The following is a 121,646-nucleotide window of genomic DNA, read 5'->3' as shown; positions in this document are numbered from 1 at the left end:
CATGCATCCAGCTGTTTTGTGTGATGCGTCTTTTCTATACAAGCCTGAACCGTCTGCTGTGTTGGCCAACATCTGGATGTGCCTGTCACTCACAGGAATGTGAGTGTCTTCTTAGCTGATTGTGTGTTTCAGTCCTCCTAATCTCGGTCAAAGCATCCTACAGTTTGAAACTCTCAATTCTTTGACTTTTGTTTTAAAAAAACTTCTTCTTTCTATACTGATCTCCTTTCTTTCTTTGTGGCGTTGCGCCTTCTCCTGGCTGACCTGTGATGATAGCTCCTAACTTGGTGTGAGTTCATTTGCATAATGAGGATTACAGCTGACATGCAGCGTCTGGGCCTGTCTTACTGGATCCAGCGGAGATGCCTGTAGTGCTGTGGCAGATCTCATTGTGCCAGCAAAATGCCACCTTCAATCAGGACTCACCAGGAAGTCTGCAGTCTGCTCTGCTTCTTCTCCAACATCAGTGCAGAAGGACTGAGGGACAGAGACAAACGGACTGCCTCACTATGAAATTATTCATGGATGAAATTAGCTATTGATGTTGTTGCACTTGGCACAAAGGCTTGTTAGATATAAATGGATAAATTAAAATGCATGACTTATCTTTTTTTCAGGCGACATAAGCATTGCAAATTGATTTGCTTCATCCATTAATAGTTTTAATTAGCATCAGTTCTGTCTGGAAGAAGAAAAAAACATATCTTGTCAGTGTCGGTGCCATAAACAACATTAAATGAATTCTGAATTTCAGAGCACAGAGCCCTCAGCAGGGAGCACAGTCCTGAAGCTAGTGAGTCTGCTCACGATGAAGACAGAAATACAGTTTAGATGGAGCTGTCTCAGGGCGAGTGAAAAATTCACATCTGCTCTCCCTGTTTGCCAGCAGTTCTCTCTTATTACCGCAATTTTCTTGTCATTTCTTTACATGAAATGACATGTTGCTGCTGGGGGTGATTTAGGATACGAAGGCTCACTCGCACCTTCATGACCAAATTTTTTGTTACAAAAAGCAATGCATTTAACTCAGCAAGAATATATCCTGCTATGTTTAAACTTTTAAAAAAAGTGTGGAATTTCAAGTGCTTTATAAAAATTGAAACGTGAATGATTGTGTTCAAGGTCGGCTTTGTGATGGGATTCTCATCAACAAAAGTGCGTGCTTTGAAGAGAGCTTGAATCTAATTACATCACTCATGGTCAAAGAGAGTTTGAGTCATCTTATGGCAAGTTTCAATGTGAGATGCAGTAAGTTACAGAAACAGTCCCCTAAATTAGCCTCTGCGGGGAGACTGTGGGTCTGAAACAGTCACCCCACAGCTCCTTTTAGACCCCAGTTCACTGCTGGAATCACAGGTAGAGGAAGTGCAGTCCTAAAGGAGCTGTCATGTTTTAGATACATCTATGTACAGACTTACAAATAGGAACACATTCTAATCTTGTTTCAGTAAAAGAGGAATCTGTCTTTGTGGGACAAATACAGTGGCTGCCACACACACACACCCTCTCCATTGCACACATACCTACACATCAGCTGGCTACAGACATTAACCCGGGTAGATAAGAGTGGTGGAGCCAATATTCCAACCAGAGGATAAAGTGTGCTGCACACAGCGGACAGTTTGGACATTCAGCCTGCCACCAATGGGGACTTTTAGGCCTGGATGACATGTCAGAGGGTGAGACGGAGGAAAGAAGTAGGAAAAGAAGGATGGTGCATGTAGAGTAAATAAGCGTTACACGGCTTGAGGCAGCAACAAGAGCGCAGTCTGAGTTTTAAGAGGTATTGTTGGTAGCACCTCTGTGCTATTTATTTCTTGGCTTTTTAGCATTGATTGGGACAGCGACAGGAAAACTGGTGAGAGACAAAGGAGATGTCATGCAGCACATGATCCCACCGGCTGGGAATCAAATGGGGCTCTGCTCCTCAGGGCATATGTGCGCATATGGTACGTGCCCTAATCACTTGGCTACTTGGGGACCTATGATATAAAAGATGCACCTTGCAGCATTCCAGCAGACCTCATGGAAGGAGCCACATTACATCTCTTATTATTGCACCATTGACTCTAAAGGGACTACAATAAAATAAGGAAGAGAGACAAAAATCCATAGGTTGTAAAAGTGATCACTTCATTTATGTATTGTTTCCATCTGTTGACTTCACCCAGTGTTTTTATTGTGGCTGGTCCACATGCAGGCAGGCTTCTACCTTTGTAACAGCTCCCAGTGTGTGGAACACACACAAACATGAGCCATAGCTGCCATATTGTTTAATTACGGTTTATTGTTTACACGTTTCCCTTTATTACAACTGAGTCAGAACTGATGGGATCATGGACTGAGTGGCGTGCAGGACAGTGGACGTCTGGGAAATGTTTCGTACTTGTTTTATGTCCCATTGATATATTAGGAACAAAAGTTGGTCCTCTGGGAATTAAACAAATGCCTTTCTTCCAGCAGCAGCAGCAGCAGCAGCAGTGTGTTTAGAATAACAAGCATGAGCGCACATGGACATATTTAGGAGTCATGGCTCATTCCCAGCACAGTGCAGCAGATTGTTTGAATGGATTTGGCAAAAGCATATCTTTATCTTTTTTAATCTTTTTACAACATGCAGAAACAAAGCATTTTCTCTGAAATGATTCAGCAGCTAAAAGCTAAACTGTAAGTAATTACAACTGTATTGACTGAAGGGCCTCTTATGCTGAGATGTAAAGTTTTAGTTTTAGTGTTTTTTTAAACTGTCATCTGCATTATAAGACAGAACAACACAAATAAGGAATATTGTGCCACATCATTTACCCCACTGCTACAAAACAAAGCAAATTAATTGGTAAAAAAAATAACCAGTCTGCCAGATAACAAGTATTTGTTATTAGTTTAAAAGCTGGTTTGATTATGCTGAATGTGCTCCATGCAACTACAAAACAGAAAGCATCAAACTCTGATGGAGGTGATGTTTGCTATCCTTCAAGGACAGCATATGGGATAGTTGAAGATAATTCCTGCATGATAGATTTGTGTGAAAGCACACCCAATCCTTTTACTGCTGTAACTGCTGAAAATCAATCTAGCACGGAATCTGCCTGGAGCGTGTCCCAAGGATTCTGACTGGAGATCGTCTTTAGGGCCGGGTTTATACAATAAATGGTTGAACTTGTGTGGATTTAGTGATTAGTGAAAACACTTTTTTAAACAGTTTATTGCAGACACTACATGCATCCTACATGCACAGAGCATGTAGGAAGGCTTAGTTCAATAATTACTATAATGGCTTAAAGTATTGAGAAGATCCAGCTCAGTAGAGTTTACTGTTCGATTACTTGTATGATTGTTTTTCACTTTTATAATTGCCTGAAGCACAAACTCAGACAGGAGGAAACCAAGATTGCTGTGTGACAGCTGACACACAGAGTAGTGGGTATTATTTCAAGTTTGCCAGAGGCACGCAGATACATAAGCTCACGGAAGCTGCTGTTTAATGGCTCCATATGATCGCTGTCACACAGGCTCTTGCCTGGGAGGTGTGTGAAAAGTAGGTTCAGAGGCTGAACCTTTCAATCAAGAAGAAAGCATACACACTCGGATCTACCAACTCAAATGAGTATTTGGATTTAAGGATTTATTATTAATGAGTAGAGGCAGTGGTGAAATATGGAGTCCACCCTTTCCTAGAGCTCAAAACTTTGCCTGTTTGACCTGTATCATCTGTCTTTAACTCAAATGATTGTAATACAGAATGCATATATCTCACTGCAGATTAATTGATACTCTGGAAAGAAGAAGTGTGAAGTGAAAATCTCTTTCGCATTCAGCCCTAGAGCTGTTCTGTATGCAGCCAGCAAAGTGCTGGTTTCATCAGTTTGCTGCACCCTCATGTGGGATCTGTGTCTCTTAGGCCTTACTATAACTCTCTCTCCTAATTTTGCTCTCTTACTCGTTATGTTCCTCTGCTCCTCAACGCTTCATTACTGGCTCCGAGGTCCAGTTTTCTTTTCCACTCGTCGATACAATCACAGGACGAGCTGTAAGTCTAATATGGAGCCCCAGGGTAAAAAGAATACATCCAACAGCTTACAGCTAGTGGCTGTTTAATACCCTGTCTCTGGCAAACAAAGCTGGTCAGTGAATGCGTCGCTAACTGTGCATCAGGGCTAGAATATTTAGATTTAAATTCTAAAATCTGACACAAAGACTTATTTGCCTTGTGCTGGTAGGCTAAAGTCTGATTTATGGTTCAAACTGATGCTGTAGCTATATGTAGCTAAGGACCACCACCATCACCTGGGTCATTCTACGAAAAGGGTGCCATTTCCACTTTGCAATTTGTAAAATTTTAGAGTTTTTTTTAGAAATCCTCTTTATAAAAGACATGTTAAACCTTCAGAAAAATGTGTTTTCCCACCTCAGGCATATAATCCTTATTTATATTATCCTTTTAATTCAGACCTGGGGGTCATTCTTGCACCACCCCGTCACAGACAATTTGTGTACAATTTGACTTGTAATACATTAAATAGTTGTTTAAAATCAAATGCTTTCCTATAAGTAAACTGTCCTTTTTTAGGATACTAATAAGTTTAGTCTTGTTATTTAATTATTATTTATTAATTTTAAGAGTTTTAGTCTTGAAATATGGATTTGACATAACCAGAGCTTCAGTTTCTAAACAAAAAACACTATTTCACTATATATTATCAAATGAACGTTGCATTTATTTGAACAGTCCATGAAGTGAGAGCATTATGACACATTCATTTATAGAGCATTTCACTCTCCTTTCACATTTTTTTAAAGAAAATTACACTGTGTGGTAACACACGTGACGGGGGGGGCAACTCATGTGACGGGGTGGATTTCTTATGGGTATCAATGTGGAAATAATCATAGAAACATTCAAATTCATGTATCTATGTTATTTTGATTAAAATAGTCTACTCGAATAACCATTACAATTAAATTAAACAATTAAAACAGAGAAATGTAGGCCATTTAAAATTGAAAAATGTATTGCAAAACCTATTAATTGTCACGACCTGGTGTTTATTTATGGTTTAGTTTTCCTTGTTTTGGGTTTTTAGTTTAATCTGTGTGTAGTTATTGTTATTTTCCTCTTGTTCTAGTGTTTTGTTTAGTTGTGTCTTGTGCTTCCTGTTTTACTTTGATAATCCTGACCCCCTGTGCATTGTCTGGAGTTTTGCTTTCTGTGTTTTCCCTCCTTGTGTGATTACCTGCCCTGTCCTAATGTGTGCCACCTGTGCTTCGTTGTCTTCCCTGGTCCCTTTGTATATAGTCTGTGTCTTCCCCTCTCTCTTTGCTAGTCTGCCTCGTCTGGTGTAGGGTTTGTTTCGTTCCATGTTTCGTTCCAAAACACAGGACACCTCTTTTTTAAAAATGTCATTTAAAGGAACAGTACATTTTTATAGACAGACAGGGAATGAGTGACAGGGTGGTAAGACAAACTGAGGGACGCACAAAAATCCTAACATTTTTTATACAATTAATGCTTTTATTAAGAATTTATATCATTTATAGTATCAGGGACATCTATTTAATTCTGAAAATGACAAATGTTTGATTTAAATTTTTGTTGTTTTTGTTGAAATGTTGGATGCAAAGTCTATGTTGGCCATTGCGGACATGGCAAAAATGCCACTATAAATTAAAAAATGATTAAAATGATATCTTATTTTTTTGAAATAGCATTAATTCATATATTGTGTGATTAAGGAGACTTTAATTAACAAATATAAACTGTAGAACATGCAGATTGATATATTTTTATAACTTTTACATTGCATCAAATGTTGAGGACTCAAATGGCACCCGTTTGGTAGAATGACCCACCTGATGTGCACCCCCATGCTGGGCATTCAAACAACTGTGACTGGTCCACTCACAGACAGTATGGCTCCACTTGGCAGCCCGAGTTTTACAAATCTCAACCTGCTGAACTGAGTGGATTTTGTGGAGCTGATAGAAAACAATAGATCGACACATTTCTCAGCTGACACCTGAAAATATTTGTCTCTCAGTGCGTAGAACAAACATATAAAGTTCAGTCTAAAAACCAGTTCTTTAATCTGTGCTGCAGTAAGTTGTACATAGGTTCAACATGGAAGCATAAATCTGCATTAGCGCTACATTTTACTGCTGGTTGTTAAAGAACTGCACAACCTGCCACCTCCCTATACATGTCCCCAGGCAGCTAAGGTCTTGTTACACTGATCAATTCTAGATGCTGAAAACTGTTTCTTTGAATTATTATTTGATTTCTATAGCATGAGTCAATAGGGCTCAGGTTTCATGGTTCATCTGTATTGGCAGTCAGTGTACATCCATCAGTATGTTTACTTCACCCACTGATGTTATCTGGAAGAGAATGGAGAGCTGACTCATCCTGAGTGTTTGAGAGTTTGATGGCATGTTGGTCATCTAAAGCTCCATTCAGTTCAAGAGAAGCTGAAATTCTCCACACAGATGATAAAGTGGAAACTTTATTTATTTATAAAAGTGGAATGAATCAAGCTTTTTCAATGGCTCTCGTTCTGAGCATGTTAGACAGACTGACCATTCTAACTGGGCCACTGTGTGTTGTGGTTAAAAAAACAATGTGCACAGAATGGTAGCAAATGTACCTGGCAGTGATTTAATCTCTGTTTCTTCTAAATAAACCATCTAGGTCACACCTTTCTTAATTTATGTATTTTTGGAATTGCATTTATGATTTTATCCTACAGGGACACTCCTTTTCCCTTATCTTCTACTGCTGTTCATCATGTCCTTGTTTTTCTGTCTCATTCTCTATCTTCTCGATGCCGCTCTGATGCTGCCATGGTTTTCCTCTCATTAGTTCCTCATGTTATTGTGCTGTTACCACTGTGCCAGATATATGCCTCCCATCATTCATCTTCTTTTTTTATCAGCTACCCTCTCTTGTTTTCTGTGTGTTTATCCTTCCTTTTCCATCATCCACCCCCCCCCCCCCTCTTAATTTGCCCTCACATCCTATCTATTTAAGGAAGAAAGCATGCGGCTGCTGGGAAAACTGCTGGGTTGGATGGGGAGAATTGGCTGAATGGCACAGCAAGCCCCCAGAGCACCCCACTGTGGCTCCTGTTGGAGGAAGGAAAAGATAAAAAAGGAGAGGGTGATGCACTGTGGCAGATAAATAGATATATACACTGAGCAACAGCGTGAATAAGAGAAAACAACTGTTTGGAGTGAGGCAGAGTGGACAGAGGAGCTGTACTGCTGCGATAGCCTCTTATTGTTTTATTCTCCACCGTGACTCAGGACATAAAATCTGAACCTTATCTATACTGTCCCACTGATCACACAGTGGAAGAAGCCATTGCTGGTATAAATGGCATTTATTTATTCTTGTAGTTGTCTACCCTGCAGAGTTGTCATAGTGGTCACATTACATAGTTAAATTGCCACACTAGACACCCTAAAAAAGATTAGCTACCCCTCAGTGACATGCTACCTTCAACAAATCACAGAAGAAGAAACACAAACTGCTGAGACCTATGAAACGGGAATAAATTAAATAAATAAAAAATTCACAAAAATGGAATTATTCTACAGGATAGTTATTTTTTAATGAATGGAACTGAGTGAAAATCCACACCCAATTGTTATTGAGGAAGAATGTGGTGCAGTACAAACGCATCACACAGTCTCTCCAGTGACAGAAGAGAGAAATACATCATTAAATGTGGCTATGAAGTGTAGGTTAAAAACTCTAACAATGTAAGAAAATACAATGAATTAAATTCAGTTTGTTTGGCCTTAAGGACACACCCTGCGTGTTTGAGGAACTGAATGTAAACATTGTTTTGTTGGTTTAAAAGAAAGAACCACAGGCTGCTTTTAATCGCTGATGTGGAATTGCAGCATTGTGCTAAAAAAGAGCCCTGAAGCGGCGCTGTCTGATCGCTGGTCACATGATTCTGTATATAGAAGGTTAGAAGGCTTGTTAACAGCTTGTCTGATGTCAGATTACTCTTTCTTTTTCTTCACCTGACTGTGCTGTTAAATGATCATCATGTCTCCAGATGTCAGTGAATACTCTGATAAAACACATGAACATCTTTATTGTAGTAAAACAGAATTCATTCTTTTCTTTTAGGGTAAATGTTTGACAAGCTGTAAGGTGTATGACTGTAGGAAAAATGGTAAGCAAGGGGGAAATCTAAATCAGATAGCTTGGGGAAGCAATTACTAAATAAATTGGTGTGTTTCCAAATGCAATTGCGAATTCCCCTAAAGGGCCTGTGTAATCTGCACAGCTTACTTCTTGTACTTAGACCCCTGATGCGTTTAGGAAACCCCACCCTCACTCCTCAGAAAACACAGAAAAACAGAGAAATAAATGAATGGATCCCCGGGAGAAGAGACAGGGGACAGTGACAGACAAACACATTAAAGTCACAGAGTAGATAAACGGAGATCTCTCTGGACATCTGATTTATTTAATGGTACCAGTAGCATGATACACTTTATAGAGGCATCTGTTGATTTTACTGGCTAAAATGACTGCAGAACATTTACACTGTAAATTAGATGCAGCTAATTAGTGTTTACACTATGAACACAGAGAAACCAAGTGCTGTTTCTGGGTTATCTGCAATCAAAACAAGGGTTTAAGAAATACTTGTAACACACTTTATATCATGATTTTCATGAAAAAGAGTGTAAGGAGTTTGTAATTTAATTTCCACCTTAATGACAACAGGCTATTTACTTGATTTAAGTATATTTACCACTTTGATTGACAGGTAGGTGCTGTCACAATTTCAAGGTGCTTACTCTAGGCAGTACTTTCCTCATCACTTCTTTATTCTTTTGAAAGCTGCTGGGTGGATGGTGACAGGCATTGTCAATCTGTGAATATAGTCAGTCAGTGAATTCATGCTGTAATTAATCATTGTCAATAAAATCCTGGTAAAATAATGATAAATCATAAGACTGGTTTCACTGGCTTTCTCTGTGTGTATTCAACTACACACGCTGCCGCTGCTTAACCAGCTGACAGGCCTACAGTGTAGTTTCCTCTACACCTGTAGACACAGCAGAGTCCAGCCTGTGATATTACAGCACTGTGGGATCGTAACATGGGGTTTATTGTGGTAAGATGTTCTGGTGAATCTGTTAGTAAAGGTATCTGCTACACCGCAGGTTCCTGTGTGACTCGTCTCCATTGTGCCATAGCAAATAAACTAGCTGGATAAGATTTGTTTTCTCAGGTTAAACACTTCTCTTTTCTATGACTGTTCACATCTAACCCCTACCAACTCAAACACATGTAGAAGTCTGACCTACTTCATGATTTGGCATCTTGCAGTAAATATCTCTTGATTACATTTCAGGGTTAAGTTCTTGTGTCTCTAACATCACGTTGAACTCCTCCAGTACACTGCTGTGTTCTCAGAAAGCTTCAGTTCTGATATCTTGCTGCTTCTCTCTGCGGGATTTGTATCACTCAATATTTACTGCAGTGTGGGGCCATAAAACGAATACATGATAAAAGCCTGCCCATCAGTGCAAGTTCATTTCACTTGTGCACAGAAGCAATGGAGACGTAAAGGTAAATGGGTGGCAGATGTTACAAATAAGGTGCATATATAAATCTTGCATTCATATAAAAAAAAGTGCAGAATAAAGACACAGCTCCCTCCAGCCCCAGCATGTATCCTGCTCCAATTAAACCAGCAAGGCGCTGGAATTATCTCTAGTCCAGTGTGCGTGTGTGAGAACGATGACCTCATAGATTAAAACTCAAAGCTGGCATTATTAAATAAACAGATGGACATGACAGACTGCTGTAGCATTCATTGAGATCATGAGTTAAGACAGACATCACTGTAGAACACAAAAAGCCACAATGGCTGTTATGTAACCATAAATATAAAGATCTCACCAGTTGTTTGTATTGATTAAGATATAGTACCTCTGGACGTGATTGCACCTTGAAAAAAAAAATGAAAAAATTCCAATTTCAGATTAGATTATTTCTGTTCACATTTTAAATGAATGGTAACAAAGCTAATCACACTACAGCTATTACAATCCTCTTGATTTCACTCCCACTGGATTTGTTCCGCTTTCACTGGTATTTCTAGCTGCAGTTTAATATTACAGGTAGCAGGTTTCTGGGGCAACAGAAAGGAATAGATTTGCATTAGTAATCCAACACAGCCCTGAATGAAAAGTAAACAGAAATATATCTGTGAGATAAATGCTGGATTATATCTATATATTTCCTTCTGAAACCTTTGTGTCTTCCATCATGTCCCATCATGCTGTATGTCATGTTTCATTTGTACGACAGCGATGACATGGTTAATGGCAATGAGAAACTGATGCAAGTAGTGTGTAAGTATGCTTTGTTTGTTGTTTTTATTTTGCCATGTTCATCATATAGGCCCCTACAACAACTGCCTGTATAATGAGTAGGCCAGCCCATCCTCACCAGAAAAGAAGAATCTAGCATGAGGTCAGTATTTTAGTCCCTAAAAACAGAATGTGTTTGCATATTTCTCTAGGCACACCCCTACATATTCATGGGGACGGGGACTTGCTGTGATGGCAGCTGCTTTCTGATGAGCTTTACCTAAAACCTTAACTAGTTTTAATGCCTAATTACCTAATTTTAACCAGTAGTTTTTTTATGCCAAATCCAGCTGCACCCCCCCACACACCACCACCACCACCACCAAAAAAGTGTGATAGTGCTGAAAAAAATAAATGTGCATTTTATAGGGAAAAAAACAATTGAGTTGATTTTTTTAGGTTAGTATTAGTGGTATCAGCTGGTCTGAGAGAGGCTCTGGTGCAGGGTCTCCTGACAGATGGGGGCCTCTGGGTATTAATTAGAACACGTGTCAGATCTTACTGTAGTGAGGAAAAGGTCATGCTGTTGGCGCAGGTTAGTGTGGGACATCAGTGCTGGAATGGTGATAGATGACTGTGGCGGTGGAGACACAGAGCTGACAGGAAGGCTGACAGCTTACACTGATAGAAGAATGGGTTAATAAGAGTGGAGTTAGGTGTAGGTCACAGAGTCAGGGTGTGATGGCTTGTGGGTGTGTGGCCAATGACTGTAAGTCCAAGCAACACTCAGATTTCTTTTAGAGATGATTTAGGTGTCAAAATGTTAAATATAAAAAGCATAGTGCATTTATCATGTCAGAATGATTTTGTGTGTTTTTAACTTGTTGCTTTCTGTTTGGTCAGAAACATCACTCCATAGCGACATATGACTCACCTCATTTTACCATTAACTGTATTTATAATAACAGATATATCGATTTTTATTGTCAGCTACTACAAGGAAAAAGAAAAGAAAAAGTGAAAGGTCCACAAAGAGGATTACATCCAGAAGATTAAATGGCACAGATTAAAGAGAAACATAATAACACACTTGTACTGTATCTGTGGGGTCATGATACCAGTGACGTGATATCATGACCCCACAGATACCCTCGCCTCCCAGTGATGTCACTGGGGCCGTCTCTGTGGAGACGGTTAGCGGAGCGACTGATTGGACGGTTAACCTCGGGAGCATTTGTGCCGAGTGGGCCTGCTGTTCCTCTTAGTGGGACTGATGGGAAATGTGCGCCGGAGAGAAACACTTTCATTTAGTCTGTGAGGCTGACAGTAGTGTGCATTGGTATAATTCCCATGCAAACACATTTTTCTTTGCTCTGACGTGCCTCATTGACTGTGACTGTTCTCCCTCTATTTTCCCAGCAGCACTGTCTCTTTGTTTTTCCTCTGTCACATCTTCTAGTAGCCTCTCAGTTCCTTAAACTTTATATGCTTTTGTTTCTTTATCTTCCTTTATCTTCTTTCTTTTATGGAAATTTCTTTTCCATTCCTTTGCACTTTACTTTACTTCAAGACATATACTCCTGTCTTTGACCCTACCTCTTTTTTTCTCAGCTACATCTTTTCTCTCTCTCTACTTTGAACTTTTCTGAGAAGTTATCTCTATACCATCTGTTCTGTCTTTGTCAGTGGAGGTGTGTGTGTGTGTGTGTGTATACAGTCATAAAGTGTGAGGTGGGCCTCCTCAGGGTGTCTGTAGATATTTTCTGTGGAGGCTCAGTTACATTAGGTTTTAGTTCTATTATCAACGAGCATATAATCTGATTAAAGAGTGCAGTTTAGGTTTTATTTTGAGATTATTTTTTCCTTTTCCCTGAGCAGAGAATAATAAACATTTTATTGTAATTCTAAGTTATGCCAAATATCAATATTAGGCTAAAGTGGCTAAAACATTAAGTGGGGTCAATAATAACATAATCAGAATCCTAGGCATCCAGAAATGGAGGAAAACTAAAAGAAAAAAAAGTTGGGTGGCAGTGACCTTCCTATTTTAACCTTTGTCAGGGAGATACACAGTCTCATTGCAAACCTCTGCTCTAAATATTTTTCACCTAAGTTGCTGTTATCTGTTTTAAAACTAGCCCCCTGCATATGCAGAAAAGTGTGGGAACACTGTGAAGATATATGAAATTAAACCTTTTTTCTTTATCTTTCTCATATAATAACACCTGATAACAGCTTGCTCATTCTGTGTGGTTTCTGTATTTTTATTGCATTTGCATCCTTTCACTAAGAAACTAAGAAGGACCTTGCTGGCTTTATCTTTATGCCTTTATGTCCCGATACAGCTATGTTGCCTAATCATGGGTATTCACTGATGTTACAGTGGAACAATGTTATTGCCTTGTGTCCCTGTGAATACTTTGGAATCTTAATATATCATTCACTATCCACAATATTGCTTCAGTGAGGCGGTTATTGCCAATATGTCTGAGTCAGATCAGAATAACAGTGCTGGTACATTCTGTGCTGCTGGAAAACACTGAAAAAGGCTTGTGTTTGCTTACAGTGATGAAAATAGCTGCAATGACACTCCTAAAAAATGTAACCTTCTATCAAACTTTCCTTGTAGAGATGATTCACAGTATAATGCAGTGATCCAGTTTAGCACTTCAGAGAGTATTAACAGCTCAACATAAACATTTTCAATGGAGAGCCAGAGGAAAATAACCTGAAAGTTTTCCTGAGGCCTACTGCAGTTTCCCCGTCTGTATTGTTTCCATGAACGATCCCAAGTGAAGATGCTGAATTCAGCAGTACAGACTTGGACTGCAGTGACAGCTGCCTCTGCACAAGACTCAGCATTTATCTTCTCGGATGTGGCAGGACGTTGTCCTTGGATGACAGCTACACGCCCATCTATAGCACCTGTTTATCATGAAGGGCTGCAGTAGATTATCCCTTTTAGTTTCTGAACAGTGGAAAGAAAATGTCTGTAATTAGAGTACAATTCAGCATAATCCTGATGACTGGTCTTGTTAAAAGTGATTGTAAAGCTTGTGATTCTTCAGTGAAGCCTCATAGCCTTAAACTTGTGGGTGATTACAATAAGTGAGATTTTTCTACAAAAATATTCTTTTGTCTTTTTCACCAGGCAAGAAAAGGACGATCTTGCATCACATTGCAAAAGTTTTTTGGTTTTTGTTGTTATTTTTTATCACATTAAATGATCTTAAGGAAGCCTACACAAAATGCAGTGTTTTGGTGAGCCCCTCTAGCAGACTCAAAAAGCCAGCCACTGGGATGATACTCAGACATGGTCAGAGTAACAGGGAATGGTTATGTAACAGGGAAATATAAAACGCTTTGGAACCAGCATACAAAGATTTTATGCTGGTTCCAAAGTGTTATATTTCCCCCTCTGATCATTTCATTTGGTCAAACACGCCTTTGATCAAACATCCAACAGTCTGGATTATCTTGAAAGCTTATTAAAGCTTGTTGTAAATACACGAAGAGCTGTAATAAGGAGTAGACTGTAGTGATGTATTTTTTACCAAAAGCATTTCCTCACAGAGTGAGAGTGATGCAGCACAAGGCTGCCTTAACTTTTTGAGTTCATGGTGGACTTTGCTTTTACCTTATTGTTGGTGCATTCAAAAAAAACAGCCTGCATGATTAAAAGAGCTGAGAGGAAATTAAGAGGCTTTAAGTATTCATAGCAGAAGGTGAAGGAAGCAGAGCAGCTGCTGTGATTACACGCCTGTCTCGACGCTCTTCACAGTTTCTGCATGGAGAGGCTCTCCATCTCGGAGTTGTGGGAAGTGAAACATAAACATATTTGACCTTTTGGTTGCACAGGATGTCTCAGGAGGTTGGCTTACATCCTGGTTAGAGATTAGATCTGCTGGCATGAGTCAGCTTATGAGTTGACTGACGTTTCTTAAGGAGGCGTGAAGCTTATAATAATGTGTCTTTATTAACCTCTTTGAAGAAATATCCTACCCATTGCAGCTGCAGATCTCTGATGATCATCCTATGTGACAGCTGCTGGGAGAATAGAAGTATTGTTTGCTGTGTATGTAACAGGTCAGGTCTAACAGATCTAACGTGTCACTGGGGTGGCTGTGGCTCAGGTGCTAGCACAGGTTGTCCACTAATCATAGAGGTTGACAGTTTGATCCCTGCACATTTGAAGTCTCCTTCAAGACACTTCTGGTCTACTCCCAATGGCAACACAAACTGCTCAAACTGCTCTGAGGAACCATGGAAACTATTGCTATCAGATGCCGCCTTTGCCTCCTTTGTGTGTTTCTCTTATTTTATACTTAACCCTTTAGTCGGCCATTACACTGTAAAAAATGTCCATAATATGAATGTCATCTCTACCCTGAGAAAGTACATGTTAATAGCTTTCTATCTGCATTTGTCTGAATTCCAGAATGTGCCACGACCACCAAAGACACCAAAGCCAATCTCCTGCACCCACCTTTAAAAGATGCCCTTTACTAGTTAGAAGCCACATTAGTTTGCAATAGAAGCAACCAGCATGCCTGCTTTAGTGAGTGTAATCTGCAACATGAACATTAATGAAACAACAAGCTTTAGTTCATATATTCTATGTAATGATTAGGTTGAAACATTTGTAAATGTCAACGCAGTGGAATTATTGAATCAGGAGTCTGAAGTTCGAGTCCTCTGACACCGAGAGCTGTTTTGTTTTTACTTGCTGTAAAACTTTGTTTTCCCTCACGGTTAAGTTCTGTTTGTAACTGTGGCAGAATTTGGCCAAAAAACAAAAACAAAAAAACTACTAACTACTAAGTTGCCATTTTTGACTGCCATCGGGATGAGTCCCTGTGTGTCCCATAAACACGTAGAAATATGCACACATTTACTTTTCAAAGACTGAAATATGAACCCCATGTTACATTTTCCTAGTGAGCATATGCTGGATCAAACAGACAAAAATAATGTTTTTTTACAAAAAAACAAAGGAGCAGGTTTCCACAGACTAACTTCAACTTCCTGACGCTGCCCTGTGAATGATCACTTGTGTACAGTTGTAACAAGCTCTCTGCAGACTGAGTCCAGAAATGCTGCTGCACAGTTCTGGCATTGTGATTATCCTTTCACAGCTCGTAGCTTCACTGTTTGGGGAACAATAGCCCAATTTGCTGCTCCAGCCTAACGCACAGGTTGTCAAATTCTGATTCACCAGGAGCCAATGTTTTTTTTTTGTATAGTTATAGTTATAGTTATATAGTATAGTTTGTGACCTATACTAAGAGGTTTACTCATTCAAGTTTGCTTTGATATTATAGAGGCTGCAGAAAGATGAGGAAGAAACACATTAGGAATCTACATAAAGTCACAAAGTGTACACAAAATATGTTTTTCTGCTTGTTCATCCTCTGTGTGTTCTCATCATATAAAGTGTGTATTCTTGATGTGAGAGTAAGATGTCTCTCCTGATGTCAATCTGGTGATATACAGCGTTCCTTTTTCATTATAAGAGCTCAGCATTCAGCAACCAGTGCCACACAATCAGATTTACTGTGAGGTAACTTTTCGAAAAGGAAACTTTCCACCTAAAACTCCAATTTTGGTTCCAATTTGGCATAAGTCAGAGGTAGAACTCTGCATTCATTGTTGTCTTATCTTTGTGGTTTCTGTTGTTCAACCACCAACTGACAGCCTGCTTTATATTTAGTTACAAAAAACTTCACGAGTGCTCCTTTAAATAGCTAAACCTCTCCCCTAAAGCTCTGAGCTTCTTGTTCTGTCTGCAGATGCGTGTACAGTACACTGGCTTTCTGTTCACCAACTTCTCTGTCATGTAAAAATGTGCTTGGAAAAAAAAGTGGAACACTGCCTGAAGGGGGATTAGAGACGCTGAAGAGACAGATGGAGGCAGATTTGTTCTTTTGGATCTCATTTTGACCTTGGTGCTATAGATAACTTTCATTAACAGAATGACCCTAGGAGTTTACACGTATTCTGTTTATTTGATGGTATGGACAGTCGATGAAGCTGAAACATTTTACCTTTTGCGTCCAAACCAGACATCATCCTCTTAACTCACACTTTCTGTGCACTGCATGTCTCCACCGTTACAGAAAGAGGAAATGACAAAGAGGCTTGTGGACTTCTTTCACTGAGGCTTAGAGCTCCAGCCTGAGGCAAAGGGGTAATTGCATGTGAGTGCATGAAAGCAGCTGAATTAATTCTAATATTTCTTTTCAGCAGCAGGTCCCACATTTTGAATAATGTTACACAAAGACAGCTTTCCTGAACATGAAGAAGTTGGACATATCAGAAAAGGCATCAAGGGCTTGGATCATTAAAGAGTCTGAAAGCTCCTCGATCCTTCACAATAAGAAAGATGAGGAAGTTATCTTTCCTTTTTTGGGATTCTCATGTTCTAATTGCCTCATTAGATCCAAAATAGGCCACTTATAGGTGACATTCCACTAATATAAATGGCATTTGCATCACTCAGTGTTTGATACATTAAACAGCTTCACTAGTTTTGCTGCGTCTAAAATAAACAATGCAGCTGTCATCTGTGCTGCTAATTTGCATAACTTTAATAAACAAAGCATCTCCTTTTTGTTGATTTTACATGAAGTGCTGTCACCCTCTCAAGTTGAAATACCTGTTAATAAATTTAGATCAATTCAAAGTTTGATTAAATAATTGTGACATTATGTATTGAATGCTGTGCTGCTGTCACCTAAAATAAAGGCCTGTAAAAGCCTTGAGGGCTCAGCTGCCTTTTAAAGTGTTATTTTTCTATTAAGTTATTCTGCTGTGATTGAAATTCACATCATTCGCTGGGCAGGAATTATACATTCTTTCCGATTCCCATTAGATTGCAAAGGGAATAAAATTCCAGTACACGACAGGGAGCACTCCTGCATTTTGATTTTAAGCAGTTATAATGGGTCCTTATCTCACATCATATCTTTGTCCTCCATTATTTAGCTTTTTAAATGTTAGTCCTGCTTGCTTAGGGAAAGCACGTTTCACATTTACATGACTGTGAGCCATTCCACTGGAGATTCTTTCTTGGCTCTGTCTGAAACTTTCTTCTTTAATATTTATGCATTAGCAAGACAAATCTCTCCCCCCGTGAGCTGTTCCCACATTGAGACTCTGTAATGAAATGCTGTCACTGTTTTTCTTAACAGATTTAGAAAAATACTGTCTTCACTGGAGACTGTAAACGTAAGAGACGTCAGGGATAGAAACAGTTCAATTATGTCAAAAGAGTGGATTTTCCAGTGGCATTTTGAACACTGCTGCATCAATGAATGTGTCTATCTTCAGTGTTTGATTTACTTTATTCTTATACCATACCTGTTTATGCTAGTTCACAACAGTTGGTTTGTGTTTTCAGCTGCATATCTGTAGCCATCGGGAGCCGGAGCACAGTATGCATGTTGCATCTGTCTCCATTTTTTGATGCACAGTGTGTGATTTTACGTACAGCTCACAGCGGGTACTTTCATTCATTATTTACGTCTTTCAGCACAGCGAGATCTAACGGTAAATGACCTTCTGTGGTTTCATATTACTTTTTCCACAGTGACTTATTCTTGAAGTAAGATCAGTTATTTATTTATGCATTTATTTATTTATTTATTTGCTTTTTAACCGAACCTCTAAATTTAACTTTAGATTAGGACAATAGAAGACACTGACGCTGTAAAACCAAAACAAAGAGCTGAGAGAAGCTAAAATGCAGCTAGCCCAGTTAAGGGGATGCCCGCTTCACTGAGACCCAGGTCCTCACTGCAGCAGTCTGTAGCCCAATCTTAGGGTGAACAGATAGTTGAGTTTGTCGAAGTCAAAAAGACCTTAAATGGTCAACATCTCCATCAACAGCAGCTTTAGTGTTGAGTTCATTTGTAAGCCCTTGTTGTTGAAGCTTGGCTCGTCATTGTGGCTAGAACCAGTAATATTTAATCTATTATTACATAAACATTTTGACTTTAACACATCTGTCACTTAGAATGGATTCTACGACTTTGTACTGTGGTGCAGTAAACCCCGCAGAGGTTTGGGAAAAGTGAAACACAGTAATCATATTATCCATTTTTTCCCCCTGTAGACCTCTGTGAGCTCAATGAGAGACAGATATGTGACACTGGGCAATAGCAAAAGAAAAAAAAAGTTTTTCAATTTTTTTCATCTTGACTGTAATTGCTATCATTGCAGGCTAGAGGCTGAACTGCAATCAGAAGTGATTTATTTATGGTTCAGTGGTTACAGCTCTGTTGTTGCAGCAATTGAAGCTACAGCTCTGTTGCAGTGTAACCATGGATGTCATTTAGGTTGTCTGTGGTTATTGTCTCGCTGATTTACCTTTTTACACTAGCTTGTTGACTTCTTTAAATGTCAAATTGTGTTAATGAGAAGTAGCAGATTCATAAGCTACAGGGACGTGGCTGTAACGGCTTCATACCTCTGCAATTATTTTAAAACAAATAATCACTCTCTGCTGTATGTTATGCCACAACCTATAGAGTGCAAAGATTTCACTAATGGCTATGGTCTGTTTTTATTTCAGCCTACACATGGGCATTATCTCAAATTACACAGTAAGATGACCAATGTGTCAATCATCCGGAGACTTTGTGCGGTATTTTAGTCTTGCTCAAATATATATATGTGCTGTTGCAGCTGTCCTTATCTCATCGGCAGCAGCAGCAGCATCGGCTTAGACTGACAGTAACCCCAGGAGGGTTTTTTTCCTTTATGCCACTGAAGTTACCGTTTTCTCACGGGAGGTTTTCCAGCTGATAATTATTTTTCATATCTTGGCTGAGAGACCCTTGGGCCAACTTCTGTGAAGTCCCTCCCTTACAGTCATGCTGCATATTATAGGATACAAATCCCAGAACAACAGTAAATGTCCTGTTTTGGTCCAATGCCCAGAAAGGATTTAGAAAGGAGTGCAGACTAGATCTATCTTAATGTGGTTATTTAGAAGATTGCTGTTATGTTTATCTTTTTTTTAAGCCATAGTATTGGTGTGGGCATTTAGAGAGAATGTCTCTGTGGTCTGTGGTCTGAAAGCAATGGCATTTGTGTCTGCTTCAGTGCAATTTCACATTTGTGGTTGTTTTGTGGTAGCACCATGTCAGGGTTTTGTAGGTCTATGAGGACTGACATGTTCTGGGCTTTATGCAATTTAGTGGTGTTTAATTGTTTTTATTTGTTGCTAACAAAGGCAGATGAGGGTTCCATGGGTCTTGGATAGCTGCTCCACAGTCCATTCCATGGCAGCACAGTGTTTAAGGCTTTCTTCATCATTGACATCTTTGTAATTGACAAGCTGCTTTAGGAAAGATTTCATGTAAACATTCATATTCAGGGTTGGAGATCAGCACTGTATGTTGTACTGCTGCCACAGAATCTAGACGGTAAAGGGTTAAAGTTGTATTAAGATGTAGATCTTAACCATTACTAAGTAAGACTGAACTTCTGGATCCCTAAAGAGAAGTAAAGTACTCCATTTTTCGCTCCACTGGGTGGTTGATTTCCTGCATTTGGCTGTCATTGTGTTGTACACTGACTGCATTAGGCTGTCAGCATGTGTTGCTAGTAGGGCCAGGGCACCCCAGGGAATCTTGGTCATGGTCACATCTGCCATGCATGCTCCAACATGGCGCCATTCACAGCTGATAACCAGAGAATATAACAATCTCTAGCAGCTGAACACTGGGAGAACACTGTGTACTCTTTAGTCTGCTGGTATTATATAATGAAAAATGTTCAGCTAAAACATTAAATAGAATACATACATAGTTCCAATCACAGGCAGTTTGGAAATGTTTCTCCTATTTTTGCACCATTGAGCTCAGCCACGAGGTACAGAAAATAGAAAGACTGTGAAGGGAGTGAGAGGATATTTTCTAATGTTGAACTGTGAGCTAAATTAAATACATTTGCATAATTTTGAGCCTGCTAATCTCCCTGGTAGACTTAGATCCATGAAAAGAGAATATATGTGCACAGTGCCATTAAAAAATCAAATAAATAAGTAAACATTTAAGAGAATTTAGCATGACTTTCACATAAAATGTTACCACTCTGTCTCATACCTGTGTAATTAATGTGATAGTTAAGAACTAATGTCTTGTATGTGAAGAAAACAGCTGATAAATAATAAAAGGTTCAAATATATTTTGTGTAGCTGCCTCACACAAAAACAGGCTTCAAAGACAACATAGGCATATTATTTTTACTACATATCAAGATATAGATAACTCACTCCTTCTGTGAGTCTAGTTTACAACTGCTATTTATTTGCTGTGAAACCATAAATGTTTAGTAAGAAACATTGTCCTCATCTTTTTGAATTCATTCATTAATTAGCTACTCTACGCTATAATTTAGAAGTGACTTTTACCTTTTCAGATTTAGATTAGCACGGTAATGCATTGGTTTTACATCCTTTAACGTTTTTGGCTCGAGGCTGTCTCTGTCTTTCTTTTTTCCTCCAAGGTCCAAGATCATAAACGCTCCCCTGGATTACTGTCACATTTGTCTTTTGTCTTATTAGAAAGCAGCATGGAGGCGATTGTGTTAGTTGCTAAAGCTACAGATTAAAGTGTGTTGAGAAGAGGGTAAAAAATTAGCACGTCGAACTCTAACATGTCTGTTTCCATCACTGTTAATGAGCTGACCACTACAGAAACAAGCCATGCTGTACCTTGGATATTCATAGTCATACTTACACTGTAAAGTGTTGGAATGCAGTGAATTAGCAGGGGTGTGTGATTTCATAATAAAGATATAAATGTGTCAAATAATGACATCATGAATTGTTAGGGCCATAAACAGAAGAATCAAGAAGCAGAATTCAAGTAAGCCGAAACACTGTTGGCTCTGCTGTGGAGATGTAAGGTTCCAAAGGTGCAGCTTTGGAGAATTGGTTCCGATAGTAAAGGTCAGCTCTGCAGTGAAACCTTCAGTGTAAGAGGTTTTAGCAGACAGAGGGAACATGTACCGCATAGTGCACAACTGTAAGCAGTATTTTTAGTTAACGCCACACCAAACTCTGCCAGGTGCCCATTCATATGCAAATACTGCACACATTCATGTGGGCATGGACACACACAAACCCCTCTGCCTTCATTCCTCTTTCTCTCACTTAAAAAGGGTCAGCATGTCCACATGGCCCAGGCCACTAATTGGGGCTCAGAAGAAGGCATCATTAATTATGTATATACAATATTGGGATATAGTGTGAGCCGGACAGTGAGTACAGCAGAGGAGGAACTGTAAAAAGGAGAGATGTATTGTGTTGCTACCTGCTAAATGTCATTGCTTTCCCTGTCAGGCCTCTGGCCACAGTGTGCACACCTCCTGCTGTGTTTATGCAACACACACACACATACAAAGCTTCTCATTTCTGTTGAATGAATGTGATTCTGTTACTGTGCTGGCTAATCAAGTTCTGAATTTTTCCTGCTTCTTCTTCGAATTAAAGATGACTTGTTTGCTTTTTAATTATGTTATAAACTAGCTCAAACTACTCAAACGTCTTTGTCACAATCCTTGCATAAATAAATGCAGAACATTTTCAGTCTGAATTCAGCATCTAATCCTGTTGTCTTTATTTCCAGGTCAGGGCTCATCAGGGGAACTCCATCTTCTCCAGCGCTACCAGGAAGCTGTTAAACTCAGAGTTCAGGAGTCTCTGTGCCTGACAGTGAGTCACAGTATGGCGCCATGGGACTTGGATTTCTTGTTTAATTAAAGGAAGAAAATCTTCTTTAAAATGCAAAGAGTCTTGCAAGTCAGTACGCTCCTGTAGAGTTTTCATTTAAAGACTTTAGTGCATTCATTCAAGGATGTTTTTTCCACCAAAGGCTTGATCAACAGGGAGCAAGGAGTACTGCAGAGCTGCAGCAGAGCGGGAGTGGTAGACCTAAGTAATTGCCTTTTGTTTGAAAGTAATAAACTCTCAGCCATAAAAGGCTTTCTCTTGGATTATCAGGGCACTCGTGAAGGTCAGTGTTCTCCATCTCCCCCTGTCTGGTCTTTGATCCAGTGCCATCTTCTTGCTTTTTTTCAATTCCTCCCCTCTTCACTTCACTGAGGTTTTTGTGGGATTAAGTACAAAGCCTTGGGGCAGCCTCTTCAACCATCCTTTTTTCCCAGGAATATTCTCAAGCCAAAACTTTAACCAAAATAACACCAGAGGAGGGAGCAGTGGAGGAGAGAAGAGGAGGGGGGCTGAAGGGCAGATGGCTTCGCTGCTCGACACCACCAACAGCTGGATGAATAAAACATTTGAATAGAGAGAGAGTCGTGACATCTGGCTGAGGAGTGAGTGACTCTCATTCCTGTTCTGTCTGTGTTTGCACTGACTGTATTCACATCATCTTCATCCTCACATATTTCATCTTCTCTTTCCTTCTCTGTGGTTACAGGAGTTTAGGCGGTCACTCACTTCTTGTGCCTTTTCCCTCTCCTCCTGGTCCTGGTCCTCTTCCTGCTCCCTGGTGCAGTGTGTGATGGTGCGTCCCTTTGTCTCTGTCCCAGAGACATGCCTGTGCAGGAGATGGCGGTGAGTCCTGTCAAGTCCCTGTACTGGGAGCAGTTCCCACCCATGTCGCAGCGTCGCGTCTACTGCACCCCCGTCTACCACGAAGGCCTGCTTTACGTGCTGGGGGGCTGCAGTGAGACTGGCATGCCTCTGGACAGTGTGGAGGTCCTGGATGTAGAGAGCCAGACTTGGAGCCAGCTGCCACCTCTGCCCACTGCACGAGCGGGGGCCTCAGCTGTGGCACTGGGGGGCCAGGTGATGGTGCTTGGGGGCATGAATCAACAGCAGACACCGCTGGCCTCTGTGGAAATGTACCACCCTGATGAGGGCAAATGGGAGACGAGGGCCAGCCTGGGTCAGCCATCAATGGGTGTCACCACTGTACAGATAGGTAAGAAAGCAAGCATGTTTCTTTTCTTGGCTGGTTACTTCCCTGGCTCGTTGGTTTTTACACTACTTGTACAAGTGCAACAGAAGGTGCAGCTGCAGCATTAACCCAGCAGATATGTCTTCCTGCTTTGGATTGACTATATAGCACTTCACCTACCTAATATTCTGCCCAGATATTTTTTGTCTCCCTGATCGTATAGTACTGGGTACCATTATCAGCACTGCATTGTTAAAAAGCCATTTTTCTCCCTAAATATGGGAGCTAAGTAACATCTGGTTGTAAACTCTGCTACAGAATATGGCATATAATCATTTTGGACTTAAAAACGCATCACGTATCCGAGACCTCTTTAACTAACAGAGAAGCAGCTGCACAGTTGTGGGGAAATGATCTGGAAACCTGCTGGATGGACCCCTTTGGAGGTTTTACTGGTTCTGCCCAGTTGGGAAGGGACTACAGGGTAGTCCAAGAACGTTTTGAAGGGATTATAAATCCTACCTGCTCTGCAGACTCTGCTTTCACAAAAATTGATAGAATGATGAAACTTTGGTATTTTTTACCATCCTATTATTTTACAGCATGTTGTGTAGATACAGGGCCAATTACCCCTGTCCTTAATCCTAATCCTAGCAATCTATTGTGTATATGTCATGAAACAATTGATAGAGATGATGCAAAATGGGGGAAGAACTTTCAGGCTTTACCTTGTTCAAAGTATGGGCATGGCTGCTGTTCTTTGCTTGACAGTTTTTCTCTGAGTGAGTCTCTCTTGCTCCCATTTACAGCATGAATTATACCCAGTCTTGCTTTGATGGTTTTCCTTGATTGCTGAGTTTGCACTAATTTGCCGTCTTCTCTGATGTTCCTAATTTATTGACTGTGTGTTCAACCCGTCAGTTACAGCAGATTCATTAAAATCAGGTTAAGAAGTGATGGTGTAGAGCATGCAGCGGCATATTTGGAAGACTTTAAAACAACAACGACAGCAACAAACTCAATCCTCTGATGTGTTGAAGTTAACTAATTAGCTGTTCATTTTGGTAGAAACCCCTCTAAGCCTTTAGACGCTGAAGTGTCTCTCCCGGGTGAAAGCAGTTCACTTGGATTAAAGCTGAGCAGCTCAGAGATTGATGGGCGCTTACAGAAGTGACAGAGCTGGTACTTAACTATATTACACTGAGGCAGTCCCTGGGTTCTGGTTATGTAAATAGCCAATAGGTTGTATATGAGCATTTGCATGTGTCTGCCATGCCATCCGTGTGTGCAGAACAGATAGTAAGTTGTGTGTCACTGCTGAATAAACCAAGTGTCTCACTCGCCAGGCATGTGCTAGCTGTCTTAGGTTGTGTATATTGGCGAAGAGGACAGTGAGTCATAAGAGAGGAAGGCAGAGGGAGGAAAGAGACAACAGAATGAACTGATCATATACCAGTAAGGAGGACAAGAAATCCTGCATATCTGCAGAGAGATTTAAATGTTTACATTGAAAGAAAACTCAGAGCCGAAACAGACAGAAGGAGGAGAAACACTTGTTGAAGTGCTTCTTCTGAGCAGTTTCCTGTGTTTACATCTCAGGCTGCATGCTGCTCAGTGCTATCCTGATAAACTGGAGAAGCTGAATGACCTTTAAGGCACTAGAGATGCAGTGAGAGACTATTTCTCTGATGCACATTTGTATTCCTTGTGCTGCATTTGGTAGAGACCAGATGTTGATGTAGTGTATTGCATCACATAGACCTCTACCTAAGCAGATGGGATGAGTACCTCGATCACCAAAACACAAACCTTTTTTCTAAACCCAACCAAATGTTTGCTATGCCTAAACCTTAGCAAATATAAAAGTGATCTAAAACAGTGAGTGGAAAAAATGGTAGTGGCACCAGTCAAGCTCAAATGATATAAAGTACAGCAGAAGGGTACATAAAGGACTTAACACGTTGTTTGAACAGCTAACTAGCCTACCTCCTGCAGCAGTAAGTGTCGATGCCTTGACTTCTGTAATTGTAAAACATTCACAGCATGACGCTCATATTTGACGCTCATGTTTGCAGCTGAGGAGATCTACTAGAGTGTAATTTTTTCTGTTGTGTGAACAGGGGAAAAAAAGAAGTTTGCTCCAGCAGCAGGGTGTTGTTTGCTGCATTCAGCATGTTTCTATGCTCTCATTATGGGCAGAAGAGATTTGTTTTACTAAATAATCACCACCACCACTAAATCGTATCTGCTTAATAAAATGAGATACTGCAGGCTGCCAGTGTAAATCTATGAGAGACATGTGCTGCAGATGCATGTTGTGTTATTATTACTGTCCTGGATTTACGATATGATCTGTATGATCTAAACTAATTTGAAATTTGGAGAAATGGATGTGAGATTTTACTTAGCAGCATGCCATTGCTATTCCCCTTTAGTCCTTGTCCATCTTTGTGAAATGGTTCCAGTTTTGGAGTGAATTAAACCATTATTTACATCTCTGCAGTATAGTCACATGTAAAAGAGTCTGCCTGGATTCTGTCAAACTGTAGCTGCGTCTGGCCTTCAGTGTACGGTTTAAATGAGAGGTGGCATTGGGCTGATGGAGGTCTAGAGTGACAATGAGAATGGTTGGGTACTCTCTGTGACCTTTAAACCGTGCCACTTCATTTAATTTTTGTAATATGTGTGACATGTGACACAGTGTTCACTGAATTAATTATGTGAACAGAGGAAGAGCTGAAAGATGAAAGATTCCTCAGCTAATTTCTAACCAGCGACGTCACGTTTACACAGCATGTGCGTTACTCCACTGATCCAGCAGAACTCCCACACTCCGAGTGCCTACAGTGTTTACATCCTCCTACTGGTCCTGTCAAGCTGTCAGGACTTGTATGTTTGCATGAAGACACCGAGTAAGGGTGTAGTGTTTATGGAGGATTATTTTAGTGTCAGAAATGATCTGCTCTGTGACTCAACAAAATAAGCAGAACACCACGTTAAATGCCAATTCACGATTGGTAACCTGTTCCATAGAATAATTGTATTTGTGGCCTAGAGCATCTCTTTTTTAACCCTTTAATTCTGTTTCAAAAGGAAAATAAGTAAAAAAGATGGAAATTCGAACAAGTGTTTATTGCTTCTTTAAATTAAGCATTTTTTTTTTAAGTTGAAGTTTACAGTAGCCATTGAATGCAGCATCAGTTGGCTACATGGCCCTTGGACAGGTTATTGCCAGAGGACAGTGTTCCTGATGATACAGCAGCAGAGCTTTGGCTCTAATGTGACACCCCGAGATTCTCTGTGACCTCTCCTCTCACATTGGCCCCTTCTGCTTCTTCTCCTCGTCGACTTTCTTTGAATTTCAGTGTCGACTGATCAGGCGAGCATTGCTGTTGCTTGGCAACAAGTGTGTGACTGCCGTGTTTGTTTTTAGACTAATCAGAGGGAGCCAGCAGATTAGTTGTAAATGTCTGTTAGGCACAGCTTCAAACGGTGTGTGTGTATGTGTGTGTGTATTCCTAAGTTAGCAACAGATACAGCATGTGTTTTAGAGAGCCAGTGTGTGTCTGTGTGCATAATTGTGGTACTTTTTGCTGCCTGCAGTGAAGTGAACACCCCTTCTGTGTGAATTTTTTTTCTCTTCTCTCTCCCTGGCTTTTCATCTTTAATCCCAAATATTGCTCTATATCAGAAACCTTTCATCCCTTCACCTTTTGTTTTTCTGATGTTGGGGTTAACCCTTTCATGTCCTCCGCCTCTTTACTTTTACCCACCACTACACCTTATGAATATCTATCTCCTCTTCTTTTTAATCACATGCTGAAGCATGACTCAACAGTGCATTCCTCCTGTACTGATGAGAATAATTTCCCTTGACCCTGAGTTTGTGATTAATGGGCACTGCCCTCTCTCCAGTCTGTCTGTCAGATGGCCAGAAAGCCGCCTGACTGAAAAATAACTGTTCTTATGAGCTGTCAAGCTCCCAGACGATATTAAGCATGTTTCTACAAGGAAAAAAGATAAAGGCATACTGTCGCAGCTTCAAAGTGCTGGAGGAGTGTTCTTTGGGGGAAAAAGAGGTGTGTAGTCAGTTACAAATAAAATCCCAAGAAAGAATCCTCCAGCTCCTCTAAAGCAGAGGAAAAAAGGCAACAGCACTGCATTGTCCTTGTTAAAAATTGCCTTATTACTACACAACAGTAGTTGCCTCTAATTCTTAGAATTTAATTAAATATGTATGATTCAACTTTCTTTGTGTCCCAGAACTTCCTGTAGCAACTTCCATATTTTAGCTAGAGCTTGCTTTTCTTAAACAACCTGTGGTGACCTGGTTTCTGGGCTCCTGGAGCCTCTCAATGCATTATGTAGGAGTCTGCAGCTTCAAGCAGGGGGGCTGTAATAACGTTCACTGTTAAGAGGTATGATAAATTTCAGTTTCAGTTGTTTGTAATGGATATTTTTGAAGTGTTATTTCATGTGTTAGCAGCTCAACCCCCCTCACCTAAAAATTTAGGGTGGTAACCTAGAGGGGGTTGTTTTTAGGTTACCTTTTACAGTGTCTCCCAGTCTATTGCTCTGGGCTTGAATGAGCAGAGCTGTTGAATTGGTGGGAGAGCCTATTTGTAATTTAGATTGCTCTCACTGCTTCAGCTCAGTGAACTAGTGCACACAAGGAGAAACAGAAGTTATGAAAGTAAACCAACCAAAGACTTGACTGTTTCCCAAAAGTGATCCTAAAACATCTGGCCATCCCCTGGTGGTTGCCTGCAGTATAGAGCATCCCACCCCTGGCTTGTTCATATCACTCTGATCTGTGTTCAAATGCACATTTTCTTGATATGTTCATGTTTATTGTTGGATAAAAAAAGAGGAAGTGATGTCACAGATTAACTACACAAATAGTTGAGGGACAGGTATACTCGACACAGAGGTAGTTGGATTGGGTGCAACAGCAGCCATGTGGCTTTACCTCTTGACCTCTATGGCGCTGACTCTGCTTCCAAGATGGCACCAACATGACAGCACTAACAAACAAGATATTTTTGCCTCATATTTGTACAAAGGGCACAGGTGGAAAGGTGTCATCCATTTTTTATATACAGTGTGAGGTGGTGAGTGGTCATTTGTGGCATCCCTTATGGGGTTGATGGATACAGAGCAATGCCACCTGCTGGTATGGAGGGTAATTTTCCTTCTTGGTGGTGCAGAAAGGACCCATCCACACTAGAGGATTTTAAAGTTGATGTACCATCTGTGGTTGTAACTACTAGCGAATATCACCAGAGTTGTTGGGGACATGCACATTTTTTTGTAGTTTTACTGTGTGTGTGTGTCTATCAGCCACACAGAGATGGCCACATGAGTCATCTTTGCCTGTCATTTTTATGATAGGTAAAAATTGTTGTGCAGAACATACACGCTAATAGGCAGTGCTTTGCTACATGTTTTTTTTTTATTGTGTTTTTTTCTGGCACAATCTATTTGAGTTGTCAGCCTACATCAGTACTAGTTGTTTATGTTGGTTTTTCTGTGTCTGGAGGGAAACAAACATCAGAGTGAACATAAAGGTAAATATATTCAGGTGTAGTAGTACCCATTAGAATAACAAACCTCCTTGGTGTGTGGAGGTCTGTGCATGCTTTTTAAAACTTTTAAGTGTCTTGCAGTCAGTTTAACAAGGTAAAGCAGCACTGTAGGATACAAGCAGCTTCATCTCCACTCAAACAGCTGTTCTTACAAGGAGAGTTCAGATTCTGCAGCATTGTCAATTTGTATTATTTTTTTGACCTACCCCAGATTTTCGTTTTCATTGCATTTAAACTGTATTTATTTATTTATTGCAGTGCTAGCTAGTGCAGATTTTTTTCTGCACTAGCAGTTTGTACATGACAACCTGTGATGCCAGTTTCTCCTTCATACATATACCATAGAACAGTTCAGACACGATGCCATGTCTTGGACTCAGAGTTCACCTAAGACTAACTTTTATTCTATAAAGATAATTTTGAAAGAAACTCTGTGTGTGCACTTTCTGAACAGTGAAGGTTAAACATTCAGAGAAGCAGCATTCACTAACACACCATGGTGAGATGAACTTTCATACAGACTGTAACATGCTTCCACAGAATAGCTGTAAACCTTGCAAATGAAATGAAACACACATGCATACCATAGGGGTGTGCATTTCACACATCTGTAGATATTAATTTATGTTATATTAATATGTTATTTTAACTATGCACACAGGGAATGTGAAGGACCATTGAACTAAAAACATGAAAAAAACACAATATTATGTATGCATGTGCCACAGATTTAAGAGGAGAAACATTCTCTTTTTTGACTGACACACAAACACATTTGAATAAATTTATTAGTCTCTGCTGAGGCTGTTAGGACTAGCAGATCAAGATCTTTCTTCGTTTAGCCTTAAATGAGCTGGCTTAGGTTCACCACAGAGGGTAATTATATAAGTGCAAGTGTGTGTTCTTTCTGTGTGTGTGTGTGTGTATATTCTTAATCCTTTGGCTACATGTTGAAATTTCTTGGATCAAATATAATGAGTTCCACTGACCCGCACATATAGTACATGTTTGTACTGTATGTGTGGGTTAATGTTTGCCTGGGGTTAAGCTGTGGACACTGCAGAGGCACAGGCAACCTGTTTAAATCCAGCCATTAGATTTCCAGCGCGTGCACGCTTTCATGTGGATACCGTTTTGCACAATATGGCACCTACCCTCTTTTGTCCTTGGATAATTGTACAATGTATCACACATGTATACACCTCTTACCTTAACCAATATAACTAAATTCCATTTCTCGTTGGCGAGCAAAACTGGTCCTCACAAAGATATTTAACAATTAAAATGTTTTCTTAAGTGATTTTTTTTTAGATAATGTCATCAAAGGGACATTTGTCAGTGGAAATGTGGCATAGCCTGTTTTACCTGAAAAGTCTTTTTCTTTCAGTGCCATAAACTTTACAAAACAAGGCTTGTGCTTGGATCATAGATTGAAACTTTTCTGCTTTTCATGTATCGTAGCAAAGTGCTAAACCCACAGCGCTGAGCACAGTGGTTTCTATTCTAGGTATCAGTCTCTGATGACAGAAGCTTCTGATAGTGTGGCCCAGCTGAGCTGAAGTTGAGATGTTTTGCTGGAGGGCACAAGCTGCAGTTACTGCATATTCATGTGTCAGCACTGAGAGCCAAGAAGTTGAAAGAAACTCGCTCACTGATTGTTATCTTCTGTCTGTTCTGTCACAGCTGCTAAGCAACGAACTGGAACTGAGCTGTTATGAGACTATATGTATGTTATCTTTACCATTTATTCTGCATTCTGACTTTTTTAAAGACATAATTTATAAAACAAAAACAAAACAGTGCAGTGCTTAGCTACTGCTGCCATGAGCATTAGCATCAGTAAGTACCACCATCGGTCTCTCCACCTACACATACTGACTGAAAAACATTCAACGATCCCTCTCCTGTCAAAAGATGTGCTGGTTATAAGCATCTCAAAGTGGAGGTAGATGAGAGTGGCAGTGTAAAAGTCGATACAGAAAAAAGGTTGAAAGAAAATAAAGTGCACTGGACCATTACACTTTGATGATATTTAACAACCTCTGAGTATCTGAAAGCACCAGCGTCCTTTAAAAGGAAATCAGTTAAGAGCCTTCAAAGTGAAATCAGGCTTCCTGTGCCACTTCCTGACCCAGCACAACTGTAAGTCTAGAATTGGGGCATTCGACCAAAAGACTGAGGTGCTGACTCTTCAAAGCTAGTACTTACCTATTCTGGAAGCCCAGTGTCTGATGACTCCCCTCAATTTACTGTAGACTTTAGCGTTGGTGCCTCATCCACTGAGCAAAAGCGCTTTACCAGGGGATGTCTAAAACCCTGCTGAGGCCCTTATTAGAAGCTCAGAGAGAGCATGATTACAGAGGGAAGCCCTACACAAATAAGAGCTGGCGGCGTGAGAAATCAGGCGGCATGAAACAATCGCTCTCGTGTTTCTTGTTCTGGATGGTGAGCTTTCTGGGCTCAGGAGGAAAGGATGAGTGCAGGAACAGCAAAGCTGTAAGAGATTTAATGAGACGAACAAGATGCAAAAATGTGGAGGCTACCAGTCAAAAGTGTAGTGGAGCATTACAGAAAACCTAGGCGGGCATCAAATACACCGCTGACTTTAAAGTGCGAGTCATGCTGTTTCAGTGTATATGTTATCTGGTCATCATTTTAGAACTTTGTTGGAACCCTTTGTGCTTTGTGTCTCAAGATTGAAAGCTGTCTGTGTATATGTGTCATATAGCAATCGTGGATACATTTGGCGGAACTTCCAACACTCAATGTCAGTTACTGCATTTTCATGCACTCTATTATTAACCTAAATAAGAGCATCCTCAGAACAAGACACTGCCATGTAAACAACCTTTTCTGATTGACTTTGCATGATTAGGATCATATTCACAGTAAGCCATAATCAAACCAATCTACCATCAGTTTTCTTTCCCATTAGTCCTGGCTGCAAATTATCATCCAATCTCTCCTGGCCATTCTTGACATAAATGGCAAGCTAATGCTAACAAGTCTCATGGCTCGACATGTAATTTCCTTGAGCTCATCTGCTGCCTTTTTTTAAGCATGTGAACAAGACCGTCTTTGATAAGTAGTGATCCAGAATAGATAAATAATAAAACAGTACTATACAATGTGAATCTGTACATCTTCCTTGGATGGCATGGAAATGGTTGCCAGGAAAAAAAAGATGTTTAATGTCAAATCATCTGTCTCTGGTGGTTTATTTAGAATATTTAAATGTGAATATTCATGTAGCTGCAGTACATGTGAACACCTTATTTGGATTATTGCCGTAACACAAATATAGACATGAATCAAAATATGGTGTCCATGTAAACACATAAACATTTATAAATAGCACAATTGCTGTTGATGAACAACATACTTGATGAATACAAAGACTCCTACATCCTAAATCTGGTTCTCAAGGATTCCTTGCTTCCTTTTCGTGGGTGGGAGATTCTATCCCTGTGCCAAAGACAAAAGTTTGCAGATACAGCTAAATGTTAAGCAGTCTGCACACCCTGCAGTGCAGTCAGAGTACACATGCATACTGCATTTTCTGCTTTTAACGGTGGAGAAACACTTTCAGAAAACCGAGGACAGAATTAGTTTATTTTAAAAGCAGAACTGCAGAGTGAGGGAGGGAGAGCTAAGGGAGCACCTTCTGTATATCTGAAGACAGTCTGCCCTGTCATTTCGCCACAGGCACTGATTTTCTCTAGTGGCATCACTGCGACAGAAACACACTGCACCAGTACATTTCCCTCTCTGTCTGACCTTCTCACTCACACCCACACTCCTTCAATTCATTCAGGGGAAAAAAGGCTGCAGATTTTGGTAGCGAGACCTTGGACTTCAGTACATGAAGTACTGCAGAGTCTGAATAATAAGAGGGCATCAAACACCTACTTTGATTCTTAATACAGTTTGCTGTCTGCTTTGTTTTATAGCACTGATGCAACTTCCTGTCACATAGTTAGCAGCGGTCAGCCTCGCTGGTACTTCTCTCCGGTGTTTACTGCTATCAGCAGGATAATAGAGTGATACAAAGCACCTAATGGAAGATAACATTAGCATATCCTGTTTCATTTGATTTCCTTTGGCTCAGTGGCTCTTTTTTTCCACCACCCCAAGGGACTGTTGACAGACAGACACACAGCTCAAAGGCTTTAGCTGTGTGTGATCCTGAACATTTCCATTTTGCCATTTCATTTGGGGTCTGTTTTTATTTACTCCTCCTAGTCTGCGGTCACTCTTCATACTGTCAGTACAATGCAGCCCATTAACGGCCCAGTCATTCAGCAGCAGGTGAAAAACATGAAATATCAACTTTGCCACAGTGACACACACAAAACAAGCCAGCGGTGGTCATCACTATTTTTCTTAATCTTAATCAGCACATCAAACCCTTATTTAAGTAAAATTAATTGAAAGAATAGCCCCCACACTTTAGCTATTGTCCTGACTACCTCTTTTCCTCCTCTACCTGGCCGACTGTCAGCAGGAAGTTTCTCTCTTATGAGCCGGGTCCTGCTCAAGGTTTCTTCCTGTTCAAAGGGAGTTTTTCCTTGCCACTGTTGCTCTTAAGGAGCTCTGGGTTTCTGTAAAGTGTCTTGAGACTGTTTTTATTGTAAAAAGCACTATATAAATATGTTGAAGTTTAATTTTGGCCCCTCGCTCAGGTCACAAATTTAAACTGCACACAAAGTTGAAAAGAAAAATAAGCATCTGTCTCACCATCTCACTCAGAAAGAATGCTCAAAAGCAAATTACCCAAAAAGTACATAAGGTGCTTTGCTCCATTGAACTAAAGTGGAGAGGCTGGGCAACACACCAACTTAGCAAGCAGTGAACAATTTACATTGTTAGCTAAGACACAAATGAGAGCTGCGTGGAGCTCATAAAAAGAAGGAAGAATTACACACTGCTTGATAACAGCCTGCATTAACATCCAGTGAGTCAGTAACCCACATCCTCAGCGCCTGACCTCACTGTTGTTTGGATGTAAATAGAGATTGATTTGCTCTCTCGTTTATGCACCATTAGACATTATGATGACTGGCAGCGAGGCCAAAGGTTAAATACATTCTGAGCAGCTCCTCACAGCCAGAGCGTGGAGGTTTACTTTCAACATGCGTGCATAGATTTTAAATGATAAACTTAGCGTTGTCACATGCATGTTTAGTGTAGGTCTTCCTGGTTTGTTTTTGTTAGTATTTTTTTCCCCTCTTATTGCCCTCATCGCACAACCAACAGTAAATTGTCCTGTCAGAACAACGTGAGTGAACCCTGTAAAGCAAAAACTGTTCATACCAGTGTGACAAAGATTTCTCAAAATCAATTCTAATCTTCTTTCTGCAGATAGTCGATCCCTTCATCTTGGATGTTTTTCTTTCTCTTGCTCTCTCTCATTCCCATCTCTCTCTCTCTCTCATTACACATTTTCACTTTTATTATTGTTACTTCCATCTCTTCTCCTGTGTCTGCCTCTGGCCATTGCTCTGTCTCCACTTTCACTCCATGCATAATAATAGTGAGTAAGATAATGGAGTATTAGAGTTGTCTTGATGACACTGTCTGAATATGTATGAGAGTCCCTCATTATTGCTCAGGGCCTGTTGAGGGACAGATAACGATTATTACAACTGAGAATGATGAACACTCGTCTGAGAATAATCCTTAATTTAATCTGTCCTAACCTGATTCCAGGTCTGTACATTATCCATGGTCAGAACGGCAACAAAAACAAGGGACAGTGCAATATGTCTTTGACCACAGTACAAAAGTACATGAGCACTTTTATTCAGGACATCACTGCAGTGAGGGCAGGAAAAAAAAAGAGTAGTCGTGGAGAATTAATGTGTGTCCCTGTGGAGGCTGTTTACATTTTAAAGCGCTGACTCATCTCTGTAATGGACAAACTAGAACAAACCACCCTGTTATGATAAAATGAAACTTTATTGATCCATTTGGGGAATTGTGGGGCACAAGTGGAGAAGAGGACATAGACACTCAGAAATGATGACAGGGAATAAGGAGAGTGTAAGCGGTAGTAGTGGTTGGTTTTAAGGCTTGGAAGCAGAAATAAATGTAATGTGACATACATGGTATTTCACACCAGGGACTTTAATGTAAGAAAGAACAATCCAGCATCTTAGAACCTGTCTACAGGAGTTTGTCCCCATTTTGCCTCAAGAACTTTAGAGAACTCGGACACCGACATATAAGGCTGAGCTCACAGTCAGTGCCCCAGTTAAGTCTACTAGTTATTTTCAGTGTCAGATTATTTAGTTAAGAATAATCTAGACATCACCCCATATCCAGAGTGGTACTTTGATAACCTGTGAAGCTTGCGGTGCAAAAAAATTGCAGTTTCCTGGGTGACCACCTGAGGCAGGCTCCACATAGTCCCAGATGGTGTCCCATGTTTCTGGTGAGGACTGATTGATCTATCCGTCAAAACAGCAAAGGAAAGCAAAACAAATTAAACAAGTGAACAAATTATGCATTTTTGTTGATTAATTGATTAATCAATAACTGTCAGGGGGATTTGATTAATGGTTTTGTAAGCATTCTGTAATGTCAGATTGTTTGTGCTGTTATTCAAATATTCACAGATGTGTGTGAATGCAGGAGTCTTCCTCTTGACCCTTTGCCTCACACTCAAGACATGTCTTGTCTTTCTTTAATTCCTGCTCAGCACTGATTCCCCTCTCCCTTTCTCCTCCTCTGCTTAATCACACCTCCCTCACCTCCATTACCTCCATTATCAGCCTGTTGCCGTCTCTCATGCCCTTTTTGCTCTCTCTTCTCTGCTTCGTCCTCATTCTGTCTGTCTTTAACACTCTGACCTTTGCCATTTTCACTGAATCCTTCAGGTTACTCAAACACACTTTGATTACCAGTAATGGCTCAGCTTCATCTGTGTTCACCTCGTGCTCTCTCCGGTGTTTTCAATGTTTGCTTGATTGCCTTTTCTGTCTAATAGCTTGTGTGCATGGATTGGTGGATGCTGTAAAGACTGTTTTGAAGCATCATTTTTACAGGTGCTTGTGGTTGTTTTTTTTCCACGTGTCACAGTGTGTATGAGAGTAATAACCTGTGACCAGATGTGACATGTTTTCTTATTGGGTATCTTTAACACAAGTATGATCTTAAAATATAATGTGGGGAAATACCTTTTGATAGTATAGTACATGCATTTAATTTTAACCATTAGTCAGGTGGTGTTGAATAATACTATATTTTCTTACACAAAGGTTCAGATTTTAGTAGATTCCCCCCCCCCCTTTCCACCATCTTTCCAGCTTGTCTTGTTTCTGTCTAATGCAAGTGTCTCTGCTGGGAGATGTAGTCTCTTTTGTAGGAACGAAGGCTTCATTAGATACTCAGCCAACATCATAATCTCTCTCAGTCTCCCAAATGACCTACTTTTTTCTCCTAGAGGTATAAGACAACACATATTTGCATATAACCATGACATGCACTGTATGTTCTGGTTTGATTTTTACTATGTTTCTTCATATGTATGCTCATTCAGGTGAAGCTGTATGTAGTCTATAAACATCAACAAGCTTCTCTTGATCCTGGATCAGCCCTTATTTGTCAAACTTACTCATTAACAAAGTGTTAGATTCACTCAAATAAAATAAAAATTAATAATAGAAAAGTGGATAGTGGAGAGAAAAAGACAGAGAAAGAGAGAGAGAACACCTCACCTAAATAGAGCTAGATCAGCCAGTATATTTTTCAACCTCACCATGGTCATATTGTAAAGTAAAGATATAGTCTATCCTCATCCTTCAACACTCCCTCTCACAAACACACTCATACCTTCTAACTGCCCGTCTCCTAATGCACCCCTGTCTGCCACACCAACTCATCTCCTCTCATCTCCAAACTCTCCTTTCCTCTTGCTTTCTGTAGGCTGCTCCATCTGCTGTGTAATCTAATCCTTTTATTATTCATATGGTGGCTTTATCCATTTATCCCTCTAAGGCATAATGGAAATGTCTGACTGTGAAAACTTAGCGAAGGCTTTCAGGTTTCCATAGCAGTGGTCCATGGCTCTTGGACCCCATGGTTTGGTTCATTAAAACTGATTTAATTAATTTAATTACAAAAGGCTTACTTATACCTAACTATTATTTTGCATATAGTAGGTCAGTAGGTATGTCTGCCACACAAACTGGAGCTGCTGAAGTGATCAATATATGTGGAGTAAAACTGTAGTTGCAGCTCTCATGCCTCCTCCTCCATTGCTAAAAGCTTAAAGCATGTTCCAGGGAGGTGGTACGAGAAAGTGGAATCCAGTGAGTCACTGTGTGTGTGTGTGTGTGTGTGTGTGTGTGTGTGTGTGTGTGTGTGTGTGTGTGTCCTGAAACATGCAGCAATAAACCAGTGAGGACAGTTTTTCACCCTGTGAGGAGCTAATCAGATGAATAATGTAGGGAACCCTGGTGGATCAGTGTGTTGGAAAGATTAAAGGATGCTCACCCTGCTTTTCTGCTGCAGTATGATTATGTATATGTAGATGTCACTGAAGGTATGCATGCATGTAAGAACACTACATTATATTACAGTATCTTGTATAATATTTTGGGATCCATAAAACCCTGAGGTGATGGCAGTGCAACCCTGTTCACAGTCTCCACAAATAATTGACTTATAAAAAGTGAGCAGCACATACACACACACACACACACACACAGACCCACATACACTATTTATAGCATCATACTGTGCTGCTCAGAGCACTCTGATGTGTCTTGTTATTTTCTGCTTACTTTAGTTTTGATAGCACCGTGTGTCATTTTATGTACTCATCTATCATCAGCTGTCGTTCCCACATCCTCCTCAGGCAGGTAGGTTCACCATTTATAATGAAACGGTTCTTGCAGAAGCAAACTATCATTTGATTTCAGATAAGACCCAGTAAGTTGCCATTTCAGGTTTCTTTTCTGGCTGACTGAGTACAGACTTCTCACTATAGCAATGAGTGTTACATATTTTATTATTGCTTCATATTTTGAGGCATGCAAAGCAATGCAGGATGCTATCAAACAGCATGTGAGATGCCTACAGTAAGCCACAGAGTGTCTTTAACTATAAATGAAGCTGCTCAAAACATGACAGATTAACAGGGGTAGTGGAGGCTACAGGAGCAACAGTTCAAGCAAAGGAGAAATATATAGTGAGGGTGGTAGTTATGTTTTTTTTAAAGGTGGTTTGTTAATTGCAAGGTGAAATAGCTGAAGAGGGTTGAGGTTCTGGTGATGTTTTGATTGCATGTAACTGATGGTTCCACATACAGGTACAGGTGGTGTAGTGTGTCATTACTTGTGCTGGTTTTTAGGTACTTCCATAAGTAGATACTAGAGCTGCTGGGCTCAGTGTGTATTTTTCAGCATACTGTGACATAAAACTCAGACCTTATGATGATGCTGTCTGCTTCATTTCCTTCAATGGGGTTCTTGTCTGTTGCCATACTCACTTTAGTTGATGGCAAGTTTTTAATTAAAAAAAGCCACTTTCTGATTAGTTGTTCCTGATTGAACTGAATTGACATTGTTTGCATATTTCACACTCCAGTTAGCAAAAATTACCATACTGGCAGGGCAAGATTATTTTAGATGTTCTGTTCTCCCTTCTGCATTCAGGGTCCAGATAAAACATGCTGGGTTCGCGTTCTTATTTCTGCACATGTTTTCCATACATGTGTTTTTTTGCTCTGTATTGCATACCACCTTGTGGTACGTATGCTTTATGTTCATCTTTTTTGTGCAGATGCTAACTGAATTAGCCATGTACTCATTACATAGTAAAATCTTATAGTTTTAATAGTCTTCGTTTTCGTAATGGGAAAATAATTGATGTATTCCATCTAATGAAAATGTTTGACAGGTGACATGACAACGACCTGAAGTGTTACTGATGTAACACTAGAAAATAGGCAAGGGGGGCAGAAGTGAACAGGTGTGGTAAAAGGTATCTGGAACAGGAAAAGTGTTACAGAGGGTAAAAGCAAGCAGATGGCCCTCAAAACACATACAGGCAGGAAGAGCAGAATGAAAGACTCCCATGCTCAGGAACCATGGAGGATCGGGCTTAGCGTGACTGATGGGGGTCCTCTGACGTATGCTGAGGGTAATTGTAAACCAGAAGCAGCTGGGTGGGTGGATGACGGGGTCGGGTGATGATAGAAGAGCTTAGTATGCCCAGCACAGATGCTGTGTCCTCACTTATGGGCATCTGCTGACCAAATTCATCATAGTGGGAAGTCATGGCCTGTCCCGTTCTGAACAGCTCTGAATATAACTGACAAATGTGGTTACAGGTTGGCCCAGATTTTTAAGTATCCTTTACAGGCGTCAGTAATCCGTTAAGTGCTGTACTATAGCTGAATGGATCATCAGGACAAGGTGTGACTAATGAAAGCTACAGCTCCTCCTTGAGGATTCTGGGTATCTTGTTGATCCTTGTTAGTTATGTCTATACTTAATCTTTTTAATATGCAAGTTCACGTTTTTACCTGGAGTTACATGAAATGTGATATCAAGGAGTGAAGGCCTGATCCCTGAAGAAAGGCAGGTTTTTATATCCAGCATTTCATCTGGCAGGTTGACACAAGACTAACAGATTATTGACATTTGAAGCAATCTCACATTAAGGTCCATAAACTGCCTGATTGCATTACACCAAATCAGTAGATGGAGTTTGTTATCAGAGTTGGGATTGTTACATTATAACAGTATTTTTAGCTTTGCTTGTGTCACTGTACCCACTAACAGTCCTTGGCATTGACTTGTGCACAGACAGAACAATCCCGTATGAATATCAGGTGGCTAACTCTGAGAATAGCTTCAGTCTCATGTTGACCTGCTTTTCTTTTGCAGGGATTTTACATCCCTGTGCTAATTAAAAAACAGTGTTAAATTGTCTTTTAAGCTGTGTAAGCATGTGTTTTTAGTCATTCTGTCAAAGGTGAAATACTGATAAAACATGCTTTAGAGGCAGAACCAGCTGATTCCCTGAACCTGCCTGTAGCTGCACTTCATCCATCAGAATTTAGCTTTGCTTCCACACATTCATCAGCAGCCTGCGAGGCATCAGGTGCCACCTTACCTCTCGTCTCCACAGTCATCTGAATTGCAAATGTCCTAAAAGGAAGAAGCAGAAACGCAGCTGCAAGATGCAGAGTGCCCCACCAACACAGACTGCAGGCAGGGAGATTTACAGGGGACAGGACAGAGCTGGAATCTGTGGGGGAAATACTGACACAGACATGCACGCACACACACACACAAGTACAGCGTGGGAAAGAGGTTGAATCAAGGACTTCACCCACGCGGTTCACATGCATTACGTGTGTGTGTGTAAACATGTATACAACAGATTGGATTAATGTGCTTCATCAGGACAGCTTTACTAATAATTCTTTAAATGTCTTTTGTTCAGACTCTGATGTTCTTTATGTGAAAACTAATGAGTCTATATTTGTAGTGTTATAGCAAAGTTTTCCGCTTATTTCTGTAAAGCCTGTCAGACTGTCAAGAAAACTGCTGCAGATGAAACCTATGTGTGTGTGTGTGTGTGGGAGGGGCATACAACCGCACTGCCAGTGTCCTTTGAGAGATAAGCTGGGGCTTTCTCAACCACTCTGACAGGGAGAGGCGGTGAGAACTGGGCAGAGGAAGGAGAAGAAGAAAGGAGGACTCTGAGCTGTGGGGAGTGATTGACAGAGGATGGAGGAGGGATGTAGGTAGTATATGGAGGAATGATGGATGGTTGGGCAGCGAGAGGAAAATAATATGGGGCTGAAGAAGGCAGTTGCAGTGGACAATGCAGAGCTTACAGTCTTTCACTGCTTATTTTCTTACTGCTAACTCTGCATCTCTCCATATGGAGTCATTTCTGAAATATGTGACAGACAGAAATGCTCATTTTTGGGCTAAGTCAGCCAGCATATAGTGTTGAATGAATAGGTTGTCATCTGTTCAGCCATGATATGTAATATGTTAATTTCTAAATACATATGGCAACATTCTGAACAGACCACTGAGCTGAGGCTGTTCTATCATCTTCAAACAGTGAGCTGACCAACTGTGACTTCCTCCTCTATTGCAACCAAATACACCGTGCAACATGGCAACTGCCACTATACATATCACCTGAAACCACTCTAGCCAGTAGCTTTAACATCATAGAGGGCAGTCACACAGGAAAGGCCCCATACAATCCCCATGTGAGTGCTTAAAGTGCTGGTAGGTTTCTTAATGCTGAACTATTCACTTGCCTGCTCCATACCAATATTTTTGTCTGACAATGTTAAATGGTAAATGTTCATTTTGAGATAAAAAGCAACTTAAAAAGTTAAATCAGAGAAACAAAACTGATATGAGGCTGACAGCAGTGCCTGAAAGAAAAGTATGACATGTCTCTGTCTGTGTAGAACACTGACATAGAGATACTTAAATGAAACCATGACAGTGGAATACATTTCAGAGTGTTTGCAGGAACACATTAATCAATGTTTTATCTTGTTTGTAAGTCAAAGTAATTATACTAAATGTCTTTTTAAATGTGTGATGCAAAATTATGGGGATTTTTGCACTGCAGCATTTTGATGCCCTCAACCTTCTCATAGCTGAAAGTCCGATCTTAAATGTTGTACTTCATTCTGCTGCAGAGCTGAAATGATATGAAAACAACAATGACAATGATCAGCTGAACTAATTTTTTAATCACCAGAGGACCCGCTGTCTGTATGACAGCACATGAATTGTTTCATTTCTAAGACCTAAATGAACAGTTGAGTCTGTCATGATTCTTACGATCAGATTCTCATCATCCGGGAGCTCAGCAGCTCGGCAGTTCTTCTCTGTCCCTATCTTGTTGTCCATTCTAGCTTTGTCCTTGTCCCGGTCTCAGCCTCACAGCCAGAGGATCTTCTTCAGTCAGTGACTGAGCCAACAGCAATCCACCCCTTAAGGTTCCTCATCATGAGGTGAACAGTAGAAGGAACTTGAAAACATCCCCGGGCTTCCTGTGAACCATTGAGCTGTTGTCTTTCATTTTCAAGCTGTAGTCACAAGTCACACACTTAATTCATTCAGTACCTCTGTTTCCATTGTTTAGTTCACCAATTCAACCAGGCCTAAAAACCTTTTTGTGGATATTTTGAGCTTCAGTGGTTTCACTCAGGAATTGTAATTTGCACATTGAAAATGGGAATTAAAACAGGTGGATGGAAAAGAGCCTACTGCTTCACTGCTTCATCATTCCTCCCTTACCTCTTCCTCCCTTCTCCCTCTACTGCTCTAGGTCTCACAGGGGCATGTCATTATTGATCATACAGCCCAGTGCGTTCCCTTTGGCTGCTGAGCTTTTCATGGAGCCAGTGTACACACACCGTTGTTTCCTACTGAACCTTTAAAATGCCCAAGGCACTGAAAAAGACAGTGTGTGAGATAGAATCTGCCAGCCGCCCACTTTTTTTTTAGAAAACTTTGACACACATCACACATTTACTTTGACACAAACACATACCCACCCACACGTATATATACACACACAACAAAAGACAGATCCGTTCATAACCACATGTACTAGTTCTTGCCATTCCTATAGCGCTCCATTCACAGTGCTAAGATAGCATTCCTCTAGATTTCTTTGTGTGTTTACCCATTATTGCCCTGTAGCATGATGCATTTACAATTTGTGTTATTTAATTTGGGCACTGAGGATTATTAGAGCATTGTTTCAGGCAGAAAAAGCTTCAGATATAAAGATAAATGTCTGAAACGTCTGCTTAAAAAGGCTAAGCATACCATTGCAGCCACATGTTTGCATAAGCCTAACACACACAGAATCGCATATCTGAACACGCACACTCAAACAAACAATCATAATGTCCTGTTTTCTTCGCGATTGGGATGTGCCTACAGCATCACTGTGCTGCCAAATGTGGAGGCTGCTTTTGTGTGATGAGCAGACCTCTATTCATAGGGCGGGTCTGCTTCAAATGATCTGTGAGCTGTAAACAGAACAGGAGGATCAATATATGCATTCCCATATAGGATTTAGGCAAATGAGTGGAAGGAAGTATATATTTTCTGGCATTTGTGTATTGGATATACACCAATCAGCTAAAACTTGTTCTGTGTGTACTGAGACATTTCTAACCAAACCAGTATTAACACAAGTAGAAGTACACACACACTAAGTAGCCTACTGTTTTAGTCCCCTTCATTTTGGTGCCAAACGTGCCTTTAGGCAACCATGCTATTGTCATGTTGTGAAGCACATATATTTTTGGATTTTTATTTGCTCTTTGTTGTCTAAAACCTCATCTGGAGTGACAAGTTCAATTTCCAGGGGATATTTCATCTGCAGCCTCCCCCCCTGTATTGTTAATCCCATCCATGTGGGGCTTTAGAGACACTGAATGGTGGTGTATTAGAAAGGATTTATCTAAAGGTTTTACTTGCTGAACCAGATTTTTTGGGATGTAACCTGGATTATCAGATGGTGTAAGTAGTATAAATACAGCAACAGAAAAAAACAGGCTTCCTCAAATGTTTACTTAGAATAGGCCACTCGTGGTGACATCTATATAAAGAGAAGTAAATTCAGCATGTGAAAGCTACCCATGTTTAAAAACTGATTACACTTAAAACATAATAACAATAGCATGTTGATGAACAGCCACTGTAGGCCTGGTATATTAACTTCTGTATTAGTCATGCTGCCTTTTCAACATGTTTTAAATGAAGAATCCTGGGAGTCAGTGAAGCTTGTAATTGGCTTACAGCATGGGTCCTCATGGGAAACATTGGCAGTGGGCTTTCTGTAGTATACAGCGTCAGATGCTGTCTCTTCACACAGCGAGGAGGGAAATGTTTTGAGGTCGACCTGAGAAGAAAGAAATCCCAAACAAGCTGCATTGTTCACTTGTTGAATTAGTTTGGGGATAATCCTTGAATTCAATGTGCGATTGTGCAGGCAGACGGGTGCAACCCTGATTTCTGCCTCCTCGGCCTTCAATACAGCTTCTTTTCTGCAGTTTTGTTCATTTTCACCCCTCTATTCATGCAGATCAGAGTTTGGGGTTATATAATGAAGTCCCATTCCTTACGCTGCTGACTTATGTGCATTAATGAGCTAAGTTGTGTGCGGGAATAGAGATGCAGAGCAGCAGGGAAATGAAAGCAGCACACACTGATCTTTGCAGGCGCTTGCATTCCTACCTGTATATGTTTTTAGCTGTCCCTGCAGTGTATTCAGGACCAACTTCAATGCCTCTCTGCTGGAACGTCAATGTAGTCAGTTTCCAAAAATCAACAAACATTGTGTGATACCAAGGGAAGAATAAATGGAGTAACTAGTAAAAATAGAAAAATACAGCAACTGACTGATTTATTTTTCATTGTGACATGAATGCTTAATTCTATGATAGAAATTTAGAGAGAGAGAAAGTTAGCTGTAGCATACATACTCTGTCAGGTGGCACGGCATGGAGTTGGATGTGTACCTAAGTTATCACAGATTTGCATTAAATATAAATGGTTCCTCTGGAGTGTTAGCACCAGGAAAACAGAGCAGCTTAGCATGAAATGTAGGCCAGCTCACAGCATACAGATAAAACAAACGTGTCATACACACTTAATGCTTCTTCTTCTTTCCCCACCGTCTTCTCTGAGTGTTCAGCTGGCAAGCAGCAGCAGAGGTATGAGTGCTTGTAAAGGAACAGTGACATTCCATAGTTCTTATTTCTTACAGCTGTTTAAATGCAAACATAGCAGTGATAATAATGTGTATTCATAAGTGTTTCACCTGTATAAACGTGTGTGTGTGTGTGTACAACTGTACAGAAGTACTTTACTTTAGCTGATGTGTCTATGCGATTCATTATTGACTGCAGCCTGTTCATGCCTTTCCTGGACTGTATGTGAGCAAGTGTGATGTCCTACTGCTGGACCTCCAGCTGGGTAGGTGTGGACATCTGTCAGTATTAGTGAGAGAGAGAGCGATCACAGCTCTAATGAGGAGTGTGATGTCCTATAGGACTCAGTATGGCACTTTTTACTGTCTTTCTTCCTGTGCTATGTGAAATCAGATAACAGAATTGCAGGAAGGCTAGTAACAGGTACAAGAGACGGCGGGTTGATGGTAGAAATCCTCACTCATCCACACGTTCTGGCTGCCTTTTCACAGCTATAGTCAAGGATATTTCTGCTGTATCACAACATGGGATTTTTATAGTGTTGTTCCATTTAGTGGAAATATGTTCTGCATCACCATTTCAACCAAAAAAGCAATGAAAAACAAAACCAGAATAATTGGAAATTATAATACGGTTTTAAGTGCACTAAATGCACTTTTAAAGACATGGACACTTTTTCCTTAATTAAAAAAAGGAAGCCATGACCCTTCTCTGCAGTTACTACTACAACCAGTGGTAATTTTCAGTTTTGTAATATTGAACATTGGAAAGCTAAGGGGATTAATTAGAGGGCCATTCCTGTAGGCCACATTGCACCTGCTGACTAATTAATGGAGCTTTATGCGTTTTCAGCACCATGGACAGCTCAAGGTAAAATGGTGTGAGTGATGCTAAAGTGTCAAAAGATATTATCTGTGGCTTTTAAGGGATTAAACCAACAAGTTTGTGTGTTTACTGTCAGTCAGTCTGACTGGGGATTAAACTGTTACACAGAGCAATGGATAATTGCAGAACATGGCCTAAACAGGCTAAGGTGTCACAGCTATAATCACATCATAAAGTTGCAGAAGGTTGTTTTTTGACACAGTCACCCCACCTGGCGCTACGCTCATTAAACACACCTACCTATTCCTGAAAACCCAAGCCTAATAAGCCAATGAAAAAAAGTGGTCTGTCTGTGGCATCACTGTCCACTCACTTCCACTTCTCCTCTTCTTGCATTTTAAACCCTCTTTGACTATGCCAGTGCTCCCACACTCTACTGTTCCCTGTATGTCAATGGATTTCTGTTACGCTGTGTGGCCCTCTTAAAATCAATCAGCCAACACAGATACTGAAAAGTTGACTGTGCCACCTGTTGGGCGAGCACATGTTAGCAAAGACCTGCTTCTACGAGGGTGATATTTTGGATTCTGTTACAACACATGAAAAATGCTAATTATGTCTGTTGCTGAGATTAATGTGATATATTATAACAACAGAGCGTGTCATGGTGACCCACACTGTGGGTATATTGAAGGTTAACAAACATGTGCTCAAACCCCCTCGATGAGTAATTAATACACGGTTTAAACCACTGCTGCCCCTCACTGTTGCTGCTATTAATCGTCTGTGTACTTATTTCTGTGGGTTTCTGTGAATGACCTTATGGCTCTATAAAAGCTACCAATGTAAACACAGACCATTTAGGCTTTATACAGAATTCAAGACTGAAATCAATAGATCTGTATTGGATAAAGCAGTTCCTTTCTCAATAGGGGCCATGCTCGTGTGTTGTGCATCATGTGTCTGTGGCCCTTTCCAGAGTGTTTTTTCTTTTAATGCAGAGAGAGGAGGAAAAAAGACACAGCTCTTTGCCAGATTCTGGTATTGAGTTATCCATCAGGATAATATCTTGAGGTCGATGTGATGCTTGAGCAGTTTTATCTTTTGTGCTGTGGCTCTCGTCTTTTACCTTCACGTTTGACCTGTCTCTTGATCCAAAATGCTTTTCTCACTTGAGCAGCGACCAGGGTGGGGAAGGTCATCTCTATCATTCTCCTTCACTTCCTTCTTGGTGGGAGTGACTGAAGTGTTTAATTCAATAATGTATTGCATTAATGTTGGACAGACATGATATTCATCTTTCCTCCAAATGTAATCTTAATAATGTAATGGTCTTGGCTGGTGTCAGAGTGAAGGTGCAGTTTGATGAAATCTAATTTTGGAAAAGAAGAAAAACATTTTGTGTCTAAGCCAGCAAGTACTAATTATGGACAAGTAATGTGTATGAATGTCCATTTACTGACTTTAGCACTGCAGTACTAAACAGGCTCTGATCATATAACATCTTGTAACTATGATTTCATGATTTGACACTAAGAATTCAGATAAACCTCCCATAGATTTCCTCTCCTGTCCTTCACCACCGGTCAACTGATTATTGCTCAGTGACCTTTGACCTCCCTCAAATTGATGTTATAAATGCTTTTGATCCGAGATTCACAGACAGCTGATGTGCTCAGCTAAGGGTCCTTCTCATTTTCCATGAATTAACCTCCTGGAAAATTTTATGTTGGATCCTTATTGACCTCCACTGTACTTGTCATCATTTCCACAGGCACCCAGGAACCAACCAGAGCTGATGTGATTATTGATGAGTCAAAAAATTAATTAGTAGATATCCACAAGCTGATTGGTAATTGATTGATGGTCTAGTGTGTCCCAAATGCCCAATATCTGTCTGTGTTTTACTTGTGTTGCTGGAGTTTCTCTTCTTAGTATTTATAGCCCACATGTCAAATTTGTATTAATTTTCTCGTGTTTTTTTTTATTTGTGCATGCAGTGGGTTGAACTTACTTGGGCTACCTATAACTGTAGAAATTGTAAAAAAATTCACTCATAGTGTTTTCTGTGGAATCTAGATGAGCTTTAGGCCCCGTTCACACTGGAGAAAGTCATTCCAGCTAGAGTAGGATTGAGCCCAGACAGCCTTTAAGCTGGATGCGTTCAGACCTATTTTCAAATCTGGCTAGCACACAGTTGTGTCCGCACTCAATCCGGCTTCATCCAGCGTGTTTGCTGTTCTCCAAACCATTAGGTGGCGCCTCGTAATATGGCTAATAATGTGGCTAGCCGGATTCCCTAGCCACATTTGCGTTCACACCTGAGCCACATTTGAGCCAATCCTGCTAGATCTACCTCTCGAGGGTGGATCTAGCCGGCTTGAAATCAAACTGGATTCAGCCGGATTGGAGGTGTTCACACTCGTAAAAAAACACATCTGGATTGATCTGGATGCGGCCAAATCCTGCTTAAGCCACATTTTTTTCCCCAGTGTGAACGGGGCCTTAGTCACCCCTTTAAATGTACCTTTCTGTTTACACACTTCTTTTGGGAGTGATTGCAGGATTAAGCATGAACATGCATGTCAATGGCTCCACATGAACATCTCCCTGTTGTTGTCAACTCACTCTGCCTGGTAGCATGTATTTTCATACAATATGTAAGATCCAACATTATGTTTATGTGACTGATACATAGCAGTAGAAAGTAAAGCTGTGAATCAGCTTTAGTCTTCCCACTCAGCCTCTCTCACAGCGACACCCTGACAAGCACAGTGACACATTTCTGTTAGAAGTACGTATGATTGATTGTTTTTGTTGGAGAGTTTCAGGGTATATACATGTTCCTGACAGGTGACTGAAAAACTCAGTATCAGTGCCTCACTGGTGTCCAAGTGACTATTATGGGATGTCAGACTTCACCAGTGAACCTTTTTTTGGCATGTGGGCTGAACTGAATGAAGTATCAGTGACAGGAGCTGCCCACTCCATAACTTCAAATATATAACAGCTCCTATACCTTCCTTCTCATGACAGCCTTTGTTATTGGATTTAAGCACCATCTAATCATCCTCCACTGTGAAATCACTTTTACGTTCCATTTCATTACCGGGTTTTACCTCAGTTCGGATTCACTGCTCATTCTCAGGTAATAAGGAAGATTTACTGGATGTACAAGGACACTTGAAGGAAATTTATCCCATAGCTCATGAATAGAAGTATGATTATCTTCTGACTCACCCTTTATGGACATGTGCACCATTTTGGACAGGGTCTCTAAATCACCAACCACAGTCCTCTTAATATAAGCAAAAGAGATGAATGCAGGCTATGTGCTACATGCTTATTAGAATAAAAAGGTGGCTCGGTAAGTAAACTCCTGTCATTACAACTATGGGAAAAATTCAAACCCTGCTGTCATTTTCCTGTTAAAGATGGGCTGTGCTTTAACCCTAAAGGGACCCCCCTAACTTAAACCAATCTGGTTTGGTTTCTATCTGTCAAAATGCAACAAAATCTTTATTTATTTATCCATGTATTTATTCATGTTAAACACTGGATAGGAGCCCCAAAGCATCCAATACTGCATTTAGGGGACTTTTCATGCATGCTGCACCTGCATTGCATTGCATCACTTTGCTGATTCTGCACTAAGGTACTTTGAGGTAAACTTAAACAAAAGTGTTGCAGAGCAGAAAGTGTGCTGCATGAAAAGGATCTACGGTTAAATAAGTTCTTTTAAGTGTGACCATTGTCTTTTTCTTATGACGCTCCAAACTTCTTCTGTTACTGAAAAATGGCTTGGGCCTCCCCTGGGCAAACAAAGCTAGCAGCCGATGAATTCTTAACAGCATGCTGTCCTCTACTAATGGCTTGTTGTCAGGAAACATATCACCATGATGGGGGAATAATTTGTTATCTAGCAACTCGTGACCTGAATTAGGGTGATGGTGTAGCGTGTGATACACATGTGAGGGTATTCCAGTACTTTGTGTTTGATCTAGTGTGCACTTGCAAAGACAGTGTAATTTAATTATCAGACTTGAATATGTAGAGATAATAATGGAGATGTCTGTCATGGGAAACCTTAAGGCGTGGCACTGTAACAACACACTGGGACAATTTCATGTCATAAAAACTGTAGCTGCCTTGTCTACAACCTGCTCAGCTTTGGGGGTGGACTAAATTTGCTGTTAACTCTGCTCTGTGCAGGAGAAATGAGATGCACCTAGGTGGCTGTCAAACCATTTATCATTTTAATAAGGCGCAGGCTGTTCTGCGGCCATGAGTTGCTTTTCTCTTTACTGCACTTCCTTCTCCAGGGACAGAGTTCAGCAAGAGAAAGACATTTTAACACACCCGGGCCCTATGAAAAGTTACTAGTGCTATTGAAGGTTTTTAGATGACCAATTTTATGAAAAAACAAACATTTTATTTTCATCTTAAAGCTGTCATACAAGTTCTGTGTGCACCTCAGCTAACAATCCTGTGAAGCTGACACAGGGAAGCAACATCTGTATCAATCAGATTCTGTAAGCGTTTAAAGTGTGGACTGTATTTGAGTTATCCAGACACAGACTGAAATATACTGTCTGAAGAAATGTCTAGAATAACTCACTTAATAAACTATATATTTGTAATTTCTTTGAGCTGCTTCCTCGCATGTTATCATCCAAGAAATTAGTTTTTGTTTCTTCATTTACTGGTAGCTAGATAACGTCAGGACCAGAATGCTTTTATGTATCCATTTTTTAAAATCATTTTTATGTTTTTCATGACATAATTCAGCAAACTGATTTTGACTGAACAGCTACATTATAAACAGCAAAACTCAAAATTCTTCCTCCTTAAGGCTTCTGGTCAACTAACAGAGATCTCGTTCAGCATATAGACTAGTGGTACATTTTGTCCAGTTCCAAAGAGAAATGTCATTTGCAGCTTCTCATTAATTTCCTATGCATTGTGGTAGCAGTATGGTGTTCTGAGTAGGAGGCATCGTGCACTGACAGCTCTACATTTGCATAAAGTAAAGGTCTGGTCTAATTAATGCAAATTGAGGGGGAAAGAACACTGACTTATGACTTTGAATTCCAGAATTTTGAAGAGAGATGTTTTTTTACTTTTCAGTTGAGTTATTGGCATTATGTGGACTTGATTTTAAACATATGCTCAATTTATTTATTTATTTTTTCTTACAGCAGGTCCAAAAAAAATTGAATGCATTTCTAATCAATCTGACACTTGCTGAATTAATTTCCATGTAATTGCTGCTGTACTGTTCTGCAAGATTAGTGTGTGTGTGTGTGTGTGTGTGTGCACACTTGTGTGCATTGGTGGGGTTGTATCAGCTCCTGTGGATTGTGAGAATTTCAGCCATCTGTCTGGTTATGCTCTGCTGTACTGGTGGCGCTTTGTTACTTCAGAGTAATCCTCAGTGGGACATTAGCTAACGATCCCATCAAAAATAGCATTACCTTTGAGCTTACAAGGGATTGCACACTGCAGAGCACAACAAAGGAGCGGGGGGCACTCAGAGGTACAGCAGGGCAGTAAGACACTGCATAATGTCAGATATTGATCAGGCAGGGGATATTGAGTAGAGATTGACAGGCCGGGAGTTTGTTTCTTCTTTCTTGAATTTTAGTAACTCCACCACTACTTCTTCTTCTTCTCTCACATTGCGATATGCTTGTTGGCCCACAATCTAATTTTTTAACCTTGCATTCTGCCTGTTTATTGCCAGTAGTAGGTGTTAGCATGCTAACTTCTGCAGCACAATCCATAAGACATAAGCATTAGCTGATATAGCAGTTATTTCTTCACATAATATGACAAATTGCTATATTAATGTAGGGCTACCTCATAGAAAACACTGTTAATATGGATCATAATGTTATTCACCTCTATTGTGCAAATAAAACTAATTGTATTGACTGATCCTTCAAAATGAATACATTGTGTAGTGTATAGTACACACTCATCAGTGAGTGTGTATTTGTGTTCTTGTATCTAATGTCTTCCTCCACCTAGTTCATTGTGGCGCCCATGAGAGCAGTGTGAACCATCCCAGTAATCCTCAGAGAGGCATTCACACACACACACACACACACACACAGGCGTTGTTTGTTTTGTAGTCAAAGGCGCCGGGCTGTCGCAGCCTGTTTGTGCCAGTGTTGACACCCGCAGAATGACAGGTAATGATGTTGCTTTCTCCCCGTGTTTGAACTGCGTGAGAAGAAGCCCGCTGCCATGGCTCACTCGTGTTGCCGCCCTGTCATCATTCAACACAACACAATCACCACTGTCATGTCTGCAGAATGAGACAGATCTGAAAAATTAAATGTACGAGAGAGGGAGGCAGAGGGAGCCACCATGTCTGATTATGTGTGTCAATAAGAGAAAGATTGAGAAAAGAGAAGGATGAATACAGGCTTAAACCAATAGAGAGTATGAATGTGTTTGTCACCACTGTACGCCTGAGCTGTGCTTCACAAAGCTGTCACTTTAGGTTAATGTCGGTTACCATGTGTTTGACAAACAATGACATGCCTGCACAACATCACAGCTGGCTTGTCTCTGTATCTCATCATCATCACACTGACATGTATGCATCCACACAGTTCCCCAGTCCCCTCGTGCACACACGTAAATGAGCATGGCGAGGTTCGCTCACACATGCCTCTCAAGCTGCTGTTTCAGAGCCTCTTCAGGTGAGTGTCCCATTATGCCTAGAGTGCAAATGTTTTTGACCACTGATGCAATGCATGATAATTAAAGGCCAGAACTGACATTATGCGTAAGTATGTCAATTATCTCATCCAAAAAATAGACTTTTTTACCACTGACAATTGTGTACAAAACACTACAGTCAAACAAGCCCTTAGGAGCCACTATGCGCCCACTACTAAGGTATTACAACAGTGTATTGTCACTCTTTCTGGTGCAGTTCCTCCTCATTTCTAGCCCTGAAATCACAGACAGAATCTGTTCTCCTTTGTAGAGAGCTCACAAATTAAAACAGTGGTTAACAAACAGAAGCACTCATTACAGTTGCTCCTAATCATTTCAACAGTGGCTTTACAGGAAATCTGATTAGTGCAGCATGCAGAGAGAAGTAGAAGCTTAAAGCCGGGGAGAGAAAGCAGCTGCTCTCATGAATATCCATCCAAATGGAAAGGTGATTTAATATTAATGAAAGCAAATGTGAGAATATGAGAAACTTTAAGAGTTCATGTTGCTGTTAGGTATGCATGCTGGTTAGGGGGCTGACGTCACTACTATTTTTTTCTATATTCACAATATAGGTTGTGATTTGATGGCTCAGTTTTTTTTATTACGCTATGGGACCAGTTTAGCATTGCTGACTCTAAATAGGGTTTTATTCCTATTTAGAGTCTTCAGAACAAACACAAAACACAAAAGTAAGATGAATCACTTGCATGTGCCTTTTAAGAAGCAGTTAATAGAAGTGGTTCTTGCAAGACGCCCATTGAAACTAAAGTTAGAATGCTTATTTAATCAGGAAGGGCTGACTGAGCACCCCTTCTCACCACAAGACCCTAAAGTGTTCCTCACGGTTAACAATCAAACAGTCCTATTAGAGCTAGCGTGTGCTTGGTGCTTTGTAGAAGAGATAAATTAGTGGTATCTCTTACAGAAGTAAATGCTTCTGTCTTTTCCTTTGCAGTCACTTCCTGCTCAGTAAGAAGTTAAATGAAGTACATGTCAGAGCAGAGAGAGGGAGGATCAGGACACGGATGAGGAAATTGAACGTTCTGGAGAGGTTTATCTGCAGAGAGGAGAGGCTGCCAGATACCGATACCAACCAATTTTTCTTTGACACCAAGCACTTTATCACTTGTCAGCTGAATTGGATGGCTGCTGCTGATGCTTTATTGTGAATTTAAAGTGGGTCTGAAATCTTTAGGAATGAAACTAATTTTGTCTATTTTCCACACATCACAGCAGTTAGACTTTTGAAAAATTGTCCATGTAGTGTCTGTCTTGACTCTCTTCCATTCAGTGTCAGATAGGCTTTGTTTTATCCAGGGTTTATCCAGTCGGCAGAAAAGAGCCACAGTGTTGTGAAGTATTATTTAGTAATCAGTCTCTTCACAACTGCAGAACACAACATCCATCCATCCATCCATCCATCCATTTTCTCAACCTGCTACAGGTATAGTTATAGCTACCATAACTATAGGACAGTGTGAAGTGATTCCTTTGGAGCATATTTTCATCTGATATTATTTTGCTGTTGAAATCATTGGTTCTTTGGTTTTCCATTATAGAAGCTTTAATTCATTATACCTTGTATTATGTGCCAAAGATGCCATGCTGTGTAATGAGACTAGCCTCCCTTCTAAGCTGTACAAAGTGCCCCAACATGGCAGACAACTGCCTCAGGAATGAACTCCACTTAGACAGAAAACTCATTTTAAATTGAATAATTAAAACACAATTCTTTCATCTGCTGTCTCTGTCTCTGTCTTTATCACAGAAGCAATAATTAACAGAGTCTTTTCGCACTAGAACTCTTTGACTCCTATCAAACCTAATATGATCCCTACTCGGTCAAACTGAACAACATTTTTTTTCTTTCTTTTTTACTGTGCTGCATATCAAAAGCTAATTTCCTAAATTACAGTCTGAAGTGTAAAAAGGACACAGGCTCACCGCTGCCAGGTTCCCATATAACCAGCGGTAAAAAAGCTTAATGAGTCCTGGTGCCACAGGCAGATACTGTAATTATGATTTTGAATCCCTGCCTTAGTGGCATTGCGACTATTTTTGGAGTGCAGCAGGTGCAATGCTGTCATATGAATCATTTATTTCAAATTTTGTTTAAATGTCAGCCCATGCAAGAGTAATGGATGAAAAGGTTTTGTGCAGGGAGAATTGAGTAAAGGAGGGCAGCATCACAACGTTGAATGAAAGAAAAAGGTCATGTAGGACACAGCTTCCTGTTTGTTGATTAGACCATGGGAGCTACTTGAGATATGTGAACCTGTAACTTGAAATTGTTGGTGTGAAATTCTTACCGCTCTAAAAGCTCTGCCTTCCATTATGGTGCCCTCTAGAGAGTCCTTGACCTGTCAATGCTCTTGTTTGCTGTGCCAGGTTAAGTGTGTGTTCTGTTACCTCCCACAGTAAGTGGTGATGTGAAAGGTTTTCATAGTTTTAAAAAACATTTTTTTTTTTCGTACTTTTTCAATGTCTGTGTGTACGAACAGCAGGATAGGTCAGCTGTCACCTACTGTAAAAGAGCACATGGCTGTGTCAACAATTGGTTCTGTTAACCTGTTTGTTTTGTGTTCAATTGAAATCAGGTTTTGGTGTTTAAACTACTTGGTTACATGATCTTTATGGTCAAATTTTACACTCATGACCATAAAAGTCATTGTTCGGGTTAACAAATTTTACAAGGCAAATTCTCCCATCTGCAACAAGCTTCTTTGCCATTTTCTTGGTTACTATAGCGACGCGTTCTGCCCCAAAATAACACACTCATTACATACAGGATGGTCATTTCAATGGCCTTAAATAAACAACCTTAGCTAGAGAGATAAAATAGAGACAATAATGCCGAAAACAACACTAAAAAACAAACACAGCCAAAATAAGCCTGTGGAAGCTTTTAGTTGTTTCTGTTTTCCATGTTCAGCTAATGAGATTACATTAAGTAGCACACGTGATACAAGACACCGTGAAAGCATCAAAGATGTTGGGTGTGTGTCTGTGTGTGTGTGAAAGAGAGAGAGGGAGAAAGGCAGAGTAAGAAAACAAATCAACAAGGGAAGCATTTTGTCACCAACTAACATAAATTTACTGTGCTACTCATTATGCATTTTTGACATTAACCAAATGTTTGCTGTTAGGCTGTTTGCATGGAAAAGGTCATATTTCTGTATATTCAAATAAAGCTCATTTGGGGGCTGAAGCAAACCTGAATATATATATATATATATATATATATATATATATATATATATATTGCTTCAAAATCATAATCTTTAAGAACCAACTGTTGACTTCTTGCCAACAACGAGACAATTCATGTTATTGCTTTGGCTCATCAGTGGGTTTGATGTTGCTGCTGCTTGCTGTAATCCCTGAGGTCATATTTATATTGTACATTAACCACTATGTGCTTCTACTATCTTTTCATGTCAAGTCCACATGCTGTGTGCAGAGAAAACAGACTGCAGGCCTCCATTAACACGGTCGACTAGAATGAAGCTGCTCTCACCTCCATGGTGTGAATCTGAACTCAGTGTGCTGAATGTGCTGTTATTTCTGCCTCTCTTCTCCACAATTGCTTAAGTTCTTTCAAGCCAATAAATACTCTTTGATCCCCTCCTTCCTCAAGGTGGTCTTCAGGTGGAGGTTTTGACAGAACTATTGATTGACCTTTAGCCTCGCTAAAGAGGACACTGTGATTGCTGCAGTATACCTTTACTATTGAGTGCTCTGGGAACGTGTGGATCAGTCTGTGTTAGTGTTCCCCTCTAAAGGCTCCAGCACAGTTCTGCTTTAGCTCCATACTGGTTTTAGAGAGAGTTCGACAACTCATGTACTTGCTATAGCTATTTTTTTTGTCAAACTTGGGCAGCATAAAAAACTATGTGCAACCTCTGAACCTGCTATAGTGTTTATTGTTGTTAGCCGTTACAAAAAAAAGGTGTAGTGAAACCAGTTTAATGTGCAGCCATCATTTGTATATGTTTTGGGCTGTGTGGATCTTCGAGAACTCCACACAACACCAATGTAGTACACATTTAACAGACAGCTTGCACTTTCCCTTTGAGGTTCATATCTGTCCATCCTTTTCCTTAAGGGGGTAATTGACCTCCCTAAAGATTAAACCCTGTCTCATCCTGTAGTGTCTGTATATAGTGACCACAGCTAACAGCCGGTTGGTAGGGAGCCATTGATCTTCTATTGACGAGTGTTCATCAAGAAGAGTGCCCTTTAAATGTCGCTGTGGGAGGCCGTCCTCTATCAGCAGCAGGAGGAGCTGTCAGTCTTTTCTATTTGGCTCTTTACTGACTGAATTTTGTCCATGACATGTGTTCGTGTGTATTTTGTGTTTGCATCCCATAGACACCAATGTCACCCATCAGTGTTTTAGCTATAATGGCAAACCTTTGCCATATATAAAGAAGAGATAACTGCTCCTGTGATAATGTTAAAAACCCAGTGCTCACTGATCAAACTGTCCTTTCTGTGTGTCTGTATTGCTCTTCCATGAAGCCGGGAAACTCTCAGGAGACAAATAAGGAATCGTCAGAAATAAAACCACAGAGGTCCAGGCAGTAATTGAGTTTTCTCCATATTGTATTGGACAAAGCAGTTCAGCAGCATATATCGCTGGCAGTCCTCTGCTCTAAATTTTTATTTGTTCACCTCTTGCTCTCAACTTTTTCTTTAAGTGTCTTAAATCCAGACTGAGCCTGGATCCATGAAGCTTCCAAAAATAGGAGCGCTGGCCTGATGATTTATCAGATAGTCCAATTACATAAGCGCTCCACAAACCTCACTGGAACCTGCAAGGCCAACAGGTTGTCAGTAAACAAATGTTTCAAAACTGGGTGAAGCCTGTAGAGACAGAGAAAAATACACAGAAAGACAGGAAGTTATTAATCGTCATCTATTAATTTATTAAAGCAAAAAGCTCTAATATCCATGAATGGACAAACTAATTGAATGTGAATTAAAGTGAAATCCTTCCAGATTACAATAAATGTACTCATGTCATAATGTTAGATCTACTGTAATTGCACTGTTAAGCTGTTTAGACTTGCTGTTTATCAATATACCAATGTAGATGAATGTTATTGTCCCTTTTTCTGTAAGCTTGTAGCTGCTTACTAAGAAACATCATTTTTTCACCAAGTATTGTTTAAAATAAATGTACAGGACTTCAACAAGTTTTACCATCCTCAGGGACCGGAACAACATTGCTAGTGATGCTCAGCTGTGGATACCAGTGGTGTGCTCGTTAGAAATAATTGACAGAATAATGCAGCGATTTATACCAAACATGACATTTTTAATTCAGAAACATACATTTATGCAGCACATAACATAGTAACAAGTAACAATACAATTCATTTTTTTTCTTTTGTTTGTTTCCTTCACTCTGTGCTATTCTCTAGTAGATATTTAAATACTAGGGATAAAAATGACTAAGAAGAAATGGAAAAAAGAGATGAGGGGGAATGAGAAAATGATAGGAAGGAGAAAAAGGGAGGATGAGAGGAGAGGGGTGAAGCAGCCAATTAACCAGAATGAGTTAAAAAAAGGGTTGGATAGAAAGTGATGAAAGTAAAATGAAAGTAGCAATGTGGGGGGTGGGGGTGGGGGTGGGGGTGGGGTGGTGGTGTGGGGGATGATGGTGAGGGATCAATAAGAGACACAGTGATGAAAGATGTTTGCTGTAAAGTAATCAGAGCAGCAGACCGTTTTTACATCTGACTTATGAAGCAGAAGGACAAAAATATAAAGAAGCAGCTAATGTGGAAGGAGACGCATGCATCTGTTTTATCCTTCATGTCTGCCCTCACTGGTGCACGCTTGTGGTACCGTGCGTCATTGCTTTTGATGATTCGTGTGTGTTCAGCACGGCACTTTTGTCCTGGAAGCTTTCTTTAATCACTTCACTCCAGGTAGTGACTCAACGGTCTGTCTGTCGTTCTGTCTGTGAGTGCTGGCAGATTTTCCTCACCAACCTGCCAAACAAGCAGACCATAATATACAGTCCGTAGGTTACGCTTTGGTTACCATGGTGTCTCCCAGGGTGACGGGCAGAATAGAGCATGGTTTCCTTAATTGCAGGAGATTGTGCATGATTAGACCGCGCCTGAGCCACACACTAGATTGTAAAATGTTTGTCTAGATTGTTGAATATTTGCCAGTATTTTTTAGGTATTATGCAGTCATCATTCATCATTCAAAAGTAAAGTAATAAATATTAAAGCAAGTAAAGCAATATTCTGTCTTTGTTTAGTATCTTTTGCGATAAATGTGCATAAACCTTCTGTCCTCAGGCCCTGCCAGGACTCTGGCTGTTTTTCTGACTGTTTATTTCTGCTGTGAAGTTGTGCATTTTAATTATGGGGACTGACTTTGGAGTCAGCCTCAAGTGGCCATTTAAGGAACTGTCATTTTTCAAAGAATATAGGAAATATTACTACAGTTACTGGATGCAGTAGCTGTTTCTTATTAACAACACTACAGCAGGTCAAACAGCTGGAATCTGAATACAAACTGGGTCTGGTTGTTTCTATGTATTGTGTTTGTCCTTTGACAACGGACAATGAGAAAGAACATGATATACTCTATTACTAATTTATACAAAATATTACAAGAGGTTTCATTTTCTGTCACTTCACTGAATATATTTGATCCAGTGTCTAGGATGAAATCATTGCAGCATGCTACAGCTTTGATTTATTGCCTGATAAAAAGTAAACATCCCCCAGAGACATCTCTCAGGGAACATTTTTGATATCCAGGCTCTCCTCTGAGCATGTAAATGATTTCTTTCCACATTTAACCTCAGTTAAAAACCGTTTTTCTTTCATTATACAACTCTTATCATGCTGCTGTTATAGGAGATTTTGTGTAAAAGCAATTTAGTCTGACAGTGAGTTTGACAGTTATTTTCTTTGTGCTATGCTGACAAGGTTCACACTCATCCTGTATGTGAGTTAAGACTCTTTCAGTCATACATTTTATTAGATGTTTGATTGCGTCTATTCATTTTCTTTGACACATACACACAAACACATTAAATGCTGTTGACAAGCATATTAGGAATGTCTGTATACCCTACATTGCTGAAATACAAATAAATGCAGCATAAAGTTTTTATATTTCAGCAGTTAGAACTCTTCTTAACCCTGTCATGAGTTTGATGTAGACTGTATTTCCTTTATCGCTGCCTCTCCGCCAGTGTGCATAGAGACACACTTTATGCTATGAAAATGTCCTTGCTGTGCCATTTACTTTATGTACAACAGTAAAATTGGATTTACCCAGTCATAACTACTGAACTGCGTCAGGATCGCTGCATCCTGAGTGACAGCTTTATTATTGCTTTATTCCTCACAGTTTAAGTCACAGCTCTGTGGATCCATCATGTGTCTCAGTGACTGAGATGCTCACACTTTCTCATCCTTTGCTCTCGCTCTCTTTCTGACTCGCTTTCTCTTGAGTCATCACGTTTAAGTTGTCACAACTTTGGGAGTGTTAATAAGCTATAATCTACAATGCTGAATCACCTCTCTCCTGTGCTGCCTGCTGGAGCATCCGGTCATTTTTTTTTTTTTTACCAGATAATGCAGGGCAACATGGAGGCTTTCAGTTTGATTAGGGCAGTAGGGGTGTGTTATGTATGTAGAGATCTCTTCTTTATTCCTCTCCACCATCTCTCCTCTCCACCCTGCAGTGTTTCAGTTCCCTGTTTGCTTGCTCAGCACTTCCCTTTCTCTTTTGCCATACTCCTCTGTATATTCTAATGACACTGCAGTAGTTGAGGGTGTTTGCATGTGTCCTTGTAAAAGAAGTCCTTCGGGGGGAGGATGTGGAAGTTTTCCAGACACCATAAATATTGCATAAATATTGCAGATTGCTGGAATGACTGCAGACGGATGAGACAGATAGCAGATATGACAGCAAGACCCGAAATAGCGAGACTAAAGGGCACAGTGATGCATCACTTTTCTTTGGCTGTTTGGAAAAGTGTTGGCAACATTTTTCTGCAGTTTCGCCTCATATTAACCTCGGAACAAATCTATTGACCTTCAGTAAAGTAGAGGGTGCTGATGTCTTCAAACGTTATTATAAACTGTGTCTGTCTTGTTTGTATGTCTCTGTACAGATGGGAAGGTGTATGCGATGGGAGGTATGGGAGCGGACACAACACCACAGGCCCTGGTTAGAGTGTATGAGGTGGAGAAGGATCAATGGCAGCCCATGACTTCTATGCCCACGCCGCGGTATGGAGCCACGCCCTTTGTGAGGGGAAACAAGATCTACATGATGGGTAGGAAATGTTATTATTAATATTTTTTTTATCTTTTAAAGTATCTAAATCTGCAGGGTCTGTTGTTGTCACGCTTTTATTGAGTAGATAAAGAGAGACAACAACAGTAGGTTTGCCCACTTTCCTTAGGTTTGTCCTTCTGGTTTGCTTTTTCTCCACACACACCCTCAGAGCCATGCGTCTGGGGATCTGTGAGTTTCATACTGTTTTCACTATAAGCCTTTTAGCTCTGACTATATCTCCCTGGCAGTTTTCGACCTGTGAAGGGGACTGATGGAGGGACAAAACTGCATCTCTCGGGTCAGAGGAGTCTCACAGTTGTTGTGCAATATTGATCAGAAGAACCAAGCTGCTTTGTAGGAAAAAGAAAGAACCCTTGTGCAGAGCCTTTTTTCCATCCACGATCAGAGGTTACATTTGTTCTCTTTGCGTCTCTTTGGGTGGCTGTTATTGCCCATTGACACTTGCTTAAAATTTCACACTGCTGCTGAGAGAGAAATTGGAATTGCACAAGGCAGGGTGCATTTTATCTCTCTGCAGAAGCATTTTGCAAACAGATAAATCCGTTTCATTACACGCTACAAGCAACAACAACACCGTTCTCATTCAGCGCCTGAGAGCAGGACTTCTGGTCATTTCCATATCAATGTTTTGTCTCATAGCTTGGCAGAAGGCAAGAATTGATTCTTTGTTTATAAGAGAGTCTAATTATACACACTTAGTACAGAGAGATATATTGTCGCACACTACTCATTGAGAACTTAATAACCCTCGAAACATGTGATGAATACTCCTGTTATGGATGGCTGCTCTCAGCCTTAGACACAGTGAGTCATCCTTAAGACACAAATCTGAGACAGTAAGAGTCTATTTCTTTTCCATGTAGTTGTAAACTTTGGATTTTGAACACACAGCAACTGATCTGTTGCACTTTATAACCCTAACCCGTCAGGTTCCACGTCTTACCTGTCAGATTTTACTGTTGGTTTTTTTGTTGTTGTACTCCCAACCATGAAATGAAAATCTGACAGACTGTGACACTACAAACCTTTTTTTTTAAATGTCTATTAAAATTGCTGTGTAGGTCTCTTCACAGCGTCAGCTTCACTCCTGACAGTATCCTGCAAAATATAATCACCTGATGCACTGCAAAATAAAACATTCATTACTAATGAATTACATTACTAAGCTAATTCATCTTATTGTGGCTAATAATGCCTGGTGAGTGCATGGGGTGGAGAGGGACGTCTGCAGTGCAGCCATATGGTCACAGGACACACAAACTCGGTACAGGCGTTTAATCACATTACACACAGACACATGATCGATATGCTAAGAAAATAATGTCATGCTGTTTCTGGAGATCTAGGTCGCATCTTTCTCTTCCTCTCTTCCCTCTAGGTCTCTTAGTGATGAATGTACTCATTTGTACATGAAAAGTTTGCTACTTGTACATTCATGCTGCTTTTTCAGCTGCTGCCACACTCAAGGGTGTGTTTGGATCAGTGAGAGCCTGAACCCCCTTTGATTTAAATTCTGTGTGTTCCCACCCAACAGTGGACACACTGGCATATGACATAACCCATCAGGTTTTATAAGGATTTATAATTCTTGTTGTGTGTTCAGGATTTTGCAGCAGTGTCACGTATTTGAAAGACAGATTGTGGAACTCTTTTGTAGCTGCAACAACAGAAAAGATTCTATTACAAATTCACTACAAAGGCAAGATCTCCTCACTCTTTCTGTCTGCAGGTAAATCAGAAACAGTCAGTGGTGTATATAACAGACAGTATCCTGTGTCTACAATTATTGTACAAACAAGCATCACTCCCTGTAAGAACACAAAACATTACACAGCGGTTTGCCAGCTCACTTTCTTGGGTATGTTGGAAGGCGTCCAACAGTTTTCTGCTGCTCGAGCCAAAGTGAGAAGAGCTTCTGGGAAAATAAGTGCAAAACTGATCAGCCTTCTGTAAAGAGAATTTCAGCCACTTACACATTTAACTACTATGTAGTTCTATATGTGCATATGGGAGTCACGACTTTCCTGCATGCAGGGTATCCATACAGCAACATGTTCCATAGGGCAACAAACATTAATATGGTGCGATAAACCACACAGCATGCACGTTGGGCATGTGAATGACAGATATACATCAAGTCGCAGTATAGTGGACCAAAATACTTGAAAGCTGCTCATGTGTTTTAGGTGTAGCAATAATTTGTGAGAAAAGCTTGAAGGTTAGGCATCATTGTTTTTAATGGTGTAATGTTCCTACTTCCTCAGGCTACATTTAGTTTAAGCAATTTGGCATGTCAACATTTGCTATGAAGCATTTTAATACATTTAATTTATTCAGTGTTTAGACCCAAAATTTGGACAGATTGACACATTAAAAATGTACTTAATGTCCTGGTGGTGCTTAGGGTGAACAGCCTCTGTTTCCTCATCTGAAGCTACATGTGTGCAGCAGTGCAGTTTGTTTTCTGTCTCTGGCTGTGAAGGGCTGCACTAACACTCGAACTGTTCAATGCCAGGGAAAAAAACAGATGCAGTATATTTTGCTGCAATCAACAGATCTTTCAGCTCAAACTGTTCCTTCTATCTCTCCTAATGCTTCCCACTCAGTTCGACTCTTTGTCTCGCTGCTGCTATCGATCTTCATGCCACCCTGCCCACTCCAGCTGACCCTCGTCCACTTTCTTCTCCCACTCCTCCGCATTCTCTTCTTCTCCCTGTGCTACATCTTTCCACTATTTCTCTGCTGCTGTCTCATTTGCTTGTTCTCTTCCCTTTCTTCTTTGCTTTTTCCAGCCCTTCTTCTTTCCCTTTAGCTACGATACCCCTTCCACACTGCCTCATTTGTCCTGTTTTTCTCTCACTTGTCCATCAATCTCCACTATTTAAATCTTTACTGCTTGATCTCTCTCTCTCTCACACACACTGCTTTGCTTCGCCCCTCAAGTTTTACAAGGTTAAGTTATGAATTGTGGAAGTAAACAACTTGTAAGTGTCCTATGGGACCACCCTGCTGCTGTGCTCTGCTTTCAGCCCAAAATGAAGAGTGGTCCCAGAGCTGTGCACTTGACAGACTTCGACATAAATGCCAAGGAAGCAATGTGGCAGAAGCAGGGGATTAAAAAAGCAGTGAAACAGGAAATAAAATCAAGGACAAACAGCGTCACGCTGTTCTCTCATGCCAGCACTCCTGAAAATGTATTCCATGTTATGAGAAGGTGCATGGAGCGCCTAGTTATAACACTGTCATGTTGCTTTATATATCCTATGTGCTGTACGTCCCTATACATGTGTTTGGCCCTTTTCATCCCCCCTCCAGGTGGTCGTCAGGGAAAGATGCCGGTGACAGCGCTGGAGGCTTTTGACCTGGAGATGAAGAGCTGGACGCGTTACCCCTGCATCCCCAGCCGGAGGGCATTCTCCTCCTGCGCCACAAACGAGCGAAGCCTCTTCAGCCTGGGGGGCCTGCAGCAGCCAGGGCCCCATAACTTCTACTCCAGACCTCACTTTGTCAGCACCATGGAGGAGTATGATCTGGATCAAGGTAAGTGGGGATGTAACCACATGATGTTTTTTAATGATAACACTTTTTAAGATGGACCACAATGAGTCTTGCTGTGAGTCTTTCAATCTGACCAGTCTGCCAGTCTCACTCATGGTTAGGTATAACTGTAAGCCATTAAGGACCATGATTGTTTTTGTACCAGGTTGTAAACACGGTTATTTCTGTTGTAGTTGCTCCTTTCATCATGAAGGTCTGTGGGGACATGTGTTTGTGTTTTGTAGTGTATGAGCCCCCAAACATCACACAGAGGAGTATAATGTTAGGTGTGTTCCCAAAGAAACAACAACAGTTTTTAGGCCAGGTAACAATGTAAGTTGTTTTATGTAGATGTCACTGGGATTTTGTGTGCATAATGCAGCAGGAGTTAGTATGCTAAAAGCCCTTTCCCTGTATATTGTGAATGTGATTAGCATAGACTCCCCTTTAATGCAGTGTTTTTACACAAGAATGGAATGAAGGAAAGCCATTAAATTAGTTATGTATGATGGTGCTGTGTGTATTCTAATCATACACAAAACTACTTAGTATACACTGAATGCAACGAGCCTATTTAATGTAATGCAATGCAAATGAGTGTTCACATACTTTGCTGATTTTGAGGCATTTCATGGGTTTGTCTCTTCTGTAATGAGGATATGGCATTTACATGACATGCAGTTCTACACATCACATTATTTACATGGGATTATCCTGGTCACCTGTGTGCAGGTGTGCCTGTGATGTTACACTTATTATTCACACAGCAGGATGAAATGATTAGTCTGACATTTGTGAAGCATCCAGTTCATCCATCCATCCATCATTCGAACCCGCTTCGTCCTGCAGTGCAGGATCACTGGGGGCTGGAGCCTATGCCAGCTATCTTGGCGGTGAGAGGCCGGGCACAATCTGGACAGGCTTTGAACCTAATGGATGGCTATAACTGCAAATAACAAACCAAAAAACTTTTACCACAGGGAGCTGTGATTTCTTAAAATGTCTACAGTGGCCCCCTGGAGCATTTTGAATGGAGCAAGTGTGTGATCGGTTCTATCCAATCCAGTCCAAATATGCCAGGATTATGCATTAGCTTAGTCAGATTGAAGCTGTGAATCACTTGAATTTTTGTTGCTCAAATGACTTTAATATTCAATGTTAATAAATGATGTCTTGATTCAGATTTAAGGTGCAGTAAATCTGACCGCAGCACCCAAAACAGAATGAATCATTATCCTCAGAAGAGGATGACAAGCTTTAATTAACACACATTATTATTGCGTAGTTTTGGGCTAGCATCACAACATCTGCTCCCAATCCCATTTTAAGCTTCGTGAACAGAGAACAGAGTGTGCCTCCCTCATATACAGTATTAGGCTGTAATTATGTCAAATGAGACATTTGATGTTCCAGAGAGAGAATCACATGTTGACACAGATTTGAAAACATTGTAGGGGTGTTTATTATTAACTTTTAACTGTGTGAAATTGGACATATGGGCAATAGAGGAATTAAAGTTAGTATTTATGTTGTTATTTAACTGGGGATGTATGGTACTTTGTACTGTTTTATAGGGATGGTTTATTTTTACTGTAGACTATTATTGCAAATTATTGAGCCAACTGCACCAGGCTCTGTCGTCTTCGGATCTGTTTGTGATGGATGATGATTCAAACACTGACATTGATCAATTCATAAGAGCCTCTACAGTCCTGAGTGATGTGTCAAAATCATTGGCTGGCACATAGATGAGTTTTAGTCATTACTGTGTGCGTAACCAAAACCTGATTTACTGAGTGGGGAAAAATAATTCCACCCTTTTCTGATTCCTTCTCCTTGCAAGTGTATTGTGCACATTGCAACTTGAAAAATGATCAGCCTTGAATGGACTGATGTGGGTGTGGATACTTCATTCCAATTTTTTTCTTTTATTGTTAAACAATGGGGAAAACAGTCTCTATAGATATGATCAGCAATACCTGGAAGAAATGGCTGGTGCTCTGAATTTATTGTTACTGAAATACCCCAAGTCAAGCTTTTATTGTATCTACAGGATATGGTGTATTTAACGGTGCTCTCAGACTGAACAAGACACAGATACAAAAAGGATGCCCTGTCTCACTGCACAGAAATTCAGTAGACATCAACAGCTGCAGACTCCACAGGTGTGTTAACACTGCAGGTACACTGTTGATTATTTACCAGGGAGATGATTGTTTTTTATTAAGCTCTCCAGCCGTGTTTGTTCTACTACTGCATTACAGCACACTGCTGTCATTCTCTGTGCTATCACGATATAATTCACTCAGAAGTACTAATCCGATGGGATGGTCTAATGTTATCTCATCTCTTCGCTTTTACTGATTTTTTTAAAACCTTTTTCTGTACCATTAATTTTTATTAGTAGAACTTAACAGCCTCCTGTGTATGTAATTGAAAAATGTGGATAACCCAAGTACTTACATGAGCTGACATTTTAATGCGTGGGCTTGAAGCAAAATTGAGTGCACACAGCAGTTCTCTGGTTCTTACAATGCATGACTGAAACATTGTCTAAATACATTTTTTATCTACAGCAGCTTCATAGTCTCAATCGCTGAGTACCCCAGAGCTTCAAAAATGCTGTTAGAGGCAGCAAGGCGATGTCTCAAAATATCTCCACTCAAACTGCAATGATTCATAGTCTTAGATAGAGAGAGAGATAAATAGATGGCCATAGCTGGAAGCTCTCTGCAATGAGTCGTGATTTGATTCTGCCTGAGTGACTTTTAAGAGTTTCAGGGAAAAAAAAATAAGAAAAAATAAGAAAAGTCTGGACTTTAAGAAAAACAAAATACACAGAGTAAGAAAATATCTGTCTCTGTGTGCAGAACAGGCAGAACATAGGAGCTCTGTTATGTATTATAATATTTCACTGATGTACAGTCGACATTCTACTTATACACACCCAGTTTTCCCCTACGTCTCTGTTGTGTTTGGGATTTAGTGTTTCGTTGCTGTCCATCCCTTTTTCATTTGTGTTCTTCGAGTGTGACTTGCTACTGTATTGTACGGCAGGTTCACTATGATTGACAGGCAGAGATTAGATCCCAGGTACAGAGACTCAAACAATGAAGGTGGCCATCAAAGCAACAACAGCAGCAACTGCCACACCACATGAGTTCTGATCAATAGAATAGAAAATGGGAATTACACAGTTACCCACAGGTACAGTTTAATTCTTTGAACAATCATGCAGAAAGTTTGAAGTCTGTGTCATGAAGGTAAATTCTGGTAGAAACTGCACAGACAGCACTGCCTGAGAAGATGAACAGCAGAATTCATACACAGTCATTCACACACACAAAAAAAACCTGGTAATTGATCCCCATCTTCGGAGACAAGTCACCACACAGGAGACTACTGACTGGATCAATGACAAAATACACAACACAAAGTGACAACCACGGTTTCCTGGAATGGAAAGCTGCACCAGACTCCTGTAAAAAAGGGACCTACATGCTCCATGACTGCTGGACTAAATCAAATAAATTTGTTCTCGTTTATGAGCAGGAAATCAAAAGGAAAAATGAAAAAGACACGAACATGAGATCAAATCATAGAACAAGAGAGAGAGGAAAAGAATGTACCAATCAAATCAGTTTCATGCATTTAATGTTCGGTCAGATTTATTCAGGAAATGATCATACACGTGTAGGATAATTTGTGTAAAGAGACCTGTTGTGTTTTTTATTAGCGGTCACAGTCCTGTGGGCGTTTGCTAATACTGAGCAGGTTTGTTACCTTCATTTTTCTCCAAAATGTTTTAATCAAGGTGATTTACATTTAAATGTTCTCCACATCAGTGTGTGCTGTTGAAAGTCTGCAGCACTGCGGGTTAATGAATGTTCTGGTGTTCACTGTGAATGAGTCATTGCTGTGTGGAAGATGGAGAGTCACCTCTACAAAAAGCCAAACAAGCGTCTATGTAAGACATGAAACAATAACACGACTGCTTTTTAAGTACAGCAGCTTTGTTTTGAGTCAGCAAACCAGAGTAATGGAATAAATTTTAATTTGATCAAAAGACCGCGGCTCAACTGAAGGCTGAAGGCAGCCTCAAGTGGCTGTTTCAGGAACTGCATTTATTGGTGCAAAATTTGATGGAACATTTTTACGCTGATTTATGATGCTCCCCAAGACCATAGCTGACTGCATGAATTTAAACTTTAATTACCTGATGAGATTCAGGCATTGTTATATTGCAGATGTGATGAGCCCCTTGGATAATGACTAATGTAGTGTATGAGCCTATGTGTGATTTTTAGGTAATTTGGTGACCTGAGCTGCAGGTGATACTTTGGCTTGTATACACATATACTTGGAGTGCCAGCAGAAAGTGCTGCAGGCTGTTGCCAGTGTGTTCTAATTCTACCCACATTTCTACAGTTACTGTGTGTGTGTGTTGAAAACAAATGTGAGATAACAGTGAGACTACATACACTGCAATGTAAATAATAGATAGATAGTGCACCATCGTTATGCATACAGATCCGTTCCCATTTAATTCCAGTCTCAACTGAGGAACATGAATAATAATGTTGTTTGGCTGTCAATCAGGGTCTGATTTCCTACTGTATTTTATCAGTGAATGGTACTACATCCTGTTGCTTTTAGTATAATATAGTTTTTTTTTTGCTTGTTTTATTGTGAAGGGACTTAAGCGTAACACCTGCAGTAGAAAAAGGTAGCTAAACTAATTGACCTTCTGCTCAGCAGTCTCTAGTCCCACTGCTGCAAGAACAGCTGTTTAACTAGGCCTGATAATTAAAAGAAAAATATGTAATTATTCCTTAGCAGTTCTCACAATGTGGCACTAATTGTTGTAGATCTTAGCCGAGGCAGCTGAATTTACAGAATTTTGCTGTAAAGGTTAGACCATCCACCCCTGGTCACCCTTTTCTTAGGAGTCGGCTCCTCTAGTAAGATTTATGTATCACTTTCAACAACACTGAACTGCATGCATTTCCAAATGCCCTTTGTTCTGTAACAAGTGATTTGTTGTAAAGTAAATGCATTCTGCTTCCTCCTCTTCTCATCACTATATAGTCATCACCACTGCCTTTATCTTGAAAACATCAACGTTTCTTTAGTGGGAACCAGTTTTTGTTCTCAGATGGTTTGAAACGTGTGCGAAAGTTCCAGTGTTGACACCATTTATAAAGCCTTACACCGATCATACTGCAAAGCTGCTTTCTGTGATGGCAAACCAAACATTTTAGAGAATTTTTGTTAATTTTCCCTTTTGTTCTTTCTTCACTCAGCTGTTGACAGCACAGACTATCCACATTAACAGATTCCACTTCCACAAGCCTGATTGACCTTGTCTGTGGCTTGACTAACAATGTGAAAGAATACTGATAATACTTTTTGAATTTACACGGGCTGATAGAAAAGATAAAGATTAGACCATCAATGACAAATCACATTTGATTATTTTAAAAATGTGGAATGTATGAAAATCAATTGCATTGATTTACATGTTATTATCCTGGTTTACTTACAAGAGAGAGTCAGTGGTGTGCAGCACTGAGTGTAAAGGGATAACTTTGAGTTGTCACTAAGGAAGTTTGTGTTTAGGCTTCCTTAAAGCTACAGTGCAGATTTTTTGCCTGACTAGCCCAGTGTTTGGAACAAGAACATCCACTGAAATAATCCAGCATGACAGTTCAGCCTGCATCCCATACTTGTACAGCATTAATGGTTCTAAAAAGTTCATAAAGTACTGCTCTCCCAGCTCCTTATGCTGATTATTATGCATTGGGAACAATGCTTAATTGACCTACTTTTCTGGTCATTAGTAACAAACAACCTAAGGTTGCTATTCATGAAACAGTGACTTGCACTTTAATCATCCATTTTGTATTTGTGTTTTGTGAAGATTACATTTTTCCAGCAGCGATTTTTCCTCAACTTTTTACTCATCCTATCCATTCTCACGACCCTCCCCCTCCTCTCGCCCTCATCTCTTTTACCAATTCACCTGGCTTCTCACTTTTTCTCAGTTTCTGTCTCACCGAAGTCTTTGTCCTCTGTGTCATTGGTTACACATGTTTAACACCACAATCCTGGTGCTGTGAAGCCACTCATGAGCAGAGCACATGTAGAAATCTAAAAACACACAAAGGTGCTACTGTGCTGCTCCTGTAGACCAATTCACCTCATTCACGCTGCTAAATAAATAAGGTAAATGACTTCTTACAATATTTATAAAAACTGTTGCACTACCTGCGGTGTTCTTTATTACCAATCCACATCTAACTGCATCTGCACCCTGTGTAGATTATAATCATTAGACAATTGCAGACTAATAAACCCAGCTTTTTTGCTTGCTGTGCCCTATGGTAAAAATGTGGAGAAAAACCTCACCTGTTCTCTGACTTCAGTTAAAGCCACCCCCCTGAGTTTCATTAACCAGCCTCTATAGTGCTTGATCAGGAGGTTGTAGCTGTGGTAAAAATGCAACAGGTCATGTGACACTGATTTGTTTTGCGTTTGCGTTTAACTGACCATGAAGCATGGCAGCAAAGATGTGACGCTGCAGATAGAGCCCCAGGCAAATGAACTCATTGGCTTTATGCTAATTATATTCATGCATATTTAACTGATCTTTGAACTGACAGGTGCTGCAAACAACTGTAATTATGTTAAGTATGAAGCTGTTGCACTGTAAAATAGGCGTTACAAATCTGTTGTCTAAGATGGTGATTAAAAGACCAGCTTACTGTTCAGACTATTATTGGCTGGGACATGCTGTCATAGGAAGCCTATAAATAGACCCGAGGGAGTGTTGGTGTGTGTTTGCGTGTGTACAGTTGCGTATACATGTGCGTGCCTCTGCTTTATGCAAAAATGATGACAGAAACCTTCCTGGGTTGTCACTGCAGTGGAGATTCCCAGCTGTGATGCGAGTGCGCAAGCAGTGATCAGTTATATTCGAGCATCTCAGGAGGAGATGAGTGTGGCTGGAGGGAGGAATGAAGGAAGAAAAATAGATTCATTATGCTGTGGTATATGTCATCCTCAAACCAGAGCTCTTGTCTTCACAAGTCGTGTATGAGGCTTACACGGTGCACATGTAAGCTCAGTTCCTTGTGCACCACCATTGTGCACATGTGAATGAGTATGACATCATCCATAGGATTGGAAACCTCCATGACGCATCTACTAAATGGATGAGTTTACTCATCAAGTGCTGACAGCTAAGGTGGCGATTACTCCAATCAAACTTGCCAACATGTAATTGCACCAGAATCAGTACCACCTCCATTAGATTTCTGAAAAGCTAATTGCTGTGATTTCCATGCTGTACTTTTATTATTAACATTTTTAGGTTAACATGGGCTTCTCTGTGCTGAAAAGCAGCTGTGACCGCAGCAACACGAATCCCATTTTATTACAAGTAGAAAAGAAAAAAGGTGGCATTTATCTTTCAGGCATAACGCTCTGACTGTGACCCTAACCCTTTGACAGCAGCTGTGAGCCCTGTTCAATTAAACACTCACATCAGCAGAAATGCTGAGGATGAGTATAAAGCCAGTTGTATCAGATCCTGATCCTAGGTGTAAATACATATCAAATTCACTATATCTGGACTGGAATTAAAATTCGGTTATGTCCTTGAGCTTGGAGTTATTGATTGCAGGGAGTCAGGTTCATTCAGGCAAAAGGAGAACGCTTAAATCAGCTGTCAGATAAAGTTTCATCAAGAAACACTTGACACACCCCGCTGGCCCAAGACACACACCAAAAAGCACGAACAGGACTAAACACAACCTCTTAACCTCTCCATGAGCAGAGATCTACCTCTTAAAAGTGACCTTGCTGGGGCAAAGCGTGTCCTCCAAGAGAGTGTTGGCATCAAACCATCAATTCTAATCCAGACTCGCTTAGCATCTAATTGAGTTGACTTAAAGGTTATTGCTCTTTGACCTTCAGAGTTTATTCAGTCTGTCTACATCACATACCGTGTGACATGAAATGAAAACACTCACTACTCCCACAGAGGTGGCAGATTCCGCCATAAATCAACACACTCCCTTTCTGATGAAGGAGAGATGTGATGGATGAGGAGTCTATCTAACCGTCTGACATGCAGTGTGAACTTGACTGCAGCCTTGCCTGGCCTTTCTGCAGTGCACTACACTACATTCATATTTAATCAAACTCTTATGGCCTCCCTGTTGGCTGGAGGTGTTTATGAAAGTTAAGAGAAGAAAATAAAACCCACCAAGAAGAGGTCTTTATGTGACCTTCAAAACAGAGTCGGTGAGGTAAATGTGCTCATACATGATGGAGACAGATCATCGCTATTCTGTCTTTTTGTAACCCACGGGTGCCCTAAAAACAACACCTCCTCTTAAGTTATTGCACCCAGGCTTAATTCTGATATCACCCTGTGAAAGCATAGACTATCAGTAGATTTGTTGGACCTCCTGTCGATTACATCTCTCTCCATTAACGGAGTGTGTGCAGAGTAATTGCGCTGCATAGATCAGTGTGTAACTCCTTACAGAGGAGACTGCAGAGGTGTTGAGTGATGACTCAAAACCTGCCAGCTGCTGTCAGACCTTTACAACCAAAGACCTGTTTTTCTCTCTCTGAATCATCTCTGTCATGTTTACACTCTCCCCTGGAAGTTCTCCCTCTGCTACTCTGTGAACAGATTTCAAGATTTGATGTTAGAGTATTGGATATTGAATTTTTTTTCCCCTCAGTTGTTTCCCCTGCGGTTTTTAGAAACAGTGCATCCCTGCAGATGTCTTCTCTTCTAGAATGTGTTCATATCTCTCACCAAGCAGAGCTGCATAAATAAGTGATTAAGAGTTGAACTGAGAGGAAGACCATACATTGTAAAGTTTCTAGTTGTCACTGATTGCATGATTAATAGTCAGGTACTGTTGCTGTATTGTTCTTTAGGTGCAGTCTGTTCTCTGGCCGGCAGCTGACACAGTGATTGATTAGCATTCTCTGTAAGGTCACTTACAGTCCACTCCTGCTGCACACACCAACCACCTGAGCAAAGAAAGGGAGAAGTAACAGTAGGAATATATTAAAGGAATTAAAGCCCATTAACTTGTACGGCCACCCAGAGAGCGTGAATATTTATGGTATTACTGAGAGGCCAAAGAGGATCATTAGAAGACCTCACAGAACCCTCCAGCCTGAATCTTCTGCCACTCACTGCTTTGGTCCTCAGTGTCCCCTAAAGCCCTGCTGATAAGACAGAGCTGCAATAATCGCTTTGTCTCGGATCATCACCAAAATGAGCCGGTAATATCTTCCCTCATTTGGCAGATCAACATTTAGCTCGGCCAGCTGAAGGCTGTCTGCATGTGGAGCTGTCCATGGTGCTTCAGTCTTATCTCTGCTCATTGAGAAAGTTTTTTTTTCCCTGTGTGTATGTGCCTCTTGAGTTTTCACATCCTGTGAATCCTCATAAGACATGCGGATTAGTGCATCGATCCTTGTAATCGATAGCAGAGTGCTATTAATCAAACCTGCATTGCAGCAACCGCCTCAGGTTGCACATTCATGAATGTGTTTGCATAGCTCAGCGAGAGCATGCCATTATCTGCCGGTCCAGGACTCAAATCCAGTAGAGAAGAGAAGAGGGGTAATGAATAGTCACATCAGAGAAAGAGAGACCTTTAAAGACTTTATGTGATACCAGCAGTTCCAGTAGGAAACCTAGTTAAATGAAAAAGGAACAGACAAGACAAGAATTTTTCAAAAGCTTTTTGTAGTACCTTTTAACATGTGATTCAACAGAACATTACAAAGACTAGCTGACTTATCGAAGCTAATGGAGGAGAGAGTAATTACAAAATGTATTTTGCTACTTCTTTCTTGTGTTTGTTTAAGACTTACAAATACTTAGCTGTTTGCACTAGATAACTGTGTTAGCTACATAATGGTCTTTAAACTTCTGAAGCCCAAAACCCAGCAGTAGATTTTAAAAATATTTAAATAATTTATAAATATTTTCATTCATTCTCTGTGTATGCATCCTGTGTGAGGTGCCGGAAAACTGATTTTATTTGAGTTTTTTTCTTAAAAGATATCTAACACTGCCATGAAAATGGAATCATAATGGAACACTTTTAAGTTAAGTTTCATTCTTGGATCCTTTAAATTAGATTTTATGAAAATTTCAGCTGAAAAATGGTTTACATTATAAGGATACACTTTCACATTACCTCATATAGAATGCAATATATTACTATTACAGCATGACAATCAGATGCACAATGGTAACATCAGCATGTGAATCATCACTGTAAGTGTTTGCAGAATAAGGAGAAATGACCCAAATTTATCCAAGGTGTTAAAAAATGAGGTTAATCACTGTCAGAAGAGTTCTGCTGTCCTTGCTCGGCTGGGTTGCATCAAGGTCTAGAGTGTGTACAGTGTTGTCACCATATGGTTGAGCGCATCTGCGTCTGTTGGCTGACGAGACTGAATATTCACACCAACTTGGTGCAGGCAGGTAGGGTGAGATTTTATCAGTGCAACGTAAAAAAGGCGTAGGCTGCTTCTGAGGTGCCAGCAGTCATTTGGCCGACAGCTAGCAGACTGAAACCAAGCTGAATGCTGTTAAACACCCACATGCACACAAGCTGTTGTTGAAATAATGCACTGTAGCAGGCTGCCAGGCAGGCAAACAAGCATTTATACAGCAGCTCAAAGGGCAGCCAGACTGTGCAATCTTAATTTAACAACATTAGAATACTTCAGCTTTGCCAGACATTATTGTTACTTGTAGACAAAAAGACAACTTTTTAGTCTATAACATCAAGTTAGCATAAAAAAAGCACAAAACATTTTGCCTTCAGTTTTTCCACAGCGTGAAATAGAAAAGTGAAATGAGGTGACAGCAGTTGCATGAATCAGCTTATGTGGCACAGAGTGCTGAAGCCTGCTTGCATACGATGTGGGAAAAGTCACTTTTTCATGTGATCGCAATAGTTATAAGAATGTAACTGTATTTTGATCACATGACAGTGTAGATTTATTTTGCAGATTAAGTAACTAACAGTTATTATAGTTCAACCTTGCATTTTTGCATTAGCAGTGCAGATAGGTGCAGCAGCCTGTTTTTTATGACAGGAGTGTAGTAGATGGGGTTCAGAGCACAGCAACTGCAGCCTAGACAGTTGATTTGCTCATTGTTTAGCTGCGTTGTGTATTGTAAGAAAGTCCCAGACATAATTCATGTCTGTCGTATTTTTGTAGGCTAAAACACAACGCTCCAAATCCTGCATTTTGTCCTGGTACATGTGTATAGGATTATATTGCAGTCATTTAAAAATGAGGAAGACGTGTGTACAGCCAAGAAACGCAGCACATGTCTGCCAACATTTCTCATAAACAAAGCTGTGTTGTCTGAAGCGGTTTCTGGGTTGCGATCACTTGAAGTGTGGCAGTTTGATTTCTGTCTGAAATATTCAGTGTAGTTTTGGCCTTCTATCAGATTGGGTCTGGTGTCATTACCATCTCATCTTCTTGCCAGTATCTTCCAATTTCTTCCTTGTGATGACATATGGAAATGGAGAGAGGTGGGGCATTGCTGTGCCCGTTCACTGGGCAGATGTAGAGCTTTTGTATGCATTACTGAAACTGTTCAAACGCATGTCCACAACCGCCTACATGCACATAAGAATGTGCTCATCTGCCTTCTCTGTGCATGTGCATCCAGTTGAAGACACACATTTATATTCGTGCACCCTCTGTCATTTCATATGCCTTCCTAAGTGTCTGTTTGGCATTTTTGTACCTTTCTGAGTTTGTGTCTCTTTGAGCACAGTGAAGGCTACAAACTGAAGTGTCTGGAAGGGCGAAACAGGAGAAGAGGATTGATTCTGAGCTTTAAATAAACACACTCTCCTCTCCTCCAGCTGAGCCCACCAGACACATATCTGGCCCACACGTCACTCAACTTACCTGCTCTCATGCACCACCTTAGCCAGTATAATGTGCATGCAGTCAGCCAGTCAAACAGAAACAAGGGAAATGTCAGCTTAAGTAAATTATGGCCTCCTTGCTTCTTTTTCCTGAAGTTTATAGTTGGCTAGTGCAATAGGATTAATAATTCGTGTTGACAAATGGTAACATTGCCTCCTCAAATTGGCTAATTTGTCCTTTAAAGCAGTGTGTGAGTTTTCCTCTTCGTTTTACTCTGTCTTTTGTGAATATGATTATTTAAAAATGTACAGATAGAATTGTTGATTTAGCTTCTTCTAACAGTGAGGCTCACAAGGGAACATTCCCTTTGGACCACAGGCACATATCCCATTGATGACTGTCCAAGTAAATGAGAGATGGGGGATGGGATGGAAAGGACATTTATATAATACATGCACACATCAACAGAGACAGATAAATGATGTACTGGTTGGTGGGGCCAGGGCCACAGATCAATATGCAGCTCTGGAGCCAGAGTTACCAATTTATTAAAGAAATCTAAAGTTTTTTTCTCATTTATCAAATTCAGACTGGACTGGAACCAGTTCCTTTCTACTGAGCTTTTACAGCAACTCAGGTCTAGCACTGTAACTACTTGATTATTGTTTTATTAATTATGTTATTAATTATTGGAATTTACTGGGCATTTGTATGGTAAAATGTGTAGCCTGAATGATTTTATTGTGTTTATTTACTTGGGTTAAAAAATGTATTGGTCCATTCTATACATCCCCAATGCCAGAGAAGATGTGCAGAGGCTGAATCCAGAGATAGCAGTGACAACACAGCCTGTCATATGAAGAGGAAGACAACAGCAGACGTTACAAGCCTGTTTGACGAGTCCTCACTCCTCTCCACACATATATCTGCACTACATTTGCATGTTATCTGGCCTTTCCATTTTCCCACAGCTGAATAGGTGATCTGTTGCAGGCAGCATATCTATTAGTGAGCTGCTGGTGGCTCTGCTTTTCCCTTTTCTGACTCAGAGATTACCATTTAGCTGCACTGCAACCCTGTCATTACTTCCCTAAAGCAAGCACACCGGGAGCTCTGCAACACATTTGTGTTATCTTCAAAATATGCCTCTCTCCTCTCTCCTCTCCTCTCCTCTCCTCTCCTCTCCTCTCCTCTCCTCTCCTCTCCTCTCCTCTCCTCTCCTCTCTCCTCTCTCCTCTCCTCTCCTCTCCTCTCCTCTCCTCCCTTCTCCTCTCAGGCTGCTTATGGGAAATCAAATCTACTAATTGAAAATATCTTCCAACTGCATGGAGCATCTTGGAAAATGTTGTTTCCTTCATTCCTGTAGAGCTTATTCTTTATCCTCTTATGTCTCTCTGTTAATGCTGACTAACAAAAAATGAAATTTTCCACTAAGTTTCTTTTAAGTCTCCTGATTGGTGATGCATAACAAATTGTAAAAGCATTTTGGGAATTGGTGTAAACAGAAAGGTTCCGAGAACAGCAGCAGATGCCTCTTAAAGTCTTGGTTTTGTTTAGTACACTGCTTTTTCTGGAGCCTGTGTCACGCTCAGTGTTGGCACATTTTGCAACAGCAGTCTGTTTTTGCAGTGGTGGGAGACTTGGCTGCAGTAGAAGCACACTTACAAACAGCCACCTTTCTGTTAGGTGAGATAAATACTCTTTGGTGGCCATTTAGAGGCATGTGGCTGTGAGACAAAGCTTCTTGTGTTGTCGAATAAAACTCCCATTTATTCACCCATTCAGCTGTCTGAACGTCAGTCTTTGTCCTCTAAGATGCTAAAGAGACCAGCAGAGCAGATGATTTTTCCCCCCATGAGTGGACCTCCTCCACTCTGTTTATGTGCATTGTGGATTTTGTCCTTTGTAGTCTAGTCTGCTAACAGCCTTCAGAGGAATTATTGAACCCTGTAAACTACCCTATGTTTAAGAAGTCAAACTGAGGCCAAATAGTGTGTTAGGGTCAGGTGGGGTCTCGGTTTACTGCCACAGCATTAAAGTCTGTCATGTCTATACCTGTGTGGACCCAAATAGACCAACATAATAAATCAAAAAAGACTGGCAATAAATCACAAAGCAACATGAACGCTGGTTTGGTCAGAGGAGTATCACAACACACTAAGCCTGCGAACTGAGGTGGCGCGGTAGAGGAGATTAATAGTCCCACAGCAGACTTTCACCTTGGAGGCTGGGGTTGTGTTCCATGTCAGACCATTACTTTTCACTTTACTTCTATTTTCAGTCACTGCTTGGTCAGACTTAGGATAAGATCATGATTTCAGCTAATCAGACTTCTTCCTCCTGCTGCTTCCTTTTCGTGGCTGAGCACAGTAACCAGTCCAGCCCTGTCCTGCAGGTATTTCATGCACTTACAAAACTGACTGGCTGATATCTTAAAAATGTAAGCACTGTTGTTATTTCTGGTGAAATTGGGCTTTTACCTAAGTAACTTTCTCCACTGCTCTCCTCTCTTTCTCTTTGGTTCTATGTACATCTTTTTGGTCACAATGGAAATACTATATTGCAAATGTCTGTAATCTTCTTCTATGTAACGTAATGGAGTAATGAGTACTTTGTGTGTCAGTCCCCCATGAAATTGGTCATGTGATTATGATCTACTCACATCTCTATTTCCATCTTTCTTTCTAGCAGAGTTATTTCTTAGCAAATGCTAACTAATGTGATCGGTGTTCCCACAGAGCTGTGGATTTATCATGTGTTTGTGTCTTTGAGGAAGACAAACACTCATTTAAAGAAAGCTTCCTTGTAATTCCCAGCAGGGATGAGGGAGACAAGCCATCACTTAACAATATCCTGTATTTTCCTAAACTTAAACAGCAACAATGAATGACAAGTGCAGCTAAATGACACCTATCAAAAACCACCACATCTGTTCTAATGTTGTTCTAATGCTTAGCATCTGGCTGTGCCTAATATTATGTGTTCATTTACACATGTTTAATTAATCCTTGTTTCTCTTATGACTTGTGTGTTGTGGCATTTGTGTGAATTTGCAGAGGAGATGTGGAGCAGAGAAAGATGGGATGTGTCACTACGAATCACAGACCCCAAATATAGAAATTTAATCTGCTGTTGTGTAGTTGGTTTCAAGCCAGAGAGAGAGAGAGAGAGATGGGGGCAGGGGATGAGGGAGCTCCTGAGGCAGGTCTTGTTGTGCTATCAAATCTTTGTATAATGCATTTCCAATCTTTTTTCTGTTCTCATTCTCTTACTTCTGTAACACAGGGACCTCCTCTGTTGTTATGTTCTGTCCATAAAGCTAAGCTTCCTTTCTATGTATTATTTCATTGATTTCAATTAATACCCAATGAGCTACTTAGATGATGTTCACATTCCACTAAACACTGATATGTGTGTTTTTCTTTTGTGCACTTAGAGACTGTTGTTGTATGTGTGTTGTGTTATGTGTTGTATGACTGACAGTATGTCCTGTCCTCTCTCTGGCAGGTATCTGGATCAAACCCAGTCGAACATCCAGGATGAGGGAGAAGAGGGCTGACTTCGTGGCAGGATGCCTGGGTGGAAGGGTCATTGTTGCTGGTGGTCTAGGTCAGTGGGCCCATTATTTTTCTCCATGCCGTCAATGTGCTTCTTTCTGTAAACACAGAGCTGTGCTTTGACCCCAAGAAATAGACACAAAACAAGTTATGCCACTGAATGACCCTCATGGGTGAAGGAATGTTATAGTGAACCTTGAAGTGGAGTATATTCTTTGAAAAAGATGTCAAAATACAGGAACATTCACAGCATTTTACTTATCTGCACACAGACTCCAGCATGTATATGTGATTATAGACCTACCCCTCATATTACAGCCAGCAGGCTTCATCTGATGATAAAAAAAGCCTTACTACTTAGAGTGAACTTGTCAGAGCGAGCTTACAACAAATCAAATACAACAGCCATCATTAATTACCAGCACTACACACCAGCAAATTAATTTCCTATTAACTTTCCATTTTCTCCTTGACTGAGCTGTGTTTGTTAAAGTAAATATAGTGTGAAGTGAAATTGAGCGATGTTGCAAATTAATCAGTGGTCAGCTTTTTTTCCTCTCCTTGACATGCTTGTTAAGCAGATATCGACTGTTTTCTCTGCATCAACAAGATTAATCACGCACAAACACACACACACACACACACACTCACACACACACACACTACCTTAAGATGTAGCATAAAGAGTATTCACACATTCAGAAGTCCTTCAAACTATAGCTGCTCTCATACACGCAAACACTGCACCTCTTGGTGTTTGCAGAGCAAAATGACTGAGAATGATTTTACTGTTAAAGCTTGTTGAAAGTTGATATGTGTGGTAATCTGTCACCTGTATTTAGGTATTTTCGAGATATTGTGAAAAATAGAGCACTTTTGAGTACGTATATTAACAATGAATAGTGTGTCATTCACTTTATGCAATCAATGTCCTAATTTAAGAAAAAGTACAGTAGTTTGCACTATAACAAAAATATTTAAATGTGATTTTATTGGTGGAACATTTGTTTTCCCATGAGAGTTGAATTGTCTCTATCCACAACTCAGAGTGGCACTCAGTAATGTGGCCTGACAGCTGCTAAGACTGTGAGCATGCAAGAAAGAGACAAAAATGCCAATCTCATCCTGCTGAGAGAGACAGTTAGAAAAGCCAGCAGGAGCCTGAGACAGAAGGGAAGAAGATGATTGAACAGTTGAATGAAATGGATGTGTGTCTGTGTGTGTTTGCTGTGTGTGAGAGATGTGAGGTGGATATGTTGTATTCTGCTCTGTGTGAGTGTCAGCTGTGAATATGGCTCTCTGTGTAATCCATGGTGTTATTTCTGGCATGTGAGTCATAGTTATTTTCATGGCACATTTCCCATCCTCTGCCTGTTGACTTGAGGAATAAAAGATGTAATGTATCTACAAAGACCGTCTATAGGACAGCCTTTCTATAGACCTTTATGTGCATGTATACAGTAGAAGTTAGGATGAAGATGTCCTCCATTGGCTGCTCACTTTAAAAACATTCTGCTCCTCTTTTGGTGTTCTAGATTGCTGCACAGATAACTAGATTGGTGATTAGTGGATTGTTTCAAAGCTGCATTCAGCTGGTCTCTCCTGAAAAAGAGATGATGTGCTTCTCTTCCTTTATTGCTTCTGCAACTCTGCATTCAATGTTTTTGCATAAATTGTAAGAAAGAAAAAAACCCCTCTAATACAGAGTGCATTGTTTGAGTGTCCATGTGCTTTTCTCTGTGTACCTGTCATATTAAAGTGACACTAATATTAGTCTTTGCCACCTCCACTCTCCATCTGTCCTTCTTTTTATTATTTCTGCAACACCACCCTGTGTTTAGTTCATGACAACTCCTGACAAATTGATATCTGGATGTAAATTGCAATTAGATGCAACTTGTCACAGAGGACTGACTTGAGATGCAATTATGTGCTCATCCATATCATTTCATTATCAGATTTGCATACACATACGCCAAAATACAAATACTCATGAATGCTTTGCCTCACACACACATACACACACACACACACACACTCTCTCTCATTCACTCATTGTGTGTATTTTCACATCTCCCTACACTTTGTGTATCTGTCACGCCAGTCAACTTTATCTTCACTGACATCATTACAACGGATTATCTGCAAATGAAGATATGTCAATGACAAATTCAGAATATATATTAGCTCAATGCTGTTTATCTTGTTAACTAAAAGATCAGAAGGTGAAGCCCAAGTTTTAACATGCTGACTTCAACATGATATCTTTAGCTGAGTGTTGATGCCAAGTGACACTGTCGCAAACACCAAGGCTGCTTCTGCCAATGATTTACATTATGAAAGGTTAATTAAATGCAGCACAAATAATTGCATGTTATTGATTTAGAACAGTGGGGTGTACTATAATATTTCTTTGTTGTATCTTGTACCTTAAAATAGCTCCTGATGTTAAGAAGTGATTAGAGGTTTTGACAGGGATAGGCCACAGCTGTCATGGACATGACTGTCATGGCAGTATCAGGCTTTCAGTGATGTCTTTTAAACGTCTTTAAATTTAATCTCCTAAACAGAATCAGTACAATTTTTTTTTTCATTTTGTTTTTCAAAATCAATAATTTAACACAGGGCCAGATTGTAGTACACCATGTACTGTATTTGCTTGAATTGTAAAAGGTTCACAAACTTTCAAACAGAACTGTGTTTGAGCAGATAACATTAGAATCCTTACTGGAAATGTCTGACTAATTTAAGTTTAGTTGACTGACTAGTTTAGTTTAGTAGTTTTCCATTTTAATTCACACTTTATTTTGACCACTAATGTGAAATGAAAGCTTCCCTAGCAGCAGTGGCAGGTGGTCTCTGACCATCCAGAGGTCAGAGATCAGCTAGAGATCTACCACCAGTGCAGCACAGCAGAATGGTGTGGAGAGCTTCCAGGCCTGTGCTCACTAATGTTGTTCAGTCATTTTGCTTCATAACCAGAGTGCTTACTGGGCTGTAGTGAGTCATGATGGCATTGTTGAAAAGAACTATAACACTGACAACATATCTCATTGTTACAAAGAACTAAAGGCAAAAAGGTCATAAATGAGCACTGTGAATTACCAGCTAAAGTGTGGTAAGTGCTGAAAGGGAGCATGTAACGGTACTGTTTACAGCTGTCGTTTGACCTGAAGTGCTGTCCTCTTTTCTCGCCGCTGTGTGAAAACAGAAGCTACATGAGGTCAGAGACAGGTGAACAGTAAAGACAGGAAACTAGCACTTTAGTGCACTCTGAAAAACAAATGAAAACAGCAGAGGATGAAGTGGAGAAGGGAGCTGCAAATGCAAAACATACAGGCCGAAACAAGATGTGATGTCCAGGAGACACGTGGCACAGCTGCGTCTTTTCAGCATCTAAAGTGTGTGGTTAATACAACGATTATATATATAACGTGTATGTATATATATATATATATATATATATATACATACACAAAACTTCATTACTCTGCAAGTTTTGTTCACTAATCGACACATAATGCAACAACTACCACAAACATTCAACAAAAAGGATAATCAAACAATATCAATAGAACCAAGACTTTGAAGAGTTGTAGTTCAACCATACAGCTCACCGTGAGAAATGTTGCATAAACATTTACCACAGGGTGACATATAATGGCTGGCATCCTCTGGATTTAGTCCAGCAGCCACAAGTTAATGTGAAGATACAGAGCGATGAGAGAAACCTTTTATAATGTAGTTTTTTTGAACATCAGTGCACAAGCTGCGGTTCACTTGCAGGTCACTTCCACTGTAATGAGATTCACTCACCATGCTCTCTCTGCAGAGTTTATAAAAAAAAAAAACGTGCCATCATCTCTCCATTTAACGTGACAGCTGATAATGAGAAGTTCTTCCTGAATTTCTTTTCCTTTTTGATACAGAGCCTGACCTGGTCCCTTTGTGTTTACACAGCATTCACTCCTAGGTAAAATGACCTCCAGGTGGCACTTTGGCAGTAACTCTTTGCAGCCACTGAAGAGAATCTCACTCAATGGAATGCATGGTCAGCTATGAAAGAAGCATTTTGTTATTGTTTTTGTTTGCATTATGTGAACGGTAGTCCAATACACTGTAAATAAGCTTTTGTCTTTCTAAGGAAAATCACTGAAGCTTTGATGTTAAGAGTGGAGGAAAAGAGAGGAGAAAAAGAAGGAAAGTCATTTTCATACGAGGCAAAGAACAAAAAAAAAAGTATAGACCGGGAACAATGCAGCAGAGGCTGAGAGTTGAAGCAGTGACAGAAGAAAGACGATGATTTGAGACAAGTGGTATCACTGTGAACAACAAAGAGGTGAAATAAGAGCAGGAGAGTTGAGAAAACGAGAGTGAGAGAGGAGAGGACAGAAGGAAGAATAGATAAACAGTGCAGGAAGATAAAGACTGATAGAAGAAAAACTGCTTCTGAGAGTTAGATAAGGAATGGAAATAGATTGGAGGAAGGAGAAAAATGGACCAAGAGAAAATAAAAAATGAATGTTTAATAAGGAAAAAGAAAAGGAGGCAAAGGAGATAACAGCCAGGGACAGAATTAAAGAACATGGGAGGAGTTGCAAGAGAATTGACATGACGTGTGAGGGTCGAACATCAAAGCAACGACATGAGGTTTTGAGGACCAAGAGCGGCAGAGCAGTCTGTTTCTATGGTGCACATTTGTGTGTGTGTGCTGTCATAGGTGTGTGTCTTCATAAAAGAAATGAGAAAGGAGCCGAGGCCTGAGCAAGCCCAGATTGCTTTGAAAAGGCCGACTCGGCACAGCCACTTTGTTCTTCCAACAAAATGATAATAATAGTCTTCCTTAGACAGACACACGCACACACACACCAGTCCATATCATTTGGGGACCCGCTGTGATGTGAGTCTCCATGGAAACTTAGTGCAGCCTGATGTATAATGACAGTGAGCATTGCACCTGAGGTGAAAGAGAGGGAGAGTGGGGAAGAGGGGGAAAGGGAGATCACAGGGGAAAAAGAAGACTCCTTCGTGAGAGCTATCACGCAGCTGATAAGATTAAAGGTAAATGCTTATAAGACCTTTGGCTTTGTAGTTTTCAGCTAATGTAATTTTGCTGCAGACCTCTTGGTCATCGCTCCTAGATCGAACATATTTGAAATAAAGACCCTGCATTTAACAATGAAAAACAAAAATGAATTCCCTCATGAGAATCTGACCCTGTGTGAAGGGTCAGTGCATGACAGGATCCTCCTCTGGTTCCTCCACATGCAGACTTTTGTTAGTATTGTTCCTGCTTAGCTTAAAAAGAAAGAATGGGCTTTATTAATGAACTGATATGTTTCTGTGAAACAGTGTTGGCTCTACCAGCTCAGAGATTTGCAGCTTAGATACTGCTTCCATAAATACATCTAAAAATAGTTTCATCCTCTTTTGAAGATCATGTACAAAAATATGCACTGCAACAGCTGCGGCGTTGTACTTTTATTTTCTCACACAGAAATGAGAGGAGTTCAAGTTTCAGTTAAAACTGCAAAATAAAAGCACAAAGTGAGATTTAAAATGCAGATATCTGTTTTTTTTATCTGCACAATAATTTTATTGATTATTGTAAAATAATAACTGTTTTTCCACTCCTAAAGCTTCAGCTACATGTGTCACACCCACACTCGGGGTGATGCGTGTGTCATTTTTCCTTTAACACATTGCTGATGAGAGGTGTGATGAGTACACATTCTGTATTGTGTCAGTATGATTATGTGTGTTGCAGGTTGTTTTCAGGGATAAGCTAAGGTTTGTTAGGTATATGTTGCTCCTAATATTATCAACATGAAGTGAAAAATTAACAGCTATGACATTATTTTAGTGAAGTCTATGGATAAAAATCTAGCAAGCATGCTAACCTGCACTGTACCTTTGCATGCGTGAGTCAATGTAGCATCTATTATTTGTGACATAATGGTAATGTCTAGTGTGGAAATCATCCCATAACCAACCCATACGATTACCTCCTGCTGCACAAACTTGGCAAGGATCAGGCTTATCATCATCATCATCATCATCATCATCATCATCATCATCTCCTGATGCTGATGGCAGGGAATGGGATGTTGCTTACTATTGTGTGAGAAATGTGAAGAAATGTGACAAAATGTGGTTGATGTCTCTCCTCCATTAACAATAAATTGAAGACCTGGACGTTGCCAGAAATAGAAATGCATGTGTGCGGTAAGGCACATGGTGGTGGCAGGGGTGTTTGCCATGTACTCCACCTATCACTGGTGGAGATAGATAAAAGTTTTCGTTTTTTTTAAAGAAACCTTTCTGGGGATCTAGTTTTTAATGAATCATAATTAAATTGCAGCTTTAATTTAAAAACAGAACGACTGTCAGTTTAAAAGTGTGAAACCTTATTTAAGCTGTGGAAGAAGGATGTTCTTGCAGAAAGTGTACAGTACAAGGACGTGAGTGGAGGTTTAAATCACAGTAGGAGGTGATATCAGCTGTAATTATCACTGTGGGGTGGGTGAAAATTACTCATATGCACCCTAGACTGGATTAAAATCACTGACCAGGGCAGGTGATATAATCCCCCCCCTTTTTACCGAATGGGGATTAATTCTGCATCTGAAACATAATTAGGTCATCCTGACATAATACTTTTCATTTTACAGGTAATGAACCATCGCCGCTGGGGACGGTGGAAAGCTACAACCCGGTGAAGCGACGCTGGGAGTATGTGGTACCTATGCCCACTGCACGTTGCTCCTCTGCCCTCCTGCAGATGACCAGCATGCTCTTTGTCATTGGCGGAGTCGCCCAGGGACCCAGTAATGCTGTGGAAGCCCTCTGCTTACAGGAAATGGTGTGACACAAGCACACAGTGTAGGAATAACTGCAAACAGGTTTTGATGTTTTATTCATATATGTGCATAAACAAACACAAACACATGAATTATTGGATTACACTTTCTACCTTTATGTCCAACTGATGGAGTCCTCTTGTAGACTGGGATGTAAGACAGTCTTTTTGACATTCAACAAGCATTTTCAGACGGGGGAGTTTGTGACGGATGAATGCAAGATTAAGGACATTCAATCGGACTGCCATGACTGAAAACTGACAGCTTTTTTACTCTGGGGACATCAGAAGATGACAAAGAAAAAATGAGCAAAAAAACAGACATAACGTCTGAGAAACAACACGCCTTTGAACTGTAGAGCATTTTTCAGAATAAAAGCAGGGTACTTTTCTGGATATTACAGGAACATAGGGCCATATCTGCATATCTTCTTTGCAGCAGCATCACCCTCCCCTTCTGCTGCAATGACAAGCTCTGACATTTTTGTATGACCTTAGAAACACTTTGTTGACTTTTAGACAGTGACGTTCTGGAGATGTGAATGTCTGTTCTTCTCTTTTTCTTGTTGTGTTTTTTTGTATAGGTGCGACCATTAGCTCTAGCTCGCAAACCGCTACCACAGTCTCAACAGCAGTGGCTCCTGAAGTGCATTCAAACCACAAACAACACATTCTCACTCCTAGGAAAATCTTCCCAGAATTCCATGAGTACCGCATGGGCTGATGCTGACCATTATCACTGAGTTTCCTTTATTTCTGGATGGAGAAAAAGTCGACAGTGGTCACACTTGCTCTCGCCCTGTTACTCATCCATCCACCTGTGCACTGCAGCGATCAATCACCAAGCTCAAATGGTCCTTCACGCAGGGGGATGTAGTTGCTTGTGGGGTGAATGCAAAGTGGTTCTTACCTGCTGCACTGAAGCATACAGACAGATAAATATTACAATATCAGCCTCCTGACACATTTCCCACTTGAATGAAAGCAGCACAGTATAAACTTTACCTCAACCTGACTTTAGACAGATGATGGATAAACTGGGAACCTTCAAGTGAAACCAGGGCAACATTTTAGAGCTGTTTTCTAGATTATATCAAGTAATGGGATTTACAGACAGTTTATAATCATTATAAAACCCATTTGATGTTTTTCATCCAGTCTAAAATAGTATGTTAGAGTCTTTACTGTGATATCTTCAAAGGGAGACAGAAAGATATGTTGTAGGTTGCAGGAAGGAAAATGAGTGTTCCTACTTTACTGCTGGAGGTCTTCTTGTATGGTTCGTTCCAACAAAGATACACCAAAACAGATATCTTGTTAAACCTCTTAGCTATGTCATGTTCAGAGACTGTACCCTCATATGGTTTTTCTGGCATCACTATTGTAAATCCATTGTTTACACCTGGAGTAAAGTTGTCTGTTCTTACCTGCAGAGCAGTGTAAGGGGGTGATGTGTTGTTTGTGTTGAGCTGAGTATTTGCACAGTGAGAAAAAAAGTTGATGTAGGGAGCTGCTGTGCAGAATACTTTGTGACAGATGCACTGACCTGTGGACAGGAGACAAGGCCGGTCAGGAAGGTATAGGAATAACTCAGTGAGGTGTGTTACTGTGCGGCGCATTGCCACTGTTGGTCTTTCTTATCCCTGCAGCTATACTGCTGAGCCCTGTCCCAGCAGCCATTTTGAATTTGCTCGGAACAAGTCAGTCAGCATTAGATGTACTGCAACACTAAAGTCAGACAGGTCTCAGAAGGTGGGACAGCAGAGACTTACAATCACCTGCAAAAATCTGAAATGTATGTATCAAGCATTTTTGTTACAGCACTTTTATGATAGTCAGAGTCAGAGTGCACCAGCACTTAAAGTGAAGGTGTGCAAAAAAGGAAAAAGCAATTCATTCTTCAGACGTGATTGGACATTTCATAGATAATAGTCTACTTTTAGTCTACCCACAGAGGTTCAGGTTCTCCCTGGCAGTGCATTATTTAGAAAACAAAAAAACTTCTCCAACACCTCAGCTATTTGAAAAACTAAACACCAGAGCACTGCAGAGAAGTTAGACACAGAGATTAGTTCATAAAACGAGAGCTGTCTCTGCCCCCTGAATAAGCATTGTTTTTTACATGCATGTCCTCTCCACTGTCTTTCTCCGCTTCTTTGTGTTTTTTTTCTTGCACTGCTTGTTAACAGTCAGACTTCTAGTCTAGCTTTGGAAGCTGTGGGAGCTCAGATGCAGGTCGACAGTCGGTTATTTCTAGTGTTGCATTGTTTGCACCTAAATGAACATGTTAGATATAAGTCACAGTCTCTTTACATGTATGCACACGCACAGAAAAAAAAACACACACACTGCTTGTTTGTGGTCCTGAGTGCACACTTATACATTCAGACAGTGAACAGCTTTGTTGGTTGGTGACTGTGACACTTAATCAATGTATGAAAATGTAAAATGGGTGCAAAGCATAAACATTTACACAAAAGATTTTCCCACATACACCAACAAGTGTATGGCTTTAAAACCATGATAGTTTCATAGTCACACCCACCTCTAGTTTTGTTGTTGTTTTGTTTTGGTGGTTGAAGGTCACTTTATTGATTGACAATAATATAAAGAAAACCGCATGATATTTTAAAGCTTAGGCAAGCTGTAAACAAAGCAAAAGGTAAAGGTAAACAAAAGCCTATTTACACACCCTGCACAGAGCAGCATTATGGTAAATTCAGAGTTATGTTTCTGAAAGCCTCCACCTACTCCTGACTTAACTTAAATGCTTCACAATGTTCACCAGTTAGACACAAACTGTGCCTGTCACTGTGTGGTGCTGGTGTACAGCGGGACCATCAGATATTTTAATGTGAAAGCAGCTGCAGCTAAAAGCAAAGTCTGCAGGGGTGAGAGACAATTTACTGAAGTAAACACCTAGAGATGTATTTTTGCTTATATAAGCTAATATTGAGGGTGTTGGGAAACATGATGTTTCTAGTCACTAGAGCTCTGATATTAAGGAAGGCAAAAGTAAACAGAAGATCTCAGTAGTGCATTATGGGTATATTTTGACAAATAGATTTAAAGTGTTCATTCATACACAGATCTTTAAATTTAGACATTTACTTTTTGTTGTGTAGAAATGTACCGATCTGCTGATTTCAGAAAGATAAAACACTGTCTGAATGAATAAGAGCATCATTTACCATTAAGCTATAGGTTCCCTTTATTCCCTACACCCTTGACTGCCTGTTTGTTCCACGTTATGAATGCTTACATGGTTATATGGGCTACTGTATGACTGTGCATGCATGATTGTCATTTTCCTTGTGTGCAAATGTGTGCTATGAGCTGTCTGTGAGACACACACACTGCCTCTTTTCTCCAGCTCATCCATCCAGTTTACACGCCACTCTGCAGTCCCTCAGGAACCCTGGAACTTAGCCAGAGCTAGCTCTCTCTCTTTTGGTTGTCTGGTTTCTTTAGTTTAATTTTTGTCTTGTTTATAGAAAAACAGAAAACTTTTCTCTCTCTCTCTCTTTGACCCTGGCAGTGACAGCTTGCTGTTGTGAGGGGATATCTCATAAATCTAGGCTGTTTCTATCAATGGAAAGGATGCCTCATGAGTGGTTTTCTCTGCCTCCTGCTGTGACGCATGTGCCAGGCTGTTGCACATCCTCTCTGCTGCGTCTGACAGCAAGTTGAGAAACAGAACAAAAGAGCAGGATGCTTCAGCACAGGTAGAAGCTAATTACATGTTGTGCTTTTTTAGCTGGCCACGAGCAGATCAAGCAGAAGCATTATGTAAATGTGTTCTTTTAGGACAAGTTGAAAGCTAAAATGTATTGTTAATCTTCCCATGACAAGAGCATCAATAGGTTTTTATGGTTTTTAATTAGTAAAAATCTGCAGAACTTGTGGCACACAGCAATTTTATAAACAAGTGCCCTCACTCATTACACAGGTTTTAATAACCTAGAGTATACCTTATTCTTTCAAGCATTTAGACGAGTCCCCTAAAATGTTGCCTTGTGTTTCATTACCTCTCAGATTTGCGGGTGTTCCCCCTTCTCTAAGACGCTTTCAGGGCCCTGTTTTTGGTGTAGGCGGGCTGTGTGCCTTGATTCACAACAATAAGGTCCACAGACCAGTTCTGAGAAAACAACAGGGGGTGGAAGATGCTGAATTGACCTGTTTCAATTCACTGTCAGTTTTTATGAATCTAATACATGACTGTCTTATTTTTACCTTGCTAAAGCTTATTCATCCTTTTTTAAAAAATGTATTTATTTTATTTTGTGCGGGCAACTTGAGCGCAGTTTCCCTGGCAACAGAGAACAGTGTCAACACCTGCAGGTAGCATACACGTGTTCCTCTGACATTAGCATACCCATGTGCTATTTGTTTCCTATTTGAGCCTGTGGTTTAAAAAAAAATAAATCAAACATCTCTTTGATTATTATTGATTATGTGATCAAGATTAGATATGACAGTACTTTCTGTTGTTACTTGTTCATGTTTGTTCATTATTTTGCCCTTTGTGTTGTGGATTGAGGTCGTGAGGTGACAGATGTGTCGTGGTGTTGTCCAGATCTGAACTGGGTTCCCCAAAGTGTTTGTCACTACTTGTGTGTCCTTGAAAAGCCTTGCTAAGGCTAAATATATATATTTTGAATAGAAGTATTTAAAGAAAAAAAAAAACAGTTTATTTTCAACATGTTGGTCAGAGGAGGTGCAGATTACCACAGTGTGACTGTATAATAATAAGGACATACTGTGTGTAGTTAAAAGTTAACAGGTTATTTTTTGAAAAAGTGGGTTTTTACAAGGTAAAGAGTAAAGCTGAATTTCAACTCAGAGTGCAAGGAAGCAAGAGGCTTCAGATACCATCTCCCACTCTGGTTTAAGAACCACCGGCCTCTGGTGTTGTCTGTCATTTTTCCATCGCTTCTTGTCAAAGTAGAAACTAGTGTGTACAGACATTTTGGGAAACACAAACCCAGAATCCCCCCTCCTGTTCTGATCTCTCTGGCTGTACTGTGCTGTTTCCCTACAGTGATTGACATGGTAGAAAAACCTGGTGAACTGCTTCGTGGTCTCAGTGGATCAGTATTGCCATGTGCTCTGTATGTGCAAATGTGATTTGGGGAGGCTTGTTTAACTTGAAGAAATGTACTGAATGTGGACATGAAACGTAGCGACGGGAGCTCTGTGTATTCAGATGGCGTGTGTGTGGGGAGGTATAACAATAGTTAAATATACTGTTATCTTTTATGTTAGACTGATTTACTCTTTGTATTTTACCCCTATAATGACTGTGTAAACATTTAGCTATAGAAACACATGTATAATCACCTTTCAATTAAACAACCAACACACAGAAACTATGCACTTACAAACAGAGCTACTGAACCCTCAAGTGATGCTGGAGACAGATGGGAGCCCAGTTTAACAGCACAAACGTGACATTGAGATATTGAAATTACATACTTTATCTTTAAATATTTATATATATATAAGATTCTCCAAAGGAGAAGTACCAAAAACTGCACTTCCTCGAGTGGCCACTTGATGCTGGCTTCAAAAGTGAGTCAATCCACACAAACCCACACAAAAAGAAAATAAACATACACCCTGATACAAAAACATTTTGACCTTTCTCCATCTTTCCCTTTACCTTATGCCAAGCTAGGCTAATCACCTTGACTGCTCTTTAGTTAACACAAATATGTTGTAGTATTGATCCCTTTGATCCCTTTGTCTGTGGACAGTTTCCCAAAATCTTAAAGACTTATGTATTCTGATGATGTGAAGACTTTGACTTTCAGTCTGTTAGATATTATCACAACAAAGGCAATCTCCATGAGTTCTTTTCTACATGTTCTGATCAGCTGGTCACTTGAGGGTTAAGCATCATTCAGCAGCACACACACAAGAGGCAACACATTGTGTTGTTGCAATTCATTTAATACCAGGTGCTTATTCTGCACCACAGATGTATAAAGATATGAACGCAATTTATGCTACTTGATATTCCCTCTAACAACAAACAAGATTAGACTGCTGCCTGTTTACAGAAGAAGGAATGTTTCCTTTTCATCACTTAGACAGAGAAACAGGAGGGGATACGCTGCATTACTGCTGTTATTATAACTCTAATTATAATGACAGCAGTAACCATGTTAAAGTCATTGTTGTGGCGTGTGATATTGCAGGATGTGGGTTGGGATGGGGAAAAAAGTGGTAGGTTGATGTAATGTATGCAGAGAATGGTGCCTCTCCTTACCAAAGCCTGCCAGACACACTCTTACACTAAAATGATGTATTTTCCAAATGATAACAAGGATTAACGATGGGTTAGAGCAGGATTCCTCCGTCTCATTAACAGCTACATGATTGTGGTTAATAACTTACATAATGACAGCTTACATATAATCCTAAATTCCATCTTTTTCAAAGAATAATGATGTTAACATGAAAAGAATATAAAATAAGAGCAGGATCTTTTACTCTCACTCAGAAAAAAAGAAGTTTCAAGGAAGTTTTTTGAGGGGGACAGACGGAGCAGGGGCATGTCTTTGCCATCCTGTAATAATAAACATTTGATGAGCACTAGATAAATCTGACCACAGGTGGATGACAGATTCTGGTCATTTCAGAGGCCTCTTTTGTATTTGAATATTTTGGTGTTATGTTTTGGCGATGACACGTGTCTGGCAGCCTTTGGTTTTCAGACAGAGTCGTGGCTGTGACTTCAGTGCAGTGGTTCAGTGCCTATACTAAATGTGAGGTAGTGCCTCGACTATGAATCCTGTTCTATAATAAACTATTTTGACTTGCTGTCTGATTTTATATGTCCTGTGTAGCTTTTTTCCCTCCTCCATCTGACTGTAGAACCTTCTCCTGGGGAAAAAAAGTGGAGAGAGAAAGAGCAGAGATAATAACGTCTATTTCCATGGACCTATTTCTATGCTTGTCTCTTAAGAGGTGTATCGGGGGCTGTCGTCAGGAAAATGTCACCTGATTCATAATAGATGAAGCTGACATCAAAACCCACTTCAAACACGGGGCATGGATGAAGCGCTCCTATAGAGAGTATGGAAAATTAGACGATTATTTCTTTTTCTTGCAGCGGTAATAACTGGATATCTGCCTCTGTGATCAGCTGCTCCTCCAAATGGATCTCCTCTCCTCTTCAAATCCTCTGAGGGAACCGTCTGTCACAAAGAATGCATGTCATATCAAATAAAGGCAGAGAACAGCCATTAATGGCTTTATGAATGAGATGTTTGTGTCCTACGTTTTAGATCAGAAAGCGTTTTAGCATGTTAAGCAGCAAGTAGCCGGCCAGACACTGAATTGAGTATACATGACTTTCTTTTTTTGTAGAAATCCAAGTGTGAATGCAGATGAAGGTTTGTGTGAGGTTCTGTGTGGACTTTTTAAGGTAATACAGAGGCTAAATGTGGGCAGGATATCCAGGATATATAGGGAAGTTTGAAGGTAGCAGACACATGACATAAAAGTCTGTAGAATAGTGAGACCTACACATAGTGCTTTGGAGGAAATGCTGTAGAATATGTTGCAGTATAAATACAGTGCTCAACTTCAAAGAAGAAGAGTGTGTATTAAATGATATATTTTCATGTTCATAATTGGCTGGCCCATCCATCAAATGTATAAAATCATATAAAAAGCTTTAAAATTCATTTCAACAATGTTAAAATTAAGGTTTTTGTATAAAACCACACAGATCACAGATTTTGTTTTTAGTCCATGCTGTTTTATAAAAGCAGCACAGAAGAGAGAATGTCAAAAAGCATTCCTGTCTACAGAGTTAAATCCATTCCCGCTCAGCCCTCCTGATACTGAACAGGCAGGGTTAGGTAACAATGACAGTAGAGAGGGGGAAAAAAAGTGTAAAAGAAACACCCCCGCAGAAACTGTTGAACCATTGTTAGCACAAATTGACTTGAAGGGCAAGGCAATTAAACTGATGAACACCACTCTCTGCAACTTTGAGCTGGCATGTGTGATGTTCTGTAAATTGGAGGAAACATCTCCTGAGCTGTTCTCTGCAGTCTAAACATGCGACATTACAATGAGAGGAGCAGAAATGTTTAATGATAATTAGTAATCAAAGATTAATTATCATCCCATCACCTCTTTCACCCAGGCGATCCCTGATATCTGGTCTAACACACATAAGGTAATGTAACGGCAATGATAAACATGTTGTTGAAGATGCTTATTTAGATCTCAGCAGGGAGGCTGGACATGATTAATGTCGAAAAACAAGGTGAGGCTAAAGTCGCATATGAGATTAGGCTGGTGTCACATTAAACCTCTAATATCTTTTGTCTGGGTTCCAATTCTTAAAGGCTTGTGAACAACAATAATGAGGGCTCGTACTCGTGGGACACGACTTTCGTAGCCGCCTGGTTGCAGCAGCCTTATTATTTTCACTCAGCAGACAGAAAAGCAAAGCAGATAAACACCAGGAAATCATGACTCTTGGTTTGACGCGCGTGTTGGAAGAGTGTGGAATTCTTTCATCCAAGACTTACTATTATTCTTTGCCTGCAACCAACAGGATCCTGAAATATTTTGTGCCTTCATGAATTGTGCCATGAATTACACATATGCTGTTAATTCATTTATTAAACAGTAGTTTGTTTCAGAACAGAAGCAACTCAGCAGGAAGACTGCATCGTCACAGGACATGCCATTGGTGAGTGGCTCAGCACGTTCTTGCTGCATGCAGACGTTGGTTTAAATCAGATGTAGGTACCAGAGAGAAGAGTTTTGTAAGACTAACATACCAGCAGGGGCCCTGGGCCAGTCAGGGATCCCATAGGCTGGCAAACTTTAAACTGCAGTGGCAATGTACAAGATTTGCAATGACAGTAGAAGCCCTCCATGTATTTTTTTAAGTTTTTAAAATGTTTATATTATAAGTTCTGTTTTTTTTGTCTGTGTGTGTGTGTTTTTACAATTGAAACTTAAAAAGATACATTTAGAACATTTTTGCTGCTGTCAGATAAAACTTGCTGCCATCTTTTTCTAAGAACCACAGCAGGTTGTGGAACTGGCCCTGTCTAGAGATGCACCCCCATGAACAAAAACAAGAGGCTGGACCAGGGAAGAAAAGGTGGTGACGAGGTTCTAAACTATGTTTTTACTGGTGGGGAGGCTGGTAAGAGGTCAATGTACGCCATTTCTAACACATGCAGTTAACTTTAAACCCCATCTGAACTAATTACTGATACAACACACGTGCAATAACTTATATGTGCAATAACTCATCTGTGTATCAATAACTATGCTGGTGTGCAATGTTTATGTATAATTCCTCTCATCTTTTATCACCTTTTTTTAGTATACTATATTCTATTTTACTCTGTGTAATTCTTGCTCTGACTGTTATATTGCTGCTGGTACCCGAATTTCCCTGAGGGACCTTCCCGAAGGGATTAATAAAGTACATTCTATTCTATTCTATTCCATTCCATTCTATTCTATTCTATTCTATTCTATTCTATTCTATTCTATTCTATTCTATTCTAATAAGAGGTGATATGACTGGTTAAAGTCAGTATGTTTTCAAGTCAACACGACTCCAACCACACACCAAGTGTTTACACACATAACTGCAGAAAAAAAACAAAAACAAACCACACATGAGTAGGTGTGGTTGCATGTTTAATTTGTCCACCTCATTCTTCTTAAAAATTAATGCGTCTTTGAATTCAGTTTAGTGGGGACAAAGTTGTGCAGGCATATGAACATGCATAAAGAGTATGAGGAAAGAAGACTTGCTTTACCTAACTAGTGATGCAGAAATGTATTTTTGAATTCTAAATGGAAGCACATAGTGAGTTCAATTCAATGGCCAGTATGATGATGTTAGTGACATCTAGTGGTGTGGCTTCAGATTGCACTCAACCAACCAACCAACTTCCTCCACAGCACTTTAACACAATAATTTATAGTTACAGGTGCATGAGCCTTTAATACCTATATATAAGACGGTTACTGGAAAACATAATTACTCCAGGACACTTGGACAAAATCCAAATCACTTCAAGTACCATGCAGTGCAGCTGACTTGTCACTGCCTCCCCAGCCTGGAGCTCCAGATATACAAACAGGGCTGCTCTGATCCCTGAAGGTGCAGTAATAGAGACATTACATTAAAAAAAAAAAAAAAAAAAAAACCTCCCGTTAACACAACACACATTGTTCATTCTGAGGATAGGATGTGAGCGGGGTGTTTTTTTGTGCTTTTAAGATGACTAATACACAACTCTGCAGAGCAGGGCTGTTCATTTATAGAATCAGCACGCTACCCTTTGCTGCTCTGCCTGCTCCACTCTGTCTCTATGTGGGATGGAAGGTGATCTGAAGTTTCACCAACCCTTGTTCTCAGTTTCAAGGTGTTTCTCTGTCTGTGTTTACCCTTCAAGGTCTATGGGTGTTTTTGGGGACTTTCCTCGCCTGGCATTCTTTGTGTTTTACTGCTCATTAACTGACCTCAACCCAAGTTCAAACACATAGTGAATGTACTCGTAATCTTTTATTCAAATGGGAATAACAGTTACAAGAAATTACATGTTTATATGCGTCGCTCCTATATATCAGTTTATGTCAGAAATGATTTTTGTAAAAATGACTGAACTCTGCAGTAGCTCTCCTAGGTTGGTGCAGTTCTGATTATCTGCTTCTGCCACCTAGTGGTGCAGACATGTTATTGCAGAGGTCCTATGTTTAACTTGAAATTCCTGTTATCTTTTGCCTGTTAAGACATAAATCGATAAACCTAAATGTTTTTGTGATGAACCTGATCTTTAGTTCTGTCAGTATATTTTTAATGTGGTTAAAAAGAACCACTGTAGAACATTTATGCAGTGAGATGCATCACTCTCTAATGGTGTGTTCACTTGCGGTTGAAGGACCTGGCTCCTTATGACCACTCACTTAACCTGATGTTCATATCTGCAGCCACCACAGAAATAATTTCCATGGTTCTAATTATAATGAACGTGTGAGAGCGTGTGGCTTATGTGTGTGTGGTGGATGTGGGTTCTGTGTAGGTGTTGCAATAAAATGTTTCCAAGTGCATTTGTATGCAGAGCATGTCGTGATGTGCGGCAGCCGAGAGAGCTTAGCACACAATGTAACTGGAAATGTATTCATGCAGCACGAGCAAATTTAGAAAATATTGTGATAACAAATAAACGATGTGAACAAAATTATATCCATCAACATTCAAATTGTCCAAAAGCTGTTGGTGGCAGTGCTTCCACTGACTGAATGTATTTGCACAAATAATATGCAGCACTATGGGGAGCACTTTGCCTTTTATTTGAAACGCAAATTATTGCTTCTTGTTATTGTTGTTTTGTTTTTCAGAGGTTTTACTACTATATTTACTAACACTTTTCTCTTTAAGCTTCTCTTTGCATCAAGTTTTAAAGGAGCAATTTGCAAAAGTAGTTTGTTATTTCCTTAACAATATTGACTAATTTTTGCCTCGGTCATGTACTGTTCTAGCTTTAATCTATTATTAAATTATCATAAATAATTATTATTATTATTAATAAAAAACTGCTTGCTTTTGTAACAGGAAAATCATTTCTTAACAAATAGTTACAATGTCTTATGTCTTATGACCATATTAACCATCTAATGATTTATTTATAGTGCTCATAATACTATGAACAAATAATGATTTTTTCCAGTAAACTAGATTTTAATTTATTTCCCTGCTAATATTAGCACTACAGGTAGCTGGACAGCTTTACAAAACAAGCCAGTATAAGGTTTGTAGTTCTAAAATTGTATTCATTAAATGATTTTTATATTTTTTCTTGTCTGCTGTAAAGTAGCTTTTTGTGTATGTGTGGTTTGTCGGCTGTTGGTGCAGCGTAGACTGCTGCTTGAATCAGATATGTGATCGGCTGCAAACATTTCTGTGATGCTAATCACAGTATTTCAGAAGACCACGGCTGAAAATTATTTACAACTTCTTAAAAATAACATAAAATAAAATAAATAAAAATTACTACAGTGATGTATTATTTAGAGAAAATGCATGGCAGCAACAGGGAAAGTAAAGCTTAATTAATTAAATGTGTATTTATAGACCTTATAATTAAGTGTTCTTTGTTTGTCTTTAAAAACACTACATTTAATTTGTTGGACCTTACAAAGACATTAAACTGAAGTCAGGATAAACTGAAGTGTGTAATAGTAGTGAACACAGTCAGGGCGCACACACACACAACTTCCCTGTACACTAGGGACACACATTAATTACTTTTTCACTTTATAAAATTGCTTTTTTCAATTATCTGTTCCCATTTGTTGATTTATGATTTTTTTAATGTGTGTATATAGCAGAGAGAGAATGTGGATGTACATTTTAGGCATGCACACTCACCTTGTTAGCAGCATCCTTTCATTAGTTTTTATACGATTTAATTTAAACAATACAGATTATCATCAGACTTCACATTTAAAATAACTTCCTTCCAATTTTACTTTAATGAAGACACAGCTTCTAATCATAGACACAGTTATAATGAGCGCCAACACTGAATCGAACTTGCCATTGACATTTCTTTTTACTTTGCTATATAATCTCGGTTAGATAACACAAATGAACATCAGTCACAACCCGCCCTTGTTTTAACTGTTGGAGAGAATACATTTTTAAAGGGGTCTTTGTTTGACACACATGGAGACGTTCTGTCCTGTTACATGCAGTGGTGTGCTGGTGTGATGTGGCCTGGATAAATGTCACACCGTCTAATGGGATGTCACAGAGTGTGTGTGTGTGTGTGTGAGACTTCAATGCTGCCAACACCCTTCAGCTTTGAACTGATTCTGATTAAAACTGATAATAATAAAATTCAAGGATTTCCTGTCAGTGAACATTCAACATCAATAAAAGAGCTGTGGAACATTTCTTCTTCTTCTAATAAACACAGTTAGAAGTTGATACTTTCATGTTTCCTGTGAAAACATTAAAGTGTGAGATCACTGTTTCCTGCTCAGATAGGGTATCTGCTTTCAAAAATTGCACCCCGGGGGCTTGTGGCTTCGTTTCTGCTAAGCTAGCTCCTGTCTCAAACCGGTGGTTGAGTCAGTTATACTTCATCTCTGATTGCTCCACAGATAAATGCTAAGTGTGTGGTCACACACATCGCTGTGAGATCTGAACTAAACTACTTGGGAGGTGGTCCTGAATAACTATTATTTTTGTATTTAAACATTTTATTTGTGAAGGCAGTTTCTTATTCTATCTTATTCAGAAGTTGCATTTGCATTTTATTACACGATTTTTGTGTTTTTTTAACATATACATTTTTACATGATAAATTACTGATGCACTGTGTGCAGATAAACTGTGCATACAATGTCTGTCACAAATTAATCAGTCATATTTTATCTGCCTATGCAGCAACTACATTTTGGTGTCAACAGCAGGAATTATACTTTAAATTAAAAAAGAAAAAAAAGAAAATCAGCTCCATTATGATGTGTCTTATAAAAGCAGCTTTACTTATATACATTTCAGGTGATCTGAATTTCTTTATGAAAGCATCATACAAGATCAATTAAAAAAAAAAAACAATTGTTGCAGACTATACAGAAATAATAGACATTATTGTTATTAATAAAATGTATTAATAATGTAATTTATGATTTTTTTACTTTAATGCACATATTTATTTTAATGCACTCACTGATCATTATTAATCAAAATTCAAAACAATATGTCAAATATGATGAGGAAACTTTAATTATCATCTAATGGTGCAGTAGTGTCATTGTATGCTTATATGTAACACTTTCCAATCTAAACAGTAAAATAGGACAGTGTAGAATATCCGTTCATGTAAGAAAAACATTTGTTGCTTCCTCCACTGTCGAGAAATGAGAATAATGAGATTGTCAAAAAAAAGAAATGCACAAAATATCTCCCCTCTACCTGCTACTTTACTTTTACAGTAGCAGCTTAGGTCGTTTGCATATAGGGTCCTTCAGAAACCATGAGGGTTTAATAGGTCTTTTTTCCAGTTTGTACCTTTGCATTTTTGTGGTTAGTTTCTCTGTGGAAAGTCAGAAGCCATGACGCTACAGTGCTGTGCAGCCCTGTCATGTGTTTCAGTTTGCACCTGTAACCACAGTCCACATCCACATGTAAAGTCCGACCCTGCACAATGTGTTGTCTCATGAGAAGTGCATTCATAGTACTATTTAATGTTAAAGTCTAGAATTACTATCAATGAAGTGGCTCCTGACTAACAATGTTAGGCTTTATGTAATGTAATATTCTGTTGCTGCAACGTTGTTACAGCATACTAAGGTTTTAAGGTAATTAGTGTTTTAAGTCATGATAACCTATGAAACTCAAACTACTCCCAGTGTGACCCCAGGTCACATGGGTCTATTGTTATGATTTGGATTTTTATTCATGTGAGAAGAAATCAGAAGAAAGTGGACTCAGTCGAGTCAAGTGTGTTTATGGGAGCATTGGCCTCTCAGGTCTGCACTACTACAATATCATCAGAGCGGTTGTATTCACTGGATACACCATAGCTACTGTCTGTGTGGAAGCTCTTTATGTGTTTTATAGCTCAAAATAAAAATACAAACAAAATATGTTGAACGGCATATTGGATCCAGATCAAATACATGCAAGACATTGTTACAACTGACATGTTATTTTACCTTGTGTAGTTTTTAATCCCAGTCTGTACATTTAAAATGTCAGACTTCAGTACTTTTTAGAGTTTAGATGCATTTTGATAAAATGTAGCTGAAATAATCTTCCTTTTCTATCATGTCAATAGCTACGACGTGACATTTCTCTGATGTAAGTTGACATTTGGCTTGCTTGATGACTGCCGAGTGCCTGCTCCTCAGTCTTTGTATTTCAGGAACACAATTCTCTCAGATGTTACGATTACTGGAAAAAGTTGATATTTAATAGAGGTGAGTGAAATTTATTTTAAAAAAAGATGGTATAAAACATTCCACATCCTCTTTCTGTTCTCATATTGTGTGGAATTCAAATAGCTAATCAAGAACTCATTTTAGTTAGCCTTGATATGTTGTTTTTTTTTTTTTACATGTTTTTAAATAATAGTTTTTATTATTATTTAAGAATCAGACCGCTTTGCAAGGTGTGAAGGGAAACAGATCTTATCAGAATGTTAGTCAGTGCAGTGTTTTTTAAGCAATGTTTAAAAAAAACTATTTATGAAATGTGATTTTTTTTAGACTTCACAGGTTGCTTCTTGTCTGCTTAGCAGATAATAGATGAACATAACTACCAGCTAACTGCTCCTAGAATAATGTAGTGTGTCAATCTTACAGTTTCACTGTCATACAGACATCCATTGTAGATGTTAATTGTAGGTTTTTCATCACCACATGTTTATATTTTTATTAAATGTTTTGTAAAGTTTGTGAATGACCAAAGCTTTCCTGTCAGATATTTCAGCTGAAGTATTGACGATGCAACTTGAGGCTCATTTCCATTTTTGGCGGGTGCATCCTCAGCAATAAAAGGCTGAGCACATCATGTGTCGGTCTCATTCACACTCTCACTCCAGACATGAGCTGTGGAGATGATGTGGTCCCGCCTCCTCCTCCTCTTCCTCCTGGCGCACATAGAGCTGGTGAACTTACAAGGCAAGTTACAGCTGCAGTTAACTGTTTCAGTCAGACTTGGTTTTGAAATTGCTTTATTTTTTTTATATATTGAAGTTATCACTATGTTTGAAGGCTGTTTTATTTTTTATATGTGTTATTTAAACTTGCTAATCTGAAAGATGTTGGTGCTAAAATCAGCATAAATACACTGATAAAAAACTACAAATAGTTTTTAATTTAAATTTATTGTACAAATGATAGTTAACATTTTTTGCTGTTTTATGTTATATAAATATATAAACATATATACATATAGTTATATTTATGGACTATATCCCTGCTAATTAGTAGCAGAAGGAGAAATAATTCTGATGATAAAGTAAAATAAAATAAAATAAAATAAAATACATAAAAAATGGTCATATATAATTTACAATACAAACATTTTATTACATTATGTCTTTTCTTTACATGAAAATATGTGTTATGCTTTTGGACTGATATTATTACCGTTAATATTTTTGTTTAAACTTAGATAATGTTCTGTTATGTTCAGATATATGTTTAGATGTTCACAATAACCTTAATGACCTAATCATCTTCTGCTATAAGCAGGTACGCACAGGCTGACCCTAAAAGGTGGAGACAGCCCATGTCATGGCTACGTTGAGATCTTGCATAACAAAAAACCTGGCTACATTGGTGACAAATTCTGGAGCGGCAACACTGAGGCGGTGGTGTGCAAGAGCACTCACTGCGGGAAACCAGTGGAGCAAACCACCGAGAACATGTGCAGGCTCATGAATAAAACAGTCTGGCTCAATGAGCTGCAGTGCAAAGGAAATGAGAGCAGTCTGGATCAGTGTCTAAATCCTGGCTGGGGCATCAGCCATTACCAAAAACCAACTGTGAAAAAGATTAAATGTTCACGTAAGGCTTCTCACTTCAATGGCCATGAAGAAACAATACTAATCAATTGAAAACTAAAATGATGGTGAGGATGTCTGCTCAGAACTGTCCTGAATCTGCTCTTCTAGGTGAAATCAACATAACCCTGGTTGGATATAGGTGTGCAGGAGTTGTTCAATATAAAGCAGATGAAGAAACAGGTTACTTTTGTCATGAAAACTGGGGTAAGTGCACACACAACACTTTAAAAGCCTTTTTAAATGCTGTCAGTTCATGACATTAAATATGGTATTGAGGGAGAGACAACCATAAGAAGTCGAAATCCTGAATTTGCACACAACACATGAATTGCAGGTAAATGCATCTGTTAATATGGCTGTAAAATAGGCTGTATAGTCTGTTTAAGATTAAGATTAAGAACATAATGCCGCAAGTTCATTTCAGGTTACTTATTAAAGATTTAAACAAAATAAATATACATTTTAATATAAATAAGTAACTGAAGTAATAGAGAAGTATTGAGGCATAAAGTGGAAATAGTCAATTTAACTATTCAACTATTCATATTGCCTCCTTGTGTATATTTAAAGCAAAGGATCAAGCCGATCTTGTGTGTCAGAGCCTTGGATGTGGTGCAGCAGAGAAGATTCCTGATGAGAATTGGAGAGACTACAAGGAAATGACCAACTATATGAAGACTGACTGTTCAAACATCAGTCAACCGAACCATGTGTGGCAGTGTGTCACTGGTAAAGCGCCAACATGCAGATATCCTGCGTCTGTCATATGCAAAAGTAATGTAAAGCCACACATGCAGTAACTTTGAATAACTACACACTGAACAAAGTGTTAAATTAAGTTGTCCGTGGTTTATTTGAACAGAATTTAAAAGACTGCAGCTCAGGGGAAACCAGTCCAACGTCTGCTCTGGCCGTCTGGAAGAATGGGAAAAAAATGATTGGACACCTGTCAAAATCAGTAGCCATTCTGATATGAACTGCAGACAAATGGACTGTGGCTCCGCTTCTTCCGGTCACAATGTCAACTTTAATGGCTCAGCCATACAGCTGCACTGCTCAGGTAAGTAAAATTCAAACACACACTTCATCATGACCTAGTGTTGTCTTACACTGTCATTGTCTCAATCTTCCACAGATGAAGTTAAAGTAGTTCTAAGGGACAAAGGCAAAGACAGCAGATGCTACGGTACAGTTTATATTCAAAAGAATAACAAACTTCAGCCGGTTTGTGCTTCTTCTACCTGGGGTCGAAAGGAAGCTGAAATGGTCTGCAGGGAGCTGAACTGTGGCAGTGTAAGTGTTCAGATTTAAAGCTGAACATACATACATACACACATACAACTAAAAAAACACTTACACGGCTAATTTCACTGAGTTTTGTTTTATGTAACATTTAAAATGCACTATATTGTCAGGTTTACCTATCACAGACAATCACGGACAATTGTTGTCGCTTCATCCTTAAATATTGGCCAATTGCTCGCCTGATTAACCATTTAATCTATTTCTGACTTATACAATCCACTGCCTAATAAATTACCTAAAAAGTTACACCATGCTCATTGCTACAGATGCATGAGATAAACCCATTTAAAATCGAAATTTAAATGCAGTTTTACCACTCATTTTTTTTCTCAGTTGACCTGTTTTTGTCATTAGTGTTGAATAGATCAGATTGTTTACCTAACACTGCAGAAACTATAGCTGTTTCAAGTTTTCATGCAAAGCCATAAAGAAATAATACTAAAGATGCTAAACTGTTTCTGTGTATTAATTGCTCTTCTTTTACATCATCAGTGTAACTATATGTTTATGAACATTGGAAATATTTCTGTCTGATAAGATCACTTAGAATTTTCTGTCTGTCAGTGACATACAGATTGTGTGTGATCCTTGCTTTCTTTTAGGTGGTTCAGTTTACTTCAGTGGGAGCCACTTCAGGACAAACAGTGATAATGGGCGATGTGAATTGTAGTGGCAAGGAGTCCTCACTGTGGCACTGCCCGGCTAACCGCGCAAAAACCCTCCAGTGTCAAAAATACCCCTATTTAATCTGTTCAGGTGAGATATGGCAATGATTAGTGTGTTTTTGTATTTACATATTAGAAATTTCTTCTTAATTCACAGTTCTCTCTTTCTGTGTGTGTGTGTCCCATGTTTGTCACTCTACAGACAGTGTGAATGCAAAACTAGTTGACGGTCCTGGAAGATGTGCTGGCAGATTAGAAATCATGCATGAGGGCCAGTGGAAAAGGGTCCATGGAGATAAATGGGATGATAAAATCTCCAATATAATCTGTAGTCAACTGAAGTGCGGGAACGCACGAACTGAGAATCCTGAAAAATTCATGGCGGGTTCAGGTGATTTCCTGACGGTAACCTGCAGTTCTGTTCAGAAAAGCAACATATCTGAGTGCCAGATAGACAAATTACAGTCAAGCATTCAACGTGACAACAAACGTGCAGTGGGGATAACCTGCGAGGGTGAGTTTTTTTATTTTTCTTCTCTAGATGTTTATTAGCACACTGAAATAGTAGTAGTAGAAAATGTACAAATGTCTGACTCAAGATTAAACCTAAGGTTTTTGTATTTCTGTGTTCCCTAGTTCTTTAATGAGCACACACAGTAAATAAACAATACATTTTTTACAGCATGTTTTATTTTAGCAGCAATGAGAATATTTTTCTCATTGCAACAGTTATTATATGTACCAGTGGATGGCATGTTCACATTTAGCTCCATCCCTGTTGCCAGCTTTTAGTAATTCTTGCCCTATATAACTTTTTTCATCCCTCCGCAGAACACAAAGTGGTTTTTCTTAATGGATCCTGTTCGGGCATAGTGGGGATAGAGGAAGGCGGCGAAACCTACTGGCTCTCTGGGTCCAATGAGACGTGGAACAAAAATACTGCAGACACAGTGTGTCAGCAGATGCACTGTGGCGAGGCTAAAAACCACACCTTCATACCTAGTGGTGGGATGATGGTTTGGGATAAATCGTACAACTGCTCATCCTCAGGAAATGATCTGTTTGAATGTGACAATGCGACACTTCCATTTGACTACAATACAACTATTGCACATGTGATATGTACAGGTAATGCATCAAAACACAGATGACACCTTTGATTTCTTCTAACAAGAAAAAGATGATAATCATAATCTGGTTATATTGCCTTTTACTTCTACAGAAAAGATTGAAATGAGCCTGACGAAAGGCTGCTATGGACATGTCAATTTTTCGGTGCAAGGAGAGTCCGGAGGCGTCTGTTCAGATGCCTGGACGGACAAAAAGTCTAAAATGGTGTGTGAACAACTCAAATGTGGGGAACAGGTCCTATCACCCCTTTTCAAGGTTGACAACTACAGGATTCTTTTAAAGAGTGTACACACTGTACAGAAGATTAACACCCTGACCCAGTCTAACCTTGTCAAAATGGGGGACAGTAGAACTAGCTGTGAACCAGCCTATGTTGTTTGCTCAGGTGATGGATTTCTATTCAAATATATATATTTAATTTGTTTTGTTTGTTTTATTAAAATAGTAAATGACTTTCTTTCTTTGTTGCAGCTAGCGTCAAAACCAGGTTAACTGATTCTAGAGACAAATGCTCTGGAAATGTAGAGATTCAGTATCAGGGCAGTTGGGTCCCGGTGTGTGCAGACGACAACACTCAAAACACTATCTGTAAGGAGCTGGGATGTGGGAAGAGAAATAAGACTCTCGACTACTTTGGACCAATTCCATTGAGCAGCGTTACAGTACAGTGTCCTCAAGGTGCCGGGTCACTGAATGCATGCACTGTGAGCGAGAAAAGCCCCTACTGCGACTTAATAGGGCTCCGATGCTCAGGTACGAGCGACACATTAATCAAATATACATTTATACCTAGACATTTAGCTTAGCATGAAAATTAAACAAAAAAGCTTTAAATGTCTTACCTGTCCCTGCTGCTTGTCTTAGATTGGAGGACAATAGCACTGGAAAGTGATAATACATGTAGTGGAGAGGTCATCGTTTACTCAGAGGGAAAAAGACATCCTGTTTCCAGTGATGGGTGGACAGCATCTGAGGCACAGCAGCTTTGTAAGGATATGAATTGTGGCAAATTTAAGTCACTAAATGTCCTCAAACCACCCATGAAGAATGAGATCTGCTCTTTATGGCCCAAAAACTTCAGCTGTGCAGATGTACAACATGAAAGCATCTGGGACTGTGAAAAAAACACCCCACCAGCACACAACAAGAAGCTCTATGTTGAATGTGATTGTAAGACATAGTCCTGCTCTGCTCTTGAATGATCATCTTTTTATGTTACACTTTTCCAAATCAGTCATATCATTTTTATTTTCATGCTTTTCTACCTAGATAAACCCAAAATCACCCTTTCAGAAGGCTGCTCTGGAGTACTGAAAATAGATAACATTCCAGTTTGCAATGAAAATGGAAAGCAATGGAAACACGAAGATTCACATAAGTTGTGCCAAGAACTAAATTGTGGCAATGCCATTGATGAATCCTTAGAACAGAAAGCTACACAACAAAGCTACCACGTGCAGTGTGATGATCACCATTACAGGCTTGGCCAGTGCAAAAGAGTTATCGGAAACTATAACAGTGCTTTGGTGTCAATCTACTGTTATCGTGAGTATTTTTACATTTAATACTTAAGATATTTCTTGCACTGATTTGGACTGAAAGATCCTTTTCTCCAGTCTCTAGCTAAAGCTAAGCTCGGCGGTATCTTATTTGTCAGAAAGTAGATATACATATTTCCCTAAACTTCTTAACACTGTTTCAACACAATATCATAACATCATATGAGCTCAGAAAGCTCAGTCTAAACTAGCATAAGTGAACAAATCATCATGCTTTTTTCTTTATTATTTACAATAATAGGCATCAGGACAAAGCTGAGCTCATAACCTTCACAGTCATATAAGCCTGAAATGCATTTTTTTGTTCCCCCCATACATTCTTACAGACAGTCTCAAGTTCAAAACCACAAAAACATGTGGAGGAGAGCTTCAAGTCCTCTATCACAATGTCTGGAAGAATGTGTCTGAGCAGTCCAGTATAGGGGATAATTTTAAAGAAAAGCTGTGCCAGTCAATTAACTGCAGTGGTGTAGATCCCGACATGAAGCCTAACAGAAATAAGCAGGTAAAGCTGTATTTGTCTTGTTATATCACATTATTATGATTGTTGTAATTTGTGCTTCTCATTAGTGCAATATGACGCATTTTGTTTGTCTCCTTTTTGTATGTTTGTTTTTTCTGGCTGTGTGATTCTAAAGATTACATTTTATTTTCAGGTATTTCTGGATTTTGATCTGAAGTGCAGAGATGAAGTCAAAGATGTCAGATACTGTGTGGAAAAAAGAAAACAACCGGTTCAAAGTTTTCCAGCTGAGCTCTACTGTCAAGGTAATCATAAATCCTTTCCTAAATAAGTCAGACCAGAACATTCATTCACTTCTGGCTGTGTTTGACTTTAGGCTATGTGCCGGACATTGTGAAACCCCCAGTGCCACCCCCAAAGAACCTAGTGTCAATCATCATTGGAGTGGGATTACTTCTGGTTCTGGTGGCATTGATAATTGTATTTGTACGATTCTTCCTCAGGAAAGGCAAGAAGTCATGTGAGTTCATATTCTTATTCTATTGTTTTTTAGTTAAATTCAAACTTTTTTAATCAGTCATTCATTCACATCCGTGCATCATGGTCATCTCAGTGAGATGTAAACAGCAGGGCCTGTTTGCCACAAGAGGGCAGTGTTTTAGCACTCAGACCTAATTCTGACAGCTGGATGGCTTGAATGGAAATTTAAATTAAAATGCTAATTAGCTCTGCATGGTAGTTAATAGCAATTGCAAGCTCAAAATTAGAACAGATATCTGAAATTATGTGCTGTTGTGGTGTTTTATGATAAATTAGATGATAAAAAGTAATTGTCGTCCTGTATCATTAAATGTCTGCTGCTGTTTTGATGCAGCGAGAATGCTGCCAGGAAAAGACGTGTTTGAAGAGTTTGAAAGTGGCGACTATGAAGCTGTTGAGAACAATGAGATTCCCAGCAGTAAGTCTCATACTCATTTATTGATGTAATAATCTGTTTTATTTTGTAATGTTGTCTAATTACACACATACATATACTGTACATACAATGGGTGGGGGTATGTTTTAGGTGTCAATTTCAAAAGAAAAAAATCTACAATATTTATATATATATAATATTATATTTATATATTTATAGTTCATGATAGTCCCCATTCCTCATTTAATGAATTAATTATTCTTAATTTTCCTTTAAAATCCTAGTATAGTGCGTGGGATCAATAAAGTGTTGTAATGTTCTTTTGGAAAGGAAATGCTGGTCATTTTGATTGCTTCACTGTCGTTCCTGTAGCATTCAGATCAGAAGCTGATTTCATCTCAGAGAATGATGCACCGAGCGCCTCGTCTCTTCCTTATGATGACATTGATGAAGCGACTGAGGCTCAGCCTCTTAACCCTCCAGGCGTCATGGCTGCTGCCTCAAGAGACAGCTACATGAACGATGATGGCCTCGATGAAAATGCCGGAAAGTTTTGAAGCATTTTAGGCACACTTAAAAGTATCAATACTTAAAATTGTCAATCAGATTTAGTGTAATAGTAGCTGTTTTTATTGTTCTTAACAGACGGGGTGACCTACGAGGGGGAGGACCCACAGGAGAACTATGACGACATTGAAGCAGGTCCCGTGACCACACAGACGAAAGCTGAAGTCCATGACAGCCCCAGCATCACACCCAAAGGCGACTCGGCAGCAGCCCCTCCAGATCTGGTGCAGGGCGATGATGACTATCTTGTGCCTGGTGAAGATGGGTGAGCCAAAATGGATTAAAGTCTGCTGCTATCAGACTGCAGACAGATAGTATTAGTTAAAATTAATTTCACCAATCAGAAAAAAACACAATTAATGACAAAGATGAGAAAAAATAATAATAAAACATTTTTTTTCTGAATGTACAAAATATTTTTGTTTGTAATTTTATAGCTTTTAGATAATCAGTAACCATTGTAAAAATCAGGATATGTAACAGCACACAGCAGTTTAGCTCCTATGATTTCTGTAATATTTCATGAGAATTATTTTTCCAGTGGTCACAACTTTTATCACATTGTATATTTTTAAATGCATGCATACGTAATATTAAAAATGATGCTGTCACATTATTTTTGAAACGTACAGTACACTTAGCTTCTGAGACGATCCAAATCAGTAACTATGTCAGCAGTCAGTCAGTCGTTCAGACTGGGGGTCCCAAAGTGACATAATCGTGGGGATCAGGCTCCCATGATGGCAACAGCAAGCCCATTTAAGAATGAGTGGCATGAAGTACAAAACTAGATTTTGTGTTCTGTGTATTAGCTTGGGGAATGTATTACTGTTTAGTGTAGTTTGTTCTTTTGATCATAAAGATTATTTCTGTTAGCAGTGGTTTTATTTTTTAGTTTGTGTCTTCTGAGTGACATTGCTTCTTGACCTTTGTACATATTGCATCAGGGCAAGATCCAGATTGTAGTTTCTGATTTTTTGAGCTTTGTACAAAATACATATATATTTTACCTGTTTGTGTTGTGCACTTTCAGTCTCTTAATTTGTGTGAAGTTGCTGTATGTTCTTATTTCACAGGTTAGATTACATCCACTCGTTACATGTGTTCAGACATGCAGGAGACACACAGGCTCTGCGCTGAGGCTTTGGAAATGGCTCAGATGTTGAGTATCAAACTGTATGTTATGTATGTCATATATAGTTTGATACACAGCACAATAAGCCATTCTCTCCAAGAGACAGCGATCTGCAAATGTGCTTTTCCATTGTTTATTTTTCATGTACCTGGCATTTCATGGTTACTGCCAAAACATTGTGGATACATTTTAATCTCCATGCACTTTAACATTCTTTCTAACCACTTAAGCATCCCCCCTAATGGTCAAGACGTTGGACAGCAGCTGCTTGCTACAAATGTTAACAAGAGTATGTCAGTCCATAAGGCACTGACAGACATGCTAGAGCAGCATATGTTTGGTCTGGAGTTAGCCAAGGACCACTGAGATCACAGAGCAAGTGATACACCCAGAGGGACTAATTTGTAAGCAGTGGGCCTCGTTTAATATGTAAACATCACACCCAGCCTCTCTGTCGGAGACCTTACCGAGGGATCATGGTGTGGGATTAAGTCAGTCGTGTGGCTGGAGCTGAAATAGATATACAATGGAGACATAGTGATCTGCTAGTGATACAGATACATTCATCAAGGTGCCACCTGTCTCAAATAAAGGATGAAGTGGGACCTACGAGGTTTAGGGGAAACACAAAGGAGTCTAAACTTTGACAAACAACCGGATGTTCCCCTGCAAAGATTCCTAATGCACACATACACCCCTTTCAGTTGGTGGTCACTCAGTCAAAGATATTCAGCAACTTCTTAGTAATGCCAGTATAGTGTTCCCCTCAGGCTGGATTGTGCTTGTATGCTTTCTTCAGCCACCACATTCTAGCTTTATATGGATTAGTATGTCCCACTGGTCAGGAGAAGGGCCACAGTTGTGGTGATTTTCCATAACAAATGAAGGTATTATTATTAGTGCTCTCATGCATGTGCTGTCATCCAGTATTGTTTAAGACTGTGTGTGTGTGAAACCATGTTATTTTTTAGTTTAGTTTTTGGCTACTAATTAACACTGCTAACACCAAAAGATCCAGAAAGTCCTTTTTAGTTTTTTCCCAGGAGGCCGTGTGTAGCTATTCATCACACTGCGTGATGACTGACTAATGTGGTGTTCAAGTACTCAAGTATCAGAAACATGAGAACCATGTAGATAAGATAAAGGGGAAAGTGCATGAGCACAGTGCCTTTCATAACAGCACGACATGATCTTGATTTGGTAGGTGAAGGAAATCATGTGATGATTACACGTCTCCAAAATGTTTCCTGGAAATACTGTGCCTTGCTTATCTGTTCTTAAATTTGCACTTAGCAGGAAACACATATCCTGTCTATAACCCATCTGAAAAAACACCATTATATAATATGAAAAATCAAAAATATTTAAAGGTTATTGCTGCACTAATAGTAATCCCTTATTACACAGAACAGGCATGCAATAAATCATTTTGATCTCTTCAAACAGTGGGGAGTCAGATAGTTGGTGAGTCAAATGCCTACTCTGGCTTTGTGGTTGGATTTACATTGGCTGTATTAGTGTTTGTTAGACAGGTCCGTATGTGCACTTGAGCTCCAGGCTGAAAGAGGACCCTGGTTAGCGTAATGCCCTATATATGCATGCAAAGCATGAGTGAGACAAGACAGGTTCAGGCCCATGGCCAAGTCTGGTTCTGCCCTACTCAGACCCTGACACATTGCACCCTGAAAGCACCTGTGGTGTCCAATGTGCCCAAACACCAACAGCAGGGTGTCCATCAGTGAGGAGCAGCTGCATCACGGTGCCAAGAGATTGTTCAATGTAAAGGTGAGATGAGGAGGGGATAAAAGCTGACTTGGAGTTGAGGTTAGATGATAGATCTAACTTCAGAGTGTAACATACAAAAAAAACATGAATAACTTGTTGTATCATGATTTTTATTTCTAAGTATTAACAAATGTATGTATATAGACAATTCTGAACAATGACAGAATAATCATCACTACTTTTTACACAGAATAATTCAACTGCCAACAATTGTAATATAACAAAATGGCAGAAATTGAACTAAACAATAATAATACATAATAATAATCTAATATTCATGCACAACTCTGCATGTTAGATGATCTACAAGTGATAATATCCTTCAGATCATTTCAAATAATACAACTTCTAATTGCATATTGCATATGGAAATAAAATAGAAATCCAGTTAAACTTTTGACATGAGGTTTTTGATATTTATTAATTTTGCACAGTAACAGATGGTAAATAAAATCCTCACTCAGAAGTTTGATATTTTAGTGACTAGGTACAGAACTGTGATATCTCAGCACACGTTAAGAAGTGACATTTTTACGATTGTCCTCTACAGTTCAGCTACACAAGAGCTGAAATATATATTGCTGTATATTGTCTTGCTTTTTAAGTGTAAATAGTATAAATAATCAGAATAAACCACACTATACATAATATACTACACAAACCAAATATTTGTGTATTATGGCACATACAAAGATGCTGCATGTTTTTTTTCTAAACTTTTTACAGCAGCTCGCTTTGCAGTATAAAATATGTACTGTATGTTGTATGTGGAGTTTTACAGGATGCATCAGTAAATTACTTACCACAGTGTCTTCCCCTGCAAAAGTTCAGGGGTCACGAGAATTATAGGGGAGGTTTATGTGCAAGGTTTGTGTTGCAATGTACAATAACAATGGTCCTTTAGTTCCTAATTATGAGAGTACTTTTGACTTTTTGCCAAACATTGTTTTTAGGGCACAGTATGTGGCTTCTTTGTTCTGCTAGGTCATGATGATATAAACACCACATGTTTCCTCACTGCAAATCACATGCTGGCTCTCAGCCACTTTAAGGCGTGTATATTTTTAGTGCTGTTAAGGCACGAGGAACTAACAGTAGACTATTAACAGTAGTAGTGTAAACATGCTTTCTGATGCTTGTCCTATGCTTTTCCTGTTGTGTTTTCCTGTGCCGTCTTCAGCCAGTCCTTCTCCACATAGACTTTGACCTCTTCCACTGTACACCTCTTTCCTGCATCCAGAGCCAGAAGCTTACCAAACATCTCCATAGCTTCTGGAGTGAACCTTTTCCACAAAGGAGGAACATCCTCCTCTTCGACAGGCCTCTCCTCTATTTTGCACCAGTCTGCAAATTCCTGGTAGAAGTCGTCTGAGTCCATGCAGCGCTCCCAGGGGAAGTAGCCTGTGAGGATGCAGAAGATGACCACTCCAAAGGCCCAGGTGTCCAGACTCGGTTCCACACTAAGAGGAGGGGCAGTCACTTCTTTCTGGCCTTCCAGCAGGGCCACATTACAAAGTTCAGGTGCCATGTAAGGCAGGGTCCCTGTGATGAAGCGTATTAGTGTGCCTCTCTTCTGGGCAAGGCCAAAGTCTGCCAGCTTGACATGACTACAGAGGTTGTCCAATAGAAGGATGTTTTCAGGCTTGACGTCACGGTGGACCAGGCCACGACTGTGGATAAACTCCAGAGCACTGGCGATCTGGAGGACGCAGCGTTTCACAGAAGATTCTGGTATTCCCACCTAGAATGAAATGAGGACTCTGTGTGTCTTGTTTCAAATGAGACAGATACCACCACACAAGTGCAAGTAAAGAGCAACATGCAATGCTTTCACTCAGGGTTCTGAGGTTTGAGTCCTCTAAACACCGCTATCTGGTCTGTTATGTTCTGTTTGTCAGTTTTGCTTATTTAGTCAATGGAGAACACACCATTTCTCTTGTAAGGCTTGCGTTATTTGAGAGCTCACTCATCAATCTGCTGTGTCCCAACAACAGTGCTTCTGACCAGTCAGCACAGGGTGTTGAAAGGTTTTAAGAACTGATCTTGTTGATTTGTTGAAAGTGATTGATAAACCAGTCACCTCAAAGTATTTTTAGAAAGTCCTTGTTCCGTAACAAATCATCTAACATATCAGGTTACTGCACCCCAAGTGGGCTAGGAATACTACTTCATTTCTCTCTGTTTACACCATAGGCATAAACTAAAGTACAACTAATAACTGCCAGTGTTTTTATTTATTTATTCATTTATAGCACTGTTTGGGTCAAACCACCAGCAGTCCACCACATGCACATAGACTGAAGCCTGGCAAGATGTCTTTGAGGTTCCATGAAAATACAGCTGCCACCAAGGTAAGGATTTCCATTATCAATAACATCTGTTAGCCTAGTATCTGTTATCAAATACACAAGTTTGCACACACATGCATGGAATTAAGTAAATAATCCGATAGACTTCTTCACTCATCCGTCTCTAAATACATTAGCAAAGACCTGCAAAAGTTACTCTAGTCCTAGTCCCAACAGTCTTGTTTGACTCACTTTTGGTTGGATGACAGCAAAAAGGTCTCTTCCAATGACAAGTTCTTGGGCAAAGCAGTAGTGCTCATCAGACTGGAAGGCAATGCCAAAGAGGCCCACAATGCACGGGTGGCAGGAGAGGTGTAAGGAGATGCAGTACTCCCGCAGGAACCCCTGCAGCTTAGTGGAGGTTTTTGGCATCACTTTCAGGGCCATAGGAGTCCCTGCAAATTATCCACATTTTAGCTCTTTTATGTTAAAATGAAATTGATACAGGTTACTTTTAGGCTTTGATCGTACCAGCCTCTCTGCTTTGTTTAGAGATTGCTCCATTTTGACTACTGATTATCTACTCTGGCTCACCCAGCAACCAATGTTCCCAAACACAGGAACACAAGCTGGGTTTCCATCACCATTTTGTGCATGGAAATGACAAAAATATGGAGATAAGAAATGATAAAATAATAAGTAAATAAATTTACACTAAGTTGAGGTGGTTTTTGACTGATGCAAAAAAGAGTTGATGCACAAAATGGATGGAAACACATGTGCCCGTAAACCCATGTAAGAAATTTCTCCTAGATCAATCATTCCTGAAAGAGTGCAGTCATACCCCTGAAGCGATGTGTGACCAGCAGCACCCTGCCGTATTTCCCTCGGCCGATCTCCTTGACGATGTTGAAGCGTTCCTGGATCTCCAGGTGGCTGAGGCTCTGTGCAGTCAGCTCCATCAGCTCATCAATGAGGCAACCATCAGCAAGGCCCAGCTCAATCATCTCTGCTCACAAAGAGAGATAAAAACACACCAGCCTGCAGAGAGTAGCACACAAAGTTGTGTCATTTGTTATTACACCATAATCTTGGTAAGTGGTGTATGGTTTACACAGTGTGTGAATAAAGGACCCTACCCATGTCCATAACAGTAAGCCTGGCCAAGTATTGCATGTAATGCCATAAAGTGACATATGATATGTGACACATTCCATTACCAGTTTAATAAGTACTATACTAGCTGTTATTCATGCATTGCACATCTGCATTTAAAGGCGCTATGTGTTGTTATATTTCTGTTATTAATTTTATTGTTTTATGTCATTCATACACAGAACAGAACACACGCTAATACTACACAGGTCATGTCAGGTCAAGATGACTTATACTGTTGAAAGCACTAACAGCAAAAACAGGATGAATTTTGGTCAATTTTTATCAATAGTCACAGATATTGATTTCAAGTCTTACCTTTTCTATGGATTGTTGTCAACACAGTCACTGGAGTCTAAACAAAAAAGTCAAACTGAGCACACATACACTCTCACCCACTCATGCTTACAGCTGACAAAAAGCAACTAATCAATATGCTGAACAAGCGCAGGCTGAATTTCTGTCCTGTCTGTCCTCCACCTTCAGTGCCACTGCTGCTGCTGCGTGAGTGGACCTGAAAGCTTTTCACCACCCAGCACACAGCTCTGCTCTCAACTGCTGCGATGGGGCCAGAGCCCACTTTGACAGCTGATTACAAACAGCCTCTGCAAAGGGCAGACACACACACACATACACACACACACATAGGCCTGCTTTTGACATAATCAGCTGCACATACATATGAAATGCATTGACATTTCCACAGACACAGATATCCGCTGTCACTCATTCACATTATGTCTTTATAAGGAAACTTATTTGCAGCATGCTTGACAGATTCATAGCTCTCTGCGTCCCGCTTGGTGCCCCACAGCCTCCTGTCAGTGATCTCACGTTGTTAACACTCTCCAGAAAATATAAAAACAGCCCACAATAACATCCTCACAATAAAACACTCAGTCAGAGCCTTGCTCATCCATAAAAATCATTCCTGTTGATACTAGGGGATAATTGTTATAGATGTTGCAATCCACAGACAGTTCTCACCATATTCTGCGGTGAGGTCACCTGTCTACTGTCTGAAATAAACAGGTGTTCTCAGTGTTTGTAACGTAATTTTTACCACCAGAAGGAGGAGACAAATGTTCCACACAGTAGGGTTAACTTTTGCCTTTATAATATCTCAAAAATGTATTTATTCTTCAAAATGTAATCCAGCCCTAATGCATGTGGACAAAAGTCTAAAATGTCCAAAATGGCATCAAAACCGGCTTCTGGACATGTGTTGTTCTGGTAATGTAACACTAACTCTTTTTGTAAGCTGATTGTATGCTTGTTAGAGCTTGTCACTTGGAGCCTGCAACAAAGCCATGGCCACCCCAGTGGGAATCTTACCTTCATGATTTTACACTGGGAGCCATGAATGCACTCAAGCTGTGGCACACATACAGACAAATCCCCTGTGGTGTTGCCTACAACCCTGGCAGGTCTAATGGGGTGTTGTTGTTGTTGCATTTCTGTGCCAGTGTGTGTGTGTATGTTGAAGTCCATCTCATTTACTATATACTCACTCATCGCTGTGACCCCTAGTAGTTATTCTGGGGGCAGTGAGCGTCCACACAAGCAGAACAAACGATTCAAAGAAACAGATACTTTGCTGTGCTGGTCTCTGTAGGGTTGCCATGGGTTAATGAGGTGTTGGTCACTGTGGTCCAGGACTGGCTTTCCTTCAAGCTACAAAGGTCAGTTTTTGGAAATATGAAGCCCTAATGTGTTGACCGATTCAAATAGAATGAAGGTTTAAACATTTCAAATTAGCCAGTTATAGTGAAGCTGAATATAGTGCATCTATTTTTTCTACTCCTATGGTTATCTGAAATATCCTGCTATGTGGTGTATCAGTCAGCTAATATCACAGCAAGCCTGCCCAGTGATCAGTCAGGCATCTATCAGTGATTAGAGTTATGTAGTGGAGCTTGTTTTGAAGTTTACGATCATCATGTTACGCTGTCACCACAGACATGGAGTCATGTCATAATTGGGATCTTTTACATCCCAGGATGGTGCAGAAGTAGTCTTGAAGGCGCCACATGGAGTCCTAACTTCCCATCCCATCACGATACCACTGCTCTTCTCATAGTCTCACAGGAATGGAATTACAGAGCAGTGTGGACTGACAAACCAGCCCAGTGCAGGCAGGAGTCCACGCCTTTCCTTTGGCAAACATTCATAGATCAATTTTTATGAAGAGACACCATCAAGTGTAATTTCAGCTGTCAACTCACAGATATCAGTGAGAACAGAAAGCTATTTACAGCAAATTAATATTATAGAGGCATTTCATTTTTTATTTGTTTTTGACACGCAGTGAAAATAAAGCCAGGACTATCAATTCCAAAACAAACCAGGAGAAGATATTAAGTCTGTTTAACTGTTCCCAAAAGGCCCTACTTCATGGAAAGTTCATCAGGAGCAATGAGGCCAATGTTTCCATTAGCTGAGTACACCCTGTGCCCGATTAATCAGACAGGATGTCTTCAAGTCCATAGTGCCTACAGCTCTCTAAAGGGTGTCAGTTAAACTCTGTATCAGTTTCAAGCATGATCTGACATTTGTTGGTCATTTTGTTATTCAATTTCATTTCTAATTTCTGATTCATGACACAACTTCTCTCAGAGCACTTTACATAGTAGGTCAAGATTTTGCCAACCCAATATGCAGGAAAGCCTCTCTTTAAACAGGATCAATCTGTGACGGGACCAGACTAACAGTGGCTGCCTTGATTGGTTAGGGTAAAATGTATGGACTCAAACCACTTAATGTACTGAGTAACTGATGTTTTTAGAGTTAAAATGGAGCCTGCCTCATATTTCCAAACAGGCCTCCTATTATACCTCCCATAATCAGCCTCAAACGGAAACTAAAGAGCAGTGGTCCAAACAGAGAACTCTGAGAAACTCCTTGACGAACTGTAGTAGAAGAATCAATTGTAATCTATAGAACAGAAAAAACAAACAAGCCTTTCTTGAACCTCTTTCTATTAACGCAATTACATGTTTCACTGGCGTCCAATTCAACACTGATAATAAGGAGTACAAACATATTATATAGCAGCTTAAATCAAGATATAAACACACAGCTTTAACATTAAAAATGTATGTGAAAATGTAAAAACGTCTGTCATCACTTCCAAAAGTGTCACTTTCTGGAAGCTGTTCTGACACTGACACTGAGCTTGAGTCGTTAATATATGGTTGTGACTTTGTTTTTTATGAATGCACAGGTTGCTGGTGCACATGATGTTTGAGACATTTGGATTTTTTACACGTGCTTTCTTTTTATGTGTGTCTGTGCACAGAGGGCCTGCTGTAGTAGTTCCATCCATGCTTCACCCATCGCACTTTAAAATATAGACATGTCTGGACTCGTGTTCTATGTGCTTGCTGTGAAGGAAAAGATTTATCATCAGCAATCATTCTGGGTGTAGAGTTCTTGGGTGTGAGAAATTGCATCTTTACAACCCAGCACTTGCTGACAGATGAATCATTTCATACCATGATCATTTATTTCATACACACACATACACACAAATAGTGTACAAGGCCTGTGCAACAACCATGATCTATATTCTTCAGCTTCTGATCACGACCATTTGTCACTCTGTTTAGTATCCATGATTACAAAATCACAAAATTATTAGTGTTTATATCTTGAATAATAATACAATGTAGCTGTAATATAAAGTAATATAAGACCGATTTAAGACCATTTTTTCATATAAAGGCCATTACACAATTAACATATCTTACATTATTTATATGAGTGGCCATGGCTATTTTTTATTGCCAGTTCTGATATGTTGTTACCTCTATGTTGTGCCAAGGGAGGAAGAACAAAAAGATGTTTACAGCTGCGATGCTTAAAAATCTATCTCTAAAGAGCAACACATTTATGAACAGTTAAATAAAAAGTCAAACTATTGAATGAGTCATTATATACACTCAACAAAAATATAAACGCAACACTTTTGTTTTTGCTCCCATGTTTCATGAGATGGACTTGAAGATCTAAACTTCATTCCAGATACACAATATTACCATTCCTCTCAAACATTGTTCACAAATCTGTCTAAATGTGTGATAGTGAGCACTTCTGCTTTGCTGAGATAATCCATCCCACCTCACAGGTGTGCCACATCAAGATGCTGATCTGACATCATGATTAGTGCACAGGTGTACCTTAAACTGCCCACAATAAAAGGCCACCCTGAAATGTGCAGTTTTGTCTCACAGCAAAATGCCACAGATGCCACAAGCATTGAGGGAGCGTGCAATTGGCATGCGGACAGCAGGAATGTCAACCAGATCTGTTGCTCGTGCATTGAATGTTCATTTCTCCACCATAAGCCGTCTCCAAAGGCGTTTCAGAGAATATGGCAGTACATCCAACCGGCCTCACAACCGCAGACCACGAGTAACCACACCAGCCCAGGACCTCCACATCCAGCAGGTTCACCTCCGAGATCGTCTGAGACCAGCCACTCAGACAGCTGCTGAAACAATTGGTTTGCATAACCAAACAATTTCTGCACAAACTGTCAGAAACCGTCTCAGGGAAGCTCAACTGCATGCTCGTCGTCCTCATCGGGGTCTTAACCTGACTCCAGATCGTCGCCGTAACAGACTTGAGTGGGCAAATGCTCACATTTGATGGCGTCTAGCACGTTGGAGAGGTGTTCTCTTCACGGATGAATCTCGGTTTACATTGTTCAGGGCAGATGGCAGACAGCGTGTGTGGCGTCGTGTGGGTGAGCGCTTTGCTGATGTCAATGTTGTGGATCGAGTGGCCCATGGTGGTGGTGGGATCATGGTATGGGCAGGCATCTGTTATGGACGAAGAACACAGGTGCATTTTATTGATGGCATTTTGAATGCACAGAGATACCGTGATGAGATCCTGAGGCCCATTGTTGTGCCATACATCCATGAACATCACCTCATGTTTCAGCAAGATAATGCACGGCCCCATGTTGCAAGGATCTGTACACAATTCTTGGAAGCTGAAAATGTCCCAGTTCTTGCATGGCCAGCATACTCACCGGACATGTCACCCATTGAACATGTTTGGGATGTGCTTGACCGGCGTATACGACAGCGTGCACCAGTTCCCACTAATATCCAGCAACTTCGCACAGCCATTGAAGAGGAGTGGACCAACATTCCACAGGCCACAATAGACAATCTGATAAACTCTATGCGAAGAAGATGTGTTGCACTGCATGAGGCCAATGGTGGTCACACCAGATACTGACTGGTTCTGAGTCCCCAGACCGCCAATAAAGCAGAAACAAAATGCACATTTCAGGGTGGCCTTTTATTGTGGGCAGTTTGAGGTACACCTGTGCACTAATCATGATGTCAGATCAGCATCTTGATGTGGCACACCTGTGAGGTGGGATGGATTATCTCAGCAAAGCAGAAGTGCTCACTATCACACATTTAGACAGATTTGTGAACAATGTTTGAGAGGAATGGTAATATTGTGTATCTGGAATGAAGTTTAGATTTTCAAGTCCATCTCATGAAACATGGGAGCAAAAACAAAAGTGTTGCGTTTATATTTTTGTTGAGTGTATAATGCTCCACAATGTGCATTGAAATAAAAGTCATAATGAAGAGTAACATGAGATCTCTAAGGAGAGTGTGTGTAATGTACTACAGAATACCTCTGAGGATATGTGTATGTACAGCACCTGGCAGTGGAACAAGGGGAAAAGGCCATTGGG

The 121,646-nt window shown here is 39.9% G+C and overlaps 3 protein-coding genes across 4 annotated transcripts; 2 read left to right on the top strand and 1 right to left on the bottom strand.

Annotated features, from left to right (window-relative positions):
* The first annotated feature begins 22,024 nt into the window (after positions 1–22,024).
* Positions 22,025–93,014, top strand: klhdc8b (kelch domain containing 8B). The gene is made up of 6 exons (XM_028410685.1): positions 22,025–22,683; positions 22,788–23,294; positions 60,289–60,453; positions 63,792–64,016; positions 79,464–79,565; positions 86,185–93,014. Exons 2-6 carry the CDS (start codon positions 22,904–22,906, stop codon positions 86,379–86,381), a joined length of 1,080 nt encoding a protein of 359 aa, XP_028266486.1. The 5' UTR covers positions 22,025–22,683; positions 22,788–22,903; the 3' UTR covers positions 86,382–93,014.
* Positions 93,015–101,970: 8,956 nt separating this feature from the next.
* Positions 101,971–110,564, top strand: LOC114438619 (scavenger receptor cysteine-rich type 1 protein M160). The gene is made up of 19 exons (XM_028410109.1): positions 101,971–102,062; positions 102,639–102,953; positions 103,061–103,156; positions 103,523–103,726; positions 103,815–104,012; positions 104,088–104,245; positions 104,860–105,013; positions 105,125–105,436; positions 105,754–106,050; positions 106,145–106,438; positions 106,525–106,806; positions 106,918–107,223; positions 107,323–107,598; positions 107,939–108,117; positions 108,269–108,380; positions 108,452–108,595; positions 108,950–109,033; positions 109,364–109,537; positions 109,637–110,564. The coding sequence occupies exons 1-19, from the start codon at positions 101,999–102,001 to the stop codon at positions 109,825–109,827; spliced, it is 3,840 nt and encodes a 1,279-aa protein (XP_028265910.1). The 5' UTR covers positions 101,971–101,998; the 3' UTR covers positions 109,828–110,564.
* A 2,291-nt stretch (positions 110,565–112,855) lies between these two features.
* LOC114438620 (serine/threonine-protein kinase SBK1) lies at positions 112,856–116,443 on the bottom strand. 2 transcript variants are annotated; one of them, XM_028410110.1, is made up of 4 exons: positions 116,240–116,443; positions 115,611–115,807; positions 115,019–115,221; positions 112,856–114,219 (listed from the first exon to the last, which is right to left on the bottom strand). In XM_028410110.1, the coding sequence occupies exons 2-4, from the start codon at positions 115,771–115,773 to the stop codon at positions 113,620–113,622; spliced, it is 966 nt and encodes a 321-aa protein (XP_028265911.1). In that variant the 5' UTR covers positions 115,774–115,807; positions 116,240–116,443; the 3' UTR covers positions 112,856–113,619. The 2 variants fall into 2 exon arrangements, with proteins under 2 accessions (XP_028265911.1, XP_028265912.1); XM_028410111.1 differs by having other exon boundaries at positions 115,611–115,775.
* Positions 116,444–121,646: the final 5,203 nt, after the last annotated feature.

This window comes from Parambassis ranga, chromosome 7 (assembly GCF_900634625.1).
Source record: "Parambassis ranga chromosome 7, fParRan2.1, whole genome shotgun sequence".
NCBI classification, from domain to species: domain Eukaryota; kingdom Metazoa; phylum Chordata; class Actinopteri; family Ambassidae; genus Parambassis; species Parambassis ranga.
The sequence above is the reverse complement of the archived record's forward strand: the minus strand, read 5'-3'. Positions and strand labels throughout refer to the sequence as shown.

Bases quoted from the DNA above. Each gene is read 5' to 3' on its own strand.
- LOC114438619 (XM_028410109.1), top strand. From the start codon at position 101,999: ATGATGTGGTCCCGCCTCCTCCTCCTCTTCCTCCTGGCGCACATAGAG. The intron at 106,439-106,524 runs GTGATGGATTTC...TCTTTGTTGCAG, and splicing joins AGCCTATGTTGTTTGCTCAG to CTAGCGTCAAAACCAGGTTA. The intron at 106,807-106,917 runs GTACGAGCGACA...TGCTTGTCTTAG, and splicing joins AATAGGGCTCCGATGCTCAG to ATTGGAGGACAATAGCACTG.
- LOC114438620 (XM_028410110.1), bottom strand. From the start codon at position 115,773: ATGATTGAGCTGGGCCTTGCTGATGGTTGCCTCATTGATGAGCTGATG. The intron at 115,222-115,610 runs GTATGACTGCAC...GATAATTTGCAG, and splicing joins GGTCACACATCGCTTCAGGG to GGACTCCTATGGCCCTGAAA. The intron at 114,220-115,018 runs GTGAGTCAAACA...ATTTCATTCTAG, and splicing joins TTGCTGTCATCCAACCAAAA to GTGGGAATACCAGAATCTTC.
- klhdc8b (XM_028410685.1), top strand. From the start codon at position 22,904: ATGCCTGTGCAGGAGATGGCGGTGAGTCCTGTCAAGTCCCTGTACTGG. The intron at 64,017-79,463 runs GTAAGTGGGGAT...TCTCTCTGGCAG, and splicing joins GGAGTATGATCTGGATCAAG to GTATCTGGATCAAACCCAGT. The intron at 79,566-86,184 runs GTCAGTGGGCCC...TTCATTTTACAG, and splicing joins CATTGTTGCTGGTGGTCTAG to GTAATGAACCATCGCCGCTG.